The sequence below is a fragment of the Diabrotica virgifera genome, chromosome 9 (genome assembly GCF_917563875.1).
Source record: "Diabrotica virgifera virgifera chromosome 9, PGI_DIABVI_V3a".
Classification (NCBI taxonomy): Eukaryota; Metazoa; Arthropoda; class Insecta; order Coleoptera; family Chrysomelidae; genus Diabrotica; species Diabrotica virgifera.
This window is the reverse complement of record NC_065451.1, coordinates 193,335,208-193,457,103: the sequence shown is the minus strand read 5'-3', so window position 1 is coordinate 193,457,103 and position 121,896 is coordinate 193,335,208. Positions and strand designations below refer to the sequence as shown.

At 33.6% G+C, this 121,896-nt stretch overlaps 2 protein-coding genes across 2 annotated transcripts; both read right to left on the bottom strand.

Annotated features, from left to right (window-relative positions):
* Positions 1–302: 302 nt before the first annotated feature.
* Positions 303–106,114, bottom strand: LOC126892925 (paramyosin, long form-like). The gene is made up of 12 exons (XM_050662841.1): positions 105,825–106,114; positions 93,438–93,494; positions 73,313–73,399; positions 72,239–72,405; positions 52,222–52,579; positions 49,529–50,042; positions 46,861–46,988; positions 43,715–43,827; positions 12,574–12,898; positions 5,847–6,041; positions 4,579–4,956; positions 303–1,002 (listed from the first exon to the last, which is right to left on the bottom strand). Exons 1-12 carry the CDS (start codon positions 105,945–105,947, stop codon positions 805–807), a joined length of 2,643 nt encoding a protein of 880 aa, XP_050518798.1. The 5' UTR covers positions 105,948–106,114; the 3' UTR covers positions 303–804.
* On the bottom strand, positions 24,553–25,359 carry LOC126892926 (paramyosin, short form-like). The gene has a single exon (XM_050662842.1). It carries the CDS (start codon positions 25,330–25,332, stop codon positions 24,553–24,555), a length of 780 nt encoding a protein of 259 aa, XP_050518799.1. The 5' UTR covers positions 25,333–25,359.
* Positions 106,115–121,896: the final 15,782 nt, after the last annotated feature.

Genomic DNA, 121,896 nt, shown 5'->3' with positions numbered 1-121,896 from the left:
GTTGCTGAAACAATGGCTTTCAGGCTTTATGCTCTGTATTATGTCTTTATTCTTTTTTTTTTCTAACATTTTTTGCCAATTTTCAGCATTCTGTGCTTCTGTTTTCTCCTAGATAATTATTTATTTGTTGGTAGTTTCTTTCTTCTTCTTAGAAATTTTTCTTCGTACGTCTGCTTGTTTTTCTTTACATTATATTCTATCATTTCTATTGCAACTGGCTGAATGACTAATAATGTCGATGCCATAAAAATATATTATTTCCGAAACATTTCTAAATATTTAAACTCAATAAATAAACAAAATTATTTATAAGCAATTTATTCTTACACGGTACATTCAAAAACTTATAAATTACATTCCAATAACCCTTGTACCTCTAATAGAAGCACACATCAGTGATATAAGTACAATTACATAACATAACAGTTTATTAGAAACCTACAAATTTCCATACCATGGACTCATCGTGCGATTGCAAACAAATATAAATCGCTTACTCATTTTATTAATTTATTTAATGAAATATGTACGTTTCGTTATAATAATAATAATATTTCAAAGAGAGTGGTAAATATTATTTAATTATGTGCACGAAGAACAAAAAAAAATGATCTTGTATGATGATGTCTTCCACCATGTCGCGAGCCCAAAGACAAGTTTACACACAGCAAGAAACTGACGAAGGCAAACGAGTCTTCCAACTCAAGTTTTCCTTCGCAGATGTCGCTGCTGTATGGATAAATGTCTTTGATGTTGTTATTCGGCCGAATGGGGTAGTTTATTAGTAGCTAGAATAGGAGATGATTAGATTTCGGAAGATGCTCGTTGTTCTTGTACCAAGTAGACTTGGGAGCCAGGTACTGTACTGGTGGTGACGAAAGTGCGGTGTTTGGCGCGGATGAGGGACAGATTGCTTTCGGCGGTTTCGGCACGGTCTTCGGCGGCTTCCAATTCCCTCTGGAATCGACGTACGCGAGTTATGCTTTGGCTAGATACACCCTCCTAAAAACCAAATAGATATTGATTAATTTTCAAACCGTATCATAATTATGTCCAAATCATGTCAAAATCATGACAAAATCATGTCAAGGTCGTGTCAAAATCATGTCAAAATCATGTTGAAATCATGTCATAATTTTGTCAAAATAATGTCAATATCATGTCATAATTAGATCAAAATATTGTCAAAATCATGTTAAAATCATATCAAAATCATATAAAAATTATGTCAAAATGTGAAAATCATGTCAAAATGATTTCAAAATCAAGTCAATATGTCAAAGGTCAGTAAAAATTACTCAAAATAGTACCAGGACAAACGAAATATATTTAACCCAAAAATTATTGCTAATATGTTAGAAGTACCTACTGAATCTAGACTATATACCACTCGACTAGACAGGACAGGAAAGAGAGCAAGAGGACGACTCCAGATGAGATGGGGAGATGACATTAGAAGGATAAAATGAACACACAGAAAGCACTAAACAGAAGCGAATGGAGGAAACTGGGGGAAGCCTATGTTCAAAATTGGACGAATTAAAGGGCAAAATCAAAAGACCTACTGAATGTTGTCTGTGGTTAGGCTCTTAAGCAGGGCTAGGTGAGAATGAAAGTTAAACTTTCTATGGTTAATTAGGAGACATACTGAGTAATATTAAATGAAGAATTTGACAGACAGCCTGTGGAGTTAACGGAGACAGTAACAGCAATGGTTACCAGCATAACAAACGAGGAAGGGGCTCAAGCGCTTCAAAAAATAAAGAAAGGAAAAGCAGTCGGACCAGATGACATTCCTAGGTAAGTATGGAGAGCATTGGGAGAGACAGGAATAAGTTGGCTAGCAGGTCTATTTAATAGAATTATGGAAGTTGGACAAATGCCAGACAAATGGAGAAGCAGTATGCTAGTACCTGTCTACAAAAACAAGGGAGATATACAGCAGTGTACAAACTACAGGGCTATAAAACTACTTAGCCACACCATGAAAATATGGGAGAGAGTAATTGATAGACGGATACGTGAAGAAACCGAAATATCCGATAATCAATTTGGCTTTATGCAGGGCAGATCAACAACAGATGCAATTTTCATTGTAAGGTAACTGATGGAAAAATATAGGAATAAAGAGACCAACGCTCATATGGTACTCATTGATCTTGAGAAAGCCTATGATAGAGTTCCTCGAGAGATTCTGCGGTGGGCACTCAATATGAAAGGAGTCCCTGGCGAATATGTAAAGATTGTGAGAGATATGTATGAGGGAGTAACGACTAGTGTTAGGAGAGGTGTGAGAGAAACTGATAAATTTCAGGTGAAAGTAGGATTGCACCAAGGCTCGGTGCTTAGTCCTTATTTATTCTCATTAGTTTTGGACCAGATAATAGCGAAACTACAGGGTAGCAGTCCAAGGTGCCTAATGTATGCTGATGATGTAGTGTTAATAGGAAATAGTAAAAGAGGCTTAGAACAAAAACTGGAACAGTGGAGACAAGCTCTGGAGGAAAAAGGTTTAAAACTTAGTAGGACAAAAACAGAGTATTTGGAATGTTCATTTAAAGATGGAGATACTACAAATAAAATGGTATCTTTGGATGGTGAAATTATTGTGAAAAGCAATAGTTTTAAGTACCTAGGATCGGTATTACAGAGTAATGGAGAAATATATGAAGACGCATGCAGTAGAATTATAGCTGGATGGATGAAGTGGAAAGAAGCGAGTGGTGTGTTGTGTGACAGAAAAATTCCAATAAAGCTGAAGGGAAAATTCTATAAAACAGCCATAAGACCTGCTATAATGTACGGAACTGAATGTTGAGCAGTGAAAAAGAAAGAGGAACAACGAATACATGTGGCGGAAGTGAGAATGCTTAGATGGATGAGTGGAGTGACAAAGAAGGATAAAATTAGAAATGAGTATATTAGGGGAAGTCTAGGTGTGGCACCAATTGATGCCAAAATAAGAGAGCATAGGTTAAGGTGGTTTGGTCATGTTCAACGTCGACAAATTTATCACCCAATACGAAGAATAGCTGAAGTGAAGATTCCTGGAAGGAGTAGGAGAGGAAGACCAAAGAAGACCTGGGGGGAGACGATAAGGCAGGACATGTTGGTACAGGGTATTAACATTGATATGACCCAAGACAAAATTGTGTGGAGAAATGCAATTAGGGAAGCCGACCCCGCATAGGGATAAGGCAAAGAGAATGATGATGACTGAGTAATATTTCATCAGAGGATAAATTCATAATAGGAGGTGATTTAAAAGCATGTGAAAATCATGTCAAGGCCATGGAAAAATAATGTCAAAATGTCAAGGGTCCATAAATATTATTCAAAATAGTACAAAATAGGACAAACTGAATCATATTTAACTCAAAAAATATGGCTAATATATTTGGAATACCTATTGAATGTTGTATGTGGTTATGCTCTCAAGCAGGTCTGGGTGAGAATGAAAGAAAAGCTTTATATGATCAATTAGGATACCTACTGAGTGATATTCCATCAAAGAGGAAAGTAAATAGCATGTGATTTTAATGTACATGTGGGCCATTTCATGACAGGATATGAATCAGTATGTGGAGGACTAGGATTTGGAAATAGAAATGAAGCTGGAAATGATATGCTTGATTTAAGAACATCATTACATATAGCGAAAGATATGTACAGAAATTGGAAGCATTTGAGATGTGACTATATTGGAGCATACTTAAAATCCCATGGACTGACCGAGTCACAAATGTGGAGGTCCTCAGAAGGATGAAGTCGAACCGAGAGGTACTGACCATCATCAAATCTCGAAAGTTACAATACTTCAGACACATCAGGTGAAATGAATCCAGATTTTCCTTCCTGCAAGCCATCCTGCAAGGAAAAATATTTGGAAAGCGAGATCCCGGAAGAAGAAGAACATCCTGGTTGAAGAACCTCAGAAAATTATTGAGCAAACATCTGTGCAGCTGTTCAGAGCTGTTGCAGATAAGATAAATCTTGTCATGATCATAAGAAGATATTTGAATGTACGGAACTGTAAGGAAATATAATGGATTTTACCATACAAAGTATAGTATGTAGTATTGTGAAAAGTAATAGTTTTAAGTACCTAGGATAGGTATACAGAGTAATGGGGAAATAGATGGAGATGCATGCACTATAATTAAGGTTGGATAGATGAAGTGGAAGCAAGTCCAAAAAAGGAAATAATTAAGAATGAATGTATTAGGGGAAGTCTATGTGTGACATCAATTGATGCCAAAATGAGAGAGCATGGGTTAAGATGGTTTGTCAACGTCAAGAAGTTAATCGCCCAATACGAAAAATTGCTGATCTGTGTGTTTCCGGAAGGAATAGGAGAGGAAGACCAAAGAAAACCTGGTGGGAAACGCTTAGACAAGACAGGTTAATAGGATAGATGAACCAAGATAGAGAGTTATAAATGTAATTAGGGAAGCCGACTCCGCATATAGAAAAAGACAAGGATAATGATGATGATGATAATTTGGAGTACCAAATTATTCCTACAGTATGAATCATGAAGGGTTATTCAAGGGTTTAAAACAAGTATACAATACTTACGACTTCTTGTAGTTGTCTCTTGAAAATAGTAATCTTCGAATTAGCCTTGTCTAAAGTTTCTTGCAATAGAGCGATGTTCTTTTGGTCCTCTTCACATTGGATCATGACTTCCTTAACAGTACGTTCCTTCTTGCGCAAGATCTTGATGGTTTCGGCGTGACGTCTCTTTTCTTCATCGAGTTCAGCTTCGCAATCCCTGATACGAGCTTCGAGTTTGCTGATGATACGTTTTCCTCCAACGATAGCGTTGGCTTCGACTTCTTCCAAACGGACTGAGAGGTTCTTGACTTCTATTTCCAGACTCTTCTTGATAGCTTCGATCTTGACCACGCGCTCTTGTTCTTCATGCAGGATTTCGACGGTATGTTTGAGTTCGGCCTAAAAAGATAGGAAAGTAAATAGCATATCTTACAAAAATAAATACAGAAAGCTGAATATAATAGCTACATTCGATATTTGGAAACAGACAGATCAATGTTCTTCTTCGTCGTCAATCATTTTCCATCCACTTCTGAATGCAGATCTCTCCCAATTGCCTCCATCTTTATCTATCCACTGTTTGCTTGGCAATATCCTTATGTCATCTTCTCCGTCATGTACCATGTGCTTTCAGAACGTTGGTTACCATTCTTCTTCTTTGAGTGCCTCTCCTATCGGAGATTGGATATCATTAGGGCGATTCTAATTTTATTTACTGCTGTTTTGAACAGTTACCATATATCTGGCTATCTGACCTGCCCAGAGCCATTTCATGTTTCTGATTGCTTGCACGATATCCCTGATGTTCGTTCTACTATCTCGGTGTTTCTAATCTTGCCCTTCAGTGATACTCCACGCATTTATAAATTAATGTAAGCCGTAACTATCTTTTTTATTAATAAGATATCTCTGTTGATTCAGTGGCAATATGTGCATTTTTGACAGCTTAAAAAGATGGTTTGACAGCTTGCTCAATAATACACTAACATTATTTACATTAGGTATATGCAAACATGCAGCCGTACTATAATAATCCATCATCATTATTAACCGATTTAAGTCCACTGTTGAACAGGCCTCCCGTAAATAATTTCATTACATGGGATCTTGATCTCTTTGAATACAGTTGTGTATAGAGAAATAGAAGGATCAATTTTTCTGCTTCATACCTTAGAACCAGGTGCATACACTGATCAAAGATCTTCCGTTTCAAGCACATGGGATTATCTGATCTAAAGACTTTCCTCAGCTTTCCTAAAGCACTAAAAATAAAAGCTTGAACAACTCACCTGTACACGTTGGTAGCGTTCATCAGAAATGCGGAGTTCCTTGGTGATTTCATCGTAGTCAGCAAGAACTGAGGACAGTTCTTGTTCAATCTTGACCTTCATTGAAGAAAGGTTGACGTTGATGGTGGTGAGCTCGTTGATGCGAGTGCCAGCTTCTTCGTACATTTGCTCGGCTTGCCTCTTACCACGAAGAGCCTAAAGAAGACAAATAAATTAAGATAATAAACATTGATAACTAGTTCTATCCAGACATATAAGATATAACTAAAAAATTCCTTTACAAAAGGTGTATTTATTAAAAAGAACCCTTTTGGGCTACATCACAGAACGATTTTGGAATAACAATTCCATCTTTAGTGCTGTTTACAAAGTATGCGTGGTTATTGCCACTAAAATATACAGGGTGGGGCATTAGTGTGACAAAGTCCAATTACTCGTTTGTCGTATGAGATACGAAACAAAGTTATTTACATAAAAGTTGGGGCACATATAGTATCACATTTTAAAAATATTTTCAAATATACAGGGGCGTCCGTATTGACAGGGTGACACAAACTTATGCTTTTTTAAATGGAACACCCTGTATATTTTTACATTTTTGGATTCTCCTCGATGTTTCCTTTCTTAAAATATATAGTTTTGTAATATTATACGAGCTAGTTTAAAAGTTAATTACGTTTTTTTGTTAATTTCGTAGCAAAATCTACACCCTGTAGAATTGTAGTGATTTGACATCAAATTTTCTATTTACATTCAAACGATTTTTAGTATAGTCTACTACTGTTAATCATTAATAGTATAGCGAAATGTTTAATTTTAGTATACAGGGTGGGTCGAAACTCGGAATGAGTATTTTCTGAGCTTTCTTAAATAGAACACCCTGTATTAGTATTGTAATGAAATTATATTTTATAGTACTTTTTTTATTTCTTAAGTATTCCCTATACCTAAGTGCTTTAATTTGTAAGTTATTCGTCATTCTTTAAACAAACATTAATTGCAACAAAAATTACATAAAATTTCATTAGGTAGCCGTGAAAATATCCAATCAAAAGTAATTTTTCGAAAAAAAAAACATAATAATCCAGCCTGATCCTTAATTTATTAATATTGGATGAGATATCCAAATACATTCGTAGTTAAGGATGTTGGTGCTTAAAATATGAATCAAACATACAAAATTCTGCCTAGTTGGCTATGACACAAAATTTGCTTAGACATTTGACATTATACTATTTATATAGTTCCAGTTGATTTGATACCATTACTAATATTAATTTTTCTAATGAGGAACGGATTAAAATGGCTTTGTGCTAGGAGAATATAACAAAAATGAGCTACTTGCAATAAAAATTTATCATCAGCAATTCCCTGATAGACGATAACCAAAAAGAGAAACTTTTGAAAGTATACTAAAACGGTTTCAACAGACTAGATACTTAGATTGTAAGAACGATTGTACTAATATGCAGATCCTCAGTGACACTAAGGATTACATTAATTGCTGTTTTCTTCACTTACAATAGTTTTTATTCGAGCAGATTTATTATAATCTATGTGATCAGTCCGTTGAAACCGTTCTAGTATATTTTTAAACGTTTCACTTCTTAGTTGTCGTCTATCAGGGAATTTCTGATGAAAAATTCTTATTGCTAATAGCACATTTTTGTTATATTCCACTAGCACCAAAATCTTATTAATCAGTTTCTCATAAGAAAAATACATATTAGTAATGGTAACAAAGCAACTGAATCTATAAAAATAGTATAATGTAAAATGTTTAAGGAAATTTAGTGCCATAGCCGACTAGGTAGAATATGGTATGTTTTTATTAATATTTTGCGCACCAACAAACTTAACTACGAATTTATCTGGATAATTCATCCAATAGTAATAAATTAAGAATCAGACTAGATTTTGATTAAATATTTTCACAGCCACCTAATAAAATTTCACGTAATTTTTCTTACAATTAATGTTTGGCTTAAAGAATCACGAATAAATTACAAATTAAAGCACTTAGGTATAGGGAATGCTTAATAAATAAAAAAGTACCATAAAATATCATTTCATTACAATACTTAAATACAGGGTGTTCCATTTAAGAAAACTCAGAAAATACTCATTCCGAGTTTCGACCCACCCTGTATACTAAAATTAAACATTTCGCTATACTGTTAATGTTTAACAATAGTAGACTAAATCACTAAAATTCTACAGGGTGTAGATTTTGCTACGAAATTAACAAAAAAACGTAATTAACTTTTAAACTACCTCGTATAATCTTACAAAACCATATATTTTAAGAAAGGAAACATCAAGGAGAATCCAAAAATGTAAAAATATACAGGGTGTTCCATTAAAAAAAACATAAGTTTGTGTCACCCTCTCAATACGGACGACCTGTATATTTGAAAATATTTTTAAATTATGGTACTATGTGTGCCCCAACTTTTACCTAAATAACTTTTTTTCGTATCTCTTACGACAAACAAGTAATTGGACTTTGTCACACTAATGCCCCACCCTGTATGTGTGAAATTCTTTTTAAATGTTATTAAATTGTTAATATATTACGTTGTTGTAAATAATAGATCCGACACCCTGATAGAGTAAAAGGAATGGGAGTAAGAAAGTAAATAATATTATAGAATGTTTAAACGTTAACGTGATTTACATCATGGAAACGCAGAAAGCCCAACTATGGGCTTGCTGACCCGAAGATAGTCGCTTTAGAAGGTGGTGTTGTTGTTTAGCGCAGAGGCTGTAGAGGTTAAAAGAGAAGAATCGTTGCCATGAACTTGCCCTTACCAGTGAAGATGTCAAGCTGCCACTAATCGGTAACGGCTCTTGGATTCAGCGGTAGAGATGCAGCTTATGTTATCTTCGATATATTAGGGGAATTTGCTCTAGAATGTTGTAATACTCATCAGGAAGTTCGTTTCTGGTCAATTGTATAAGATTGGCTGGAGGGACTGGAACTTTGTTTTTGGGAATCCTGGTGAGTATGTGACCTTTCCGATTACAAGAGATTTTTAGAACGTTCTTAGCTCTGTTATTTGTACCATTAGTCGTACGTGTTACTAGGGATTGCAATTGCTGGATCCAGCATCCAGCAATCCAGCTGGACCTATCGCTATTTTTTACATGCTGGATCCAGCAAACAGTGCTGGATCCAGCAGCGCGGATCCGCAAACGTGTCAAATTCGAAATAGTTACTTAATGTCTTCATTAGTCTCTTTACTCAAAGCCGTGAGTCGGCAACTTGCCATTCTATCGCGCTGGCAGTAGTTCAGTATGCTGGAAAGTTTCTATAGCTTAAAAGGGGTGATACACATGCGAATAAGTACGCGAACTTATGGCTCTCGACCTTTTTCGCGCGTGTATCACCGCCAGTACGCGTACTTTAAGTCCGCCGAGTAAGTACGCCGTCGATCCAACAAGTTTGAAATCTTACTCGTAACCCGTACGTGTATCACTGCCACGAGCCACGAGCCTCGAGCCATCATGTTATTGCGTTTAAAGTTACACTTATATTTTCACTAATTAAGCAAATTGCCTAGAAATAATTCAATCGTTTATTGTTGAAAGGAGACAAGTTACATTTTATAAGTTTTGAGAAAACCGTAAAACACTATTTTAAGCTATACTAAATTATTTTGATTATTTCATTCATAGGAGATTCTGACCAATAGAAAGCTACAGAAATCTGAATTAAATCGATAATTTTTGATAATCTCCCTTCGTTAAGTATATTACGTCAGATACCCTTCGTTGCTACGAAAAAATACATTCAGTGACATTAATGACAATTAATGTTTTAAAAATTATAAAAGTGATGATTTTCAATCGTCAAATATTTATAAAAACTGTGTGTTTAATGGTACTTACATAAATAAATTACAATAAAATTTTGGTTTTGAACAGTTTTATCCATGAAATAATCGCAACAAATTGCACTCGACCTCTGAAATTAATATAGAATTTTTGCTCTCGTGACACTTTGACATAATTTCACTCGCCTTCGGCTCGTGAAATTAAAACTGTCAAAGTGTCACTCGGGAAAAATTCAATAATTTCAGAGCTCTTGTGCAATTACTACTGATTATTTGTTTTTGAGTAAACCTAATTATTTATAGGCTGTTTTATCCTCCTGATGAAAATATTACCATCTTATCTATGATATTTTGTTTGTTTATGCCTACCTTGTATTAAATTAAAATATATCAAAAACAAGTGCTATACTTCACATCATGATTTTGACAGCTTACCACACTTATAAAAAATCAAATTATTCTTCTATTTAACAAAACCTGATCAAAAAAATGATCAAACTCTACTAAAAAACATAAGATTTCAGCAAAATTAGGTACACAGAAAATAAAAAATTTAACCACGAGGACAGTTTCTAAATTTTTTGCTACCGACGGCGACCGCGATCTTTAAACCGCGTACTTTAAGTCTGCCGTGTATCACCGACGGCGAGCCGAGTAAGTCCGCGATCTTTAAACTCGCGTACTTAAAGATTGCGTGTGTATCACGCGCTTAAAAGTTTGAATCGCTAAAGCGTTGATATACATTGATTCTGCGATAAAATTCTTTGCTGGCGAGTGGTCAAAAATCAATGAGTTAATCGCCACTTTTAACCGGCTGTAGAAGCTCTTTGCAGAATAGAGTCCACTTTGTTAACGGCCGACACAATCATGAAATTTGTCTTAGACAAACTAAATAGCCAGGACTCTAGCATTGGTGCCGATCTACCGGAGACACTACGCAACAGAATCACGGAACGGCGCCCTCTGAGATTACGGGTACATTAGTGTATTGACAAAATCAAAAAAAGTATGACGAAGGACTAAACAATCCTGGTTACTTTCCCATGCCGAAAAAGAATGCAATGCGACAAAAGATGAAAAATTTGTTGATTCGTATAAATAAACAAATAACTGTGGAACCAGCGCAAGATATAATGGAAGAAGATGGGAAAACTGATCCGGAGCCCGCGAATTTTACTTTGGAAGAAGAACTTGAGATTGAAGTGAAACGAGAAAGAGAAAACGTTTATAGGCAAAAAAAAACTGGGTCTCAAAAAAATTACGAAAAGATTTTGGAAAAAGAAATGGCGGTTTACGAGACCGAAGGAGTGAAAGGTGATCGTTTGTCAATGGTCTATGACCATTTGATGACCTTAAAACCGACCAGAACAGAGGCCAAAAGGGCTTTCTCCGCAACCGGCTATATGTGCAGTTCTGTGCGAAGTAGGTAAGGCCTATGCTATTAAGGTATCACTTTCAAAAAACTAAATAATTCATCTTTCTGCTGTTTAAAAATTTAGCATACAGACAAAAAAAATATTAAAATCGTGTTTTTATTTTGATTCCACATTTTGCTGGATCCGCGCTGGATCCAGCTGGATTCAGCCCAATCTTGCAAAAATCCAGCTGGATTGAAAATGCTGCTGGATTGCAATCCCTACGTGTTACATGGTTGTTGCTGAGAGAACGGAGTCTCTCTTTTATGAGGGGAATGTTAGCGAGTGGGTGTACTAACACCGACGGATAACTCCAGTGCCTTCTGAGGCACTTTCTGAGCATTTTACGCTCACAACCAAGGATGGTGTTGTTGTGTCTGTGGTTGAGTGAGGCATAGAGGCAAGCTCTGTAGTCGATAATGGGCCTTATGTATGTTTTGTAGGTGTGTAAGAGAGTCTTGCTTGATGTGCCTCCAAACCTTCCAGATAGAGTTCCAAGGAGTTTAGCACTATTCCTTACCTTATTTAAGGTGTTTTGGATATCAATGTTCCAGTTGAGTATCCTGTTAAAGTGGACTCCCAAATACACGGCCGATGAACGGAATTCAAGAGCTTTCCCTTGAAATGTTATTCTAGCCCGTTCGTTACGGGAACTTTTAGGATGTCTGAAGGCAATAATTTGAGTTTTGGTTGGACTGAGGGTAACTCTCCATTTATTCCACCATGTAACAACTTTACTTAGTTGTGTTTGGGCCCTATCGAACAAAGAAGGATGTGTCAGCGTACCGTGAGTAGAGCAGTATCGTCGGCGTATAGTAGGATGGACTCGGTTCGATTAATGGGGTGGAGTATTGTAGACTGTGTATAGTATTGAAGCTAATATTGAACCTTGTGGCACTCCAGCTTGTGGAGTGAATGGTGTGGAAAATTGGTTTGCGACTTTGACGCGTATGGTCCGATTTAAGAGGTAGGAATGAATGAGTTTGATGAAAGTTATAGGCAGTCCAAAAACCGACCCATAAGCTTGTTACATCACCTATAAAAGTTATTTACGAGAAAAATAACAAATAGACTGGAAACAAAATTAGATTTTTACCAACCTAAGGAGCAGTCAGATTTTAGGAAAAACTTTGCCACTAATGGCCATCTCTATTGACCCTTATGGAAAAAGATAAAAAGATTATAGATGTAATTTAGATTTACTACTAGAGACGAATGCTGAAAATGCCATGGGTGGCCCGAAGAACTATCTAGGGAAAGGTAGAAGGCAAAAAAGACGAGGTAAATCTTCCACACGATACACGTACTACATTGTTGCTACTATCGGCTCTCCATTATTAGAACGTGCTAGAATGGCAGACAATAGAGCGAAATGGAGGATAATTGGAAAAATCGGCTAATAGCTTCATGATATCACGATATCTGCATCAGGTTAATGACTAAAATGAATGAATAGAAAATATATCAGGTACTTACACCTTCATAATTGCTCCTGATTTCTTCAGATTCGGCGGTAAGTGCCTGTACTCTTCTTTGTGATACGCTGAGTTGGTCAAGAGTAACTTGCAATTGACGTTGGATTTCGTCGTAGTGAGCCTGGATTTCGGTGAGTTGCAGGGATTGTTTCTTGATGGTCTTTTGGAGGTCGATGTTGAGTTTGTTGGCGGAGTCCAAGGACATCTCGAGCTCGGTGATTTGGATCTGCAACTTCTTCTTGATGCGGGTGACCTCAGTCTTGAGCCTGGTTTCGGCTTCGACGACGCGGGCATTGAGCTGTTCAATTTCGATGCTGGTTGCCTTGCTGCAAAGAGTATAAAAGAATGTTAGCTACCAATAGTGAACATAAAAGGATAAATTGTAATTTTAGCGCTTAAGAAACCTTTCCAGAGGACTGACGATGAATATCAAAGTTTAATGTTCGAAGCCGGTCGTCCAAGGTACAATAAACTGTTTGTGAGTAAATATGTAATTTATTTCTTTAATCTTGTTGAAATTTACTCACATGTGCAACCGTTTTATTTACTCCATACCTCTCTCCCTCTCTTTCATATTTTTCATACTCTTCTTCTTGTCTTTACTCGCTCACTATATCACTATATTTCTCTCTCTCTCTCTCTCTCTCTCTCTTACTTTACTTTGTGTTGTGTTTACCCAATAATATTACCTTCAGGCAGAAAGAGAAAGAAATATGGCAAGTAGAAAAGTCATCCCAGTATTATATGGGACCAATCCATTAGCAAAGAAAACAAAAAGAGGATATATGAGACTATAGTGAAAAGTAATTACTCTATATAGCTGTAAGGTATGGCCAATGAAAGACAGAACACTGGAAACGATGAGATCAACGAAAATGGATTTTTAGAGAAGAGCAACAGGAAAATAGGAAATGAAGCGTAGATAATCAATATCAAAAGACGGAAACTTGAGTACTTGTGCTGACAGAGCCGAAATACTCATTGTTACAACTTATTATGCATAGTGATGTTGATTATAGTTACTTTTCAGTATTCGTTACAAATCGTTATTTGTATAAAGTAATAATTTACAGTATTCGTTACTTTCATTACTATGATTACTTTTGTTACTTTTGTATTTGAGTACCGGTAATCATATCGAGAATCGTATTTCTCAGTAGGTAGGTATTTTTATGGGTCCGATATAACAACGATCTTCACCGATCTGTTTTTACTCGCTTGGATATGATTGGTAGAAAGTAATCAAGTGTACTGGTTGTAGATACAATAGTCGTGACTCGCTCTGATACGATTGGTACGAAGTATCGAAGTAATCAGAGTAATCAAAGTAACGATTTACCTCTGTGTATAGTAATCGTTACTTTCGGTATTCGTAAGTAACGAGATGCATTAGAGAAATAATGGAATAATGGGAATCAAACGAACAATTACAGATGAGAAAAATAGATGGTTTTGCTTGTTTTCGATTCAGAGGGTTGCAAAATCGCTGGACAGCTGTTTCCACCGTTTTAGGCTTTTTCAACAGCGATAGCGTGCACTCCTCTGAATCGAAAACAGCTCAACCATCAATTTAAGGGGAATTTGAAAGATCATTCAAATTCCCATCGGGACCCGATCCAGCGACTCTTCAATTTGTTAATTACAGATGACTTATCAACAAAACAATCTGGTTTGAACATATACAAAGAATAAATAAACGATGAATACCAAAAGAAATACAAAAATGGCAACCAGAAGGAAATAAAAAATGAGCCAGACCAAAAAAAAGTTGAAACGAAGGAATAGACGGAGCTGAAAGAAAGAAGCATAGAAGATAGATGGAACAATCAGACGAAGTGTCATTTGGAAGTTAGAAAACGGCGAATATGTAATATGTAGTAAGTTTGGGTACCATTTTATGTGTCAAACAACTGTAATATACAGTGGGTAACAAAAATACTGGTCATAAATTAAATCACATATTCTGGGACCAAAAATAGTTCGAATAAACCTAACTTACCTTAGTACAAATGTGCACATAAAAAAAGTTATAGCCCCTTGAAGTTACAAAATAAAATTCGATTTTTCCAATATATTGAAAACTATTACAGATTTTTTATTGAAAATGGACATGTGGCATTATTATGGTAGGTACATCTAAAAAAAATAAAAGTGAAATTTGTGCACCCCATTAAAATTTTATATGGGTTTTGTTTCCTTAAACCCCCCCAAATATTTGTGTACTATTAGTCAAACAAAATGTTTTTAAAACTTTTTTGTTTCTTTGTAATTTTTCGAGAGGTCAGTTTTTATCGAGATATTTTGAACATTTGTAAAATCCAACACAAATTTTTACATGGTAAGTAAAATTGTAGAGACCTGGTAATAATATTAAAATTTATTGTGAATTTACACTTTTTAGGTATATTTTAAAACAATATCTCGATAAAAAATCGTTTATCGAAAAAATATTAAGAGGCAAAAAGTTTTAAGAACATTGTGTTTAACTAATGCTACCACAATATGAATACATAATAATTTAATCATACATAATAATTTAATCGGAACGTACACAAATAACCATAAAATTTGTATATAAACATATTAAAAAGAAGCCTCATCTCGATAAAAACTGCTTTATCGAAAAAATACTAGGATGCAAAAAAGTTTTAAAAACATTGTGTTTAACTAATGGTACCGCAGTATTAATTTAATTGGAATGTACACAAAAGTTTGGGGGGGGGGGGGGATTAAGGGATCAAAAACTCCATAAAATTTTTATGGTGTGTACAAATTTCAATATTATTGTTTTTTTGAGACGTCCCTACCATAAGAATACCACAAGTCCATTTTCAGTAAAAAAATCTCTAATAGTTTTCGATATATTGGAAAAAATTGATTTTCATTTTGTAACTTCAAAGGGCTGTAACTTTTTTTATGTGCACATTTGTACTAAGGTAAGTTAGGTTCAAACGAGCTATTTTTGGTCGCAGAATCTGTGGTTTAATTTATGACCTGTATCTTTGTTACACCCTGTATTATGTCGTCTAGAAACATCGATATACATACATGTTATTTTTAAATCGTTACTTGTTTTGAATAATTTTCGCCCACTCCCAATTATTAATAAAGAAAATTAGGTTTCCATTAAGCCGTACGACATAATGATTGAATAATGTTAAGTAAAGTTGTTGCCAAAATACGCAATATCTAGTTAAACCTTTTCATGCAATATGCCAAACGAAACATTTGCAACAGCCATAACAATTAATTATTTCTGTGATCCTTTTTATTAAAAAAACTTGTCAGAATATGTTCAGTATGAGATTTTACCCATTAGATGTTATAAATAGGTTTTTAAAAAATATGTGAAAGAATGTATGATGAATATTTGGTAATATTGCAACGTTTTTACTTTGTAATTCATGAATGACTTTAACACTCATTTTATTTAGTTTTTATTGTAATTTATTTACACTTATTTTAATTTAGTTATACTTGACACTATTTAAACTAAAATATAATTTATATAATACATTCATTGCAATTTATATTCCCGACTTAAAACCGCACAAAAAATTTCAATTTATTATTCCAACTTGTATTGTATACAATATTTTCATTCAGGCTGGTTCTTAAATCTAAATTATTTTCTTATAAATTATTTCCCGTTAGCTAGTTTTCCCTTGAATATATTAGAATGGAACATGGCGGGCACCCTTTCGTGACATCACGCAGATACTTATCTGCTTCTTGAATCTTTCTAGAAATGACTGGTCACTTTACCGCCAGGATTGGAGAGACTAGCCTAACAATATGTATGTAAAGTCTACTCGTTGAACTTATATCGATTTTGTATTAAGGAAATAAGCAATGATTCAACTGACCAACTAAAAAACATTGTTTAAATTGATGCTGTGTGTGTGAAAACCACAAAAACGGTTGCTAGACACCAAAGCAAAGTGGGAAAAAACTAGCATTAAATATCACAAAAAAGAAGAGTGCAAGCTAAAGGAGAAAAAAAGAAAGATTGCGAAGATGTGCAAAGAAGCATCCATGTGAGGTTTGACAATAAATCAAAATATAACAAAATGCCTAATGTGGCAATGTTAAATATTGGTACGTTCTTTAAAGTTAAAATATTGCAAAACCGCTAGATTTTAAAGAACCGCTTGGATTGACATGAAATTTGGCATAAACATAGCTAACATGTAAAAAAAAGGGATATTGTGCTGATATGTGCTTTTGCCCTAGGGGTGAGTTTCACCCACTTTTGGGGGTGAAAAATATATGTTCCAAATAAGTCCGGAAATGGATAAAATGACTAATTCTAAACAAATTTTGTTCTATATAGTTTTTCACCAAGTTAATACTTTTCGAGTTATTTGCGAGTGAATATGTTAATTTTTTTACAAAGTAACCACGTTTTCAGATTGTTTTTCGCAAATAAGTCAAAAAGTAAGTATTTGGTCGAAAAAAATTCTTATCAAAAATATAGCACGTAAAAAAGTGAAAGCATGGTGTATATATTAGGTCACTATACCTAGTAGAAGTAGAGTTATAGCTAATGAAAAATAGGTTCATATTCGTCACAGAGGCCAAGTCACAAAACCAATTGTAAAACCAAAATGTTAATGTGGACTGATTCCCGCGACACATGAATCTGAGGAGCCCAAAGATGTATAGGTGCCATGATGATGATGATATGTCAGATTTCTGAAAATGTAGTACCAAGACTTTTTGCCTTAAAATGAACGTTAATCTTTCATTTTTATATTTATAAACAAAAAACAGGCCATCTAAGACCAGAGATGCAATAGGTTTCTAGGAAAAAATATTCTTATAGTCTGGGAGGCAGTGTCAAATTTTTACGGTGATTTTATCACGGATTCTATGAATTTATTTTGGTAGATAGTACTTGTTTGATAACGAAAATGTCTCTCAGCTGACGCGACTCCGGGGTTTTTAGGCAAGAGAAGATAATGGATGAAAGTAGATGGAAAAACCCTACAACTTATATGTCAAATATTTATTTCCGTGCCTTACGTCTAAAATGGCCTAGTGGTTAGAATACCTGGCTCCTGGCTTTCAACCAGGCGAGTCGGGTTGGATTCCTGGTGTCGGAAATCCTTTTTGTTTTTAAAATTGACATTTTGATTTGAAAAAGAATTGTTTTTCTGATACCATGTTTTTATTATTTATACGACACAATGTAAAAAAGTATTATAAAAACAATTATTTCTCAAATTAAAATGTCAATTTTAGAAACAAAAAGATTTCCGACGCCGGGAATCGAACCCGACTCGCCTGTGTGAAAGCCAGGAGCCAAGTATTCTAACCACTAGGCCATGAGGGATGTAAGACACGGAGATAAATATTTGATATATTTCATAAGTTGTAGGATTTTCCATCTCTACTTTCATATTTTATCTTTTCTTGCCTAATAGACCCGGTCTTGGACCAGCTGACATATTATTTGTTAATAAGCTAAGTAAAAAAACAGCCATGCTAAAATGCTCCGGTCAAACTTGACGCTATCTCGAGGACTATTATATTGTCGGTTATATCGGGATACTCTTCTAAAGTATGCAACATAATTATTAGCAATCCATTATTGCAGCACATGTACGAGTAGTCCATTTGGTATCTAGATATGTTAGAGCATTAAATATTAATGAGTTCAAATTAACCCTCGACCAAATCACGTGTTCTATTTTGGTCTCGAATAAAAATAAAATGCATCCAAAGATATATGATGAAGGTTTTGTATTGGTTGAGCAGCGTACACAAATAAAATTGGCATAGGCACTGCCACACGAGTTGAACTTAACAACGAGAAATTATTTTTAGGACGCATTATTGCGATTGTTGTGTAATCTTTGTACATTGTCCCTTTGTTTGTAACATGTTATTGACTAAGAGCTTGACAATGGTTTGATAGTAATGATTTGAGGGCGAAAATGTCAAGAAAAACATGTACCAACAAACATAAATAAAAAATCAAAATATTAACAAGAGTGTTACTTTTCTTTGTTAAAATTACTTCTTTTCGGATTGATAACAAGATATTCTTCTTATTTTTATTACGCCGTCTCTCTTCGAAGGTTGGCAATCCAAATGGCAATTGTAGTTTTGGAAACTGCCGCACGAAAAATTTCTGCGGACGAGCGGTCAAACCATCTTCTTAGGTCTATCATCCACGAGTTCTGGCGAATTCCTACTAATCTTTTGCCCTGTACTGTACCTTCATCTTTAAATCTTTCACCTCTCAACAAATGAGACAAGTATTGTATTTTTCTTTCCTTAGCTATTCTTAGTAATTCTGTTTGTTTGCTCATGCGCCGCCAATAAGATATTAAAGAAATCTTTTGCAAGAAATATTTATAAGCAAAATACTAATATGTGCTGTTTTTGGCAGCGTATTGGTCTGTTTTTTTCTAGGTACCTTGTCAAGTTCTTCTGACTTTGACGATCACTTTGGAATTAACCTTAATAGATCGGATGTAATGGATCAGGAGATAGAAAAGTTGCATACAGTTTCACAAGACATGCGTGAGAAATTCCTCAAACCACAAAAAATAAAGAAGAAATCGTGGATGACAAACGAAATTTTAGATATGATGGATGAGAGGCGAAAGTCCAAAGATCAGGACATGTCATTATACAGAAGAATAGACAAAGAGATCAAAAAAGCAATTAGAATAGCTAAGGATACACGACTAAGAGAACAGTGTGCGGAAATCCAGCAATTGCAACATAAACACGATTCATTCAATATGCACAAAAAAGTTAAAGAAGCTGCAGGCTTATACAAACCTAGAAGAGTTGGGTGTTTGGCAGATAACCAAGGCAAACCACTGTTAAGTGTGAAAGAAAAACTAGATACGTGGAAGAAATATTTGGAAGTAACTTTTGCAGATGAAATGCAGAATACCATTGAAGACACTAAATGTCAAACAGGACCCCCGATTACCATTGAAGATGTCACGTCAGCTATTAAAGCAACTAAAGTTGGTAAAGCTGTATGCCCTGATCAGTTTTATGTAGAATTCCTAAAACTTATGGATGAACAAGAAATAAAATGGATAACAACTGTATTCAACAAAATATACGTAACTGGAAATATACCCCAAAGCTGGTTAAAGTCGACCTTCGTAACTTTACCCAAAAAAGTAAATATCAAAACATGTGAAGACTACAGAACAATTAGCCTAATGAGCCACTTACTCAAAACGTTTCTGAAAGTGATACACGGCAGAATATATAGAAAATGCGAAGAACAGGTATCATGGACGCAGTTTGGATTCCGCGATGCCTTAGGCACCCGAGAGGCTCTATTCGCTATCCACGTGCTTATGCAAAGATCCAGGGATGTTAAGTGTTACGTGTATATTTGTTTTATCGACTACAAAAAGGCGTTTGATAGAGTAAAACATAATAAACTCATAAACATCTTGAAAGAAGTGGGAGTAGATGATAGGGACTTGAGAATCATATATAATTTGTATTACAACCAAACTGCCAATATTAAAGTGGATGGCCAATTGACAGACGCAGTCTCCATAGATAGAGGGGTGAGGCAAGGATGCATCCTGCCCCCGGTGCTGTTTAATATATACTCTGAATGTATCTTCGAGCAAGCGCTGGGAATACTACAGGAAGGCGTATTAGTCAATGGAGTGCGTCTGAACAACATTAGATATGTTGTAGTTTTTGCAGACAGTCTAGATGGTTTGCAAAGAATAATGTCGCGCATATCAGATATAAGTAGAGAATACGGACTTGATCTCAATACGAAAAAAACAAAGTACATGGTGGTCAGTAAGCGCGAAATATTAAATACACAGCTAATTGACAGGGTCGACAGCTACACATACCTTGGTACCAACATAAACAGCCAGTGGGACCACTCAAGTAAAATAAAACAACACATAGGAAAAGCAAGATCAGCGTTCATAGTGATGAAGTCTCTTTTCAGAAGCCACTATTTACCTCTTGCTACCAAAATCTCTATCATCAGATGCTATGTATTTTCTACGTCGTTGTACGGAGTAGAGGCCTGGGCACTTTCCGAAGCTTCTTTGAGAAAACTCGAGGCATTCGAGATGTGGTGTTACAGACGCATTTTGAGAATTTCGTGGGTGGATCGTGTGTCTAATGTTAAGGTTCAACGTAGAATAGGCAAGGAATGCGACATTATTAACACAATCAAAGAGCGCAAACTGGAATATCTTGGCCATATTATGAGGAATGAACAGAGATATGGCTTGTTGCAACTCATTCTTCAGGGCAAGGTATTTGGAAAGAGAGGACCAGGGAGAAGAAGAATATCTTGGCTTCAAAACCTGAGAAAGTGATTTAATACATCGACAACCGGACTGTTCAGAATAGCAACAAGCAAAGTTAGGATAGCCATGCTGATCGCCAACATCCGGAACGGATAGGCACCTTAAGAAGAAGAAGAACCTTAATAGACACTCATTACTTTATTTTACTTTACCGAGTGGAACTAATATCTTGTAGAGGTAACCAGAAGAAGTAATAGGATGAGATAGAATGAGTGTCCACCTAGGCCCCATAGGTAGGATGTGAAGAACAGGAAAAAGAAGAATTTTAGGGTGCCCTTGATTTCGAGCTGCTCGAGATTTCTCGTAGATGAAAAGTGTTTTATTGGAGGTGGTTTAATGAACATATTGGTAGAGAAAAAGCTGGAATAGAAAGAATGGAGGTTTGGGGATTGGAATAAGAAATGATGAAGGAAATAGTATGATTGACTTTCCAGAGTGTTAAGAAAAACATCTGGTGAAGGGCGTACTAGGAACAAAGTAACGTGGTGGTGGAATGATGAAGTATAACAGAAGGTTAGGGAGAAGAAAGAGGTGAGAAAAAGTATGACAGTTCTAAAATAGAGAAAGATAAGGAGATACAAAAAGTAGCAGAGCGACACTCCCTCACCTAAATTATTTATAACCGTCCTCGAATTTCTTTAAAATGCCAAAGTGGGAAAATAGAGGAATAAAAGTAGATGGGGAAATGCTCAAGCATCTGAGTTTTGCCGACGATATAGGACTTATCACCAAAGATCTAGGTGAACCACACCAAATGCTATACGAATTAGAAAACGTATATTCAATAATAGGTCTAAAAATGAACCTCAGTAAGACCAAATTTATGACAAATTTAGTTCCAAAAATATTCCCATGAGATTTTTTTGCATAATCACATTCGTGAGACATCCAAGAATAAGGTTCAAGAAGTCGCCCACGTGAAAAGTGGTTCAATTTTTTTTAACAATTTTTTTTAATCAAATTGCAAAAATCAATATTTTTGGCTCGGACACTTTTTTTGTAGGTTTTTTGGACCATTCTGGGTAAAAAGGTTTCTTATAATTTTTCTTTAAAGTTGATCGTTTTCGAGTTATAAGCAATTTAAAATTGAAAAAAAAACGAAAAATGGCGATTTTCAAGGCTTAATAACTCGGTTAAAAGTTATTATTATGAAAGTCAGAAAGTGACTAAATCAAAGTTTAATGCCCCCCCTACAAGATCCTGAAGAAATTTTTGTCATTATTTTATTACTAAGCTGTTATTTTTAAGTAATAATAATGAGCGCCATGAACGTGGTAGGCGGCCGTAAATGTGAGTGCAAGTAAGATGCACAATTGGACTGCCGGAGTGGCATCTCTCTCGCACTCAGCATTTACGGCCGGCTACCTCGTGCATGGCGCTCAATATTATTACTTAAAAATAACAGCTTAGTAATAAAATAATGACAAAAATTTCTTTTCTTTCTTCAGGATCTTGTAGGGGGGCATTAAACTTTGATTTCGTCACTTTCTGACTTTCATAATAATAACTTTTAACCGAGTTATTAAGCCTTGAAAATCGCAATTTTTCGTTTTTTTTTTTTCAATTTTAAATTGCTTATAACTCAAAAACGATCAACTTTAGAGAAAAATTATAGGAGACTTTTTTATCCGGAATGGTCCAAAAAACCTACAAAAAAATTGTCCGGGCCAAAAATATTGATTTTTGCAATTTGATTAAAAAAAATGTTAAAAAAAATTTGGCCCACTTTTCACGTGGGCGACTTCTTGAACCTTATTCTGGGATGTCTCACAAATGTAATTATGCAAAAAAATTTCATGGGAATATTTTCCCAACGAACCCGCCGTTTCCGTCTTGTCTAATAAGCAAGGAGAATCGGACCTGTGAATTTCAACGACGAATAACACTTGCTTGGGCGGCGTACGGTTCACTTTAAGAAACATCTTTAAGAGCAACATCCTGATAGCTATGAAACGGAAGACATTTGACAATGCCTTGTTCCTATTATGACATACGGAGCAAAAACTCACGCTCGCAAAAACAACAGAACTAAAAATGCGAGTGCTATAAAGGCGCATGGAAAGATCGATTCTCGGCGTGACAAAAAAAAGGCAAAATAAGAAACCAAGACCCGAGGAGAAGAGCAGGTATCACTGATGTCGTCGAACGTTTAGCCAAGCTGAAATGGAATTGGGCAGGCTACGTAGCGAGCACTAAAAGACTCAAGATGGACCAGAAAACTAATTGACTGGGGCCAAAGGGAAGACAAACGCAGCAGAGGACGACCATCAAGACGCTGGATGGAAGACATTAAACGAATGTCCAATAATGGAAAAAAGAATGGCAAATGATGAGTATATATGAGGATATATGAGGAAGAAAGGATGTCCAATGAATAGAAAGAGAGTATTGCTATCATTGTATAAAGATAAAGGTGACATTCAGGACTGTAAAAATTTTAGAGGGATAAAGTTAATATCGCAAGTTTTCCAGTGACGATTGGTTTTCATCAACGCTCTTCACTGAGTCCCTACCTGTTTAATCTTGTTATGGATATACTGACAAAGAAGATAAGGGAGGGTGCTCCTTGGTCAATGCTCTTTGCAGATGATATCGTATTAGTAGAGGAGAGCAGAAATGTTGGAAGAGACGTTGAAGGGTTCGAGAAGGGATATTTATGAGGGAGGACTTAAGATTAGCAGGTCGAAAACGGAGCATATGTGGTTGGGAGGAACAGGAACATATAATGGTTGAGGACATAGGCAATGTCAGGAACAGTTGCAAAATGAGGCATCCCGTGACCTTGGTTTTGTATTTAAAAAATCGTCGATTACGTCATTACGCCAACTCTATGACATAATGTTCAATACATATTATAGCACTTGATTGCAATTCAAGCATTAAAATTTACATATTTTAAGATAATTTTTAAAGTCGTCGTGTTTCTGAATTTATTCTATAAATTTGCATCATAATTACTGCATAATGTTAAACAGTGGTGGCAAAAATGATGAAACAAGGAATACACATATCTGATATAAGAGATTAAAATTGCACGAAAAGATTAAAGGAGAGAATTACAACACAAAAACATTTAAAAAATGTCACAAAAAAACAATAATTGTATATACATAAGGTAAAGCTATCAAAGAAGGAGAGTATCATGGTTGAAAAATTTAAGGGACTGGTTTAAATGAAGTTCAATATAACTCTTCATAACAGAGGTTGATACAGTAGAGATAGTGATGATCATATCCAACCTTTGATTGGGAGATGATACTCAAAGAAGAAGAAGAAGAAAGCTCAAATGATTGGGATATACTTATAACTAGGCTGAAAGAAAATGTCTCCAGAACCTTTTCGGCACCTAAAAAATCAGGATGCTATATCTGTTGTCTGTTGTGTTATATGGCAATGAAACGTGAAATCTTGCATAAAAAATATTGAAAAATTAAGCATAACATAAACAAAGATAAGAAGTAAACCTAAAGGTAATCTTATTCGTCAAAATTGAGTGAAATATTTTTTTACGATAAAAAAAGTTGTTATAATTACAAAGGTCGAAATTATACATATAAAATGTATAATGTTCTGTAGTGGAAAAGGTTATGATTGTGTTAATGGAAATGTACTCACTTGTATATCTATTTTAAACGTCACAATACATAACATTTTCACCTTTTATCCTCGTAAAAATGTGAAGACCTCCTATCGAAATCTTTCAGCTCTAAACTTAGGTTATCAAGAGGTTGCCTAAAACTTTCTTCCAGTTGGGACTGTATCCGTTGATCCATCATCTGAGCATGGCTTCTTATGGTGACCTTCTTGAATATTTTACCAGACGTTGATAATTGACTAGACAACTGACTACTTTGCATCCTTTGAAAGTCTTCTTCTACTCCTTCCGCTATCGCTTTATTGCTTTGGGACAGCAGTTGTTGTTCTATCTGTTTGGCGGATCTTCCCCTTAAGAATTTTTGGGAAGCTCTGAGTTCTCGTTCGATTTCCCTATCTTTATCGGCACTAAGAAACTCCAAGTCGTCATACATTCTGTCTTTTATTTTTTTAATATCTCTAAGTATACTTTTCTTCTTCTTGGTTTCTGTCTTAACTTTTTGGGTTATAGTTGCGGCTGATACTGACTTTTGTAGCACAAAACTGGAACTAGCACTTGATTTAAAGTCGCGTAATTTTGATTTCGCACTAGCTTCAGTTTCTCTAGAAATTCTAGTTAGGTCCTGTTGTGAGTATAATTTGATTTTTAAAGGATCAAACTGATCTAGTCCCAGCTCGTCGCTCCAAGGCATGTCGGGGAAATTCACTTTCCTTCCCCTTCCCTTTTCCTCGATGAAGTCCACCATTGGCTGATAGTAGTTGATGCCGACGCCGTAATTATAGTCGTAAGCGGAAGTTTGAGGTCGCCATTTTTTCGTTGCTGTACTGGACCCCGCCATTTTAAATGATGATTTGATAACTGACGGATTATATTGTTTGAAGGGGCTTTTATATAGTCGATAAATTTCGCCAGCCAATCCAATATTGGCAGTTCAGGGTTACATATTTTTTGGCGTCACTGATTTATTTGTAAATAAACCAGTTGCATTCTGGCGACGTAAATATTTCATTGGAAACTTATTAGGGCTATTAATATCCTTCGGGATTGGCTACTGTTGTGTGACTAAAAGTAGCAGTGTCTATAAAACCGAAGCAAATTGTACCTACTTAAAAGCTGTTTGTTCACTCCTGCATGAATTGTTTCTTAAAAAATTATTTTCCAAATAATATGTATGTATATATGTTACCGTTAAAACCCGATTTCAGTTAAAACCCGAATTTACTAGGAAAAACTAGTTTTAACTAAGCGCTTCAGACAATTCTAGTTTTAACTAGTCAAAACTAGATTTGACTGCTACATTCAGTTAAAACTAGAAATCCCGAACGGATTTCATTTATGTAGAGTAAGAGTAGTTTATATTAGTTCAAAGTAGCTTTTTTGGAATTACTGGCGAATACCAGTTAAAATTGTTGCAAGAGACAAGTATGTATTACGGCTTGTTCGGGGTAGTGTTAATGACGAAGGCGGCCGGTTGGTAGCAAAGTAGTGTGTGAAACTGTTGATTGTTTTGCATCGTTTTTATTGATTATATTACACCACTGTGTATTATTCACCATTAGTGATAATATCGAAGATCAGATTGAGATCAGAGGTATAAGAACGTGAAAAAAACGTGTTTTGGAAATGATTTTACAAATGGAAGAGACAGAGAAGAAAGAACGTCACTACAATGTTGTGACCAAAAGCATATTATAATAAACTAATGGTCGAAGTACAAGATACGAAACTGTCTGCCAAGAAAACAGCATTACAAAATCGAAGACTAAAATGATTTAGAATTGTTGAAGTTGGCGAGATAAAAAAGTTAGATTCTAAAATTGATCCCATCAAAATATTATGTACCTGTCGAAAATATTTTTGGGTAATTGAAGCATATAAGATAATGTTGCTATTTTTCATGAAAATGGGATAGGTTGAAGACTGCAACCGCCAGGAAATAGGCAAATATAACTTTTTATTGATATGATCAATAGTTTTATACCAATGTGTGAAACTGCCAACGGAAGAAGACTAAAAATATAAAAACGAAGAGAGATCTTGTGTCCAAGAGAGGTCTCTTCCATTCTTCGCCACTCTTCACGGTTCTGTGCTTCTTGTTGCCATTTCTTGGATATTCGGTTAATGTCGTCCATCCAGCGTGTTGGTGGTCGTCCTCTGCTGCGTTTGTCTTCTTTTGGGCGCCAGTCAATTAGTTTTTTAGTCCATCTTGAGTCTTTCAGTCGCGCTATGTGACCTGCCCAATTCCATTTCATCTTGTCTATACGTTCAACGACATCAGTGATACCTGTTCTTTTCCTTTTGTCTTGGTTCCTTATTTTGTCTTTTTTTGTCACGCCGAGAATCGATCTTTCCATGCGCCTTTGTGCCACTCGCATTTTTAGTGCTGTTGTTTTTGTGAGCGTGAGAGTTTCTGCTCCATATGTCATAATAGGAAGAACGCATTGGTCAATTCCGTTTCATAGCTGTCGGGATGTTACTCTTAAAGATGTCCCTTAGTGAACCATACGCCGCCCAAGCAAGTGTTATTCGTCGTTGAAATTCGCAAGTCTGATTATCCTTGCCTATTCTGATTTCATGACCGACATACAGTGAGCACGTAAAGGTTGGAATAAATTCATTTTCTCGAGAATGGACGATTTTGGAAAAAAATCCTGAAACAGGTCAATTTTTATTTTTAAATTGCAACTTTTTGGTATATATATCATACTAATGACGTGACCCATCTGGGCGTGATGACGTCATCGATGATTTTTTTAAATAGGAATAGGGGTTCTGTGATAGCTCATTTGAAAGGTAATTTAATTCTCTATTCAGTAATATAAACATTTACATAATTTACATTTACATTTTTAGTAGATGTCGCTGTATCGCGTCTCATGGGAAATTTGAATTATTTTTCAGATTCCCTTTAAAATGATGGTGGAGCTATTTTTCGGTTCAGAGGTGGGCACACTTTCAAAAGCTACTGATGACGCCTGAAAGGGTAGAAACAGTGCCTGTCTAGCTGGTGTGCAACCCTCTGAATCGAAAACAAGCAAAACCATCATTTATTATTTTTATTCCCTTTACTCGGATTTGAGTACTGAAAGTTCCTCTGCTGTCCGTTTTTCCTAGACGAATGAAAGCGAAATGTGATTGTTTCCCTTTCGTTTTCTATATTCGTCGTGTGCTGTCTTATTAATTGAAAAAGTCGCAGATTAAGGATGTACCAGTAAGAACTTTCAAACACGAAAAATCTCAGTTTTAAAATACTATCTACCATTTTAATTTATTAAATTGGTGGATTCTGCATCTGAGATTCTTCAATTTTTTAGTAGATGTCGCTGTATCGCGTCTGATGGGAAATTTGAATTATTTTTCAGATTCCCTTTAAAATGATGGTGGAGCTATTTTTCGGTTCAGAGGTGGGGACACTTTCGAAAGCTACTGATGACGCCTGAAAGGGTAGAAACAGTGCCTGTCTAGCTGGTGTGCAACCCTCTGAATCGAAAACAAGCAAAACCATCATTTATTATATTTACATAATTATTTATACAGGGTGTCTAAAAAAAATTTTTTAAATTAAATTAATTGAGATAAAAAGAAGAATGCATGTGATGTATTTAGTCCAAAATACATTTTACTGCTCTCAGAAAACAGAAAAAAATGTGTATTTGAAAAATAATCATTGCTCTTCGCTTAAATTAAATGTTCAATATGTCAAGAGGAAGGTGGGTGGCGGCTTTAATATTGAATTTAAGCAAAAAACGATATTCATTTGTCAAATAAACATCATTTCCTGTTTTCTGATAGCAGTAAAATGTATTTTGAGTTAAATAAATTACACACATTCTTGTTTTTATATCAATAAATTTAATTAAAAAAAATTTTTTTTGGACACCCTGTATAAATAATTATGTTAATGTTTATATTACTGAATAGAGAATTGAATTACCTTTCAAATGAGCTATCACACGACCCCTATTCTCATTTAAAAAAATTATAGATGACGTCATCACGCTCAGATGGGTGACGTCACTCGTATGATACATATGTCAAAAAATGGCAATTTAAAAATAAAAATTGACCTGTTTCAGGATTTTTTTTCAAAGTCGTCAATTCTCGAGAAAATTAATTTATTCCAACCTTTACGTGCTCACTGTATATGTACTTTTCTGTCAATTCTACCACTTGATTTTGGATGGTTAGGTGTTCGCTGGGAACTAAATTTGTCATAAATTTGGTCTTGCTGATGTTCATTTTTAGACCTATTGTTGAAGATACGTTTTCTAATTCTAGTAGCATTTGTTGTGCTTCACCCAGATCTTCGGTAATAAGTACTATATCGTCGGCAAAACGCAGATGATTGAGCATTTCTCCATCTATTTTTATTCCTCTATTTTCCCACTTTAGCATTTTAAAGGCGTATTCGAGGACCGCTATAAATAATTTAGGTGAGAGAGTGTCGCCCTGTCTCACACCCCGCTTGATATGAATTTCTCTGCTAGTATCATTATCATGTAGTTTTACACGCATTGTGGCGTTTTGGTATAATGTTTGCACCAACTTTGTAAACCGGTAATATATTCTACTATTGTTCAAAGCAGTTATAGTGCTGCCTAATTCCAGAGTGTCGAAGGCTTTGTGAAAGTCTACGAAGATAAGTACCAGTGGTCTATTATATTCTATCGACTTTTCTATTAAGGTTTTTACAGAAATGTTTAATTTAATATAATTTAAATGTTTGATTTTCGGAAAAATTGTATGTACCTATACCTTGTAGGAAAAGCCATATTCCCGGACTCTGTATTGCTTTGTCTCGGCTTGCGCTTCGACGACAATCTTTACATCGTCCGGGAATGTTAAGCTTTTCCTACTAGGTACACAATGTACTATTGAATTGTTTTTCCTTGTTAATTTTCTGTAAATTTCGTATCTGTTTTATAAGCTAATTTACCTTGGGATGCGCAATTAATTTGTCAGGGGGGGGGTAGGAATTTTATTTATAAGTCTAATTGATTGGTTTTTACAATTTGATAGTAGGTATATAAATTCTATATTTAGGAGCTTATATTGAGGCAAACAATATTCTCATAGTGAATATAATTAAAGCTCTATATGAGAGAAGAGGTGATAAAACTACTGCCTAGAAGAAGGCACTGGACTGGACTGTTACTATATTTCGACAATTATTGTCTGGGAATCATTCACTACCCACATTTCTATATGGCATTTATGATTCTAAGGTCATATTAACTCAAACTGCTGAGAGAACGATGAAAATATATTATTTTTGGCAAACATTTTTGATATCAACAAAACTTAGAAACTTTCCTTCCATATTCACCTACCGTATTTATATTTGTATTTGATAATATATTTTTAACAATAAATATGACACACCGTCCAGGAATACAATTTTAAGTTATATGAGTCATAATTAGAACAAAAGTGCAACAACTGTGCCAAGTTAAGCTACATGTTATGATAGCGTGATGTATTATTCGTCCTTTAATACAAAGCCAAAAAAATAAATATTTTACCAGTTCTCAGGAATGACACGTCTTATTTATCCAATTAAGTTACAATATATTCACAGTTCAAAAGTACATAATTAGTAGATACATATTGATCGAATGTTGAGAATCCTTCTTCGCCTTTGAGTGCCTTATGCTACGTGGCGTGTAGACGTTCATACTAGTTGACGAATCTACAGAGAATATTCTTCCGCTCTTCATATTATCGTACCGACCTCAGGTATTATGTATGTCAGTGGCGGCTTTTCTTTATGTGCTGCTGAGCTGCAGAACTACCAAACAACCATAGCAAATCTTAATTATTAAAGAATAATTAATATAGTTTTATTTCAAATCTGCCATATTATCATATTAAACATCAACTGTTAATAATAATTCACCAACAACGATGATTAATATTATTTTTTTTACGTATTTACTCCTCTAGTGAAACCGTATAATTTTTTTACGTATTTGGTGCTCCAGTGAAGCAATCTTTTTACGTATTTGCTGCTCCAGTGAAGCCGCGTCGATAACAACCGAAACACTGGCAGCGGTAAAATGCATTTATTAGGCAAACGGCGATCTTAGCCGATGTGCTTCGGCAATCGGCTGATTAACGGCCTCGGAAATGTGTTTGCGAGCTGCAATTCACGACAGTTATTCGTGACTGTTGCATCTGTGCCGTGTTTAGAAATTCTTAGGTTACAATTTTGTTTAATTTGTTTTGTTCGAGCGTGTTTAAAACAATGGAGTTTCAATTTAAATTAGGTGTAAATAAATTTCAAAAACTTCACTATCAACAACAGTTGATTATAAAAGAACGTGGCCGTCCTATGCCTGATCTTAATATTGAAGTGTCCGGTAAAAGCCGTGGAAAAACATATACGCGTAAATTTAATAAAGACATGTATCTACGAAATCAGTGGATTTGTGGATGTTCCGAAAAAAATGCTTTTTTCTGTTTTCCGTGTGCATTATTCGGCGCAGATAAAGAGGAAAAATTGTGGCGCGAGACAGGAGTGCGGGATCTAGTGCATTTAAGTGAAAAAATAAAGAAGCATGAAAACACGCAAACTCATATGAACAATGAAATGCGATTTGCATTATTTGGGAAACTTAATATACAGGCCCAACTTGACTCTGCTTATTGGATAAATATACAAAAACACAATGAAGAGGTGACGAAAAACAGGTATGTTTTGTCAAAAATAATTGACTGTATAAAATTCTGTGGGGCTTTTGAGCTCGCCTTACGAGGACACGATGAATCTGAAACATCAGATAACCCTGGAATTTTTCGTGGTTTAGTGAATTTTTCTGCTGAACTTGATAAAACACTTAGTGAACACCTTACAAATGCGACAATTTTCAAAGGTACCTCAAAAACAATACAAAATGATATTTTGGATTGCATGCTAGAAGTATACGCTGAGGAGATTTTAAACGAAATCAATGAAGCCCCATTTTTAGCAGTGATAGCTGATGAGACAACGGATGTTTCTATGAAATTTCAAATGGTCATTGTTTTTCGTTATGTAAAAAACGGTGCTCCAGTTGAAAGGTTTTGGACTTTTTTGCTTCCAGAAAAACATGATGCTGAAACCTTAGCTAACACAATTTTGAATGTTTTAGACCCAATATTAAAGAATAACAAAAATAAGCTCATTGCACAAAGTTATGACGGAGCAGCTGTTATGAGTGGGATACATGGCGGAGTGCAAACAATAATTAAGAGAAAATATGAAACTGCTCATTTTGTGCACTGTTACGCCCATCAATTGAATCTAATAATGTCAAGAGCATGTTCTATTAATTCCCAAGTACGCGTATTTTTTGGAGATTTACATGATATACCTGGATTTTTTAGTCATTCACCTCAAAGAATAGCTGTCTTAAATCAAATAGTTGGAAAAAATATTCCTCGTTCAATCCCTACACGCTGGAATTTCAATATTCGTACAGTAAATGTCGTTTACGAATATAGAGACTTTATTATTGAGTGTATGGAGCAACTAGAAGAAGAGTCAAATGCTATTACTTCCAAGGAAGCAAGAGGACTTAGACGTATTCTGGAAGATCAAAATTTTACTTTCTGGCTGACTGTTTTTCATTATATTATGCCACATGTTGACGTTTTGTACAATAATCTTCAAAAAAAGAACATGGACCCAACCGAAGCACAGAAAGCTATACATGTTTTTGAGCAAAGTATTAACAATGTCCGAAATAAAATAGACCCTATCATACATCAAGCTTCAAATTTAAATGCGGCGCCTAGTGTCCAAAAAAGGAAACGCCCAAATAACAGCCAACAGGATCACCGTATTGCCTGTCTAGAAGTTTGTGATGTTATTATAAACAATGCAAAAGAACGGTTTGCATATACAAATCATCTAGTTGCCGCAACACTTTTATCTTCAGAACATTTCGAAAAATATAATAATAAGTTTCCTGAAAATGAATTGGATTTAACTTGTACAGCTTATAACTTCTTTGATAAAAACCGTTTGCGAACAGAACTGTCAGTTTTGTATTCCAATATCGAGTGTAGAACATTAAAAGGTGCAGTGCCTTTACTAAAATTTATAATTTCTAATAATTTAGAGGACACATTAACAGAAACCAAAAAGTTGATACAAATTCTGGTGACTACGCCAATGACCACAGCAGAAGCTGAACGTAGTTTTTCAACTTTAAAACGGATCAAAACATTTTTAAGAAATTCAATGCGCGAAGACAGATTAACAGCCCTTTCCACACTCTCGATAGAAAAAAAGTTCATCGCTTCAATACCGAACTTTAACGATAAAGTAATCGAAAAGTTTGCGACAAAAAAGGACCGGCGTATTAATTTCCAATTTAGAAAAATGCAATAAATGTAAGTTAATCAGATTTTTATAGCATGTCGTTATTAGTTACTATTAATTAGTATTAAAGCTAATTTTATTGTTTTTGTTTTCGTATTTTATTCTATTTCTATTATTTTATATTGGCCGTGGTTCATGCAGCACACCCTATAGCAGATGTCACGAGCCGCCACTGATGTATGTATGTATGTATTCTATGTATGTTGTACGTCCCATCAGTTTCTTATGTTGATAAACCATGAATGTTGCTTTCGCCGAGTTCCGCATAAGCCTGTTCGACTTTCATCGAAGAGGCTTGGGCGAAGAGACTTTCATCTTTACCGGTCAATATAACATTTAGGAAATTATATTTTTTATTTCGTAGAATATGTCCCAAGTATGAAACCTTTTGCTATTTAACCAGATTTAACAATTCGCTTTACGGAAACAGGACCTCCTATACTAGTGACAGAAATAAGAGCAGCCATAATATCACTAAGACAAGGGAAAGGTCCAGGACCAGACGGAGTACAGTCTGAATTTATTAAACTTCTTGATGATGTCGCAAACATCATCAAGAACACAGGCAATATTCCAAAAGTCGTCAGCAATAATAAAATTAGAGAAGACCAACTGCTTATCAAGAATACATCAGTGGACCGGTTTACTGTAAAGGGGCCGAAATCAGTAGACTGAAAGCAGTAGACCGAACTCATTAGACCGAAAAGCACTTTACCGAAACCTCACTAGACCGAACAGTAGGAGACCGAAAATCAGGAGACCGAAAATTAAGAGACCGAAAAACTGTAGCTACATAGTACAGGGTGCTCAAACAGAATTGTTTGGAATGGACCAACAACCAAGAGATTAGAGCGCGCATCGGAAAAGCTAGATCAATCTTCAACAATATGGGGGCCTTTTTCAAAAGCCACAACCTTTCTCTTAGTATAAAAGTAAGATTGCTGAGATGCTACGTCTTCTCTGTCCTTTTTTATGGTGTTGAATCATGGACCTTGAACGAAGATATGTGCCGAAAATTGGAAGCATTTGAGATGTGGCTATATCGGAGTTTTTAAAATCCCATGGACTGATCGGGTCACAAATGAGGAGGTCCTTAGAAGAATGGGGAAGAACCGAGAAGTACTAACCACCATCAAATCTCGAAAGATGGAATACTTTGGATACATTATGCGAAATTCATCCAGATATGCCCTCCTACAAGCCATCCTGCAGGGAAAAATATTTGGAAAGCGAGGTTCAGGACGAAGAAGAACATCCTGGTGAAAGAACCTCAGAACCTGGTTCCACACAACATCTGTGCAGCTTTTCCGCGTTGCTGCAGATAAAGTGAAGATTGCCATGATGATCGCAAACATTCGTCACGGATAGGCACATCAAGAAGAAGAAACAGGATTGTAATCTGAGCAAGGTTAACATCAACCTCCCTTCACCCTTTATCCAGGCTTAGGAATGGCAGCACAAAGTAGATACTGACGATGAGTTTAGAGGTTGTTTTTTTGGTTTGTTTTTTGTTTATTTTTTTGTTTTTATTTGTTTTTGGTTTATTTTTTATTTGGTATGTACAACACAACAAATTTAATACTAAAAATAGTTTAGAGGTTTTTTTTGCTTTGTTTTCTGTTTATTTTTTTGTTTTTATTCGTTTTTGGTTTATTTTTTATTTATTATGTACAATACTAAAAATTAAATACTAAAAATAGTTTAGAGGTTGTTTTTTTGCTTTGTTTTTTGTATTAACGTCACTATACCCTTAATTTATTTTTACCTTCACTAATTTGTTTAACGGATGAAAATTATCTCATATCTGACTGTACAGACTGTACAGTTTATATATAAAATAATACAAAAAAAAATACAATAAACAAAAAAACAGATATACAAAATCTTAGCATAATTTACTGCAATCTTTTCTAATTTATATACCATTTCGGTCTAATGCTGGTCGGTCTAGTGAGGTTTCGGTAAAGTGCTTTTCGGTCCAATGAGTTCGGTCTACTGCTTTCGGTCTAATGATTTCGGTCTAATTGTCGTGTACCAAGTGGACCGAGTAAAACAGTATACCTATCTTGGACAATAGGGCTTTTCATCGATTGTCATTTGTTTCGAGCTTCTGTCATGTGTCACATAATATTAATACACTAAGCACCAAAATTAACGCACCACCTTAAAAATGGGACATTTTTGATGTCTTGTATTTCCTAAACCTGTTGTCCGATTTTAGTGATTTTTTTAATATGTTATAGCTTTATTCTTCAAGAATATCGATGTAATAACATTGTTGCTAAACAGATGAGTGTCATTGTATACCGGGTGTAACAATGATAGTGTGTTTTTTCCTAAAAGTTTGGAACACCCTGTGGAATATTCTGGCATATATAAAATATTGAAATTAAAACTCAACTGTAGCTTTATGTGTCCTGGACATTATGCTTTTTGATTCATTCGCTTATGTCGGATAATAAAAAAGTTAGTTACTTTAACAAGTAGCAACGTTCTTCATTAATACAGGGTATTTCTAAATAAGTGCGATAAACTTTAAGGAGTAATTCTGCATGAAAAAATAATGACCGTTTTTTTTTATAAACATATGTCCGCAAATGCTTCGTTTCCGAGATACGGGATGTTGAATTTTTTCTTACAAACTGACGATTTATCTATTGCTCTAAAACCGGTTGCGATATGCAAATGAAATTTGATAGCTTTTAAGAGGTAGTTATTGCGCATTTTTTTGGCATACAATTAAGAATTTTATATTCACCATTGGCGTGCATACGGGTAATATGACCGGGTGATATGATCCGTATGCACGCCAATGATGAATTAAAAATTTTTAATTGTATGCCAAAAAATGCGCAATGACTACCTCTTAAAACCTACCAAATTTCATTTGCATATCTCATCCGGTTTTAGAGCAATAAATAAATCATCAGTTTGTAAGAAAAAATTCAACATCCCGTATCTCGGAAACGAAGCATTTGCGGACATATGTTTATAAAGCAAATGGTCATTATTTTTGCATGCAGAATTACCCCTTAGAGTTTGTCGCACTTATTTATAAACACCCTGTATTGATGAAGAACGTTGCTAGTTGTTAAAGTACCTAACTTTTTTATTATCCAACATAAGCAAATGAGTCAAAAATCATAATGTTAAGAATGCACAAGGCTATAGTTTAGTTTTAATTTCAATATTTTATATACGTCAGAATATGCCACAGAGTGTTCCAAACTTTGAGGAAAAAACACACTATCATTGTTACACCCGGTCTACAATGACACTTACCTGTTTGGCAACAATATTATTACATCGATATTCATGAAGAATAAAGCTATAACATATTAAAAAATCACTACAATCGGACAACAGGTTTAGGAAATACAAGACATCAAAAATGTCCCATTTTTAAGGTGGTGCGTTAATTTTGGTGCTTAGTGTATATCTACGCCATACGCCTTTGGTTTGTATCATTGGTATATAGCATAACGTATGACGTAGATATATTAAAATTATGTGACACATGACAGAAGCTCGAAACAAATGACTGTGAATGAAAAGCCCTATAGTAAACGAACAATCGGGTCACTCACAAGAAGTAAAATGTAGAATAGAGAAAACTAGGAGTGCATTCAACAACATGGCCAAACTCTTTAAAAGTCACAACCTTAATCTGGAGATAAAAGTAAGGCTCCTACGATGTTATATCTTCTTAATATTGTACTACGGAGTTGAATTCTAGACACTCACTGAAGCGATGGAGAAAAAACTTAAAGTCTTCGAGATGTGGCTACACAGGCGAATCCTAAGGATATCATGGACGGACAAGATAACCAACGAAACCGTACTACGAAGAATGGGGAACGAAAGAGAAGTGATGTTTACATTTAAAAATAGAAAGTTAGAATATCTCGGACACATAATGAGAAACGGCACTAAATACAGATTACTGAAAATAATCCTTCAATACAAACTATTTGGAAAGCGAGGGTGAAGCAACGAAGCACTAAAAAGCCCAAAACCTAGGAATTTTGTGCAGTAAGATGAATCGTCATACAACTTTTTGCATTCGATTCGAGAGAGTGTCAGGCAACTTTGTGAACTAAATTGATCTCCAACAAAAAATTTTGTGCATAAGAAAATGCATTTCCAAAGTGCATCTAGAAGAGATGGAAAATGAAAAATTTAGAACTCAGGAAATATTGACGGAAATGAGTTCAATTTTTATACTTCGGGGTTTTGCAGGTCACTGAACACGAATTTCATGACGGCGGTAATCTTCGAGGTATCTGGTGCTCAGGGTGGAGCTCGTCGCCTGGGACGATCGAATAAATCGCGGGACAATCGAATAATTCACAAAATAAAGATTGGAAAGAAAAGCTGAAAAATACGTGTTCAATATTTTTATCGATCGAATTTTATTCGATCGAATGACACTAAACACGACACTCCCACTCCACCCCCTAGAGGTAGGGTGGGGGTAACTTTGAAATCTTAAATATAAACCCCATCCGTTAAAGTTAAGCCGTAAATCATCAAATAAACAAAAAAATTGCGAAGTGGCTGTAACTTTCTACACTGATAAACAAACATATTCTTTTGAAAAATCCGATGAGTCCCGAGCATTAAATGTTGTGCTCGACCCGAAATCCAGGTATAAAAACCCCGGCGCTTCCCTCCTCAACTACGTAACGGTCACCGGCAGTCGACCAAATGCTTGCGTACTGGTTAGTTGTCTTTTAAACAGTGTGCGTGTAATATCGTATGTTGTAAAATATTTCGGTTGAGTAGTATTAGAAAAACTTGACAATCAACAATTATTATTGTGCATTTTAAACATTCTGTGGGTGGGTTTGTATGTGCATGAACACTTTTCAATATGACTGAAAACAATGAGTGTTTTATTTGTGAAAAGCCCATTTCGGATGATGCTGTAACGGTTGGTCTAGAAGCCATACAAACTTTAAGCAATTGCAGCAAAGAACGGGGAGATGGCAAACACCAGTTACTCAGCGAAAGTTATTTGATAGTTGTCCACAGAAATTGTAGGAAAGATTATACAAGACCAAGCAACGTGAAAACGGGGATTACAACACTGTTTACACGTCCCTAATGATGGCTGTTGAAAAATCCAAGGAACTGCAAATTCAGACCACGTTTGTCACGTTTGATCAACCCTTGTACATGACTGCTGTTGACATAGTGCTTTCCGCGGAGCCGGACTCTGAATTAAGTAATGTTATAATCAGACTTGGAGGATTTCATTTGGTAATGTCATTTTTAGGCTGCACTGGTTTTATAATGAAGGGTAGTGGATTGAAAGAATTACTAAGTACTGCCTACGCACCCAATTCAGTTGACAAAATGTTAACAGGACATGCTTATGCTCGAGCTATTAGAGGGCATTTATTAATGCAATTGTCTCTTGCAAAATGTGTATTAAATGATATAAATTTCAACGACGAAGAATGTAATGTTATCGCAGATATATTTTTGAATTTCGGAGACAACCCTCCAGCAAGAAAAACGATCGAAGAAATAGATTTACTACACAACATTACGAAGAAATTCAAACAACAGTTGGATAAAGTGGAAGAGACTAGTCCTACTGCAAAGTTGTGGGTACAGTACTTCAATATGGTAACCTTGCTGAAAAAATTCATCGAAGCTGAAAGGACTGGAGACTGGGAAAAACACATGTACACCATAAAGTTAATGATCCCTTATTTCCACGCTAGTGGGCATTTCCCATACTCAAAATCATGTCAAATTTATCTGCAGAGCGTGGCAAACTTGAAACAGAAAATGGACATATCTGAGTATAACAAATTTGTTACAAACGGATACTTTACGATAAGGCGCAAAGACAAATTTTTTTCAGGAACCTGGACTGATATGTGTATTGAACAAACTGCCAACAAAGGTTTCAAAGTGAAAGGTGGCGTAATCTGTCGAGGGTTTACAAATGATATCCTCACAGCTCACGTTGTTGCTGGTCCTACTCTTCACATTTGTGAAGCATTGGAAGAATTTTGTGGTAGCAATAGTGGCACGACTGAGCAGCACGTTGAGTCAAGAGAATCTCGCGTAAAAAGAAATTATGCTGATGTCGAAAAACTTGATAATTGGCTAACCACACACAGCCCTTTCATTATTGACGAAGAAATAATGTCTCTTAGCTCCGGAATAGTAGGCGACAAAAAGATAAATTGCCATAAAGCAAAGCAAATTGGCGACCAGTGTATAGCAGGAATCATTGGAAAGCTGTTTAAAGATATCAAACTAAAACGGTCTAACACAGTTTTATCTCTTGCAACAGTCAATTCTGCAGTATAAGTTCATGATAAATTGGTTGCAATTGATCCTTTGATACTTTTCCAAAGAATGTTAATAGCCAAAAAACACGATGATGATCTCGCGGAATTTTTCAGATATGAACTTGCTCCGTACCCACTTTCAATGTTCAATGATACAACTGGAATGAGGAAGACTAAAAAATCTGCTGTTTATGACATGTTTCATCCCATTGATCTTGAAGAAAATTTGCCGAGCTGCAATGACATTTATGTGATTGATGGTGGATTTTTATTGCATCGGGTAATATGGCAGACAAATCAAACATATGGAAAAATATGTGCTATGTACGTTAACTATGTAGAAAACAAAATTGGGAAAAATGCCGTAATCGTATTTGATGGCTACGAAAATGACTCGAGTATCAAAAAAGCTGAGCAGCATCGACGATACCTGCATAGCCAACGTGTAGAAATTATTTTCGATGAATGTAGGACATGTACTGTCAATCAAAAAAAAATTTTGTCAAACGATAAAAATAAAATCAGATTAATTTCATTGTTAACGAAGTTTCTCCGAAATAAAAAATTCGTGGTAAAACAAGCTATAGATGATGCGGATACACTTATTGTTAAAACCGCAATAGAAATGTCAAATAATGGTCGAACATTTGTAGTTGGCGAGGTGACCTATTACAACACTCCTTCAGCCAGCACCAGAATCGATACTACAACTTATTTCCTGCAACTGTACATCTGATTGTTCTTCGAGATGTGGGTGCAGAAAAGCAGGGTTAAGATGCTCGGAAATTTGTAGACACTGTCAAGGAATGCAGTGCCTCAATGCATACATGGAGCCAATTTGCGAAAATCTTGACGACTTCGATACAGATTCAGTACACGAGCATGGGAGCAAAGAATTAGAAGATATCTTTTACGAGGCAGATGCTACCGACTCCGATTTTTTTAGGTATAAAAGATATGCATGCAATATAATATTTCAATCTACTTAAAAATCGTCACTTATGCAATTAATGTGTATTTTTTTTACAGAATATTCACACCTAGAATATTACACCTAGTGAAGCAGTTCTATAAAGAAAATAAATGTACAATTAGATGAAAATACTTATCACAATCGAATTAAGTATCAAAAGTAATCGAAACAGACCTCGAAACGACCTCGAAAACCTCAGAGTACAAAATTTCAATTTATAACTTTTTATAGTTTTTGAAAAATTAAATTCATTTAAATATTTTTCAATTTTGTTTGTTTATTTCAACAATATTATAAACAGAAACAAAATTATGGTACCTACTGTATCTTTACTTATTATTTTAGATCTTAGGATGCTAAATTTACCAAACTTGTCGATATTCATAGAGATTTACATAAAAAAAAATCAAAAAATTATACTATTTACTTGTGGGACTCTGAGAGACCCGTTGTACTGCAAAAGGTTAAGCGTGGCCACGCCAGCACACCCTTTATGGCTAGGGACTCCTTGGTTTCTTGAAATATATACATTTTCAAAGGTCTATACCAAGTTACAGCCACTTCGCAATTTTTTTGTTTATTTTGGACAATTTTATTGTGAATAGATAGCGCTATAATCGGAAAAAACGACTTATCGTAATACCATAAGGTAAATTATAGAAAACGGTCTAATATCTCAAGAAATACTAAATAAAAAACAAAAAAATACGTGTTTAATATTTTTCAAAAACCTATTGAATAACATCAAACACGACCCTCCACTCCACCCCCTGGAGGTGGGGTGGGGGGTAACTTTAAAATCAAATAGGAATCCCCATGTTTTGTTGCAGATTTCGATTCCTCATTAAAAAATAAGTAACATTTATTCGAATCATTTTTTAGAATTGTTGATAAATGGCGCTAATAAATAGTGTTTTCCGATTATAGCGCCATCTATCCATAATTCGAAAAAATGCCTCGAATATAAGTTACGTATTTTTACGTAAGCAATCCAAATCTGCAATAAAAAATGAGGGCTCCTATTAAAGATTTTAAAGTTACCCCCACCCCACCTCCAGGGGGTGGAGTGAAAAGTCGTTTTTGATTTTATTCGATATTTTCTTAAAAAATATTAAACACGTATTTTTTGGTTTTTTATTTGGAAGTGTATTTATCGAGAGATTAGGCCGTTTTTCTAATTTACCTATGGTATCACGATAAATGGTTTTTCCGATTATTCCTATTCACAATTATTCGAAAAAATGTCTTGAATATAAGTTGCGTATTTTTACGTAAGCAATCCAAATCTGCAATAACGAATGGGGGTTTCCATTTAAGATTTTAATGTTACCCTCACCCTACCTCCAGGGGGTGGAGTGGAAGGGTCGTGTTTAGTGTCATTCGATCGATAGATTTTTGAAAAATATTTAACATATATTTTTCAGTTTTTCTTTCCAAGGCACCAGGTACCTCGGAGACTACCACCGTCATGAAATTCGTGTTCAGTGACCTGCAAAACCCCCAATTATAAAATCTGAACTCATTTTCGTCAATATTTCCTGAGTTCTAAATTTTCATTTTCCATCTCTTTGAGGTGCACTTTGATAATGCATTTTCTTATGCACAAACTTTTTTGCCGGAGATCAATTTAGTTCACAAAATTGCCTGACACTCTCACGAATCGAATGCAAAAAGTTGCATGACGATTCATCTTACTGCACAAAATTCCTAGGTTTAATGCTTCATTGCCTCGCCCATAGGGAAAAGAAAAGAATTATATTCAGAATGATTGCCAATATTCGAAACGAATAGGCACCAAAAGAAGAAGAAGAACAAGTCTCTTTTGCCATTAGTTCTTCTTAGCAACTCATCATTTTGGTACGTTGTCCACCCGTTGATTGTCGAATGAGAATTGCATTTTAAAATATATATTTCAATAATATTTATATTTATTCAATTAACTAGTTTTGATGGGAAATAATCCACAATTTTACTAAAAAGATGATTCTATTAACTATTTTATTTTATTTTATTTTATTTTATTTTATTTTATTTTATTTTATTTTATTTTATTTTATTTTATTTTATTTTATTTTATTTTATTTTATTTTATTTTATTTTATTTTATTTTATTTTATTTTATTTTATTTTATTTTATTTTATTTTATTTTATTTTATTTTATTTTATTTTATTTTATTTTATTTTATTTTATTGTATTTTATTTTATTTTATTTTATTTTATTTTATTTTATTTTATTTTATTTTATTTTATTTTATTTTATTTTATTTTATTTTATTTTATTTTATTTTATTTTATTTTATTTTATTTTATTTTATTTTATTTTATTTTATTTTATTTTATTTTATTTTATTTTATTTTATTTTATTTTATTTTATTTTATTCTATTTTATTTCCCATCAAAACTAGTTAATTGCAAAAATGCCACAAGAAAATAGCTTCAGAACAACATTTATATTTTTTGTTTCATTTACTAAAAAACCTTTTGAATGAGAAAGTTAGTATAGAAGAAAACTCGCCGCTTAGAAATTATACACTCAGAACTATAAAATTAATGGTAGGTGAGCCCAAGCGGAGATTTCTGCAGTTACTCGAGCGCTTCAGAAAATCACATGGGAGAAACCATGTAGCCTGTAAATGTACCCCTACCATATATTGACTCTTAATACAGGGGAGTGTGTTAAGGGGGGCCAGAAAAAAATCTATTCTTAGAAAAGCTCGAAATCGTAAGATTAAGATAAGGTAAGTTAACTACATACAAAACAGTGTATATTTTAGAAATTTGACGATTGTAAGGCAATGGGTGGGTCACAAAATTTCAGAAAAAAAAGCGAATATTTCAAAAATCCATCGAATGCTATCAAACACGACCCCCACGGAGAGGGAGGTAAATTTAAAATTTTAAATAGGAACCTGAAGATATCTCGCGAAATGAACATCAGATTAAAAAACTGAAAAATACGTATTCAATCTTTTTTAAAAATCTATCGAATGACAACAAACACGACTTCCTACGGAAGTGGGGTGGGAGGTTACTTCAAATTCTTAAATAGCCGCCCCCATTTTTTATTGTAGATTTGGATTCTTTACGTTAAAGTAAGTAACTTTTATTCTAGGCATTTTTTCTAATTATGGATAGATGGCGCTATAATCGAAAAAAACGATTGTTGGAAATGGAGAATTAAATTAAAAAATGGAAAGTCCCCACTAAAATGGAAAACTTAACTTAATTTTTTTGGTTTTAGTACCTAATCTTCACAACCCAATAGGTCCTCATGATGCGCGAGTAACTGCAAATTTAGCATACTTGCCTCCCTTACTACTTACTTACTACTACTTATTATAAGATTTCAATTAGGTACCTATCTGTTAACACAAATTTACTCATTAATTGGTAAATTAATTTTCTTCCTTTTATATACTATTATAATTGTCGTTCTAGTTTATTATTTTTGCTAACTATGCTGATAATAATAAATTAAAAAAATTAGTTTTCGCGCTAAAAATTGCAAAAATTTTAGCTAAAATACCTTATCTGTCTATATTCTGGTTTAAAAAAAGTAGATACTTACCGGATTGCTTCAATTTCTTCGTCTTTTTCTTGAAGACGTTTTTCGGCCTCATGACGGAATTGACCAAGTTCAGCAGCAAGACGTTGGGCACGTTGTTCTTCAGCTTTACGTCCCTGTAATTTGAAAAATGTAATAATTAGTTTTTAAACCAATTTAGTCTATAACTCAAATATGTATATAATAGTTATTTATGATATAAGTGTTAAAAGTACAATTTTAAGAGGCTACAGTAGCGATCAAGAGTTAGCAACAAACGCGTTCCAATATTGCGGCTGTAATTTTGAATATTTTGTCGAGATTTTTGATACACATATTCGTAATATAATAAAGAATGGCGGTACAGAGCCCAAATTGAGAAATATATTAGTATGTGGAAATTACTCTGTAATTAAATACAATATTAGCACTAAAAAAACAGGCCTGTACCGCCATTAAGAGGAACAAAAAAATAAACTTTCTTCAAATAAACTTTTTTATTCCATCCCTAGATTTTGTGCAATCTTGGAACTATAAATTTTTTTTATTTCTAACAAGAAATCGAACATATTATAACTAATAACTAATTAGGCAACATAGAGAAATTATCACTGTCATTCTGATAAACCTGCGTCAGATTTTCTCTAATCTGTTCTGTCATCTTTATCGATATCTGTTCAGTGCAGTAGTGTGTTAATTTAAGGAAAGTAGTGTTTATTGACATTCATTATATTTTTGTTGTTGTATAAGTTGCCTCTTTGAAAGAATAGATTGTTGTTAATTGTGAGTTTTAGTTATATGTAGGTAGGTAAGTATATTTTACGTAAAAATATTTCGAATTCTAATGCGAGTATATAAAGTTTTAGGAGGATTTTTTATTCTAAAAATATTATCAATAGTTTAACAAAATGGGAAATGTTAATCAAACGAAAAATAAAGCGAATCCTTCCAAGAAAAAGTCCAGTAAAAACCGTGCCAAAATTATGAAAACATCGAAATTGGGCCACCACAAATTTTAATAATGTAAGTAAGTATGAGAAGTAATCTACTGTTGTCACAAATAAAAAAAAGTGAAAAGTTGTTTCCCAGGAAAATAAAATTCATAATAAATCTATGTTTAGGTACGGAAATCCTGACTACAGTACAAATGCCAATTTTTTAGGTAGATATTCATAATAGTCCTGTAGCCAGGGGGTACAACGGCCTCCTTTATTTAGATATATTCATAGAGTGCTTTTGGCGCTCTATGAACTAAATAAAATAAGACGGCTCTCGTTTAGCTTCACGACGAAATTATTATTTATTATTATTATTTAGTGCAAATACCTATGTTAACATAAAATTTTCACCCATTTTGGTTTATTTTTATAAATATTTATTTACTAATAACAAAATCGTTTTCTATTATTTCCATTTTGTGCGCCTATGAGTTAAATTGTCAAAATATTAATCTTAGATAATGTTAAAGATTACCACTGTTGCCAAAGTTTCGCAGACCTTACGAAAAAAGGTATGATACTATCTCCCGAAGTTGCTATCTGTTGATCGCTACTGTTTGCTCTTAAGTTTGCAGAATGAGCGAAGCGAATTCTGCAACTCACATGAGTGTCTTAAAAAGGTCCTTTGTAACACGTATATCATACAATATTTTTTCTACAAACGTTATAAATTTATAAAATACAATATTTTTTTAATTGCTGAAACCATGAAACCTATGACCCGTAAAAGGCAGAACTGGTTGTCTACACTCGAGGGGGATGTCTAAATATTCTTAGCGAAAATATTATACCGTTACATAAACTTGTTTTTTCTACAAACGTGTTAAAAATGCAATCATACAGTTTAAATTAAATATTAAATAGTTATTTTCCTAACAAGTGCAGAAAGTCATTCTTTTCCGCACGCGACTGCTGTTTGCCGAACGACGCGACGCGGGAGTTACATACAAAAATACAGCTAAGAACTGGGAAATGGAAAACAAATAGAAGGAGGAAAAGGGGACGTCCTAGATTACAGCGAAACGTAGAAACAGCAATGGAAAAAAGAGACATCACTGAAGGATATAATATATTATATTATATGCGACAAGAAGGAATAGGGATAAATTCACTGTGTAAAGTCACGAATAAGTAAATCGTGAAAAGACAGACTAAAGAAAAGAATGTGTGAGAGATAAAATATTAGACCTTATTTAACAAAGAAACAGATGGAAAAATAAGAAAATAAAAAGGAATTAAAATTGATTTGAAAAGGACCAGTTTGAAAGGACAAAGTGCGAAATAACTAGCTGAGGAATAAAAATTGTGGTATGTATAAAAAATTAGCACTAAAAATTGACGGTATAATTCCTTAAAAAATGAAAAATATTGTTTTTTTTTCTCTGATTCTAGCCTTGGTTTAGAACTAGAACCTTTAGCCACGTAATTGTATAACTTATCACTAACTCAGGTGTAATGTGTAGTGTGTGTGTGCTGAGTAAGTGTCTTGTTACTTTGCAAAGTCGAAGTCATTGTCTTTGCAAAGAGACGCTAATTGTATCCGAACGTCTGCGGTCAAAAAAAAATATGGTATCAGAAGTAGTATAAACGAGTGACAGAATAATACCAGTGAATCGGTGATGTAAATTGGAGCTGGAGGGTCAGATAATAGAATAAGTGATGGAGTTTAAACATCTAAATCACACACTATCTAGCTTCCGAAAGCTCAAAAGAGAATTGAAAGATCAAGTGAATAGAGCCGCAGGTCGCAGGTTGCCAGGTATACCAGAGCAATGGAGAAATAGAGCGAGATATAAGTCGCAGATTTAAAGCAGGATCTTTGAAGTAGAAGGAAGCGAGTATGTCTTGTGTAACAGAGAGATTCCAATGAAACTGAAGAGAAAATTCTGTAATACTGTCATAGTACCAGCTACGATGTAGGGAACTGAATGTTGGGCTATTAAAAAGAATGCGGAACAGAATGCTTAGATGAGTGAGTGTAGTGACAAAAAGGAATAAAATTAAAAAGGAATATTTTGGGAACGTATAGGGATGGAATCAATTGATAGAAAAATAAAAGAGCAAAAAATTAAGATTGTTTGGGTATGTTCAGCAAGAAGGAGGATTATATTTTTTATACATTTTAACAGAATATGCATTATAATAGTAATATAATAATAGTTTTAAACTTACGGCTTCAGCTTCTTTGTAGGCTGCAGTAAGTTCATCACGTTCATTTTCCAAACGGCGAACTTCCAAGTCGAGTTCATGGAGACGACGAGTAAGTTCAGTAATGGTAATCTTAGAGTCGCTGAGATCGTCTGAAATAAAAATATAATATATTATTATCAAAATAACTACTTATCCATCGAATCATGATATTCTGCACTCCTTAATTTTGTGCAAAATATCAGTCAGTCCAATATTTTCAACAAACTCATTACATGGTGTTTCAACATTGTATGACGTCAGTTAAATTAAGACTCAATCTGAAACTGGATGTATCCCCAGAACCTCAGTACCTCCCCGAACCCATTACTAGTACCAGCATGGAAAACAATGAAGCAGTGACCAGCATTTTGGTGGCCTTTTCTGATGCTCTTCATTTATTGTTATTTTGTCATGTAATACGTTTATACGACGCTTTTAAAAATATCCAAGTTTCGTCCAAAAAAAAAACAACAAACTGAAATAGGTTTGGACTTTAATAATTGTTCATATAATACTTCATAAAATATTACCTTTTAGAAACAATATTTCGTTTTTCTAAAGTGACTTTCCTCCTTCCCTTCTTCTTCTTTAAGTACCATGTCCTTTCGGAACGTTGGTTACCATCATAGCTATCTTAGTTTTATTCACTGCCACCCTAAATAGCATGCTTGTATCAACCCCATACTAATCTCGCAAGTTCTTCAAACATGAGGGTCTTTTTCGTCCTGTACTGCGTTTGCTTGCCATTTTCCATTGCATAATATTTTGTAGCAACTTCTATTTGGTCAATAGAGAAAAGAAGAGCCAAGTCATAGAGAAAAGTAAAGCAAGGAATCTGTCTACTCACCTAACATGTATTAATCTGGAAAAAGCCTACGACACGGTAACTTTAAAGAAACTCTTTGAAATTTTGACCACGATAGGCATAAGTAAAGCATATGTGCGAGCAATTCAAAATATGTATCAAAACCCGAAAAGCTGCATTAAACAGGGAAAAATTTTGTCGAAACCATTCCCTGTTACAAAAGGTTTAAGGCAAGGGTGCTACTTATCGCCAACACTTTTTAAAATATACATCCAGAAAGCTCTGGAGCAATGAAGGAAAACAGTTGCTGGGATGAGAATAATGATTGAAGAAAACTGCTTACAATTTGTTTTTTGCTGATGACCAAGTAATTCTTGCCAACGATGAACATGATATAGATTATATGCTAAGAAGGTTACAGATCGAATATGAAAAATGGGGCCTATGTATGAACATGGAGAAAACGGAATATTTGAGAATGGGAGAGGAAACCGAAGATCCGGAATTAGAGTTAAGAAGTTTAAGAAAATGTAAGGAATATAGATATTTAGGAAGCATAATATCAGAAGAAGGAACTACAAAAAGAGACATACAGCATAGGATACAGCAAGAAAGAAAAGCAACTCGTAATTTAAATGGTCTACCATGGTCTAACAAGGTGAAGCTGAACACAAAATTAACAACCTACAGAGCAATTATTGTGGAACCTATTATAACTTATGCAGCAGAGTGTTGGCAACTCACAGGAAAGGAAAGAAAAAATATAAAAGTAGCGAAAATCGATTACTTAAGTAGAGTATTCAGGGTATCTAGATTAGAACACGTACCAAATGAGGAAATAAGAAGACGGACAAAGAGTGTACATTCCACGGTTGACCATATAGAAACAAAGAAATTGCTATGGCATAGTCATGTTATGAGGATGTCAGAGGAAAGATGGCCAAAAAGAGCATTAAATTACACACCCATGAATAGAAGAAGAAGAGGAAGGCCTGCAGAAACATGGAAGAAAGGCATAGGACAGTCTATGGCAGATAGAGCAATTGAAGAAAATGAATGGGTGGATAGAAAACGATGGCGAGCGAAATGTGGGATGCGGAGGAGACCGTAGGAACCCCACTGCTAATATATAACTTATATTTGGAACCTCTCATTACATGTCCGAAATAGTCCAGCTTTCTCTTCTTAGTGCTTGTCTTCCTGAGACTTTCTAGTATTGTGAAGTTTCGAATCTTCTCCACCCAAGAAACTTTTACAATTCTTCTATAGCACTACATTTTAAAAGCCTTAAGGCGATTTAGATCTATTTTATTCACAGTCCAGGACTCGACACCATAAAGTAAGACCGTGGCGTCAATATTAATAATTTGAGATACGCGGATGACATGGTCTTAATTGCAAGCAATTACGAAGAAATTCAACATCTGATTAATAGGATTACCACAACGTGTGATGAATATGAACTCAAGCTAAACACCGCAAAGACAAAGGTGATGGTTGTTAGTAAAACGCCAATACATCCGGAAGTGGTAACAGCTTATGGTGAACAACTAGAGAGAACAATATCACCTACCTTGGTTGCATCTAAATAAGAACAGGGACATGAGCAAAGAAATTAGAATACTTATAGAGAAGGCCAGAGCTGCATTCTTTAACGCCAGGTCGAAGAAGAATGTCATTGCTTAGAAACCTGAGAAAATGGTTTAACAGATCCACTTAATCCATTTATGAGCTGCCGCCAAAAAATTACTATAGCCAATTTTATAGACAACGCTCGATAATAGAGCACGGCATATGAAGAAAATAACCAATCTACAACTCATCATTGAACAGATTAGTACTTACCGCACAATTTCTTATTTTCTCTGGCAAGTTGGTCCTTGAGTTCGCGAGTTTTGTCCAATTCGTGTACAGCGCGTTGCAATTCAGTGACCTTGTTACGGAGATCACGTTGGCTTTGCTCGTACAATTGAACAGTTTCATCGAGACGGGTCTTCAAGTCAATATTGATTCTCTCGAGTTGTTCAACGCGTTTTTGAAGTTCTCTAGCGGTGTTATTTGCTTTCTCCAAGTCAATGATAAGAACCTCGACTTCGGATTGGAGGCGGGACTTTTGCTTCTCGAGGTTGTTGACCTTGACCAAGAGGGCTTCAATGTGTTCTTCTTGTTCTTGGATTCTGATGGTGAATTTGCGACGGATTTCTTCAACTTCTTCAGCACGAGCAACGACTTCGGTTTCATATTTGGATTTGTAGACTTGAACCTCACCTTGGGATTTGACCAATTGACGTTCAAGGTCAAGACGAGCTTCGCTTTCTTCCTCAAGTTGCACACGGACAGATTCAAGTTCGATCTCGACCTAAAATAAGACAAATTGACATAAATAAAGGTATACAATTTTGATTTTTGTTCGGTTTGATTTGATATGGTACAGTTTTAATATGGACTTTTTGGCTAGGAGACTAGGAGGATGGATATAGAACTATACAACCTACTCTCAGAAGATACTCTGCAGAATGAAAAGGCTTTAACTCCGACAACTAATACAGAATTGGAAAGTTATACGGCATCTATCCAAAACTAAATAATCTATGCTTATAAAAAATCTTGTCCAAAAAGGATGGTCCAGGAAAATCGCACAACCAACTTTGGTGGTATACTGAACTGGAATACCTTAGGGACACTGCAAGAACGGCATTTAATTGAGCAAAATGCATCAAACTCAAAGAGAATTGGGATTCTTATCAATCAAATTTCAAAGTCTAAAGACAAAAAGAAGGTGTTGCTTGGAGAGCCTACTGTGAGGAAATCGAAGATTTCTTGCTGGCTTCTAAGCTACCACAAGCGCTCTCAAAGGATCCACATCGGCATATTAACTACGGAAGATGGAAGTAAAACTTACAAACTTTGCGTACGTAATGAGATCCTGATGAAAACACATTTCCCGGGTTCTAACACCTCAACAGCACCGAACTGGATGGGAGAAATAATCATACTTTCACTTAATGACTGGCATCTCTCCAGAACAATCATTAGTGAGGAAAAGATAAGATGGATCATAGCGTACTTCACCCCTTTCAAGTCACGAGGGCCTGACGGCATATTTCCAGTCCTACTACTTCTGCCGCACCATGTGGGAATGTTCAAAGCCTCCTTGGCTTTGAAATATATTCCTTGGAAGTGGAGAAAAGTACGTGATGTCTTCATACCAAAACCAGGTGGGATGGACGACACTCTACTAAAGAGTTTCCGACCAACCAGCCTAACATCGTTTCTCTTGAAAATAATGGGAAGGGAGGTACACAAGGTATGAAGTTCTGGTTCGTAACCCATTACATCCAAATCAACATGCATATACTTCAGAGATATATACCGATTCTACACTGCATCAAGGAGCGGCCGTAGCGCAACGGCATAATCGCTGGCCTCATACGCCAGTGCACGTGGGTTCGAGCCCTGCCAAAGACAAACAATTTTTCATTTGTAAAAATGATACGAGCCGCTTACCGTGCCTCGGAGAGCACGTTAAGCCGTCGGTCCCCCTGGGCTAGTGTAGGTCGACGCTAGTTACTTGAAACAGGGTTAAAGATGTAAATGGTGCCGGAACAAACCGAAAGGATCTCCCCGGCAAAAATGCCATGCTAAGTATATTCATAGACATTGAGAGAGCGTTTGATAAAATAACATTCCCAACCATCACCCAACAGCTCAATGTCAGGAATGTCCCCCTGGCCGTGAGCGAATGGATATTGAGTATGCTCTCCAATTGTGCAATAAACATAAATGTAGAAGAGGTTTCGGTTAGAGGCATGGTTACGAGGGGGTGTCCACAACGTCCAGCAACGCGTTCTACACAATAGCATATGCAGACCACATAGCTGTCTGGCAAAGCGGTAAGGTTGAGAACACACTATGTGAGAGTTTACAAGTTGCTTTCAGACTAATAGAAACATGGCGTAAGGAACACTCACTATCTATAAAACTAAGAACACAGAGATGGTCCCCTTTACCAGGAAAAGAAGGATCACTGGTTTAATACCCCCAAGGATTCCAAGCTGCAGTCTAAACTTTTCTGAAGAGGTGAAATACCTTGGCATTACCCTTGACGGAAGGAAGTTAAAATGGAACTCCCACTTAGATGGTAGAGCTAAAAGAGCATATATTGCCGATGAGCAGTGTCCATGAACGGTCGGACGCACTTGAAGCCTCTTGTCCAGGATGATCACCAGGGTCTACACTACTGTAATGAGGCCAATGCTAACTTACGGAGCTATACCTATTACGTACCGTAGGTAGTTCAAAGACTATCGTGGCTAATAAACATCCGACAATTGACAGGACTAAATTTTGAACAGCTAATAAGAACAGCTGAAGACAGAGAAGAGTTTGCAATTGTAGTAGCCAACCTCCATTCAGGAGAGGGTACTTTAAGAAGAAGAAGAAGGTAGTTCAAACTGTAAAAACTCAAAAGTAAAGAATTGTTTCGTTTGCAAGTAATGAAATTTAAACTTTTCTTGTAAAGTTGTTTGTGACTTTACCTGGTGGAGGTTGGCCTCCAAAAGGGAGCGTCTTCTTTCATCGTCTTCAGCACGGCGGCGGGCATCCTCTAGTTGGCCGGCGAGCTGGCTCTTGAGGTAGATGGCGTTTTCGATATTGACCTTGAGGTCTTGGACTTCCTTGATGAGCTCGATGTTCTCTTGGGAGAGACGGGTCTTGTGGGAGGTGATGTCAACGACGGAACGGTTAAGCTCCTCGATTCTGATGTTGAGCTCGTTGACGGTGATTTCTAGTTTCTCACATTGTTTGATGGAAATCAAGCGTTCTTTGGTTACGCTTTCGACCTGGGCGATGAGCTGGTAGATTTCGGCTTGGAATTTGCCCTTTTCTTTTTCGGCTCTAAAATTAAAAGTTGTATGTAAATATAAATAAATAAATAAATAAGCTTTAAAAATTTCACTCAAATAATAAAGTAAACGCAACTACAAAATAGTTGAAAATTTTCATTTTATTTGAAATATTGCCAGTCAACAGTGGAGTCCTCAATCAATGAAATTTTACACCAAGTGTAAATTCATCCTTTTCATATTATATCCAAGGGGGGTAGAGTTTTGTGTTGCTCTGGGTAATATCCAGGAATATTTGCAACATCCTTCATAACTTTTTGTATCCAGTATTTTTTGTGATTTATGGTATACAGCCAGCTACAGGAATTTTATTTTCCTCGTGGATTTTTTTTAATTATGGTACATTCCATGTCAAATCACTCCGGCAAAAACTTTTGGATCTCCGATTTTTCTGAAACTTGATGTATAGCTTCTGCGGGACGTAAAAATAAAACATTTAAGGTCAAAAAATATTCTTTTGTTCTTCTTCTTTTTTTTTTCTCAAAATGTTATTTTATGCGATGTTACAATGATTTGGTGTTTATTTAAAAAATTGCATTTTCTATGGAAAATATCAATGGAAAAAAAGAATATTTTAATAGAAAGGACTCAAAAATTTCATTATAAGGAATTATAACAATTTATTTTGATTCAAAACACGTTTTTATCAAATTTTAGTGTAGAAAACGTTAAAATACCGTTTTTTACATTTTCCTCCATTTCCAAAATACATCATATTCGATTTGGCTAAAAATTTCCCACAGATAGCCAAAGCATAGGACTTTAAGTGGTTAAAAGGATTTGAATTATTTTACAATACAAAAGAAGTTACATACAATAATATCAGACTCAAAAGTATATTAGTCAGTCCAGTCGGGATAGTATATGACCTTGCATGCCGAGCTGCCCAAAATTTTATTTTTCTTATCTTTAGGGAGGTCAATAGTAGTCTAAATTTAAAACCGCGAATGAATTTGTCCGTTACGTTAGCCGCCATCTTGATTTTAAAGGAGAGCGGTTTTTGCTTAATATCTCCGCCATTTTTAACTTTCCGACAAAAATGGTAGGAACTGAAATTGTTCCAAATAAATTGTATTTACAACTATTACAATTTCTTTTTAAAAATGTTTGTAGTGAGGTCGATATTTTCCCAGTTAATTGTACTTACAGTAGACGCCTATATTTTTGACTGTGATATTGCATGTAACTTTTTAGTATTGTAAAATAATTCAAATCTTTTTAACCACTTAAAGTCCTATATATTGGCTATCTGTGTGCAAATTTTCAGCCAAATCGAATGTGTTGTATTTTGGGAATGGAGGAAAATGTAAAAAACGATATTTTAACGTTTTCTACACTATAAAATGTGATCAAAAACTTGTTTCGAATCAAAATAACTTTTTATAGTGCCATGCAATGGCATCTTTGAGTCCCTTCTATTAAAATATTATTTTTTTCATTGATTCGTTACAATAGAAAATGCAAATTTGTTTAAATAAATACCAAATCACTGTAAAATCGCTTAAAATAGCATTTTGAGACAAAAAAGAAGAAGAAGACAATTCGACCTTAAATATCTTATTTTTAGATTCCGAAAATGCTATACACCAATTTTCCGACAAATCGGAGATCCAAAAATTTTTTTGATCCAAAATTGAGTGATTTGAAATGAAATCACCCTTATACTATTGTTTTAGTAAGTAATAAGTTAAGTAACATTTCATGCAACAATTTCCTGCCAACTATTTTGTGGTTTGAGTGTCATCTGCTATTACAATATTTTTTATTATGCTCCATGTTTGTTCTGCATTGTCATTTTCTGTCATAATTTCTTGTTGAGTGCCAACTCGTATTTCATTTTCTCTTTTTACGGTTGTAATCTGACTAGTTTGTTTATTTTACAGTTTTCCCTGTTTTTTTTTCTATTTGTAGGTATTGCCTTGTAACGTTACAAACGTCACATCTTTGATATTTTATTTTTAAATAATTATTTTACTTTATTTTCTTTAATATTTCATTAATAATTATCTTCTATTCGTTTTAACTTGCTTTTTCGTTAAAAACTTGTTTGGCGCCCTCTTTTATTATCCTCTTTTATCATATTCTATTTACTATATCTCTTTTCATCTAAAATCTAAATCATCATACTGAACGTACCCCGTATATTCTTACTCTATGAGTATATGTTTTAATATGGAACATGCCTAACTTCCTACAATTCACGCTGTCATTTCAATCCTCAAAATAGCGGTGGTAATGTCATAAAAGGCAAAGAAGATTCAAAATTAAAATATTTTGTTTCTAGACGATCTTTTTCTTGGGTTTTTTGGAATAAAAGATCACCGTCCTCCCTCCGGGAGCTTCAACAATCCTCAATCGCCGACGATACAAGAACGAGGAACATGAAATCTAGACTGCAACCAAAGCATCCAGACTGCAACGACCAACACCTGTAGACCTGGTGGCCCTGAACATCTACAATACCAGAGCCAGTTGCAGAACCAACAGCAGTACCATTCGACATCAAGAAGTTACCATCGAACCAACACCACAAGCCATGCATAAGTATAATCTACAAATTGTTAGATTTTGGCAAGAATTTGAATATATTTGTTAATGCATTTAATAAGTCACATTTTTATTATATCTTTATTGAACAATAAACATGATTAGTTAAAAATACTGTTTTGTTTGCTTTTATTCTAAATTTTCATAGTTCATATCTAAGATTAGGACAAGACGACCACACATCTGAGAGACTGAGCTAAGCTAAGGCTGTAGCGATGGCTATCTTGCTTGGATGATTGGGGTAATAATTGGGGGTTTCGTTTCAGCCTGTTTCATTTTAATGATTCCCACTAAACAGTGGTCTGAGTATATTTGTGGCCCTCTATATGAATTATGCTTATTTTTAAATACAGCCCTAGAGACTTACAACTTTTTGTATTGTGTTCAGGATGATGTAAGGAAAAAAGTCTTGCATTTTAAAGTGCATAAAATGCATCCAAAAGTGCATAAACATGTCAAAGTAAGTGTATTAAGGGCCAGATTTTGTTAGTCGGGCGTTTTGGGGTCGCTGAAGCCGAATACGTCATCAGATCCGACCACCGGAGCACCTGGTGCCCAGGTTCACTGCTAAGGCACGGCATCTGAAGTTTCGAGGGGTTTCGGCATTAAATTGATGCAAACAGATTACTCGGGGGTTTTCGGGGTCGCTTAACAAAAGCATCAGAACCTACCCCGGTACACCTGGTGCCCAAAAACCCTCCAAACTCCAGAAGTCTTAGAAAAAAACTGACTAGTAATATATGTACATGCATTTAAGGCCGAAAACCTTCGAAATACCAGAAGATAACGTGCTTTAGCAGTGACCGTGGGCACCTGGTGGTCAGTTGTGATGGCGTATTCGTAATCAGTAACCCCAAAAACCCCTCGTGTAATCTGTTTGCATCAATTTAGTGCCGAAATCACTCGAAATTCCAGAAGATGACCAGACCCTAGACACTAGGTGCACCGGGTGTCGGTTCTGATGTCGTATTCGTTTTCAGCAACCGAAAAAACCGCTCGAGTAATCTATTTGTATCAATTTAATGCCGACAACCTTCAAAACTTCCTGAACTGACCTGCCAAAACTGAAGGTGACGTGCCTTCGCAGTGACACTGGGCACTAGGTGCTCCGGGTGTCGGTTCTGATGGCGTATTCGTGTTCAGTGACACCTAAAATTTCCAAGTAATCAGGGCCCGGATTACGTACACTCGATACGCATCGTATCCGCCATGTTTTACTGTAGCGCCTTATGGGAAAACATGGCGGATACGATGCGTATCGAGTGTACGTAATCCGGGCCCTGTTTGCATCAATTTAGTGCCGATAATCCTTGAACCTTCAGACTAGAGATGTTGAAAAAGTATCTATTCGTTACAAAGTACTCGTTACTTACGAATACCGAAAGTAACGATTACTATACAGAGAGGCAAATCGTTACTTTGATTACTCTGATTATTTCGTTACTTCTACTTCATACCAATCGTATCAGAGCTAGTACCTATTTGAGTATTGTATCTACAATCGGTTGATATGGGAATCGGACCGGTATTACACGAGTGTTCGGTATCAGGACAGTTAACTAAAATTTTATCTATAAAGGACGAAGGCTATGAAGAGTTTTACAGGATTACAGGGCGCTGAAAAGTAGCTGAAACAGAGGGAGGTATATCACTTAACAAAAAGCATGCACCCAGAAACAGATGTCTATACGATTTGTCGAGGTAGATAATTCACAGAATTTTACAGATGTTGGTTCCTTTGAAAATAAAAATGCAACACATTAGATTTTAATAATAAATACACACTATCTTTATCAGGCCTAAAAAAAATAGCTTAGATTGACCGGAAAAATGTAGAAATGATAATATTTCGAGACTATGGTCATTTAATTTTACATGTAGGTATGGCATTGTTTTTATTAGACCAGGGTATTTAACACTAAAAACAGGAATAAATCTATTTTTAAATATAGTAGGTACATAGGGACTTGCAATTTTTTCATTGTATTTAGGATTAGGAGGACGTCTGGAAAAAAGTCTACAATAAAAGAATGAGTGAAAATGCATTATTACATTTTAAAGTATATAAAACGCATCGAAAAATGCATAAACATGTTAAAATTAAGTGCCAAAACCCTCAAAACTATAGATGACGTACAGCTGGTTCCAAAAAAAAACTGATACGACTCTTAAAGCGTATTTTGTAGAAAATTGAGCAGTGTATTTTGAAGAATAAATAATTATTTTTTACATGCTGTCACTGTCACTGCCAAATCTTAAAATTTGTCAGATTATTTTTTAATGATTTTAACTTCCAATCGTATAGTAAGATTTTTGATCACGTGTTTAATTCTGTCCAATCAGATTATTATTTCATCGGTAATTTTCTACTGTAGAAAATTACAGTGAGATTTTTTTAAGTACATTGTTTCTGTTTAATGGCAACCAGTTTCCTAGTTCTGACAACTGTCACATTTAAGAAAATATACGTAATATACTTTTAGTTCTGTATCTAATGTCAAATTGTCACGAGGAAAACACAAATATGCAAATTTAAGCGCTCGATTTACTTCGGTAAGATTGTTTCATGAATAAAACTGTATTTATAAATAAATTAACTAATATTTTATTAATATCTGCATCTAAATATTTGCTAAACTGTGCTTTTCACTTTGACAACTTGAAAAATGTGTGTCACATTAATTGGGATGAAGGTCACTTTTTATATAAAGACCTGAATTTTATATGTAAGTATTAAGACAGTAAGAATAAATAAGAAAATATTGCTTCATTTTTTCTCAAATTTGTTGTCTTTTGGCAATAGCTACTCGAGCCCTACGGGCTCTCGTCTCTATTGCCAGACAACAAATTTTCGAAAAACTGTCGCATTATTGTCAATTTATTCTCACTCTCTTGTGATATTATACCCGATAACTTATTCTGTTCAACCTCAAAAAATGGCTGTTTGTTTGTTTATTTTATTATTTGTCTGTCATAAGTCATAATAAATATAATATACTGTCAGACCAATCATACACTGCTCAAAATGATCAAATCTTACTAAGAGTCGTATCAGTTTTTTTAGGAACCAGCTGTACCTTAGCAGTAACCCTGGACACCAGGTGCTTCGGAGGATGGTTCTGATTGAGTAGTCGTGTTCAGTGATCCCAAAAACACCAGAATAACAAAATCTGGCCCTTAATATACTGATTTTGACATGTTTGTGTACTTTTGGATGCATTTTATAAGTACCTACTGCAATTATGCATTTCCACCCATTTTTCTATTGAAAAGTTTTTTTTGTTTCACTATTTCCCTAAAAATCATTTATTTTTTCCTAAATGTCTTGGTCTATGTGTATTTTATTGTTACGACCCAAAAATCTAAAATAATATCTGCCCTGGCCAAAAAATTAGTAAAATTATGTCGGGCACCCCTTGTTTTTAATAATTTTTAACATAATAGATTGCATATCATTTAATTTCTATCCATTAAATAGATCCGTGAAGGTCGTTCTTATATCGGATCTTATACGAAATACTGAGAAATTCCGATTCTCAATATGATTACCGGTACTCAAATACAAAAGTAATGATAGTAATCAAAGTATCCTACTAATAATAATACAAAATATGTACTGAGACATGCGATTCTCGATATGATTACCGGTACTAAAATGCAAAAGTAACAAAAGCAATCAAAGTAATCAAAGTAACGAATACTGTAAATGATTACTTTATACAAAAGTAACGATTTGTAACGAATACTCGAAAGTAACTAAGTAACATCACTACTTCAGACGGCATGCCTTAGCAGTGACCCTGAGCACCAGGTGCTCCGAGGAGTCAGTTCTGATATCGTAGTCGTGTTCAGCTACCCCATAAACCCCCGAGTAACAAAATCTGGCCCTTAATATGCTTATTTTGATATGTTTATGCACTTTTGGATGCATTGTATGCACTTTAAAATGTAATTACACATTTCCACCGATTTTTATAGTAGACTTTTTTCCTGACATCATCGTAAACACAATATAAAAAGTTGTATTTCTCTAGGTGCTGTATTTAAAAATCGATTTATTCCGGTGTTTTTGGTGCTAATTGTGCTGGTCTATAATGAGTAAATCATGTTATTGAAATTGGCAATTATAAATTAGTAACGAAAGATCAGTAGCACATTTCCCCACTTTCGCATCTCTAATTTTATTGACCTAAATCAATACCCCTCATTAACTTTGCCAAAAAAAATTAGTCGGAGGTAATTGTCGTCAATCATTGCCAACTACAATTAACTCTGTTTACTCCAAACGCCAGCAAAACAGAAAGTTTGCACTGTAGCTAAGGGTCCTAAAACTATAAATATATGTTCAAAACGAACATATTCCAAAGAATTTGGAGCACATACATATTTCTACGGTTAAAAATACATCGGGGAATGTTTATGAGATATTCGGGAACCTGTGTGTTTGTGGAAAATGTATTTTCGTCTGAATATCGTACCTACGTGAAAAATTTAGGTGTCTGGTAAAATAATACAGTTTGTTCAATTTATACGACAGGTAAAACTTATTTTGAGAGGTGGATTACGTTTTAGTGTAGACGTGAATCGTTGACAACTTCTATAATAAATTCTAAAGCTGAAAATAGATATTATTATAATTTATTGTAATGCTAAGAACAGATATTAACTGTCAATGGTAAGCGGCCGTGGAGTAACGGCATATTCGCTGGCCTCGTAAGCCAGTGCACGTGAGTTCGAGCCCTGCCAAAGACAAACCATTTTCATTTCCAATAATGACACGAGCCGTCTCACCGTGCCTCGGAGAGCACGTAAAACCGTCGGTCCCCCTGGGCTAGTGTACATCGGCACTAGCTACTTGAAACAGGGTTAAAGATGTAAATGGCGCCGGAACTGTCCGAAAGGATCTCCCTGGCAAAAATGCCATACGATATTATTATTATATACATGTCAATGGACTTAAAACAATGTAAATCTGAACTTAATGGAAATGTTCAAAATCTTATATCTTCTCCTTGATGTGCCTATACGTGACCAATATTGGCGATCATCGTAGCAATTTTTATCTTATATGCAGCTGCACGTAAAAGCTGCACACATGTTGTGTTAAACCAGATTCTAAGTTTTTTTAACCAGAATGTTCTTCTTCTTCTTGGATCTCGATTTTCTAATACCTACATACCTTTCCTTGAAAGATGGTTTGTTTGAAATATCTGGATTCATTTAACATACCTAATGTATTCAAAGTATTGTAACATTCGAGGTTTGCTAGTTGTCAGTACTTTTACGTCCTTCTTCATTTTCTGAGGGCCTTTTCATTTGTAACTCAGTCAGTCCACGGAATCTTAAGCCCATAGCTACTTATCAAGTGTTTCTAATTTCCTGCACATATCTTCATTCAGCGTTCATGATTCAAAACTTAAAAAATTACAGAGAAGAGAGAGGATTTGGCTCTTAAAAAAAGCTCCCATTCGGTTAAAGGTAGATCTAGCTTTTCCGATGTGCACTCTTATCTCCTGGATGTTGGTCTATTTTTGATTCGTTATGATGCCGAGGTAGTTGTACTACATAACTCTTTCTACTGAGGTTTACTTAACGCAGAGTTGACCTTCTGTTATCTTGTGTTTTTATCAATCTACGTAATCTTAGATGACATATGTAGGCCAAGAATAATGAACATATTTATGCAATCTTGCAAAAATGAGAAATAGTTGTTACCGCAGCAATTTTATTATGGCATTTTATTTTCAATTATTATATAGTTGGAAACCTCAGATACCTATCAATACTATACACGAAGATAAAAATGCTGCAAATCCTATTTTCTCTAATGATACTGATAAAATTAACTCAATATAGTGTGCTTTGACGAGCAAAATAATCAATTATTTTTACTTGACATTGTTGGAATGACATTGAGGTTCTGAATGGCATTTCCACTATTTCTTAGATAGAGCGTGTAGCTTCACTTTGTCTTCTTGGCAATTTCCCCTAAGGAGAATTGTCAATTCTTCTTCTTCTTGATGTGCCTATCCGCGACGAATGTTGGCGATTATCATGTCAATCTTTACCTTACCCTCCGCAACGCGGAACAGTTGCACAGATGTTGTATTGAACCAGGTTCTGAGGTTCTTCAACCAGGATGTTTTTCTTTTTCCTGGACCCCGTTTTCCAAATATTTTTCTTTGCCGTCCTTGGATGGCTTGTAGAAGGGCATATCTGGATTAGTTTCGCATAATGTGTCCAAAGTACTGTATGTATCCTTTCAGACTAAGGCACTTGGTGTCTGCCACCGGTGTTCAATTGCAGCAAAGCATTGTTTTAAATGAACGACTACAGACGAGCCACTTTGAGTGTCTGGCTGATTTTAATGGCTCAACAATGCTTTACTGCAATTGATCATCGGTGGCGGACACCGGTGTCAGACACCAGTGTCTTAGTCTGAAAGGGTACTAACTTTCGAGATTTGATGGTGGTCAGTACCTCTCTTATACCGAAATCACACAAGATATAACCGGAAAGTATGGACTTGGAGAAAGGAACGAAAGAGGGCAAAGACTGATACAGTTCTGCCAAGAAGAGAAATGCATTATAGCAAATACTTTGTTTCAGCAACCTAAAAGACGACTATATACCTGGAAATCTCCAGCTGATCAAGAGGGAAAGATAGTCAGAAATCAAATTGACTACATTATCATTAATAGAAGGTTTAGAAACAGTATTACATCTGCAAAAACATACTTAAGTGCAGACGCAGCAACTAACCATAATCTGCTCTGTGCTAGATTCAAATTAAAACTAAAAAAAAAAAATAAAAGCCCCCACAACGCAGAAGAAACCTTATACTCGACTTCTAAGAAATGCCGTAATAGCAGATGAGTTCGGAAATAAGATAAATCGTGAGATTAAAAACCAGTTAGAGAGATCTGAACAAGAAAATCTCGGTCAAAATCTAGATATCATGAATTCCGCCATGGTCACTGGTCACCATAGCAAACGAAATTTTGACACCAGAAAAAGACCCAATAAAGAAAAAGGATTGGATGACCGAAAAAATACTAGACCTTATTCAACAAAGAAGAAATTGGAAAAACAAAGACGAGATTCGATATAGAGAGATATATCGACAAATAAGATACGAGGTTAAGCGAGCAAAAGAGGACTGGATGGAACAAAGATGTCGTGAAATGGAAGAACTACAAAGAAAACATAACGAGTTTAATATACATAAATGCTTAAAGAAATTACCTACACTCAGAGAAAAAGAACTCCTCACTTTATGAGAAGCTCCAAAGGTAAAATAATTCTCGACTCGGATGAAAAAAAGGAAGAATGGACTAACTATATTAAAGAGCTCTTCCTGGATACGAGGCCACCACTTATCACCACAAAGTTTACGAATACTGGTCCTAGTATTTTAAAAGCGGAAGTAGAGAAAGCCATCAAACAGAGCAAAAATGGGAAATCTCCAGGCCCTGACCAAATACCATCAAACTGGCTCAAACTTCTGGATGACGACAATGTCTCACAACTAACAAACATTTATAACCATATATACGAGACTGGAATGATGCCACAGATATGGTTAGAGTCTACATTTACTCCACTCCCAAAAAAACCTAATACATCATTATGTAAAGACTTTAGACTAATTAGTCTCATGAGCCACTCTCTCAAGCTACTTCTTAAGATAATTCTTAATAGAATCAAGCAGAAATGTGAAGAGACAATGGGAAACAAACAATTCGGTTTCAGGGAAGGATTGGGAACAAGGGAAGCTTTGTTCTCAATGTTAACATTACTTCAACGATCATGGCAAGTACAGAAACCAATTTACGTCTGCTTTATAGATTTTGAGAAGGCGTTTGATAGAGTTCAACATGATAAGTTGTTTGAATATCTAGAAATGATTGGAATAGATGATAAAGATCTGAGACTTTTACAACATCTATATTGGAATCAAGAAGCTTCTATTCTGGTAGACGGCAAAGAAACAGACAAAATTTGCATTTAAAGAGGTGTCAGACAGGGTTGTCTGTTATCCCCAACTTTGTTTAACGTATACTCAGAAATGATTTTAAATGAAGCCTTGGAAGGACAATGTGGAGTTCGAATCGGGGAAGAAACTATTAACAACATCAGATTTGCAGACGACACCGCGATCATGGCTGAAAATATCGAAGATCTTCAGTTCCTTATAGATCGAGTCACTAGAGAATGCTCCAATAACGGACTTAACATAAATGCAACAAAGACAAAGTTACTTGTGGTTAGTAAACAAGACGTCGGCCCTATGCAACTAATTGTCAGTGATGAACCAATAACAAAAGTTAACCATTTTAAATACCTAGGATGTTGGATAAACGAGACACCAAATCCGGATAAAGAAATTAAAACTCGTATAGAAATTGCAAGAGGAGCATTTATGAAACTTATCTATTCTGAGCAACTCTCAGAATCAAGTTCCTAAAATGTTATGTGTATCCTGTATTACTATATGGATGTGAAACCTGGATCATGAAGGTGAACATGATGAATAAATTAGAAGCCTTTCAGATGTGGTCGTATCGTAGAATGTTCAGAATATCTTGGGTTCAACGCATTTCAAACAGAGAAGTCTTAAACGGAGTAGGTCAAGGGGAAGGTGATTTAACCAAGATGATAAAAAAGAGAAAACTTGAATATCTGGGGCATATAATGAGAGGTAGCAGATACAGGATGCTGCAGTTAATACTCAATGGAAAGATCGACGGAAAAAGAGGAATTGGTCGGACGAAATATTCATGGCTCCGAAACCTTCGTCAATGGACTGGCTTATCAGCAGATAAATTGTTACATGCCGCACAAGATCGAGAACGATATCGGAAAATTGTTATGGAAGCTACCCACGCCACGCCTAAAAATTTGGGCACGGTACTTAAAGAAGAAGTACATCTCAGTTCTTCTACATTCTTCTGAGGACCTCCTATTTTGTGACTCGGACAGTACACGGGATTTTAAATATTCTCCTATATAGCCTCATCTCAAATGTGGCTATCTGTGGCAAATATCAAATATCAACCTGGTCAATGATCGTAGCAAATCGCACTTTCTAAGCCGCTGCTCTAAAGAGATCAGCAGATTTTCAGTTAAACCAAGCTCTCAAATTGTTCAACCATTAAATGCGACTTCTTCCACGACTGCTTCTACCATGCGTGCATTCTTCTTTGTATTATTAATTGCAGCAAGTTTGAACTCTCGCTTCTCATGATATGTTCCAAATATTGCAATTCTTGTAAATATTGCACTCTTCTTAACACTTCCACGTTCATAACTTTATCCACTTAAATTATTCGCAATATTATTCCGTATGTCCTAATGCGAAGGCTTCCAATCTGTCTGAAACATCTTTCTCTTGTCCAATCTTTGGCAATCCTTGGTAATCATCATATGTTGAGTCTTTTTTGTATTTAGGAACAATCAATTTTCTTCACTGAATTCTATCAACCTGGCAATCATCAGTTGTAAAAACTCAAGTCTTTCCTCTATTAGAGTAGTGTCGTCTACAAGCCGTATATTATTGATTTGCCATTTTTATTTTTATTCCGTAATTAGTTTTTCTACTGCTTCCTGGATAATTTCTTCTAAGTTACATTGAACACAGTAAGAGACAGGACACATCTATGCCTGGCACTCTTTTCAATCTATATTTCGTTTGAAAAAAAGTCCTTCTCAGTGTTTAAATGGGAGTAAACGACAATCGATCGCAACAAAAATTACATTTTTAAATAAAAATTTGAAGTTTCGATTTCCACGCGTTAAAAAAAGTGTTAACCGCCAAGTTGTCGAAGAGGTTATGTCTCTCCAAAATTGGCAACTAAAACCTTCTGCATTCTGCTGGTGGGTTTGCTTTTGCTACACATTTTTGTTCATTGGAGAGGATGAGGGCTGCTACTTTGATTTTTTCCTCTGTCATGTCATGTCTGATTCTTTCATGATTATTGATACATATATTCATTGTACTCTATATGTTCATTGTATTAGGAATGTTTGCATATATGTGACTTGTCGAAGTCACTGTTTGTACGTGAATCCTGACACTTAGTGTCTCACGTAGAAATTGTTGCATTCACAAGGTATTTTGTAGATACAGTTATATGATCTCTCTTTTCTTTGGTCTCTCTTATGTATTGTTAGGTTTCTGGATTGTTTGTGGTGTTTTGTTATTTTGATGTATCCAGAAAGGCAGTGAATTGTTTTCTCTTTTTTTGGAAAAATATGCTATATGTATTGTTATATAATTTTTATGGGAAAAATTTAGAAAATTAATTTATGTCAAAGACCACTAGATCATAGATTTTCATCGCCCTTTATATGGCCAAAAATTGTAAATATTATTAGTTACTCATAAGCAGTGTTTCGTGGAAAGTAAAAATCGTTCAATATTAATGATTCTATGAACGGACTTATACAATTAATACGGTCGGATTAGAAAGTACATGTATTCGCTTTGAAGGGAACAATAGGACGTTTATAAATGCTTCTTAGAAGGAAAGACGGTAAACACAATTGTTGAGTTTTAGAATATCGGTTATTTTTTATAGCATATAGAAACACAAAAGTAATTTTGGTATCTCCTGGAATTTGACAAAATGGAAAAGTTAAGTTAAGAAGTGGAAGATATAGAGATGTAATGTGTAGAGAGGATGTTTTGTGATTGGCGAGAGAGGCGGTTGGAGGGAAAATAGAGTATTTGAATCTGGTTTTGAGGAGAAAAAAAGTTTCACTGTGTAATGAGCATCTGGAGAGAGCAGTCCAGTTTTTTGAAAAGTAAGAAGTCGGTGTAAAGTGGTGAAGTTGGCGGCCGTGTAAGCAGAATCGTGTTGAAACGAAATCGTTGATGGAGTTGAGAAGTTAAATCTCCTTGTGTCCGAAGAGATTCCTGTTTCTGTCTGGAACGAGTAGCCGGTTGGTATCAATTTGCACAAGATATCGAGCAGAGAGAAAACTGAGGAGAGATTTCGAGCCAGGGCTGTTGTTTGTTTGTGAAGCAGTTTGGACGAGAAGGATTGTTAGCAGCATCCTAGGAGCACGTGTGGGAGAATCGAGCACTACACAATCCATGAGAAGTAAAGAAGAGAAAAAAAGGCTAGTCAGATTATTTGTGAAACGGAGAGAGTTGTTTTATATCACATACCATATTTGTTTATTTTTTATTGAACAGTTCTATAGCATAATTTAGTCATTCATAAATTCATAGAAGAAATAAGTAATCTATTCAAAAGGTGAAAAGTAAATTTTGTTTTTTTAAAGATCAGTCTAATGAATTATTTAAATGAAAAATTTGTTAAAAAAGGAGATAGTAGAATTAAAGATTAATTTATTAGATAAGAAATAGTTGCAACAAAATTGAGTTTTAGCATACATTTAAATCTTATATTTATGGTATATTGGATAAATAAATAATATTTATATAATTTACATGACATTGAGTATATTTATTTTCCCTGTTTTGTCCTGCATGAAGTAAGCAACTAGAGCGTGACCCGTCAAAATAGCCCGGTCAAAACAGCCCCGTCAAAAAAGCCCCGTCAAAATAGCCCCAACACAAAATAGCCTCGACAAAATTTATTAGCAAACAAAATAGCCCCGACAAAATAGATCGCACACAAAATAGCCCCGGTCAAAACAGCCCCGGCTAAAATAGCCCCGGCTAAAACAGCCTCTTATAAACAATTACATAATTATTTATACAACGTGTCCAAAAACTTTTTTTTTACTTTAAATTATTTGACAGAAAGGAAGAATGTATTTAATTTATTTAATTTAAAATGCATTTTACTGTTGCCCGAAAACAGAAAAAAATGTTTATATTATAAATTAACATTGATTTTCGCTTAACTTAAATGTTCAAACTTCCAAGACGCAGGAAAGACAGGACTCGAGTTCTCTGAAAAGACAATTTTTATTTAATGTGGTTAAGATAAACATCTGAATAGAGGATAATTACCATTTCCGAAAAAATGTATTTTTAAGGAATTATTTCATGATGAATTCTGAAGGGAGCTTTTTTGTCGGGGCTATTTTGTCGGCGGGCTATTATTCGCGACCATTTTGTCTGCAGGCTATTTGGTCGGAGCTATTTTGTGTGCGGGATATTATGTCGGGACTATTTTGTCGGAGCTTTTTGACGGGGTACCCAACTAGAGATATTAGAAGCCACAAACCAAAGGTAATACGTTGAAATAAATTAGTCCTAAGAATAAATTTTATTGAAAAGTTTTATTTTATTTTGGTTTTGTTTTCCATAAGTAGTAATTAAAATAATTAATTAATTAATCAAAATAAGAATATGCTGATCAATCTCATAACAGAGAGAAAATACAGAGCATAACAGTATGTAGGTAGGTACGGAAATAGAATAAGAACAAGGACAACAAGGAGGTTGTTCAAACGGTAGTAGACAACAAAACAAACACCGAAGACATGAACTAAAATAAACAGAACACTAGTCAAGCAGATAAGCATATATAAAAAATTAAGACTACGAAAAATTAATAAAAAATGACACACAAGTTTGAGAGATACAATTAACTGTGACAAAAGTAAAAGAAGACCCGAAATAAAAGAAACAAACAAAAAGCTGATAAAAATAATATATTAGAAAGATTACAGAAAATAACAGAGCAGCATGCAATATGTGTTTTCAAACGACAGTTACAGTCTTTTAATTTTTTAGGTAATAGATATAATTCTGATCCCATTTTTCCTATTCTATTTTTTTCTCTCTACCAAATTTCTGATTGGGTATTAAACATTATTTCTATTTTTGTTTAGAACCAAAATAAAAGTGGATCAAAAATACCATTATTTATATATTTTTTTGTTCTAGTACTAGAAATAGGTTTTGGTTAGCAAAAAAAGTATTAATCAAAACGTCCTCGTCCAAGGCATATACAGAACGAAGTGTTTATCCGGGACAAATATGGCTAGGAACAGCGGCGGAGAGTTATTTATATCTTGCCGTAAGTATTCGGCGGCGGCGGGGAACGAACTCACTCTCCTGTCCTGGCTATTATCTAATCTTTAATTTTTTTTTAAATGCTCTAACTAGTGCGATTGAAGTTTGCCAATTGCAAAGTACATTATATGTAATTTACGCAAATAGCTGAACTTTCATCACTTGAATTTACTTTATGGTTAAAAAGTTGATATTAATTATAGATAATTGCCGTGGTATTTGATAATACTACACCGCTAGCAAAATTACATCTTCTTTATCTCCATATTTTTCTTAGTTTTTTTTATGGCTATTTTTAATTCTTTCTATCGTCGTCACATTTTTGGTCCATCCATATATCGATCTTTTCCTGTGGACGGTCTTAGTTCAGCGGCAAGATACTGGCTTCAGCGGCTAAGCCAGAGCGCATGAGTTTGAATGTCGGCACCAACAACGACATTTTCATGTCTAAAAATGACACGAGCCGTTCACCGTGCTTCGGAGGGTACAATATTAAGCCGTCGGACCCCCCGATCTAGTGTGAGCATCGACACTAGATACTTCAAACAGGGATAAAGATGAAAGTGACGGTTTTGTTGCTCTTATTCGTCTTTTTCTTCGTTCAGACCATATTCGCCCACTGCTGGACATGGACCTATTCTCTTTGTTTCCATTGATGTCTACTCTTAGCAATTCTCATCCATGCCACGATATGTCTGATATTATCCGTTTACCTTTATTTTATTGCGACCTGTCTACTCCTCTCCTGTTCTCGCTGGGTCTCTAGTTTGTTATTCTCTACGTTCATTGTTTAAGGTTACCTTGAGCAACATACCCGATCTACTCCTACTTAAGCGTGGGATCTTAAACTGATCGCGAGGATGGTTCTCTCCATCGCTCTTTGAGTTGTACTGAGCTATTCTTACGTTTTCTTTGTAAAGGCCATGGTCTCAAGTATGTACATAGTCACTGGTAAGATACACTTGTCATACACGCTTTAGACATAGTGGTACATCTTACCTTACTTCTTCAGTACTTCTTCAAAGTATAGCTTAACTTGTCGCAACTTATAAGATAGTTATATACCTCTTGTTTGTTAGGTTTAAAAGCTATTTAGCCAGCTAACTGGTTGAATTAGAAACAACAGTTAACTTTTATACTTCTATATCTGAAAATTTTCTACTTCGTTCATTCACTTAATTTCCTAACCTTTCTATTGAAAACACTATTGGTGACAGCACAAAAAGGATTGGATATGGACATACGCTTCACACGAAGGTGCCCTTCATAGTGACTTTTTTTAACAAACAATACACAGACAGTAGGAAATACAAGAACTAAAGTCCTACCATTTAGCATTTACACACCACTGTTTGGAAAAAGTAGTTTAAATTTTCTGTTTGGTACGTTTGAAAAATTCCCATAAAAATAGAAAACAGAAACATTGTTCTGCGGCAGTACGATTTTTTTAAGATGACTTAAAATTAAAAATTTTATAGCTTCTTGATTATTTTTGACACTGAAACATTCAGTTAAGCTCATAAGGAGTTTCTCTCTTTTTGGGGGAGTAAAGGGAAGAGTTGGATTGCAGTAACAATTAAATCCCATTTACTCGTTATATTCTAGACCCACTACAGATACTTAGTTGATTAAAGGTATTTAGTTTTGTGGACTTTTTATTATTATTTATTCATTAATTAAAGATGAATATTTGTTTGAATTATTGTCGCACATAATAAAAAAACACTGAAATATTGACATTTCACCAATTTAGATTAAATAATAGTATTAATAAAATTAAAATTAATACCATTTATTTTTTTTCTACTTCGAACTCTCGCAATTCTGGCATTTCCGAATTCAAATTCAAAATTTTCCAGAAAAAACATTTTATGGAAATTTTAAAGTATACCACTAAAAATTGTTCATCATATTTTCAAATGCAGAATCCATTTTTAAAAAATTTAATGTATAGGGTGTTGTTTTTGGGTCGAAATATTTCGTTAATATTTTTAAATCCGAACCTAGGTTTCGTATAATTATAAATAAATTAATCGACTGGGCACCTTAAATAATATATCGCGTGCCAAATATAAAGAAAATAAACAATGTGGTTAAAAAGTTATGAACCAAATAAAAAGTTGGCAAAATAGATAAAACTCACAGTATTTTTATTATTGATGAAGCATTAAGTATGGGTTTTTTGAGATCCCCTTTTTCAGTTCACTTATGTTACTTTCCAAAAGAAACACACTGTAAACATTTATTTTTAAATAATTGATGGATTCGACCGTTACTTGATGGAAGTTCATTTTATCTAACAATAAAAAACTGAAAACGTTTGTTTTCTATACTTCCACAAAATTTATTATATCTAATTCTATATTATATCTATATTTGAATTTTGAAAATTCAAAATCAATACTAAATCCAACAGAACAGAAATACCTTAATATTATGAACCCACAACCTCCTAAATTATACTCTTTTGTTAAACTACACAAACCAGACCACCCAATAAGACCTGTAGTTTCTTTTTATACAGCTCCGTCATATAAAATTTCAAAAAAACTGTCAGATATTATTACAGAATACACTAAATTTTCACCTAAATTCACCGTAAAAAATACACTAGAACTAGTTAATAAAATACAACATTTTCAATTGCCCAAAAACTCCAGACTAATTTCATTTGACGTAAAAAATCTTTTTCCTAGTGTTCCTCCTACAGAAACTTTTGTTTTAGTTAAGAATCTTTTAGACCATAATAGTACAAATCCGATCATTGCATCTGAAATTTTACACCTTCTTGAAATTTGCATAAATCAAGACTATTTTGAATTCAATAATCAAATATACACAAACAACAGTGCAGGACTTATTATGGGTAATCCTCTAAGCCCATTGCTATCAGATATATTTATGAACCAACTTGAAACAACAATTTCTAAACATCCCGTATTTAAACAGTTCTTATATTGGTGGAGATACGTGGATGATATACTAGTATGCTTTACAGGAACTAACAGACAACTTGACCAATTTCTATCATATATTAATTCACTTCATAATAATATTGAGTTTACAGTAGAAACAGAACAGAATAACTCTATAAACTTTCTAGATGTAACGATTTCCAGACTACACAACAAACATGAGTTCTCCATATATCATAAACCTACCCATACTGACACAACTATACACAATTCATCATCCCATCCTACACAACACAAATTAGCAGCCTACCATAGCATGATACATAGACTGACAGAAATTCCCATGACAAAAAATAACTTCGAAATAGAACTAAACATCATTAAACAAATAGCAGTAAACAACGGCTATAACGAACAAACAGTTAACAAAATTTTAAACCAAAAACTCCATAAGAAAGCCCTGAAATTAGTGTATCCACCACCACAGAAAGAACCCAGTACCTTCTGCTCTCTCACATATACTGGCAAGATAACAACAACAATAGCCAGATACATAAAAAAGAAAGGAATAACACCAGCTTTCAGAACTAACAACAACTTAAGCAAATATATTAAGAACAATAAAAGCCGAAAGAGAAAGCAACTACAGAGTGGTGTGTACAAACTAACTTGTGGTGACTGTCCGAAAACGTACATCGGTCAAACTGGCAGAACTTTTGACAAACGGATAGCAGAACACAAAAGGGCATTCAACAATAGAAAAACAGACACTTCTACATACGCACTTCACCTTCTAGATCATAATCATTCTTTCAATGAAGAGTTTAAAATTCTACATATTCAAAATAAAGGCCTTAAGCTATCTTTTTTAGAATCTATGGAAATTAATAAACTGAAAAATACAGATATAATTCTGAATGACCAACTCGAGACAAACAGCTCCCCACTCCTCAACCTCTTCAGTTGAAGATTAAAAAGGCAAACACATTGTAAACTATATTACTTGAGAAAGGCACTCCGCCGAAACAGCTGTAGTCACTTAGATATAATAAATTTTGTGGAAGTATAGAAAACAAACGTTTTCAGTTTTTTATTGTTAGATTTATTTTTAAGCCAACAGATAAATGAAAATTAACAGTACATCTACATCATTTGCAAAAACAATATTTTTTTCATAAAAATATAACCTTACCTTGATTTTGCTTTAGCTAAGGAATCAATCTGTTCTTGGAAGTCGACAACGATTTCTTGATGTTTCTTCTTGAGGATGAGAGCAGTTTCTTCTGACTCTATGTGTACATCTTCTAATAGTTTGCGAAGCTTCAGCAATTCTGTGTCACGTTTTTTGTTAATTTCAAACTAAAATAAAAAAGTTTGGTAAAATTTGATTTACTGTGTTTCCAGACTATATTAGCATTTCAATAAACATTTTATTTTTAGACAATCGGAAATACCAATATTATCAAAGGTTCAATGAAACAAATAAACTAGTGTACGGAGTAGAGAAAGTAAACAACTCCGCCTTTGGCAAGTGCTGGGAGGATTCAGTAATTACTAGTGCCGGTCACAAGCCCGGATAAAGAAGAAGGGTTGAGCTGCAGGCTACTTATATATCTCCGGAAAAAACCATTACTACGAAACCCGCAAACATGGATTTCTCTTTTGGCAATTGGAAACTTTGAAAAGACCCGGAGAGTTGAGCCCTGCTCAATGAATAGAAAAAAATACAAAATTGGCTCGTCAGCAAATCAAGAAAAGAGGTAGCTAGGGAATGGTATACGGGACACAAAAGCACACACCATCTTGTCAACTAGTTTATACCAAACGAACTAGAGAAAAAAAAATGGTATTTGAAAACGAATGAATATAAACATAAATAAACAATGAATAGATTTGGAAATAAACTTTAGAAAAGACAAAACAGGAAATTCATATAAATTTATGAAATAAATGAAACCTTCTTCTTTTATCTAAAAAACAAGCAGACAACAAGAAAACTCCAAATTGTGTGGGAGGAGACAAAAAATTGAGTAAATGGATGAACACATTGTCTGTAACTTCATAGTACTGGTTATAGGTCTTCTGAGAACCTAAAAGATAACCACCACAGTTCCGAAACAGAAAATAAGCTTTCTTAAAGAATACAAGTCCTTTGAGATCGCAGTCTAGAAAATTGTACAGGTCCAAACAGCTCCTTTGATATCTGCCATCATTTTTGACAGTACTTCTTCGCAACATATAAAAATTATTAAGTAATAAGACTTACCTGACTTTCTGCACCACCCTCAGCTTCTTCTAGACGTTCTGATAATTGGATTACTTGTACACTAAGGTCGGCTTTTTCTCTTTCGATCTAAAATAAAAATAACTAATATAATATATTTATTTTAAACACCTTAAGTGTTCGATGACTAATGCATAAAACTATACAGTAGGCAAAGCGCATATCAGTTTGATTGATATAAAAATTGTCATTTATAGACAAAAAATTTCACATGATTAGACAAGAAAACAACAAAACACCATAATCAATCCAGAAACGCTCACAAGAAGGGATTTAAATATGACAACAACACCATTTGTAAAGAGCATATAAGAAAAATTAAAAATGATAGGAAATAAGTACCGGGTGGCCCAATAAGAATGGCTCTCGGCCATATATCTCAGGAACCGTTTATAGTACAGCTTTGAGAAAAAAATATTTATAATAAAAGTTGCCTCGGAAAAAGCCTGGAAATTATTTTCATAATTGTAGGTCCACCGCTAGAGGGCGTAATTGAATATAAAAAATTAAAAAATCAAAATTTTACAAAATTTACCTAATAAAGGAGCACTGAAAATCCGATCATCGTATTCTTTATAAAATTCTGCGCATATTTGATTTCACAAGCTTAAGTATACCTTTTCAAATAAGAGGTGGGGGTGAGTGGGAACCTTCTTATGAAAAAATGCCTGTAAGTCCGGTTCTGCTAAATCGAATTTTGCATACTTGGTTTTGTTGAAAACAGCTCTTTTTCGTAAATGTAAGAGTCTTATTTTCGACATAGCCTAATAAGTAATATGCTAGCTAGTAGGCGGTATTTAATTATTTTCGGAAATCTAGTTTTCTTTGGAGACTTTGGATTATTTATATTAAATACAAGTATGCATTTTTAATCCTGTATTACAAAATTAGACCAAATTAGCAACATAATACCGAAAACTGCATCTCGATACCTTTCTTCTATTTCGAGATATCTTAAAATCGTGTAAATTTTAAACAACTGTTAATGTCGCCTGTAAACGAAGATAAGAAAAATAAGTGTGCTGTGGAAAAAACAAAGAAACATTTTCCAGATGTAAACGTATATAATTAATTAAAACAACACACTTACTTAGTGACGACCTATATAAATGTTCAAATTGTTGCTCATCATTTTCGATGCAATCATACTCTTTCAAGAGTAGATTGAACAGCAGGCTCAATTTCTGCTCTCGCAATGCTTTGAATGGCGTTTCGTATTCTCTAGATAATGTTTTCTCGAATAGTGGGCCTAGCGGCAAAAACATGGTCTTTAATGCGTCCCCATAAATAAAAGTCTAAAACAGTTATCTAAGTTAACAATGTACTCTTGACAGTAAATGCTTACATCGAAACTGATGAGTAACAATTTGACCTTTTAGGCCGTCACTAAGTAAGTAGTTGCTTATATTTCTTTGTTATATTTTGTAGTGTTGTTTGTCTTATTGTTGTTTTAATTAATTATATACGAATATACGTTTACATCTGGAAAATGTTTATTTGTTTTTTCCATAGCACATTACTTTTCCTTAACTTCGTTTACCGGTGACAATAACAGTTATGTTTAAAATTTACACATTTCTTATGATATCTCGAGATAGAAAAACGGTATCGACATGCGGTTTCCAGCATTCTGTTTCTAATTTGGTCTAATTTTGTAATACAGGAATAAGAATTCATACTTGTATTTAATATTTTCCAAAGAACACTAAATTTCTGAAAATAATTAAATAACGCCTCCTAGATGGCATATTACTTATTAGGCTATTTCGAAAATAAGACACTTACATTAACGAAAAAGAGCTGTTTTCAACAAGACCAAGTGTGCAAAATTCGATTTAGCAGAACTGAACTTACAGCCATTTTTTCATAAGAAGGTTCCCACTCACCCCCACCTCTTATTTGCAAAGGTACACTTAAACTTGTTAAATCAAATATGCGCAGAATTTTATAAAGAATTCGATGATCGGATTTCCAGTGTCCCTTTATTAGGTAAATTTTGTAAAATTTTGATTTTTTAATTTTTAATATTCAATTACGCCCTCTAGCGGTGGACCTGCAATAATGAAAATAATTTCCAGGTTTTTCCCGTGGCAAATTTTATCATAAATATTTTTTTCTCAAAGTTGTACTATAAATGGTTCCTGAGATATGGCCGAGGGCCATTCTTATTGGGACACCCAGTACATTAAAACAATACTCAAAACAGACAATACGCTGCGATCGATTCTGTCGAAAACCAAACCTAACAACACACAAGAGAGATCAAAGAACTGCATCTATAAATGCAACAATTTTCATTTGGGAGAAACTGCGACACCACTAAGTGTCAGGATAAATGAGAACATACACATACATCAAAAACAGAAACTTCGACAAATCACAGATATGTCTGAGACAATGACCACAGAGTACAATGGAAAGATGCATCCATCATCACGAAAGAAACAGACATGAAAAAGAGAAATATCAAGGAAGTAGCTCTGATCTTACTTAATGAAAAAATGTGTAGCAAAGTCATCAGTAGAATATACTAGGCTCTGGTTGCCAATGGTAAAAGAAGAAGTCAGCAACAAGAATATATCAACATTAACGGATTACTAGAAAGTCAGAGGCACATCATCTACAATTATATACATTCTGTTTTTTGATTCATTCTCTTATGTTGGATAATACAAAAGTTATGTACTTTAACAACTAGTCATGTTCTTCATCAGTATAGGTTGTTGGTAAATAAGTGCGACAAACTTTAAGGGGTAATTCTGCATGAAAAAATAATGACCGTTTGCAACTTATGTCCGCAAATGATTCGTTTACGAGATACGGGATGTTAAATTTGTTTTATAAACTGACGATTTATTTTATTGCCCTAAAACGGTTGAGATACGCAAATGAAATTTGGCAGGTTTTAAGAGATAGTTATTGCAATTTTTTTGACTTGCAATCAAAAATTTTATATTCACTATTGGCGTGCATATGGGTAATATGACCGATCATATCACCCGTATGCACGCCAATGGTGAATATGACTTTCCTAATTGTATGTCAAAAATGTGCAATAACTACGTTTTAAAACCCACCAAATTTTATTTGCATATCTCAACCGGTTTTAAAGCAATAAATAAATCGTCAGTTTGTAAGAAAAAATTCAACATCCCGTATCTCGCAAACGAAGCATTTGCGGACATATGATTATAAAGCAAACTGTCATTATTTTTTAATGCAGAATTACCCCTTAAAGTTTGTCGTACTTGTTTAGAAACACCCTGTACTGAAAAAGAACATGGCTAATTGTTAAAGTACCTAACTTTTGTATTATCCAACATAAGCGAATGAATCAAAAAACAAAATGTTGAGAAAACCTGAGGCTATAGTTGAGTTTTAATTTCAGTATTTTATAAATGCTAGGATATTCCACTGGATGTTGCGAACTTTGAGAAAAAAACACAGTTTGATTCGTACACCCAGTATACAATGAAAATTTACCTGTTCAGCAAAAATATTACTACAGGGACATTGACAAAGAACAAGGCTATAACAAATTCAAAAAATCACTTAAATCGGACAACAGGATAAGGAGATACGCAACTTCAAAAATTATCCATTATTTAGGGTGCCCGTTTTCTATGACGCGCAGTTTATAATACAAATACAACACACATTACATTAACATCTAATACACAAACACATAATACATAAACACAAAAAACAATTAAAATTTGATATTATTCAGAGGGTAAAACCTCTACCCCCAATTTTGGTAGGCTGTAGCCAAATACTTTGTAAACGTTACATTTTTGTTTATCACATTTTTTAATGGTCTAGACTAGGTCAGCTAGTCATAACATGTCTAATATATCAAACATAAAAGTTTAATGACTGTAAAGTCCATTAAATAAGTGGACTTGGCACGAGAGAGACGATCTTTAATATGCAAATATTAATGCAAAATTGTTTAGATCAAAAAAATGATGTTTCTCTCTTTCATCGATTATGAGAAACCATTGGATAATGTAAAACACGAACTAATGATAAAATATCTATGAGAGCAGGGCCCCCGTAACCGGGCGTGCAACGCGTGCGGCGCACGCGGGCGTAACCCCAAAGGGGCGCCAAACCGATGGTTTGGCAAATAAGAAATATTTATTTTAAATGAGATAATCATTTTTTATATACAATTTTAATTATTTCATGAACAGCTAGAAAAATCTCAAAAATGAAGTATTGTGTTATTACGGAAAAAATAATTATTCCCGTCCTGAAATGTTGAACTTACTCCGTCAATAATATATTACATTTTGTTGTTCCTTTCTAATTTTTTTCTTTGAAGTAGATTGAATTACGCTTGGCATACCATCCAATCGATTTTATATTGAAAACTAAAGCGACACTCAAAATAGTGAAATAAACATCAAATCACACTCCTTGACGAGTAGAAACATAAATTAACACCCATAAAACGCAACTTAGCAGTTTTACTCCAACAAAAACACAACTTGCTGGATCAAGCAGGTTTATTCGTATAAAGTGAATCTTTTACTTGAATTTATGATATTTACCCATAAGTAGACAAATACTCTATGAATTATGATTATGTATTTGACTTGAGTATCTTTTCCATTCTCGTCTATGCGTTTATTAGGCAGGCACAATCATTATTTACTGTTACTGGTGAACGGGTGGTCTCCTGCAGTGAAAGGTTTAAAATTGTATTTTATATTAGTGTTAATAATTACCTACGACTATTATTGCAATATCCGTTGGGTTTGTTCTGCCCTGATTTTAAAGTCTTGTTTTCGTGTAAAAAATATTGGACAATCTTTTTTATTTGTTGTTATTTTAAGTGGTGTGGAAATTAAATTAATTGTAAAAATGGTAAGTACCATAATCATTGCATAGAATAATAATAATTCATTTTAAATATGTAGTTATAATCGGGTTTCCTCTAATAAAATCCACAATTTACAATTTATTTTGAAAAAAAAAAGAAAATAATGATGACATTGTGTCTGCGTAACTTGGAACCATATGGGGAAACTTTTTTATTATTAATTTTAAGGAAAAAATTTATTCTTCATAAAATGCTTTGCATAGTCTAAAAACTAAAATGGAACCAAATATAAAATTGTGTCAATCTCATGAGTATCAAAAATATGAATGTCGATCAAGAGTACCTCATATTTCACAATATCGAAAATTATTATTATGAAAAGTTGTTTGGAATTAATTAAAAACTATGTTTTAATATGCAATTACATCCTTTTAATTGAAATTTTTTTCTCAAATTACAGATACCCAACGCCCTTTTCAATTATTACGAATAATCCGATAACTCTTTTATTGTTATTGATTAATTAATTAATAATAATAAAAGAGGTATCACATTATTTGTAATAACTGAAAAGGGCTAATTATTAATAATAAAAGACTTATCACATTATTTCTAATAAATGAAAAGGGTGTTGTTGAAAAGTACAATTAATGTACGATAAAAAGTTCTTTCTAAAAAGCTTTGCATGGTCTAAAATCTAAGTTGCAACCATCAAATCCTATCAATTTTTTAATTTTATATGAGATATAAATATGTAAAAAAATATGAGTTTCGATCAAAAGTAAAGTGTTTTTCTAGATCACAATATATTTCAATGAAAAGGATGTAATTGCATATAGAAACATAGTTTTTAATGCTGAACAAATTTTCATAATAACGTTTTAATATTGTGAAAACTAAACTTACTTTGCTCTTGACCGAAATTCATATTTTTTGACATACCTCGTATAAGATTCATAAAATTTGATATTTAATGGTTGTATTCTGAGTTCTAGACAATGCAGAACTTTTTATGAAGAATAACTTTTTCTCTCTGAAGAATAACTTGGTTCCTTGTTATTTAGACACCCTGTATGAAATTTGTTTGGAAACTTTGAAATGACAAAATATTATTGTTTATTAACTTAAATGTATATTTTTAATTTAATATGCAGGGTGCTTCATTAATGTTGCAAAAAATTTAAGGAGAAATTCGCAAAATGTCGCCTGTCAAAATTTTCAATGTGCTTTAAACGTATTCATTTTTTTCGAATCCTGAGAAAACTAATGAGTATTTTTAAAAAATTTAAACGCAGAATCAACGATACCGTTATTGCCGAGGGCCTACAGTCCCTTTAAATAAGTAAAAAGTTTCTTTTGAATTAAATGTTTGCAATTATTAAAAATCACACCAAATTTTCTGTTTTATTTTCACCCCTGTAACTTATTAAAACAAACATCATAGAAGTTTTCAGGGACTTTCGGTCTCAGTAATAATGTAGTCTTTCATTCTGGGTTTAAATTTTTCAAAAATATTTATTAGTTTTATACAGGGTGACTGGTGAGGAACGCAACAAACTTTAAGACTGTATAATATACGTAAAAAAAATAAAAAATAACTCATATATGTTGTTATTCGATTTTCATTTGTTTCCGAGATACGGGGTGTTAAAATTTTGCTTACAAACTGACGATTTATTTATTGCTCTAAAAGCGGTTGAGGTGTGCAAATGAAATTTGGTGGGTTTTAAGACATAGTTACTGCGCATGTTTTGACATACAATTAAGAATTTTATATTTACCATTGGCGCGCGTACGGGTAATAGTCTGAAATTTTTTAAAGATAAAAATGGTACGCCACTGAAATATTTCAAAAATAAAAATCTTTCTTGAATTCCTCGTTTAATTTGTGACAAAAAATCTATCCTCCCTTTTTTTCATGCGACGGTTCGTTTTCATGCAAAAATAAAACATCTTAACGCTTACAAAGTTTCCGACGAAGTTTCTATATGAATGTGTAGAAACATTTCGAATACTTTGTAACCATTAAGATATTTTATGTTTTGCATGAAAACGATGCGTCGTATGAACAAACATGAAGGTAGATTGTTTGTCAGAAATTTGAACAGGGAATTAAAAAATAATTTTTAATTTGAAATAACTCAGTGGCGTACTTTTTTTTGGTTCAAAAATTTTAGACTATTACCCGTACGCGCGCCAATGGTGAATATAAAATTCTTAATTGTATGTCAAAATATGCTCACCAACTATGTCTTAAAACCCACCAAATTTCATTTGCACACCTCAACCGATTTTAGAGCAATAAACAAATTGTCAGTTTGTAAGCCAAATTTTAACACCCCGTATCTCGGAAACAAATGAAAATTTTTACGTATATTATACAGTCTTAAAGTTTGGTGCGTTCCTCCCCACTCACCCTGTATAGTAGTTAAAGGACGCTAAAGTATGTCCCGCACGCGGGCGCCAATCAGCCTTGCGGGGGCCCTGTATGAGAGTTGGGATTGGATACCAAGGATATAAGAGGTATCTATCGCCAATCTGTATGTGAACCAGACAGCAACACGCCAGCAATACGTCTTCAAAATTTTAACGATACTGAAGACTTCCCAATAAAAAAGGGAGTAAGGCAAGGTTGTATACTTTCTCCAATAATATTTAACTGATACATAGAAAAAGCATTCGCAGAAGCATAATCTGATATATAAGGGTTTTAAAATATACAGCATATTTATTATCTAACATTCGGTATGCTGATGACACAGCGATCGTGGCAGATAACATCTAAGATCTTCAATATCTTTTAAATGATATAACTCTTACAAATATATAAAGCTTTGAGTTTGAAAATAAATATTAAGAAGAGAATAATTATAGATACAAATAATTATCCAAATGCAAAGATATACGTGGAGAAGAAATCGAGCAAATAAAGCAATTTAAAATCTTGGATTGTTTGTTAAGCGATAGTTGGGACCCTGAGACTGTAATAAAGAGCAGAGTAGAACAAGCCACAAATGCTTTTTTGAAACTTCGTAAAATGTTGACTGATCGCAAGTTAGATTGCAACCTAAGATAGAAAATGCTAAAGTGTTACATTTGACTTGTTCTCTTGTATGAAATAGAAGCATGGACGTTAAAGGACATATTCATTAACAAACTTTAAGTTTTTGAAATGTGGTGACTGCGCCTAATGCTTAGAATATCATGGAAAGACGGAGACAGAAATGGGGAAGTATTAAAAAGAGCAAGTCTCCAGGAAACGGATCTTTTTGTTTATGTAAAAAGTGAGAATCCTGTATATTTAAATATATATTAGAAATACAGAGGGCAAAAAAGTCTAGCAGAGGTCTAGTTCAATGGACAGGAATCCACGTTTTTATGAAATGCTTTGCAATGGTGCTAAAAAAAGAATAATTTATGACCATCTAACATCTTAGCTAACAAGACAATGTACGGTGGACGCCTGTTCAGAAATGCACGACACTTTCAGAAGAAGGTAACCGAAATGAAGAGATAATTTCTATTGATTATAAAATGGGGATCATTCACCCAACTACAAAACAAAGACAAGCTGAACTGGTAAAAAAATCGTGGTATAGAATTATCTCTTGCGCTTAACATAAAAAATTTTTCCCATCGCCAATAAGTGATTCTTATTTTTGTATTTTGTATTTTACGAGTTTTTTGCGCTAACCTACGTTAAAATCATTTTATGCATGCGCTTATTCAGAGCCAATTTTACTCAGGCGCTGCTTTTAGAAATGTGATTCAATTGGGTTACCGTAAGCTATTTTAAAATTAGCAAGGTGAATTTCGGATTTAGTGCGGGGAGAGTTCATCTCGAAGTTGTATCGTCTCATTGTTCCAAAATTAACTGACTAATGTTGTATCTCATTGCTTATGATATCCGACATACCTTACACATTTTTTATGATTCGTGCTTTTCCGGTTTGAAATAGGCTTCAAAGGGCCTAGCCGGGTAAGATGGTGAAAAGTGCCCCCAACCCAATCTAAATTCCATATAGGCCACTTTTTAGCACATATAGAGGAACTCACTTTCTGAAATTTTTAGCCCCCTAGGTGGTCACATGACCCCCCTAGAGCCTAATTAGGCTTTTTATGTTTTTATTTTTTATCTCAGCCGCATTAAGAGCTAGCCAAAAACTTTATTTAAAAAAGTTGTAAGTTTTAAAAAGATCTATATGAAAAAATTTTTTTTAATTTTTTTGGCGGGAAATTCGAATTTTTAGAACAATTTTAAACTTTTAAATAAGTCTGAAAAAAAAACTAAGACACTCGTTTTTACAAAAATTAATTATAATGTGTATTTTTGCACAATCTTTCACCCTGAATTTTTTCAGATTTTTAAAATTGGTGAAACGTACCTTTAAAAATAAAAAACCGCATTTTTTCGGTTTTTTTTCGTTTTTTTGATACAATTTTATACATATTTTTCAAAAAATTTAACACCGTCACTAGAATAGGTAAAAAACTGAAAAATAATTGGGATTTCCTTCATAAAAATTTTTTGTAACGCCATCCATTTTCAAGATACAGGGCGTTGAAGAAAACAAAATTTTACATATTTTTTACGATTTTGCCGAAACTACTGGCAACATTGTAATAAAACTTGGCGGGTTTTAAGAGGTAGTTATTGTGCATGTTTTGACATACAACTAAGGATTTAATATTCATCATTGGCGCGCATAGGGGTAATGGTCTGAACTTTTCAAAGAAAAAAAGATAGTACGCCACTGACATATTTCAAATTAACAATCATTTTTGAATTCCTCCTTCAATTTGCAATAAAAAATCGATCTTCTCATTTTTTCATACGACGCGTTGTTTTGCTGCAAAAAATAAAATATCTTAACGCTTCCAAAGTATTCGAATTAATTTTGATAATGGATGTATGAGTTTATTATGTATGTAGATGTAGAAACTACTAAAGGTTCGAATACTTTGTAAGGGTTAAGATCTTTTATTTTTTGAATAAAAATGGCGCGTCGTATAAAAAAATAAGAAGATACATTTTTTGTCACAAATTGAACGAGAAATTAAAAAACGATTGTTAATTTGAAATATGTCAGTGGCGTACTATCTTTATTCTTTAAAAAGTTCAGACCATTACTCCTATGCGAGCCAATGATGAATATCAAATCATTAATTATGTCAAAATATGCACAATAACCAGCTCTTAAATCCCGCCAAGTTTTATTACAATGTTGCCAGTAGTTTCAGCAAAATCGTAAAAAATGTGTAAAATTTTGTTTTCTTCAACGCCCTGTATTTTGAAAATGGATGGCTTTACAAAAAATTTTTATTAAGCAAACCCCAATTATTTTTCAGTTTTTTACCTATTCTAGTAACAGTGTTACCTTTTTTGAAAAATATGTATAAAATTGTTTCAAAATACGAAAAAAAAACTGAAAAAATGCGGTTTTTTATTTTTAAAGGTACGTTTCACCAATTTTAAAAATCTGAAAAAATTCAGGGTGAAAGATTGTGCAAAAATACACATTATAATTAATTTTCGTAAAAACGAGTGTCTTAGTTTTTTTTTCAGAGTCATTTAAAAGTTTAAAATTGTTCTAAAAATTCGAATTTCCCGCCAAAAAATAAAAAAAAAAATTTTTCTTATAGATCTTTTTGGAACTTACAACTTTTTTTAATAAAGTTTTTGGCTAGCTCTTGATGCGCCTGAGATAAAAAATAAAAACATAAAAAGCCTAATTAGGCTCTAGGGGGGTCACGTGACCACCTAGGGGGCTAAAAGTTTCAGAAAGTGAGTTCCTCTATATGTGCTAAAAATTGGCCTATATGGAATTTAAATCGAGCTGGGGGCACTTTTCACCATCTTACCCGGCTAGGCCCTTTATTTATGTTCATGCTAGTTATGCGAATGAAACATTGACACGAAATAGCTATTTGTATAACAAGGGAGGAAAGTGTAACTTTTCCTCCCGAGAATGAAGTTTACTGCCCGACGCGTAGCGGAGGGCAGTAATCATTCAAGGGAGGAAAAGGCACTTTACTCCCATGTTATACATATGGGTTTTCCACCTTCCTCAAATAACAAGTCATTTTTTCATTTTTACTTAATTTATTTATGTAACTAACCAACAAAATTTATTAGAACTAAAACAACAAGTAGGTACAATATAACTGTCAACTGTCAAATATAAGTCAAATTATTAATGTAAACATTGTTAAATCAAAATAACAATTTACTGTTTTTTACCATTCTGCAAAATACAGGATGTTTTATAAATACACGTTAAAATGTATAGATACTTCGTAATAGAAAATAGATATTATACAGGGCGTCAATAAGTTATATTTCATGAATGAAATACCATGACGTCGCTTTTACTTTTCCTCCCTAGGGAGGAAAAATATTTTCCTCCCTAGGGAGGAAAAGTACAACTTTGCTCCCTACAATGAGGTCCGGAAAAGTATACTTTCGGTAGAGGTAGGTGGAAAAATACATTTAATTCGCTTTCATTCAGGTTTTGCCCATCAATTCATCAAGTTGATTAGAATCAAAACGTATTATTTGGCAACCTAATTTTCGAGATTTTTGTAGGGAATAAAATATAAGATCGACTAACAAAATAGAGTCACAACGAATATTTTTAGTCTGGAACTAAACACATATTCTGCTTCTTCTTCTTCTTCTTCTTATTTTTAGGCTCTTTCCCATTATGAGTCCATCGCTTTCGCCCTACACAGCATTCTATTCTCCTAGTCACTTTTTCTGATGTCTCTTTCTATCATAGCATTCCCTATTTATATTTTCCATCTCATAGAAGGTCTTCCTCTCCATCTTCTTCCCGGTGGGTCGCAGTACAATATTCTTTTCGTCCACCTGTGCTCTGGCATTCTTCCTACATGCTAGTACCACTGCAGAGCTCCGTTTTCCAACTGTATGGTAACTGAGCGTTCTACTTCCATTCTGTTCCATATTCCCTCTGTTCTTATTCTATCTACTCTGTTGATTTATAGACATCTTCTCATAAAGTCCAGTTCAACTGTTCTTATTTTATTTCGTATTAATGTTGTCATTGGCCATACTTCCACTCCATATAGGATAACATTCATCACTATCTTTTATATAAGAACCATCTTGGCTTATTGTTGAGCCTAAATACTTCAAAGTCTCACAACTCTTATAAGGCTGATTTATCTTACACCAGGACGTGGACGGCACGGCGCCAGAACAATAGAAATCGCACATACTTGGCACTTCCCGGTGTCGCCCCGTTCCGTTGTATATTAAACTAACCAATGCTTTTCATATCAGAAGGTTCTTCAACGTGCCCCGTGCCGTCCACGTCACCGTCGTAACATAAATCTGCCCTTAATAGTCTCTTCTTCTATACTTAAGTTCAAATGTACAACCTTGCATAACATACATAAGTATTCGGTCTTGGCATTACACAAATTTATCTTTAGTCACCATAGCTCATATTCTTCCTTTAACTTCCTTATCATATATTCCATGTCCTCTCTGTCTTCTGCAAAAATTACTTGGTCCCATTATTCCTCATTTTCTATACCATCTTGTCAAAGCCTGATTCATTAGCACATAGCCTATATCACATTCACCCATTTCTCTCTAATGTGGATTTTTCTCATTGCTTTCCATAGTTGCTTCCTGGGCACGCTATCGTATGCTTTCTCCAACTCGATCTTCTTCTTCATGTGACATCTCCTCTAAGAAGGTTGGCAACCATCACGGCAATTCGCACTTTCGATACCGCTGCTCTAAAGAGATCAGCAGAAGTCCAACTCGATAAAGGTCATATTTTTTTCAATATTTTTCTCTTTGTTCTTTTGTATCACTTGTCTTATGATCAATATATTATCTAGACATGATCTGGATTTTCGGAATCCGGCTTGTTTTTGGCCATAATTGTTCATGTGTTATTCTATTTTTTTTTACAACTGTCAAAAAAAATTCTTACTATGTGGGAAAGTATCATTAGTGGTAATGTTTTATGGGTTAATACCGATAATTTTACACGCCTACTATTTTCATTTCTTTTCATTTCACAACGCATTATGTGACCCATCTTTTGCGTTATTTTGCCGGTTATTAGCGCGCTCATCAATATATTTATTTCAATAGCAGAGTATATTAATCTATTGGCTCTTTTCCCGCCAATTTTAATATAACAAAACAAGTTCAAACGTTATTTCTAACTTCAGGCCTGAAGTTTATTCTTTGTTCTAGCCATTTCCTCTTCAATGTATATCCAAAACATTCGCGAAAAAGTTTTTTCGCCCAACAACAAACACATTTTAACCGTTCAGTCTACCGACCAAAAAGTTTATTGATCTTCCGTTTCATCTCTCACTTTGATAACCATAAATTAGAGACTCTCAAAAATAAACATTTCAGTGTTTGAAAAGAATATTACTTAAAATTGTACATCTTCATTTTCAACAGAAGTGTACTCATTAAAGTGAGTGGAGCATAAATTTGGAACTTCAGATTCATCGTCAGGCCAGAAATAGATCTGGTTTTGAGTTCGCACAAACAACCAGTCATCAAGTTCTGAATCATGTGTTTATTTGGGAAGTAGAAAGTTCCTACGACTTAACGAATAACGACTTAAATGTTTCAGCCGGTAACCATTATGACACGTAGGAGTCTACGATTATTAAGACTACAATAACGTAGGAGTTGTTATGTACAGAGAACATTTTGTTTTTGGTGAAAAACCGCTATATTATTTTTGGTTAGCAACTGAGAGGTAAGTATACTTCCAACCAACCTCATCTGCTTGGGTGGAAGTTTAAAGGGCTACCCGCCCCCTCTTCTTCTTCTTATCACTCCTCTGTATAAGCAATTCCACTTGCTCATTTGCGGATTGATATTTCTATGGAAGGTTGTCACTCCATCTTTTGAGCGGTCGTCCGATAATTCTGTTGCTGATTAGTGATATATCTCTTGCTATTTTGACCACATGGGTTTCTCCAGTCTTGCTTATATGGTTATCCCATTCTTTCTTTATATATAGATAGTATCCATTCGTTTCTACAATGTACTTTATATTTTGTTCTAATGCCATCAATCCTCTTTCGACTTTTCAGAGTAATCCTGCAATTCTTCTCAGTACTCTTATCTCTGCCGCTTCCAGTAGTCTTTATTTTATGGCTTTATCAGGTCTTGTTTTTTATGTATATATTATTATCTGGCTTTTATATTATTGACTTCATCTTATGGTTAATGATCTATTTGCTTTTTATACTTGATCTATCACTTCTCATTGGCTTATTCTTCTATGGTGTTCATAATACTTTCTTGTTTTATTTATTTTTTTTTTTGGAATGACGAAATAGGAAATCTCAAAATTATGTTGCTTCAATGATCGTTTCTATAAAGTTTGACCATATGTTCTCTCCGCTTTGTCATATGACAATGTATTCATTTGTTTGTATGGTTGTTTGTATACAATGATCAATATGTCTTGTGGATGACCCTTTTGGTGCTCATTTGCAATATTCCAGGAAATTTATATTTTAGCTTTAGTTCTTTAGTTATTTTTGTTTTATTCTTAAAATTCAGAATATCATTTCTGAATCTTCTATTGACTGTAATAAAGTCTACAAGAATAAAAAAACCGCTAAACACCGTAAAAATGAGTGGCGCATACTATATTCCAGCTACAAAAGAGCTGATATGAATATTAAGTGGCGCGAAAATGTTTTTCATTTTGATGGTAAATAAAATTCTGGTTTTATTTTGAAAGATTTTTTCTATAATATCTGCTAAATTTGAAGTAAAACGCTCCACACAAGAGTAACTTTTTACTTCAGATTTAGTTTTAGAGTTTTACTTCAAATTTAGCAAATATTATGGAAAAAAATCTTTCAAAATAAAACTAGAATTTTATTTTCCATCAAAATGAAAATACATTTTCGCGTCACGTAATATTCATATCAGCTCTTTTGTAGCTGGAATATAGTATGCGCCACTCATTTTTACGGCGTTTAGCGGTTTTTTATTCTTGTATCAGGAGTTTTTCAAAGTTATTTATAAATTAAATGTATGAAGTTAAATGTAATGTTTCTCGACTACACGTTAAGCGTTATAAATGGTCGCCTTTTTCGCATTCTCTCCCAAATGGTCTAGTAGTTACGACACCAGACTTGTGATAAGATAATCCGAGTTCATATACCAGCCATCCTAATAATTATGGCCGGCAAATAAACTTGGATTGCCCAATCAATTTAGCGTCGTAACCACTACAACTACATAAACCATTTCGGCGATAAGGGTTAAATGTATTGTACTTTTGGAGGTCGATAACTTCTGAAGGGCTTAACCGATTTTGATCATTAAACATGAGTTTGAAACGGATTGACAAGTTTTATCTGATGCATCCAAGGTCAAGTATTATAACTGAAGGTATTACAGGAATTATTGAGCTTGAAAAATCGTTTTTCCCGTAAGAAATGAATTTGATCATACTTATGAAGCCTATAACTTAAAAATTCGAATTTTCCCAGATATAAGGTGTACACCGTTAGATGCGTCTAGCCTCCTCCTACAAAATCTCAGTTATTGGCGCAATTCGTAGGTTAAAATTTTGAGTAATTGTCGAAAAACCAAAATTTTCAAAGTTTAATTTTTCAGTTTTTCGGCTATACTGAACTGTGGGTAGGTATGATATTGACCGCTTAGGCACCATTTGAAAGCTTAACTCAAAACCATTGACCTGTTGTATTTGCGGTTTTCCTGTCTCTCCTTGAACCTAAGATATATTCGCACAAAAATATGCTATTTTGTATCTACCTAGTCCTATAGCTGGCTTATGGGTAGTTAAAAGTCACAAACTACAGCGGTCCTGAATCAGAGTCCTAACCTCCTCTTGAAACATAGAAAAAAAATTCAAATCGGTGTAACTTTTCCACACACATACATACATATCCACAAACATTTTCCCCTTCTTAAATAAAAATTGAGTCATATTCTGAGCTCGGTAACTTTTGAATGGTACAACCGATTTTCAAAATTAGAGATGCGTTGGAAAGGTAATGCTCAGGGCTATCAGAAGCTGCAAAGGTTGGACTTAAATTTTTTAAATTTTTGGGAGTTTTGGGGACGAGAACAAAAAACACATCCTAAATAGGAAGGGCCGTAAAATCCACAACCTTGGACCAAAATGGAGAGTTGACATATGGATCGGCGAGTCTTTTCCTAAACTTTAAGATGGGATTTGGCCCAATTTTCAATTCAATCAGATTTAGAAAATCGAAAATTTCGTGTATATATAGTGTCGCATGTAGGGGTATTGTGCGCCACTGGCGAGAACTGCCGTTCTCTGGTAATTTAGTTTCCTAAGATGTATATCTTCGAAAGATATCCATGGACAGCTTAAAGATGTTCGTAATTATTAGCCTATTGACAAAATGGAACAAGTATTTTTCCTCATTTTTACTACTAGTACATTATTTGACGGTTTTTGTTGTAAACTTTTAAAGAACCGTTTGGATTGACATAAAATTTGGCATACGCATAGCCAACATGTCAAAGAAAAAAAGTGATATTGTGCGATGTGTGCTTTTGCCCTGGGGGTGAGTTTCACCCCTTCTCGGGGTGAAAAACATACGTTCAAATTAAGTCCGAAATTCGATAAAATGCCTAATTCTAAGCAACTTTTATTCTATACAGTTTTTTCACAAAGTCAATATTTTTCGAGTTGTTTGCGAATGAATATGTTCATTTTTCAGCAAAACAAATACGTTTTTAGACAATTTTTCACAAATAATTCAGAAAGTAAGTATTTTATCGAAAACACCATTGTCAATAAAAGTATAGCTTGTAAAAAAGTGAAAAAAAAGGTGTATAGACGAAGTCTCCAGACCTAGTAGAAGCAGAGTTATAGCTAAAGAAAAATAGGTTCATATTCACCAAACTTCAAATAAATATATTTCAACGTGAAATAACCAAAAAATTAAGCACTTTTTGCAAAAAACTCATTACAACTTTTTTAAAGAGTTTAAAAAGCTTTATGTCTATTTTTATAAGAAAATATTCCAGCATCAAATGTGAGCAAGTTACGCTCAAAATACAGTTGGTCAGTTTTGATTTGGCATAAAAAACCGGGAAAACCACCCCCTAATTAAAAACTTAAATAGAATTAATCCTTACTGCTTCACATGTTGCTTTGTTTATGTTGTGTGTACTCTTTTTCAAAATAACTTAAAAATTATTAGTAATACCAAAAATCTCATAAAGTAATAAAATATACGTTTTGCTTTTCTGAATATTTTGGACTTTTTATTTTCCTGTTAGACATGAATCGGTTATGCTATGGCTGTTCAAAATTTGCATACACTCCGGATTAGTGACTCGTTCAAGCCATTTTAACTACAGCATTTTCAAAAATAAGCACTTTGAACCACTGAGACTTACAGATCGTATAAAGAATAAATAATCAAAGTAACCTGTGAAGCGGTAACGATTAATTTTTTTTGATACGCTAATTAGGGGGTGCTTTTCGGGATTGTTTTTACCAAAAAATAAAAGGTACCAACAATATTTTGAGCATAACTCACTTACTTTTGAAAGTTGAAATGAGTGTTCCCCGAAAAGTGTTCCGTTTTTTGGTTATTTTTCGCTGAAATATTCGATTTGGAATTTGACGAATAAGAACCTACTTTCCATTAGTTACAACTTTGCTTGTACTGAGTCTACAGACTTAATATATGCACCATTTTTTTTTCATTTTTTTATAAGCTATATTTTTATTAGGAATATTTTTTCGACAAAATACTTACTTTTTGAGTTTTTTGCGAAAAACCGTCTAAAAACGTGGTTTTTTTGTTTAAAAATGAACAAATTCACTCGCAAATAACTCGAAAAGTATTGACTTGGTGAAGAAACTCTATAGAACAAAACTTGTTTAGGAATTAGTCAGTTTATCTAATGCCGAACTTTTTTTTGGACTAATTATTTATATGGGAAATAAGCCACAATTAAAATGAAAAAAATAATTTTATTAACGTTTCGACGCCCAAATCGGGTGCCGTTGTCAAAATACAAAATAGTAATATTTTGTATTTTGACAACGGCACCCGATTTGGGCGTCGAAACGTTAATAAAATTATTTTTTTCATTTTAATTGTGGCTTATTTCCCATATAAATAATTAATCATAAAAATGCCACAAGGAAATAGCTTCAGAACAACATTTTTTTTGGACATATATTTTTTCACCCTCGGGAAGGGGTGAAACTCACCCCAGGGCAAAAGCACACATCGGCACAATATCCCTTTTTTGTTTGACTTATTAGCTATGTGTATGCCGAATTTCATGTCAATCCAAGCGGTTCTTTAAAATTTAGAGGTTTTGCAATATTTTACCGTTAAAGAACGTACTATACAGGGGTGGCCAAACTGTGGCTCGCGAGCCACATGTGGCTCTTTGAAGGATAGTCTTTGGCTCTCAACAAATGTACCTGAATTTCTTTTAATTTTTGTGTTTCAAAATGTCTTAAATTACTGCCAACAAATATAAAAGACTAAGTGTAACATCACAGGACTGATACGACAAGGAGACCCCTTATCACTGTTGCTATTCAATTTGGTATTAGAATTTGTAATAAGTAAAATATCATCTGAGCTGACAGGAGGATTTGCGAATCGAGGATCAAAACTATTGCTGATGAGAGAACGCGAAATAATGCTATTAGCCAAAAATCCAAGACCAAGACTTAGGCGTAACATAACTATTAATTACCATAACTTCGAAGTAATGCAAGAGTTTAAATATCAAAAATGACAACCACAAATAAAAAGCGGTATCAGCAAGGATAGCCGCGTGTAATAAAGCATTATACTACTCCCTACCATCATTATTAAGATCTGCTATTAAGATCAAAAAGCTGCTAAAAAGACAGTCTAAATTAAGACTGTACATGCCAATTATTCGTCCAATTGTTACATATGAAAGTAAAACATCAGCAGGATAAGTGAATTGCTGGTATTTGAAAAGAAAGTTCTCATTCTTGAATGATATTTTGCCATCAAAGAGATGAATTGACAGGAAAGTGGAGAAGGCGCTGCAATGCTGAATTGGTGACTGTGTATGTACTGAAATAATCGTCAGACATATTATAAAAGCTAAGATAACATGGGCAGGTCATGTGGTAAGATCAGAGGAAGACATAATCTTTAGACAGTGTTTTTTGAGAGACGGTAGAAGATCAGTAGGCCGTCCCATAAAAAGCTGGAACGATGATGAAGATCGAAGAATCCTGAAAATTAGTAAAGGCTGCTTGTAGAATTATTTGCATATTTGAAACGACCGGGACGATGTGGACTATTTTGTTTCACTGTAAAATTCGTGAAATCCAAACACTGAGAGAAAAATTTAATACCTTTTTACACTTTTTACATAATTGTTTAATTGCGGCTCGCGAAAAATTTCAAATTTTGGAAAGTTGCTCGGACTATCAAGGATCTTGGCCACCCCTGTACTATACTGTCACACCCATAGAAACTCACTGTGAAATTTATTATACAGTGCTCCAACGAAAATTTGACCCGCACCGCAGTAACTCAGAAACCAAGAGTTTCTTCAGAATTAAAAAAACATGTCAATTTGTATTGAGGTGGGTACGAAGTTCGTCCCCCTTTCCCTGCCCCGCATCAGCCGCCAGTTTTTTAAAATAGCAAGTGTAGTCGAGTGGCACATCATTTGAAAGGTAATTTTTTTCTCTACAGAACTTTCTAATTTTTTTTTAATTTGCGGAATAACCTTAAAAATAATTTTGGAATAAACTAATTTGTAATAAATTTGTGAAGTCCAAAATTATCTTCAAACTTATTAAGTAAATTAAAAAAATAGAGCGTCGTTTAGAGAAAAAAATTACCTTTCAAATTATGTGCCACTCGACCACACTTGATATTTAAAAAAAGTGGGGGTCGATGCGGGGCAGTAGGGGGTTACATTTGAGGGCATGAATTTTGCATGAAAATTTGTCCCCCTTAAATTAAAAATTGAAGTGTTTTTTTTTTAATTTTGATGAAGCTCTTGTTTTCTGAGTTTCTGAGGGTGGTCAAATTGTCGTTGAAACAGACTGTACGAAATTAATTAAGACGTTGAAACGAAATTAATTAATTTGAACTAATTAAATTCTGAGATTATATTTTGAGAACGATTTCCGAAGTTGAAATGGAAATGTCAAAATAAACGTATTTTAAAAAGAAATTGTAATAAATTCCCAACTATATGTGTATGGTAAAACACTGGTAGGTACTTACTCTAGATCTAAGTTCTCGTTCAATTTCTAGGTCATCCTGAAGTAGGCGAATTTTATCCTAAAAAGAAAATAATAATGATTAATAACAAGATTAATATTGATGACAATAAAAACAGTGGAAATGATCGATTATTCGATATTGTTAAATAAGTACTTAAAATTGATTCAACGATAAAAAATACTAATAATTTTTTATGTGTATATGCAGCCACTGTCACTGGTACAGGATATATTAAAAAACAAAGTATCCAGCAATTTAATAATACGAATACATCTTTCTCTCTGTCACAGAAAAAGTTTTTTCAGCATTATATTCTTTAAAAATTTTCCCACCTAAGTGGCAGCAGCTAAATGGCTAACACTGCCTTAAAGGCTCTAAAGTCATTTTATAGAGTCAAAGTTGGTTTGGAACTGTAAAAATCCCTCAAGAAGCTGACGGAACGCAACAAAGTAACTTTGATGTGGGTATTATGTCACAAGGGAATTGCAGGAAATGAGGAAGCTGATAGCCTCGCAAAAGAAGGGGCTAATATCCCATTCCAATGTCCAGAAGCCTTCGTGAACTGTCGAAAAGCCACATCAGAGAGGAAATCCGGACCTGGGAACTCAATCAACTACAGCTATATTGGTCTAATATGTACACTAGGACAAATAGTCTAGGCGCCAGAGGTGTCACCGTGTCCTTTTTAATTCTGATGGACAAAATCAACGGTTTCTTATGGATTTTTGGCTGCTGATTACGAATTTCGAGGGTGGATTTCGATCCGAGTGGTCAAAAAATTGTTATAAACAATTTAATTGTTTATAAGGCCCTGGCTCATAAACTAACAGAGATACAAAAAAATATTTCAAATAAAATTTGTTCCTTAATAAAAAACGAAGAAAAAACGTTTACTAAAATCAAATCTAATAATCAGAACTCAAGATATTGTAACATTAGTGCATAATGCAAATTTCAAATTGCAAAATAAGTATTTTTCGAAGCTTTACCGATCGTAACTCGGCTGCTACGCATGCAAATGAGCATTAGAAGGTCTCATTTTAAAGCTTAATTAATAGGTTTAGAAACATAGTTTGTTAAATTATTTTGTCTTCATTTGTTTTAAAGTTATACCCATTTGAATTTATAATTTTCTTAAAAAAATTGTACATTAATTTGTTTCTAAGGATTTCAAGCAAATTTGAGCCATAAACATTTATACTTTAATTAACAATAATGATAGAAGAACTCAAAAGAAACAATTTGAGCCTACGAAAATGTTCGTAAGTTTATTTTTGGCCAAGATATCGATATTTTAATGGCGCGCTATGAGGTGCAAGATCGGCTCACAGTCAAGTAATATCGCGGTAAAGACACCGATCAATTGCTCTCGTGTTACATTATTTTGCTCAGGAGGCCTTGCCTATTTTTAATAAATAATATCAGCTGTTTTTTAGTTATATTTCTGAAATTTTAGTTTTTAATGTTTTTTTTCTCATTTAGTACAAAAAATAGAAGACAAAGTAAATAGAATGAAAGGTTATACGAGGTACAGTATGATGATTTAATATAAGAATTATATAAAATTTTATTAGGATCTTCAAAAATGAAAAATGAAGATAACGTGTATATACATAGAAATTATAATTTGCATGGAGAAGTTAGCACGTGAACCTTTACACTGTGAGCATGAGCCGATCTTGTTCCTCATAGCGCGCCATTAAAATATCGATATCTTGGCCAAAAATAAACTTACGAAAATTTTCATAGGTTCAAATTGTTTCTTTTGAGTCCTTCTATTATTATAGTTAATTAAAGTATAAATGTTTATGGCTCAAATTTGCTTGAAACCCTTATAAACAAATTAATGTCCAATTTTTTTAAGAAAATTATAACTTCAAACGGGTATAACTTTAAAAGAAATAAAGACAATGTAATTTAACAAACTTTGTTTGGAAGCCTATTAATTAATCTTTAAAATGAGACCTACTAAGGCTCATTTGCATGCCCAGAAGCCGAGTTACGATCGATAAAGCTTCGAAGAATACTTATTTTGCAATTTCCAATTTTTATTGTGCACTAATATTTCACTATATTGAGTTCTTATTATTGGATTTGAGTTTAGTAAACGATTTTTTCTTCGTTTTTTATTAAGGAACAAATTTTATTTGAAACTTTTTTTGTATCTCTTTTAGTTATTTTTTATAATTATTAAAATTGAAGACAATAAAAAATTGAATACACTCCTTACTTAAAGAACTAAACTAATGTTAATTCAAAGTGAGTTATGGGTAATTGAATGATATTTTTTTCGACTAGTACTCAAATCTAAGTATTAAAGCTTAAATAACGGGAGAACGATGCATTTTATAAAATATATCTTTTAAACACTTGTCAAAGTGCTTTAAAATACCTATCAAATGAGTTCCAGAAGAAACTAATAGCATCAAAATTAAGCAAGTTATGATGAAAATAAAAGAACCCTTTCGAATTTTTTAGGAAAAAGTGAATAATGAAACATACGCCATTTCCACAAAAATTAAAATTTATAGTAATCCTTACAAGAATTTCTTTATATTAGCATAAGTAATTATATCAACAATTTTGACTGGTTTAGAATGCATATTTTTAAAAAAAGATATAATTTAAAAAAATCAGAATTTTTAAAATTGTCGTAATCTTCACATTCTTTTGATAATAACTCCAAAAATACTCAATATCTGTAAAAAATGATATATAACCAAATTTTAGTTTTTTCTGTACCAAATATTTTACCTGTTTTACTATTTCTGTAGGGTAAAAAATAACCGAGATAGAAACCTTTAAAGCTTACATTTTGCTGCGAGAACAATGTAATGGGGGCCATTTAACCTTTTATTTTTAAAAAAGTGAGAGGTTCAAAAAATTAAGTTCAACGAGGTTTAATAGCACTTGGAATTAGATTTCAAATGGTTTTAAGGTGAACCTAATATCGTGAAAATTAACGGAGCTATTAAAAAAAAACAATAACATTTTTTGGAAAAATTTTTAAAAAAGAAATTTGGAAAAATTTTTGTAGCATAAATTTTAATGCTATTGACTCGTTCGGGAACTCATTTAATAGATATTTCTAAGTACTTTGACGAATGTTAAATAAGTTTATCGTATAAAATGCATCATTGTCCCGTTATTTATGCTTGAATAGTTAGATTTGGGTTTTTACCTGTAACTCAATTTAAGTTAACATTAAGATGTGTTTCTAGTAAGGAGTTTATTTCATTTTTTATTAGCTTCAATTTTGGTAATAATAAGTTTTTTTTTTAAAACTTATAGTTTTTGAGTTATTTGTGAAAAATCGGTTCAAAACATGCATTTTTCTCAGAAAAAATTTAAATCTTTGATCTTTAATAACTCAAAAAGTTTTGATTTATTTTCATAACTTTATATAAAAAAAATTACTTAGAATTTGTTCCTCTATCAAATTATGGGGCTATTCTTAATAAAATAATTTTCACCCCCGAGAAGGGGTGGCATCCACCCCCAGGGTAAAAGCGCAAGTTGGCACCATGTCACATTTGTTTCTTGAGATATCCTCTAACCACTCACCAATTTTCATGCAAATCGATGCAGGTTCAACGAAATCGGAGGTAATAGTTCATATCCACCTTCAGTAACTGCACATCCGTCACTGGCCTTCGCAGAGGTGACTGCTCTCTGAGATATCATCTCAAAAAAATGGGCAAATCAAACAGTGAGAACTGTTATTTCTGTGACAATGGAAAAGAAACGACAGAGCATATACTATGCAACTGTGTAGAACTGTTATGCAAACGAATAAAATCCCTGGAAGAGGTCAGTCTAGCACCCTCTGTCATAGGAAACAAGTCACCTAGAAGGTTAATCAACTTCATCAGAGCTATTGTAATCCCATTGTTTAAATATATTAAGGTATGTACAAAATATCTCTATAAGTTGAAGTACGGAGAAGCTGCATGGCCTTAAAGACCTCACATAATCTAATCTAAGTGGTAGCGTACAAAGATTCCATCTACTTTGATCGCCATTAACAGAAACAATTTATTACCTAATTTAATCGTTTTCTGTTCTTTACGCTAAACGAAATCTTCAACAATTTACATCTTCCAGAAAAACGTTCTGTTCTTAAACAGGCACATCTATTTGAATGGGATAATATCTTGAACAGGTAAGTATCTTTCTATTCTAAATATTTACCATAAATTCAAATCTGCATAAACAAGAGGAAATGGCAAAGGTAAAGTCATTAATTTAGGAGATTTTTAAATAGCCCTGATCAATAAATATAGTCCGTCCGCTATAACTTTTCCCATGCGTTACGATTCATTTTCAATCAAATTAAGTCAAAACAGTATATTACACATATTACAATTATAGTATATCGTATATATTACAATTATAGTATGCAGTATACAAAATGTATATACACATCGACGTTCGTTTCAACTTATGTTTTGACTTAATTTGATTGAAAATGAATCGTACCGCATGGGAAAAGTTATAGCGGACGGACTATATATTACAAAGGGCCAACACCAAATAGTAAGTGAGGCGATTTTTCGCCCCACATGCAATGCTCTTAGGTACTTTTTTTACGGTAATCACTTAATTTTTATAAATAAACAGATTTGGGGTTGTTGCTTTTTAAGCTTATAAAAAACGTATGTCGGTCTAGACGACCCAGTTGGCTGAGGCGCAGTCGATCGAGAAGTTTAGTGGATTTGCGTACGAGGTTCGAGGCTCAGCCAGGTCATTTGATATTAATAAAAAGGCCAACGCCGTAGTATAAAATTCAATAGAATCAACGTCTTATCGGCCGGCAGAATAAACTGGCGTCTGATCGGCCTATGGGGATAAGGGCTTGCGGCTTGGTGATACTCCTTCATAGATCCCTACCGAAGGGCGTTGACGCCTAAGAACGGTGTATATAAAAAAACTTATGTGCTACAAGGAAACTTCGTAAGTACATTAAAAACAAAAATATTAACGGAAATAGATAGGCTGGGGAGAAAATTCTCCCTCCTGGCATTAGGAAGGTTAAACGGATAGCATAACATACATTAGAAGAAACCAGAAAAGGGTAGGTCAAGGAGAAAATCGTGAAAAACGAATATAGAAGATGTTAAAGAGAGAAGAATAAAGAACTGGAAAACACAAACCATTGACAGAGCTTCATATAAGCCTTCATGTCGCGGAAACAACCTAAATCTCTCTATATATCAACATTTGGTTAATACTGGTTATACGTTCTATTCTCGTTAGATATTGACTGATATGGCACCACAGAATACAAAGAATGATAATGTAAGAAATCGAAAGCACAGATAAAACCCTATTCAAAAATTTAAAATATTAGGGAATAATACCCTACACAAAATACTGGAGGGATCAAGATCAAATCTTCTATAATTTTGGGTATACACTATATCGGATTAAGACTTGTTTTCGTTGTAATTATATATATTTTCCACGCCAACAAAATGTTCGTAGATCTTGACAAATTAGCAAAAAAATTAGATTTAGAATGACTTTTGATGTATTGCCAAGTAAGTAAATTGAACAAAAATTTACATAACCTACTCAGAAATTCAGCTTGTGATATATTTAACTACTAAAAAATATTTTTTTACACACTTTATATATTTATATGCATAATATTAAGCTCTTCTTTAAGTGCCGTTTCCCAATTGAAAGTTGGATATCATCATCACTATCTTTACTCTACCTACCGCTGCTCTTCTTTAAGTGCCGTTTCCCAAATGAAAGTTGGATATCATCATCACTATCTTTACTCTACCTACCGCTGCTGTTCTGAAAAGTTTTATGGAACTTCATTTAAACCTGTCTCTCCTTTATATACTCGTTTCTCCTCTTATTTACTCTGCATTATCAATCTTAGCATTCGATATGGCTGGCCGCTCATTACGTGTCCCTTATATTGTATCTTTCTTGTTTTTATTGTGTTGATTATCTCGTATTCTTTGTCCATTTCTAGCAAAATTTTCGTGTTCGTTTTCTTCTATATCCATGCTATTGTAAACATCCTTATGGAATACTATATTTCAAATGACTGTGGCTAATTTATATGTTCTTGCTTCATTGTCCAGCTTTTAAGTCTATATTGTAGTATCGAAAACAGTTAGCCTCTCATAGCTCATCTTGCTCTTATTTCTGATATATGGTCTTTAATGCTGGAGAAATGTTTTCGTGTTTACAAACGCATCTTTTTCTATGTCTATTCTGGCTCTTATTTCTATTGTCTGATCATTATTTTCTGAAATCCAGTTTCCCAGGTATAAGGTTTCCCAGGTTGTATTTGCATTTATCAACCCTTTGTATCGGCACATCTCCCAAATGTATGTAAATTTTGTTGTTATTATAATATTTTTTTATATTCATTTTTAGTCCATATTTTTAACAGAAACTGTTTGTTTTGTTTAGCAGTAGTTGGAGTACTTCAGCAGAGCTTACCATAAACACAGTGTCATCTGCAAATCTTATGTTGTTAATAGTTCTTCCGGTAATTATTATTCTTTCACATTTCGATAGTAATACTTCTTCAAAACTGGATTCACTATTTACATTAATTAGTATGGTGACAGAATACATCCCGGCCTAGCCATAATTATTGCTGAACTGACTTCGTTATCTATTACAATGTGTGCTCTTTGATTCCAGTAAAGGTTTATCATTATTTGTTAATTAAAACAAATATATTTAAAAGGTAAATTATGCAGATTTTTGTTTATATTCGGTTCAGATTCGTTTTCCTCTTAATACAAATATATTTATTAAAAGTAGGTATAGTAAAGTGGTAAACTAAAAGTAAAGATTTAAATGAGAATATAAGTCGAATTAAAAATTTAAAGAAAACAAATCTAAGCCTGTCATAAAAGAGGTGGTGGAAAGTGGTTTAATTGAGGTGCCATAGTTAGAAGTACAAATCTTCAATAAATACCCATAAAAATAGAAAGTGAAAAAGAATATTAGCATATGCCAATTTTCTTATTCTCTCCTTCAAGTATCGTGTTATTTTTAAGATGTTGCCTATCATATTATTTGAAAGGTTCTTCGAACTTTTCTCTATCGGTTGCTTAGCACACAAGTTTTTCAAGTTTCTTGATACCATTGTCTGATACTGTGTAACTAGGATACCGTTTTACATTTTATTTACCTTTTATTATTTAATGTTATTAATGTCCTGTACTATCTTTCAGTTTGACTAAAGTTAATCATTAGTTTCGACATTAGTTGTATCTCAATCATCATTAGATTGAGTGATGGGAGACTACAACGCCAAGGTTGGCACTTACGATACCAATCTAGAACACGTTATGAAGAAGCATGACACTGGTCGGAGAAATAAAAACCGCCAGCGCTTCATTTAACTGTGTGGTATCCCCGACCTAATTATTGGAGAAACCATATTCCCATATGCAACAATTCACATAGATTCATGGAAATCGCTAGATAACTAAATCATCATAATCATCATCATCATCATAATTCAACCCGGATCTATCCACTGCTGGATATAAATCTCCCTCAGTCTTTCCCATGTGTTCCTGTTTGTATTTAGACAACCACACTTACAATCAAATCGACTGCATCGCAATAAGTAAGTAATGGATAACATCCCTCCTAGATGTCAGATCATGGAAAGGCGCAGATGAGGCTAGTTATCACTAACGACGACAAAAATTAGAGTCAAGATAGCTAGGAACAGGAAAGAACGGAACAAGCCTATACGAAAGAAGTTCATCTTTGAGAAAATACAAATCAACGAGTCACAAATATAGTCCTGTCGCCAGGGGGGGGTACAACGGCCTCGTTAATTCAGATGGACTTACCCAAGTTTTTTTTATGTATTTTGACCCGTAGAACACGAATTTTTTGGGTAACAGTTGATCCGGATGTCGATAAGATTGTTATAGACCAAGAACTTGAGGAATCAAATAACAGCGATTTTTGGCAAAACAAAACAATATTTTGTATTTTTTGGGTCATTTTAAGCAAAAAATATTTCTACAAGTTTTTTAGTAGGATGCACAGTTTTCGAGATAAACGCGGTTGAACTTTCAAAAAATCGAAAAACTGCAATTTTTAAACCCGAATAACTTTTGATTAAAAAATAAAATAGCAATTCTGCTTAGCGCCTTTGAAAGTTCAAGTCAAATTATGTCGGTTTTGATTATTTGCATTGCTAAAAATTTATTGTGTTATTGTTAAACAAAGCTACAAACAACTAGTGCGTGAGTGATGTTTCTATGATTTATCATTTAAAATCGAACGAGTAGGTAGAATAGGTACTAGTGCAATCAAGACTATTTCTACGTTACATGCGTTAAAACGAATGTAAAAGCACGGGAAACCCTACGTGTTTATAGCTTTGTTAAACAATAAAAAAATAAATTTTTACCAATGCAAATAATCAAAACCGATATAATTTGACTTAAACTTTCAAATACGGTAAGCAGACTTGCTATTTTATTTTTTAATCAAAAGTTATTCGGGTTCAAAAATTGCAATTTTTCGATTTTTTTAAAGTTCAACCGCGTTTATCTCGAAAACTGTGCATCCTACGAAAAAACTTGTAGAAATATTTTTTACTTAAAATGGCCCAAAAAATACAAAATATTGTTTTGTTTTGCCAAAAATCGCTGTTATTTGATTCCTCAAGTTCTTGGTCTATAACAATCTTATCGACATCCGGATCAACTGTTACCCAAAAAATTCGTGTTCTACGGGTCAAAATACATAAAAAAAACTTGAGTAAGTCCATCTGAATTAACGAGGCCGTTGTACCCCCCCTGGCGACAGGACTAATAGAACTCGAACGAGAATTGCGAACAAAAATAGGCGAAGTGTAGGAAAAAAATTGGAAACGATTAGTAAAGCCCTTGTGAAAACAAGTGAAAACATTTTGGGCCTAAATAAATACGTAAAGAAAAGTGGATCACTATAAAAACGTGGAACAAAATAAAACGTCTCAAACACATTAATCTAGAACTAATACATTCCACAACAGAAGCAGAAAAGAAAGGACTTAGAGAAAGTTATAAGAAAGCGATTAAAGTTATAAAGAAGGCAGCAAAGCAAGACATTAGAAAGTTGGCAGAAAATCTTGCTGAAGAAGAGCATATCACTGAATATTCCACCATATTTGTTAAAAGCCTGCCCAAGTACAACAGAGCCAATCGAACCGCTCTTGAGGGCGGCCTGAAGAGGAGAAAAGTTGCTAAAAAACTGAAAAATGGACTTATAGTAAAGAATTCAAAAAAGGGCGACAAAAGATATTGCGGAAACGGGAGAGAAATTAAACTTCTGAATACCATAAATATATGAACAGCGATAAATATAAATAACCGACTGACAGTGGGAACCAATGTTAAGGAAAGGGAAGGCTGGCTTCAGACCAGACCGGTAATTATTGACCAAATTAATACACTTAGAGTCATAGTAATACAGTTTCAGGAATTCAACTCTTTACTCCTCATATTATTATTTTTGAACTTCAAGAAAGCGTTCGACAAGTATAAATACACAAATGGAAAACACTAAAAGAGATAGGAATACCAAAGAAATAATAAATCTCATCAAAGGATTCTACAGTGATATAGAACATCCTGGAATATTCTGTGCCTATTAAGGAACAATATTATACCAAATAAAATATTTAAAATAAAAAAAAAGAAACATTTTAAAGTCTTCAACAGTGTAGTAAAATAAACACAATGAAAGATAATATCTTGAAATACGAAAACATAACCTCAAATATCATGCACAAACTTTTTTTGGTTCTATAAATAAAGAACAAGGTTTCTTAGTGTATGTAAAAATAAAATGTTGCCAACATAACTTGATCCCCTTTCCTAATAAGCGAAATCATACATTTCAAAAAATTTTAAAATAGGTTCAAAAGAAAGAAATTGAAAAAAATTAAATTTTTTGGAATTTATTAATAAAAATTTTAAGCCCTAGTGATATTAAAAATTAAGTGGTAGTAAAAAAATATGTAAAATTAGTAGACATTTATTAATTGAATGAAGTAGTTTAGGCATTTTATGTGAAATATCTACAGTCCATTGAAATTTTTTAGGTCTTAGTATTCATTTTTTAGAGGATGCAAGGGGGGTTAAGTATAAAATTAAATTCAAGTTAGTAGTGTCGTCACCCCTGTCCTCCAGCCACCATCTTGGAAAAATGGGTGCAAAAGTTGTTCGCACTTTACCTCGGAAACTAGCAGCCCTGTAGAAAATTTTATAAGGCATTATTTGTATCAAATTAAATTGTCTACAACTTTATTGCTGACCAATTAGCTTAGTTTTTTCTATTATATTATATTTTTTATTCACAATATAATTTATTACATTCGTAACATTCCTGTTATTATTAATTTATTATTGGCCCCTTTCCCCCTACCTTTAAGGTAGAGTCTGGAGGGAAGTTTTTACGTGGTATCCCCGTGGTAAAATGTGTTTTACATATTTTTTTATAACTTTTAATTTTCTATTCTACGATGATAATTTAATTTGTAACAAATAATGGCAACCTTTTCCAATATAGAGGCCGGAGGACAAGGGTGGCGACCCCAAAAAATTGAACTTAAACTAACCCCACGTACATATCAAAGAAATAAAATTGAGTCCTCTGAAAAATGCAACGCTAATTAAGAATGGCTAATATAAATGTATCTTTTCAATGGACTACTATTAAAACACAGCTATCAGCTATCAATAATAAAATTCCTAATTAAAAAACATATCAATTTTACCCCGAGAAAAAATTTTTTTTTTTTCAATGTGAATTGTATTAATTGACTCTTCCACTACCGAAAAACTTTCATCCCCCGATTTTTAAAAATGAATAAAGCTCTTTCACTATTATATGTATGTACTCTCATATATGACCTAAAACTCTAGTTTGGTATCTTTAAATTTTTCATTTATTTTATCCAAAATTCCAAACTCCAAAATTTTTGAGGGCACAAAACTGTTTATAAAATGTTCATAACAGTGTTTTATCTGTCATTTTAAGAATTTCTAATGGCAATCGTCATTAATCTTTGATTATTTTTGAATTGAAGAAATAAACGTAATTCCATTTTTCGGCGATCAGATCACAGTATCAAAATCAAAATTCCTATTTACTGGAACTCAGAGATTGTTTTTTTGTTCTAGGCATTACTTTTTTTGTTCTTAATAAAACCGTTTGGCAGTTCGACACTGACAATTTGATGTACAAAAACTCGGTTACAAATATGAAAATTTAAGATTGATCAACATAAATTTGTCGCATAGCAAGAGGACATAGAAATATTTAACAATATTTTAAAAAAGTACAATTCTAGTAAAAATTGAAAATAACGGCAACTTTTTGGAACGAAGTAAAATTTTCTTAAAGATAAAAATACATTACACTTGGCAACATGGTGAAAAGTAGGTTGCATTCCTATTTAAAAATAGTAGGAATAATATTGGACAAAAATAGACGGTACAGATTGTCAAAACCAAAAATTAAGAAAATTTCAGCTTAGAATTTAAGTTTCCATATAAAATAAATGGACAAATAAAGGGAACTATTTTTGAATTTAAAAAAATGTGTTCTTTGCTATTATTATGTCAAATACAAGTGTGTGGTCAAAAATAGACTGTACAAATTGTAAAAACAAAAAATTTCCAGATTATCAAAATGTCAGCTAAGATATTACTGTTTTTTATATAAAAAAAAATTATGCAAAGGGTACTCCTTTTGAATTAAAAAAAAAATGTATCCTTGGCTATTACTAGATCAAATACTTTTTAACTGTACCAAAAATTATGTTGTTTAGTTGACAGTTTAAAAGATTATCAATATTTCAGCTTAGTTTTTCCTTTTTTTAATGAGAAAAAAATGGAGACTTTGAGGGTACCTACTGTTTTTAATTTCAAAAAATTTGTTTTTTGCTAATATTGAATCAAATACTTTTTAACCGTACAAAAATTATGTTGTGTAGTTGACAAAAAAATACCGACCAGTGAAATAGACGGTACAAAATTTAAAAAACAAAAATTTTAAAAATTATCAAAATTTCTACTTAGATTTTACTGTTTTTTATATAAAAAATGTGGATAAACTGAAGGTACTATTTTTGCATTTAAAAAATGTGTTCTTTGCTATTATTAGACCAAATACTTTGTAACTGTACCTCAAATTATGTTGTTTAGTTGACAGAAAAAAATACCGACCAGTGACAAGTGGCTGTCTTACCAATATATAATCCAAAAATCACTTTAAAAAACACTTCACATTTTTCACAAAATTAAAATCGATCTCAAATAGATACACAGAATATCACAATTCCTTAAAAATCTTGAAACGTGATCTCGGATTACGGAGTCGTCTTATTTTTACCTCAAGCCTAGAAAGCGCTGTCAGATCCGCGCTGTATTCGATGCTGACGTCAGCACTGCCTCCTGCAGCTCCTGTGGAACGGTACGAGTATTTGGAGGTCCTCGCCACAGAGGAAGAAGCCATCTTCAAGAGATTTTTTTGCTTTTTTGTGAATGTATAGTCGTGTCGTTGGTGCACTGACCGTCGAAAATTTCAAGATTGAAATCCGCGTGCCTGCGCCGCCTGACAGTGGTGGCAGAGTCGTTCGTATATGAGCGTCGAGACGTCCACCGTCGGAATAAAGTTGGGCGCGAGGTCGGCACATGCGTTGTAGATGCGTACGCAGGGCGATCTGCGCATCTGTGACTCACATTTTTCGGTTATTTTTACGGATTTTTATGCATTTTATGCATTTACCTAGCTGGTAGTGATTTTTACGATTTCTGGAATCTCTCATATTCTTATACAGGGTATATTTTATTATACTCATCGCTTGCAAATTTTTTTAATAAACATTTTATTTAATTTGAAAAGATTTAAATGGCAGTAACAAACATTTAGGAAAACTGTCTAGTGACAGTATCTTCTTTGTTCATCTGTTGTCTCTCTGTCTTGCGACGTGTCCTGACCATTTCCACTTCAACTTCTTAAAGCGTTTTATGATGTCTTCCACTCCAATTCTTCGCCGTAACTCATCATTTCGTATTCTGTCTCTCAAAGTTAGGCCAAGGGATGGATCTTTCCATTTTTCGTTGTGCTACTTGTAATTTGCTTATTGATGTTTTAGTCAATGTTAGTGTTTCAGCTCCATAAGTAAGCACCGGAAGTACGCACTTGCTAAATGCTTTTCTTTTTAGCTTTATTGGGATGTTTTCCTTGAACACGTCTCTTAGTTTGCCATACGCTGCCAATCCTAAAGCTATTCTTCTAGATAATTCGCATGTTTGATTGTCTCTACTTATTTGTATTTCGTGGCCCAGATAGATGTATTTGTCAACTATTTCGATATGGCAGTCCTCCAGTTTCAATGGTCCGCTAGGTACTAAGTTGGTCATCATTTCAGTTTTCCCAAAGTTTATTTCCAACCCTACTTTTTGAGAAACTCGTTGTAGTTCTTGCAGCATTTCGTGAGCTTCCTTTAAGTCGTCGGTTATTAGAACTGTATCATCTGCAAATCGTAGGTGGTTCAGCCTTTCGCCATCGATATTCAAACCTCTGTTCTCCCATTCTAACATCTGGAATGCATGTTGCATTACGGCATTGAATAGGGTTACGACTAAAGCCTAAAAATTTGGTTTTGTTTGAGTTTATTTTAATGCCCATTTCCTATCCTACTTACTTCGCGAAGAAGATCAAGTGGAGTTTAGAGATTCAATATTTTCTGACATAATTACAGTATCATCTGCGTATTTAATTACATCAAGTAGTTCCATATGGCTTTCTCTCAAGTTCCCTTTTAAATAACTGGTCCGAGTAAACATTTAACAATATTAGGTATAAAATGCAACCTTGTCTGGCTCTTCATTGCATGGAGATTTCATTGTTAATGCACATAATAAGTCATATTTTTATTATATTTTTATGAACAATAAACATGATTGGTTAAAACTATTGTTGTGTTTGCTTCCATTCTGGATTTTCATTGTTCGTGTTTTTGATTAGTAAAAAGTAGACTCACAACTTGGGAGATTGAGCTAGTCTAGGGTGGACGATAACTATCGTAGTTGATTGAAATATTATTCTCGAATTTTATTTCAATTATCTGGGATAGTTTATCGCCTCACTTTTGATATAACTACACATTGATGTAGTTATCTCCAACTTTTACAATCGCAGTTTGCTTTCATTACAAATTTAATGACTCGGCCAAGGTAGAACTTTATTCTTTTAACTCTGTAAAGATCTATGATCTTTACACTCTTTAGCATTATTCCTCTTCGGAATGGACATAATGTTAAAGTCCGGAATCCATCCGACACTTTCGTCTTGAAAGCGTTCTTTTTTATATATTCTGCAAAAGTTTGAAGTTTAATCCGCATGTCCACTATTAGGTGCCAATTGGAGTCTATTAGTTTGTTACCGTATCTGATACTGTAATTTTTAGGTGATTTCTTTGATATCCTTATGTATATCAATGGAGTCGTGTAATTGCTGTATTCTTTCAATTTTTCACAGTACTTCTCATTCGGCCAAATTTTTTTATACATCGAGAAATACTCATCTATTTCTAATCTACTTATCATTATACTATATTATATAATATTCTATCTAAATTTTTAACAAACTTCCTCTTATTCATTAACTGGAGAATTTCTTCGGTCGGTATTTGTCTTTTTTCTTCTTTTGGCCAATTTTGTTTAATAATGATAAAATTCTAATTTGACATTTCGCATTTAGTCCTCTCGCCAGGGGAAGGGGGTACAACGGCCTAATCTATTATTCAGATGGAATTAGCCTAGTTTTTTTTATGTATTTTGACCCGTAGAACACGAATTTTTTGGGTAACAGTTGATCCGGATGTCGATAAGATTGTTATAAACAAAGAACTTGAGGAATTACAAAACAGTGATTTTTCGCAAAACAAAACATTTTTTTGTATTTTTTGGGTCATTCTAAGCAAAAAGAGTTCTTATAAATTTTTTCGCAGGATGCATAGTTTTCGAGATAAACGCGGTTGAACTTTAAAAAAATCGAAAAATTGCAATTTTTGAACCCGAATAACTTTTGATTAAAAAATAATAGCAATTCTGCTTACCGCATTTCAAAGTTCAAGTCAAATTCTATCGGTTTTAATTATTTGCATTGCTAAAAATTAATTTTTTTATTGTTAAACAAAGCTATAAACACATAGAGCTTGAGAGATGTTTTCAATGAATGTTTCTCATTTTCGAACGAGTAAGTGAGCCTACAAACAGGCAATCTTTACTTTTAGCTTTCATTAAAACGCATGCATTGGGCACGGGAAACACTATATTTGTTTATAGCTTTGTTTGACAATAAAAAAAATTAATTTTTGGCAATGCAAATAATCAAAACCGGTATAATTTGACTTGAACTCTCAAATACGGTAAGCAGAATTGCTATTTTATTTTTTAATCAAAAGTTAACCTTGTTCAAAAATTGCAATTTTTCGATTTTTTTTAAAGTTCAACCGCAATCGAAAACTATGCATCCTACGAAAAAACTGTAAGAATATTTTTTGCTTACAATGACCCAAAGAATACAAAAAAATGTTTTGTTTTGCGAAAAATCGCTGTTATGTAATTCCTCGAGTTCTTTGTTTATAACAATCTTATCGATATCCGGATCAACTGTTACCCAAAAAATTCGTGTTCTACGGATCAAAATACATAAACAAACTTGGGTAAGTCCATCTGAATAAAGGAGGCCATTGTACCCCCCTGGCGACAGGACTAATTTAACATTAGATAAATGTTGATAGTATCTACATAAATCAAATAACTGATAAATGTTGACACTGACTAGCCTATTAGACAGTGTATTAAATAAATTGACAGACAGTGTATTAAAAAATGCATTAAAATGTTTTATTTTGTTGCATAAAAACGGAGTCTTATAGTAGAACGGCAGAAGCTCAATAGTAGAAGATACCAATGTACTTACAAAAGATGTATCTATTCAACAACTATGCTCTGTTTTTAAACCAGAAGGATTAATTCAAATTTACCGCGCCGTAATGCTTGTTTGTAGTTGGTCCAACCGCAGGCAAGTTTACTCCACTGTTATGAAATTTTGAAATTTTTAGATTTTTAATCTTTTTTATATAAAAAAAGCAGTTGTTTTTAGAACTCTTAGCGGCGTATTAGTATAATATAATATTTATAGATTACCGTCGGAGGCTCATAAGATCAACAAAAAAGAAGATGTATTTGGTGATTTTTCTAGTGACTTTCTTGGGTGTGAATCTGTCTTTTTAGTTTACTCCTTCTAGTTTAAAAACAAGGTAGGTATAGATAATAGCTATATACATGATAAATGTCCAACACCTACAACCTAAAACAAATCTTAAAATGGACCTCTCATATTATAAGAAAAAGACGAACAATTGGTATTAATTGGATAAACGGCATAAATTGGAAAGTGAGGAACAGAAATCTAGAAGAAGACTTAGGCACGGCCAAATTGAAGGGATTGACGACTGGCTATCAAAAACGTGGGAAAATTATTTAAACCAATACGATATAGCCTAAAGATTTTTTTTTCGGTTTGTTAATTGATATTTAACTGCAAAATTTTTATATACGTATATTCTTTAATGCTGTTTCTAAAATTATGGGCTAACAGTGTTGAAGAACTTACTAGAAATTTCCAAATGTCAGTCTAGAACTTGTGAACCGTAAATTCATTTTTTTTCGTTCTCTTTTCTATTTTATAAAATAGATACGGATATAACTGAGTTTTCAAATTGATAAAACTTCCGACAGCAGATAAAGTCTTCTCATTTTTCCCAAAGGAAACATTTATAGCGATGTCATGTTTGAATCCACCAAAAGGTGATGATAGAACATTCCTACAACGGTTGTATGTTTAAAAATAATTTGGGTTATGTTATATTTAAACACTTCGATAAGTTTTCTATAAATATCATAGTGTCAAAGCTTTAAAACATTTACCAAGGTGTTTGCTTCGGTGAAAACCTGACTCATCCTCCATCCCCACAAAAATTTTGAATAGACATAGTTTTTAAGAATAGAAACGGTAAAACTATTAAAAGAAAACAATATGACAACTAAAACTAAGATTTTTTATTCTGAAATATATTTGGTTTGTGCTATTGTTCAATTTTAAATAAAAACAATGGATATACAAGTGAAAATCATTCAGTAATTTACGAAATATAATTTAGTTAATGGGGTTGGTATTATCAACACTTCTTACTCTGTAAGTGTCACCTCCCAATCGGAGGATGGATATATCATCACTATCTTTACTCTATTTACCCCTGCTCCGAAGACCTCTATTGAACTTCATTTAAACCAGTCCCTTAAATTTTTCCACTATGACACTCATCTTCTTCCTATACTCTTTCCTCCTCTAACCTTAACCACGTATTGTTAATCCTAGCATTTCATAAGTATCTATCGGTTTCCCCAGTGCCGCGCCAGCAAGTGTTAGCGCCTGTGTGCAAAACATTGAATGGCGCCCAAAATACGCATTTTTTTAAATCGTCTCGTTAAATTAAATAATGTGAAAATAAACAATAATTATTTATTGTAACCAAACAAAAATAAACTAAAAATTCTCATATATGCAACAGGAAAATAAATCAAGTTAAAATAATTAAGTAAAAATAAATCTTTGGCGTAACAACATAAATAACTAAAGATACAGGTAAACTTGAAAATAAGTGTCTATTTCAGAAAAAATTCACTTTTCGCGCCTTGCAGCACTTACTGGAATCAGACTGCAAATCTCAGAGTTGAAGGTTAACACACCAAATACGTGAACATCACGAGTGGAGTGAGGCAAGGTTGTATTTTATACACTCTAGTTTTCAATCTCTACTCTGAAAGAATATTTATCGAAGCTTTGAACGAAACTGAAAAAGGAATTCTACAAAAGGGTACTGCTAAATAACATCAGGTATGCAGATGATACCATAATATTTGCGGAAAACGTAGACTTGTGAACAAAAGCCCTTATGAACAAAATAGAATAGAATAGAATAGAATAGAATAGAATAGAATAGAATAGAATAGAATAGAATAGAATAGAATAGAATAGAATAGAATAGAATAGAATAGAATAGAATAGAATAGAATAGAATAGAATAGAATAGAATAGAATAGAATAGAATAGAATAGAATAGAATAGAATAGAATAGAATAGAATAGAAATATGCTTTATTGCCATGAAAAATTTTACAGTTTTATCGACAAAGCTTATAATTATAAATAGTCAAAAAAACAAAACAGTAACAATCCAGTTTACTAAAATTACATAAATCGTCAATATATTTAAATAATAATAATAATGAAGTTAAAACAGAAATAATCAATTGCAAAAATTTGAATAAATTGCAAATGCATAGTGTACCTAATAATTAATAAGAAAGGTTTAAAAGTTAAAAAGTTAAGCTGCTGCATATGACACCCAAATATAGATAAAAAAATAATAAAAATACTACTTGTGCAAAGGGTACTGTAATTTCTTAGTTATTGACTAAAAAAATTTTCTACTGAATAATATGGTCTTTCAGCCAGGTAGGCTTTTGTCAGTTTACGGAATTTGGGGAAAGATGCTGCAGATTTAAGTTGTAGAGGGAGATGGTTGTACATTTTTTTTGCGGAATATAATATCGATTTCTTTACTAACTCCTAGGACGGGGTCGGCAAATAGACGTCAAACGTAGAATTTCTCGTGAAGTAGTCATGATTAGGTCTTGGTGGAAAGACATGTAGATGTTTACGAATTAAGCAAACAGTTTCTAAAATATACAAAGATGGAAGGGTTAAAATTCCGTGATCTTTAAAATAACTTCTGCAATGTGTTGTTCTTCTGAGGCTAAACAGATATCTTATTGCTCTTTTTTGTAATTTGAAAATAACATAAAATTGGGCAGCTGTACCAGAACCCCAAAAAGAAGACCATAACGAAGATGTGACTCGAACAAAGAAAAATATGTTATTTTGGAAGATGCTAAATTGAGTTCATTCGAAACAGATCTTATAGCATAGCAAGCTGAAAAGAGTTTCTTCCGTAACAAATCGATATGGAGGGACCATTTAAGGTTGCTGTCTAAAAAAATACCAAGAAATTTTACAGAATCAACGGTACTGATCTGGCTGTTATTAAGAGGTAAGGGTTGAAGAGCTCCTTTATAAGACAATGCTACTGTTTTATTTACGTTAAACGAGAGTAAATTTGAGTCAGACCAGGTTTTTATTGTAAGTAGATCAGAAGTTATAGTAGCATAAAGAGTTGCAATATTTGAGTTGCTCCAAGTGATACTGGTATCATCAGCAAAAAGAAAGATTTTTCCATCGATTTTTAAATTAGTGATGTCATTAATAAAGATAAGGAAAAGTAGAGGACCCAATACTGAACCTTGAGGTACCCCACATACAATGTTTTTGAGACTAGAGTCTGTATCATTTGCTCTAACCAGTTGTTTCCTATCATCCAAGTAAGATTGGAACCAATCTAAAGAAATGCCTCGAATTCCGTAGAAATTTAGTTTTTTTATCAAAATGTTGTGATTTACACAATCAAAAGCTTTAGCGTAGTCACAAAAAACGGTGGCAGTGTGAAGATTATTGTTCAGTGCTTGATAAACCTCATGTAGTACAGAAAACATGGCATCAGTGATGCATTTATTATTTAAAAAGCCGAACTGATTTTGTGATAAAATGTTGTTTTCAAATAGAAAGGACAAAAGTGGGGCTTTTATGAGTCTCTCAATGATTTTGTAGAATACCGGTAGTAGTGCAATAGGTCTATAATTGCAGGTATTAAATATTTCACCACCCTTATGAAGAGGGATAATAATGGCTGTCTTCAGGCACTCTGGAAATTTACCTTTCTCAAAAGAATCATTAATTAGTGAGATGAGGACTTCTAACACATTTTCTGGAAGATTAGAAAAAAATTTTATCGATAGACCATCAGTACTACAGGAAGATTTGCTTTTGATACTATTGATTGTTTGGATCAGTTCAGATTTATCGACTGGTTTTATAAAGAATGAATTCGAGACCTTTCTTGAATTAGGGAGATAGGAAATGGGATCTTGTTGTGGCAAAATAGTTTATGTAATATTTGTACTCACATTAACAAAGTATTCATTTAGATTTTCAGGGTCTGGAAGGGAAAATGTTTGAGCAGTGTGGGTTTTATTTCGAAGATCGTTTATTATGGACCAAGTTTCTTTTGCAACACTTTTGGAGCTTCCCAGACGGCTCTGGTAGTAGACTTTCTTAGCTGATTTTATAAGTTTAAGATAGGTTGCCCTGTACTTGGTGATATATTCAGTGATAGAGACGTTGGTAGTAAATTTCTTGATATAGAGAAGAGAACGCATATTCTTTCGTTTTTGAAAAACGCATATTCTCCAAAAATTTCGTTTTGGAGAGGCAGCGGAATAGTAATTTCGGTGACATTCCCTTGATTTTTGCAGGTGTATAATTCTTTCAGAAGTGAGAAACGACCTATAAGCATTAAGATCAGTTTCCACCTCATCTGGACCAATTCCATAAGCATTGTTGAAGTCTAGCAGAATGAGAAAATCACATTACAGTGTAAGTCGATAATATGGACTCAATATAAACGTAATGAAGACAAAGCTTATGATCATTAGCAAGAAATAAAATACCAGAATAGCAACTCTAAATCAACCAAACCCCTGTAGAAAGAGTGACGCACACAACTACCTCGGCACCATAATAAATGAAGAATGGGCTAAGAACCAAGAAATAAGAGCAAAAGCATTGCAAAAGCTAAATCCACCTTTAAGCGTATAGGGGCCTTCTTTAAGAGTCACAACCTCTCTCTTGGTATAAAAGTAAGAATGCTGCGATGTTACGTCTTCTCTGTCCTTTTTTATGGTGTTGAATCGTGGACCTTGAACGAAGTTATGTGCAGAAAATTAGAAGATTTGAGATGATTAGAAGAGCTGAGAGGTACAATTACGCTTAGAAGAGCGCAAGGAAAAATATTTGGAAAGCGAGGTCCAGTAATAAAAAAACATCCTGGTTAAATTACCTCAGAACCTATATGACATTTTAGGATCCAAAATCGGTTCATCTTTATGTTCGTAATCGAACTGTCAGCTTTTTTCCGAAGCCGTAACTGAGTGGCTGGTTGATAGCTGGGCTCCACATCCAGTTTCTCTGCAGTTTCATTTGCTGTAATAATAACATCATTAAATTTGATATCTGTCCGAAAGTCTAGCAACAATTGTTTTATCTCTTGTAAAACGTTTAAGGCTAGCTGCATATTCATTGTTTTTGATTGAAAAATTTTGCTAACGAAGTTAATTTTTAGTAGTAATTGTACAAGAGCTCTAAAATTATTGAATTTTTCCCGAGTGTCACTTTGACAGTTTTAATTTCACGAGCCGAAGGCGAGTGAAATTATTTCAAAGTGTCACGAGGGCAAAAATTCTATATTAATTTTAGAGATCGAGTGCAATTTGTTGCGATTATTTCATGAATAAAACTGTTCAAAACCAAAATTTTATTGTAATTTATTTATGTAAGTACAAATTAGTACAATTAAACACACAGTTCTTATAAATATTTCACGGTTGAAAGTCATCACTTTTATAATTTTTAAAACATTAATTGTCATTAATGTCACTGTATGTATTTTTTCGTAGCAACGAAGGGCATCTGACGTATTATACTTGACGACGGGAAATTATCAAAAATTATCGATTTAATTTAGATTTCTGTAGCTTTTTATTGGTCAGAATATCCTATGAATGAAATAATCATCAGAACTTTATACCATAGGTATGTAGAATGTAGACTGAACAACTGAGCATATCAATGTAAATGTTGATATTTTATTTCCTAAATATCTAGCTTAATAATTTCAATCACGATCTTTATCCTAATGCGTTATATTACATAAAGCAAAATAAATATCTGACAAATTTTTGTATAATGGCTTTAAACCATCAATTCTGCTGGGCCAGCGTGTATTAGATATTAGATCAATTCTTTAAGGCCAGACTTGCAAAGTGTTGTTTTATGATATTCAAACATTTGGTAGAAGATGAAAAAAAATGGGTAAGTTTTATTTTTAACCGCTTTAAATTTTTGTAAAAACTCTAGTGGCGCCCCTTATTTGCTGGCGCCTGTGTGCGCCGCACACATTGCACACGTGGACGGTGCGGCGCTGGGTTTCCCATCATTACATATCACAGATGTTATGGACCGATCAAATAAAAATACAATGCATGTAAATCAAAATGTAATTCCGTACAGGTTGGAATAAATTTTTTATCAAAGTTTAGGTTAAAACAAAATATATTTTCAAGAAAGTATATGATTCAAATGAGGGGATCATTGTTTAAATAATTAAAAATGGGTAATTTTTGCTCAAAATTTACTTTTTTAAGTGCTGCGGTAATTCATGTTCATATTAAAGTTTTTAGAATTTTTTTCTGCAATACTGAAGAAACAATATTTTATATAAGACTTACTAAATTAAATTTCACTCTTAATTTATTTAAATTATTGTAATTCAAAATTGAAAAAGAAGTTTCCAAAAAAATATTATTTGCATTATAAATAAGCACTATCAAACATTTTGTTTTACACAAAAAGTTGCGCCATCGTATCAGTATAAATTGAAAAAAAAATTGGTTGATAAATATTGAGTAGTTTATGAGATAATTAATTTGTTTATAAAAAATTACCATTTTTTCAATTACAAAAACGCGGTTGTCGCCGATAGAGGATACAAGTTTTTAAGATCTCATTTTTTGCTTTTATGTATATTTTCGATAAATCTGTACGTTAGTATTGAAAGGGGGGTAGTCCATTTTTACAGTAAATGGAGATATGCAGCCAATAATACACTTAAAAGTGTTATCTTTCGAATGGTGGTTAATAGGTGGATGTACAGGCAATGTTACTAAAATTGCAAGTCGGATGTCCACTGTGAAATTTGTTGTAAAAAGCCCTATGTGGTACACCGGTCTTTTTTGAATGGCACACTGATTGTTAAAAAGACGGTAGTCCAATCTCTATGGACAACCGCCTATCAGCTGTGTAAAAATTGAGGTTATAAGCTAATGTTTTTGCATGGTTTATATATAAAAGTAACTTTTTCTTTATCGAGATTAATATGATAACAAATAACAACCAAAAATCTGAATCAAGAGCAAAGAAGATGGTTCTACTGAGTGCAATCTTCATTTCAAGCCCCCTAACATTGATACATGTGACACCTGTGACAGTTTTGAAAATAAGCGAAAAGAGGCAGATCCTAATGTTGAAGATATTTTAAAGAAAAAAGCAGATCATTTGAATTACGCAGATAACAGATACAAGTTAAAAATGCAGGATAAGATAAGATGCAGGCAGAATTTAAAAGAAGTCGTAGCAATGATGGATTTGCAAAAATGCCTCCCTACACCTATGTTAACTAATGGAAAATCGTTTTATTTTAAGCAGTTATGGACATTTAATTTTATCGTCTATAATGATAGTACTGCCGTCGGTTCATGCTTCATGTGGGACGAGTCTATTGCAATAAGGGGTGGCAACGAGATAGCTTCCGCTGTAATAATGTGGTTAAAAAATTTACCTTCTACAACAGAAGAGGTAACATTTTGGTCAGACAACTACTCTGGCCAAAACCGAATTTTTTTTTATTTTGTATGTATATGTGGGCTGTCCATAACACCTCAGTAGTTAGAATTCATCATAAATATTTACTCAAGGGGCATACACACAACGAAGCAGACACAATACATGCACTAATTGAGAGGAAGAAGAAAAGACTGCCTACTATGAATATTTCTGTACCTCATTAATGGGCCCAGTTTATAAGGACCTACAGTTCGTTAAAACCACTTATTTTTTATGAGATGAAAACAAGTGACTTTTTAACTTTGAAAAAATGGGCAAAGAATCGACAAGCCCGTTTGTGAATCGGAAACGGAACACAGACAATGAACCCTTTCTATCCTCTAAAATTGTGCACTTGAAAGTCGAAAGAGACCACCCTGGCATTATGTTTTATAAAACAACTTTCTCCCAGGAAAATTTTAAATCTGTCAATTTTAAAAGGAAAATGAGAAGTTCTCTCGATGATCTCCTACCAAAGACATTGGACCAAATAAATAATGAAAATTCAATTACAATTGATAGTTCAAAATATAACCACCTAATGGAATTGCTAGAATGGGTATCTTCTATTTACCATTCTTACTATAAATCTTTAAAAACAACAAAAAATAAAGTTGTCCTTAACGAAAACAATTCTTCATGTTCCGAAGATGATTAAATGCATTTTAATTTAAGTTTTATATTATTTTTGTAATGTTAAGTTCTGATTATAACGTTCTTTTCCTAATAAAATCATACCAAAAGGGCGGCTGTCCTGTTTTTTTTATTGATAAAGTACCACAGAACAAAAAAGGCTGTAGTCCTAAATTATTTATTATTTCAATACAAAACAACTTAACGCCGATTATGTTACTGTAAAATAAAATACAAAGCATGCTTTACCACTTTCCTTTAAATCATAAAGCTGCAACATCATTTGATAATTTTAAAGGCATTTAAAATTATGGTGTACAAATTAAGAGCACTAATTTTGATCTACTGCAAAACAAACTGAAAGTGACTTCCGCCCTAATTCTAACGTACAGAAATGTATTGGCAAATCAAAATTTAAATTTAACACTTCTCAAAAATGGCGTTTGACAATTGGTGTAATTTGTTTTTTTTTTTTTAATAACATCACCAGGATTAAAAAGTTTTAAATTATTTTTCGATATTCGTGTTTCTGTTGGTTTTTGACACATTAAGAAAAGAAAAAAAAATTCTAGAACCCTTTTTTGCCAAGATAGCTTTTCCAAGTTTAAAAATTCATAATTTGTTTATTTATCAATATTAACATTTAAAAGTGCGTAAGTACATCTACTAACCTTACTACTAAACAATGCCATTTATACACATAATAAAAATTGTCGAATATTTTGAAAAATAATGATTTTCATAGCACCTTAAATGAAAACTTTTTGCCTGAAAATTGACGGAGGAGTGGTTTGCGATATCTCCGTTAATAATGGGCCAATTTCAATGTTTTTTTTTTTTAATTTGGGGTAGCATATAAAAATATGCATGACCCTTTTTGCACTAAATATTCATTAATTCATAATATTGTGATAAATAAAAGTTGGCAACAAAGATAACCACAAAACAGTATTAAAACAAATTTTTATTTTAAAAATCTAAAAAAATTGTAAAATTTTGTTAAAGAAACATAAATATTTTTTTCTTTGTACAAGTCATTATCAAAATTACACAAACTTAATGTGAATGTAAAAGAAAATATATAAAAAAAATGGAGGACAACCTCTATTATAAATCTATTCTGCATATAAGTGAATAAAAATTAACAAATATATACACAATTTTTAGTGTACTACCTGTTTTATAAAGATTGTAAAATTAAATGTAAAATACAACATATATATATTTTAATATTGTACAAAGAAAAAAGTCTTTAACAAATTTTTAATGAAAAAAATTGGAATAAATCCTTTGTAAAAGGTATAAAATTTATTAAAATCCCTAAAGGGCTACATCAGAACAAAACGTTTTCGATTTTATTACAAAATCATCATCAGTGTAAGACAGTCTGGATGCTAGCTGAGCCACCAAAGAAATATAGGGGTAATAACCCTTCAAATATAAAATGTATGCTTTACAGATGCATATTTACTTAAAATGCCTTGTGATGGGCAAAAGGCAACAGGAATAATGCCCTAAGGTAAGGTATTTAAATTCCCAACATGTGGGATGCAAAAAATTGAGTTTACATTTCGATGACTTTATGGCAACTCAACTTTTAGTTGCCATAAAGTCATCGAAATGTAAACTCAATTTTTTGCATTTATGGCAACTTAACTTTTAGTTGCCATAAAGTCATCGAAATGTAAACTCAATTTTTTGCATCCCACATGTTGGGAATTTAAATACCTTACCTTAGGGCATTATTCCTGTTGCCTTTTGCCCATCACAAGGCATTTTAAGTAAATATGCATCTGTAAAGCATACATTTTATATTTGAAGGGTTATTACCCCTATATTTCTTTGGTGGCTCAGCTAGCATCCAGACTGTCTTACACTGATGATGATTTTGTAATAAAATCGAAAACGTTTTGTTCTGATGTAGCCCTTTAGGGATTTTAATAAATTTTATACTTTTTACAAAGGATTTATTCCAATTTTTGTGATTGATGGTATACAGCCAACTACAGGAACACTTTCCTTTCCTTGTAAATTTTTAATGCTAATTCAGTATTATCTTGTTAATTTTTTTTTAAACATTTTTTGTGTCTACTTTTATTTATTACACGTATAGAAAAAAAATTGAAAAAAATTGTTTATAACAAATTGACGAATATTTATTGTAAAAAGTGTAATTTAGACGTTATTATTTTTATATGCTACCCTAAACTCAAAAAAAAAACATTGAAACTGGTCCATTATTAACGATGAAATTGCAAAGTACTACTACACCACTCTTCATGCAAAAAGTTTTCATTTAAGGTCGCTACGAAAATCATTATTTTTTAAAATGCTCTAAAATTTTAACAATATGTATAAATGACATTGTTGAGTAGTGGGGTTGGTAGATGCACTCACGCACTTTAAAATGTTAATATTGATAAATAAACAAAATATGAATTTTTAAACTTGGAAAAGCTATCTCGGCAAAAAATGGATCTAGAATTTTTTTTTCTTTTGTGTGTCAAAAACTACCAGGAACGCGAATATCGAAAAATAATTTCAAAATTTTTAATCATGGCGATGTTATTAAAAAAACAAGTTTTAAACAAATTACACCAATTTTCAAACACTATTTTGGAGGGGTGTTTAATTGAAATTTTGATTTGTTAATACATCTGTCGAAAATATACACATAAAAGCAAAAAAAATGAGAGCTTAAAAACATGTATACTGCATCGGCAACAACCGGGTTTTTGCAATTGAAAAAATGGTAATTTTTTATAAACAAATTAAATATCTCATAAACTACTTAATATTTATTACCCAACTGGTACCATAGCGCAACTTTTTCTGTAAAACAAAATGTTTTATAGTGTTTATTTATAATGCAAATAATATTTTTTTGGAAATTTGTTTTTCAGTTTTGATTTACAATTATTTAAATAAATTAAGGGTCAAATTGAATTAAGCAAATCTTATATAAAAGATTGTTTCTTCAGCTTTGCAGAAAAAAATTGTAAAACCTTAATAAAAACGTGACTTACCGCAGCAGTTAAAAAAGTAAATTTTGTGCAAAAATTACCCATTTTTAATTATTTAAACAATGATCCCCTCATATGAATCATACACTTTCTAGAAAATATCTTTTGTTTGGACCTAAACTTTGATAAAAAAATTATTTCAACCTGTACGGAGTTACATTTTGATTTTATTTTATTATATTGGGCTATTATAACTATCTTATTTTTTTGCAAATACTTCCGTGTTCGTTTTCTTCTGTGGTCACGGTATTCTAAGCATCCTTCTGTAACACCACATTTCAAAGGACTGTAGCTTATTTATGTGTTCTTGCTTCAGTGTCCAGCTTTAAAGTCCATATATGTTAGTATCGAAAATATGTAATATATCAGAGCTCTTATTGTTAGTTTTAGTCTAAGGTCTTTATTGCAGAGGATTATTGCCATTTTTACAAACGTATTTCTTGTTATTTCTGTTGTTTCAGGTTTCAGATAGAAATCCAGAGTTTTATTTGTTAATATCATATATTTAGACTTTGTATATTCATTTTTCTAGTCCATAATTTGGTTGGAGATTTTCGGCAAAGCCATAATCACGATGTCATCTGCACATCTTATGTTGTTAATAGTTCTTCCATTAATTATTATTCCTTCATTTTCAGATAGTAATGCTTCTTCTAAACGTGGATTGAATAGTAATGTAACTATAATACATAATACATTCCTGCCTACCTCCTCTCCTGATTTCAATTTCGGAACTGGGTTCGTTGTCTATTACAATTTGTGCTCTTTGATTCCAGTAAAGGTTTGTTATTATTCTTATGTCCCTTTTGGTTCCATGGCATCTCGTAACACGACAGTTCGTAACTATACAAATTCGTAACGGACAATTCGTAACGTCTAAATTGAATTATTCTGTTTATTTTTGTTAACGTGAAAACTAAATGTTATTGCAATTATAAATGAAATTATGTTTATTAATTTAACGAATCAGTATCAGGATAAACATTTTTATATTTCGTGGCATTTTATATTTCGTGTAAAGTATTCAAACCAAGTATTAAAGTAAACCAAGTATAAAAGCCATCCCTCGTATCAACTATAACCGTTGATTGAATACCCAACGCTATAACCAATCAC

What these genes read in the sequence shown, in the direction of transcription:
- LOC126892926 (XM_050662842.1), bottom strand. Translation starts at nt 25,332, where the DNA reads ATGGCGGGGTCCAGTACAGCAACGAAAAAATGGCGACCTCAAACTTCC.
- LOC126892925 (XM_050662841.1), bottom strand. Translation starts at nt 105,947, where the DNA reads ATGGCTTCTTCCTCTGTGGCGAGGACCTCCAAATACTCGTACCGTTCC. An exon ending in CAGCGCTTTCTAGGCTTGAG is followed by an intron (nt 93,495 to 105,824) that starts GTAAAAATAAGA and finishes TTTTCTTTTTAG; the next exon opens with GATAAAATTCGCCTACTTCA. An exon ending in AGAGACAACTACAAGAAGTC is followed by an intron (nt 1,003 to 4,578) that starts GTAAGTATTGTA and finishes TTTGGTTTTTAG; the next exon opens with GAGGGTGTATCTAGCCAAAG.